The sequence below is a fragment of the Cupressus sempervirens genome, chromosome 4 (genome assembly GCF_028749045.1).
Source record: "Cupressus sempervirens isolate cs-2001-9-10 chromosome 4, ASM2874904v1, whole genome shotgun sequence".
Taxonomy (NCBI): Eukaryota; Viridiplantae; Streptophyta; class Pinopsida; order Cupressales; family Cupressaceae; genus Cupressus; species Cupressus sempervirens.
In genome coordinates, this window is record NC_143121.1 from 727955977 (window position 1) to 728100155 (window position 144179).

Consider the following 144179-nt stretch of genomic DNA (forward strand, 5'->3'; position numbering starts at 1 on the left):
CCTAGAAAAAAAATCATCCAATAAAATCTTAAAGTAATAGAAATTACTCTTTAAAGATTCTTGTAATCAAGAATCTATCACTTGATAATTATTAAATCTAAAGTCCCTTACTTGATCCCACTTTATAAGCCATTCTTGGCTTACATGGTAGAATAAAGTCTATTATCCATCATACACAAAGTAAGAAAAAAGAAAAAGAAATCATTCAATTTCATCCAAATTTCGAAAAGAACAATCCATAGAATGGAATTTAAAATTTAAAATTAATATATATTCTTATTTAGAAAAAATGATAATATAAAATTTCCCTATAATAAATTTCAACGAAAGACGTTTAAATTTTATAAGACTATATATTTGCATATAAAAATAATTTTTAATTTTTAATTTTTATAATAGCCTTTTCTATTAATAATTAATAATCTAAGAATACAATTCACCAAAAAAAAAAACCGGAGATGCAAGATCACCCGCCCAGAATTCACAAGTATTATCTCCGTGACAATGAAAATAAAGTAACTCAATCATCTCCCTCTCCCTCTTCGTGACAAGTATTATCTCTGCCATTAGTAAAACAAGAAATGCAGAAATGCAAAGGTCGATTCATTCGAGAAGCCAAGTTTTTTCTCTTCCATCTTGTAAGGCAACCGCAAGAAGAAATGAACGGTTTAGAATTTATAAGATCTGCTTCCTTACTACAATTGAGCTCATTTATAAGGTGCTCCAAGATTTTAGCCAGGGTGTTCTTCTTTGGAGTTTCTGAGCGCTTGTGTAACTCTTCGGACCAAGATTAAATTACATTATAAATCAGGTTGGTTGGATCTCCTCTACTTGAAATTTAAGCTCTTGTATCTAAAATTTGATTGAATCGATTTTGTTTACCATGGTGTCTCTTGGCAGCGGCGAATGCAGAACTAACATCAGTACGTCTAATGAAGAAATTAGCTACAATGAGTCTCGAAACGGGGGATTTCTAAGAAAAATTTGGTTAAATATAACCAATGTTTTGATGGGGTTGTGTAGAAACATAATGGATGTTGGAAGAGAGGATCCCAGAAGGATTACACATGCTAAAAAAATTTGGGTTGGCATTGTCATCGGTTTCGCTGTTATTTCTGTGGGATCAATTATTCCGCAAGGGTGGGATTTGGTAACCATGCAATTTGGGCAGTCATGACTGTCGTTGTCGTTCTCGAATTCTCTGTGGGTATGAGTTAGTTTAATTTAATTGTTTCTAACGCAACCATCTTTTTCACCCTAATCGACTAACATTTAGAATGGATGTTGTTGCTGCTTGAGCAGGGGCTACCATGAAGAAAGGCCTCAACAGAGGAATTGGAACCATGTGGCTGCATTTCTTTCCTTCCTCGTTTGCCACGTGTTAGAGAAGGTATTGCGAGGAAAGGTGTTTGTGCACTCTTCATCGTGGGTGAGTTTTTTTGCTCTCTTGGAATCACCTTGTTGCATTCACCAAATCTCAATTAGTACTCCACTAAACTCATTTTGCAGGAGCGGCTACCACATATGCCCGTTTCTTTCCTTCCCTCAAGAATAAATTTGACTATGCAGTGCTTATATTCCTGCTCACATTCAGCATGATAACGGTCTCTGGATATCGAGTGGAGAATATATCACGCATGGCATACGAACGCTTCGCCACCATACTCATCGGATGTGGAGTGTGTTTGGTTGTAAGTCTGCTCATCTTCCCCGCCTGGGCTGGCGAGGATCTTCACAATTCCATTGTCAGGAAGTTCCAAGGCTTGGGGAAATCTCTGCAGGGTAAGAAAACCGAACGAAAACAATTGAGGTTAAAAATCCTTGTTTTGATTGTGATGAAAACGTAACGTTTTCTTCAGCGTAAAATGTGTGTTTTTCGCAATGGGCTGTTACAGATGAACTACTAGTACGCTTTGATTGGTGTGGCTTGTTATCAGCTCGGTAGATTAAATTGTTAAAATATCCGACTAATGTAATGGGCATGATATATTTGATGCCAGGATGCGTGGATGAATATTTCAGCGGATGCCGTACTGATGAGAAGGTGGAAGATGAGTCAGAAGATATCATACACAGAGGATACAAGTCTGTGCTGGACTCAAAGGCTACCGACGATTCTTTGGTAAATCGAAAAAATATATAGTTATTAGAAGAAACTAATTAAGTGGTAGCCATGACAACTTTTGACATTAAAGAATGTTAAATGGATCGTCTGAAAGAAGTGATTGTACATGTTAATTGCAGGAGGCATTTGCTAGGTGGGAGCCAAGGCATGGTCTATTTCGATGCCGGCATCCATGGCAGCAGTATGTGAAAATTGGAGTGAAGCCTCGTTATCTGGCTTATCCTATTGTGGACTTGCACGGATGCCTTCGATCTGAAATCGAGGTATATTCGTATGCATTTCCTCATTTGGTATCATTACCTTAAATTTACAAATTATCTTCAATGCATGCACTATAGCTGATGAATTTTTGTTTTGCATACATTTCAGGCCCCTCATTCCCTTCGTTCACCATTGAAGAAGCCATGCACCAACGTCGCCCACAAAGCAGCCAAATTACTGGCAGAGCTGTCAAGCTGCACTGAACAAATGAGAATATACGACTTCGAGCCAATATTGGAAGAAGTTCAACATGCACTGGAGGATCTTCAAGTCTCCTTGAATTCTCAACCAAAGCTCTTACTGCATTCAACAACAAGAACGCCGAGTCAGAAAATCGTACTTGAGAATGAAAATAGAGAAGAGGAGGTAAGGTGGGCGACCAGAAGAAGATCATGGCATGGAGAAAGTAGTGACGAGAAGAGGTTAATGCTGAGACGCGGCGTTGAATTTGGAGAAGCACTTCCATTGGCTACGTTTGCGTGGTTGGTGGCGGAGATCGTAGCGAGGCTTGAGCACGTGGTACACGCCGTGGAAGAGCTCGCGGCAATGGCGAAATTCAAGCCTCACAATCCTTCGACGTCGGATCAGGAGGCTTTAATCATAACTAGTGCTGCTTCTCCCCGTAGTTATATCCAGAGACCCAGTCTTGCAAGAACGCTGAAAAGATGTGTACATATCAACAATGTCGACTGATTTTTCCCTTCAATTCACACTCTAATACAGGAGTCAATTTTTAACATCATACACTTAGGGAAAAATTAAGCTTGCCAAAAACAAAGTCAAATGCTATGGTTGCATTATTAAATTTTATGTATTAATGATTTACACTAGTCTCATTTTTGTCTCTCTCACAATTGTCATATCATCTTGCTAACACCATTGGATACTCCTAATGCCAATCTTTTTGAGAGGAGCACATATCTTAACTTCACTATGCATGTCTAATCGAATAATATTATGATTACACCAAATAATCAATTTACAAATGATATACACTATTATGACATTGGTAAATTTTTGAAAACTTTTTAAAGACTAGTTGTTACACCTACTTCCAATCTTGTTTGAGCAGATGTCAAATAACATTTTTAATTTTCACTTCTTTCTAATTTACTAATATCAATCTATAATACCTTCTATTCTTATTTATTATTATAATTATAATCTCATCACATACTTTTATATCATGATTATTCTTTATTTGTTTTCACTATCTATATCTACATCTCTATAACTCTTGATATTACCTCTTCGAGACCACTACCTCTTATGTTCCAAATATCAAATATATGTTTATTCATGACCAAAAATCTTTGTAGTAATGAACAATATTTATTGAAAATATTTCAGATTATAAAACATCGTTCTCTTCTTTCATACGCTTTTCTCCAAATATATCAATATCATTCTTCCTTCAAATATCTGCTTTATATCATCATTTATTTCATGATATTTACTTCTAGATTTCATTTATGGTTATATCTAACTATATTTAAAAGTAAATTTAATTATTTTTATATTTATTATTAGTTATTATTTTTGCTTTAAAATAGAGTAAAGGAATCTCAAACCTTTCCTTTTACGTGAAAGTTGGTGTGTAGAGTGCTTGGGCACGCTTTTTTAGCACAAACAAAAGGTTTGCACTGCAACTACTACCACCTACAAACAAGACAATGGAAAACCTTAAATAAATAGTAAATATTCAAGTTTTGAAACCAATTGTTTTAAATAGTATGAATGATTTGAATAGAACGATTTCTATTGACCTAGGGATTCATATTTTATAGCTATATAAAGCGCGCACACAAATATTTACATCCACACATTTGCAAATGTTGAAGTAAGTCATTATTAATGTGTATGCCAACGATTTCATGTGTTCAAAAGAGAAAAAAAAGAAGAAGATTTGAAATGTTGAAAAATGTCATAGTTTTTTTTGAAACTTATAAGAAATTGAATAGGTTCCTCCACAAGGAAATTCATAACAAAATGAAAGACATAATTATTATTTTTAATTATAATAATCTCTTTGACTAAAATATTATTTTTATTTTAATACATTTGTAATTGATTAACGTTTCATGTAAAATAACATTTTTCTCAAAATTATTTTCTAAGTCTTCAAACCTCATTTTTATAATACTAAATCTTATATTAATTAATTAATTTAAATCTATTAAAGGCTTTATAAATTAAAATTTATTTTTAATACCTAGAATTACATTATTAGGACTTTTGTTAGGGTTAGTTTTTTATTGGGACAAGGGTTAAAGTAAGGATTTAAGGGTTAGGGTGAGCATTAGGGTTTGACATTTAGGATTAGGATCATGGTTTAACATTCATAACAAGGTATTAGGGTTAACCATTTAGGCTTAGGGTTTATCTTAAGATTTAGGATTCAAGGTTAGTCTTTTACATTTTGTATGAGGGTTCAACATTTATGGTTATTATTACGTTGAGCGTTATGGTATGGGTATGCATCATAGTTAAGATTGGGATTTATATTAAGGTTAGGTTTAATAGTTAGGGCTAGGATTTAGAATTAGGGTTGTATATTTAGACTTGATGATTAGCAATTAGGATTAGGGTTTTACATAAGGATTGGATAATGGTTTAAGGTTTATCATTTAGGATTATAGTTTGGATTTAGATTTAGGGTTTAGTTTTTTGGATTATGATGTGGTAATTGGGATTAGGATTGGAGTTTATTATTTAGGGTGTAGCATTTAGAACTAGGATTACAATTAAGGCTTATAATTTAAGATTTATTTAGTAATTTATGGAAATAGGATATGATATTACATCATGGTTAGTATTATAGTTGTGAGTAGAGTTTGAATTACGATAGAATTTGGGTTAAAGTTCAATATTTAGGATTATGATTCAATAATAAGGGCTATGATTAGTGTTTGATAATAGTGATCAGGACTTATGATTTAGGATCATAATTTAGGGTGGGATTAGGATTAGGGTTTAGCAAATGGGATTTGGGGTTGGAGAGACTTAGACTTAGGTTAAGGTTAAATATATAATTTTTTTTAAAAAATATTAATCATAAACCTAACTATAATTGAACTATAATACAAATTCTCACCATAAACTTTAATGAAAAATATTAATCCTTATGCTTACATAAATTTCACCTTTGATTGTAAGCGTAATAAAAAATCATGACCCTAATTTATTTAATATTCTCACTACAATTATTGTTTGGGTGTTTGAGATCGGAGTTGAAATTTAGGTTTTTGTATTTAGATCATAGTATGCATTATGGTTCTAATTAGGGACACATAATAGTAAATTTTAGTGTCAAGGTTAGTGTGTATAATTATGATCAACACTTAGATTTTACCATTAGGATTATAGTTAGAATTATTTTTAGGTTTACTATATTTAATAAAATTAAAATAATTGAGAACACTATCCACCTCATGTATACAATTATGTAATGTGTCTTATTTTTTTTTCTTTATAATGACATTGTGCATAAGTTAAATTTTGTGTAATGTGTTTTCTTAGTTTTTATTTTTGGTATTTTCCTTAAATTTGGGCTTACTTATTAGAGTTTAATTCCACTACACTTCCCTCACACATGTTTATAAACTTCCTCCAATTAATCACTAAGTTGTGTTAAAACTAAATTAAATTTTATCTACTTCAAAAAATTGTAGAACATATATATTATCCTTTTACTTATTTTTAATATTTATCCTATAAATAATGAAAATGATTAATATGTATTTTTAACTATCATATAGTATTCCTATTTTTTTTTAATAATTAGATATCTAAATCATACACTGTCTACTCTAAATACTTATTTGAAGTACTTTGTTACCAATTTTAGGGACCACCTCAAATTGGTCGAGCTATATAGTTGTCAACTGAATGAAAAGTACATGTTTTCATTTCAAAAATTTCACAAAAATTGATAAACTTATACTCATTCTTACTTTTGATCTAATTTCTTTAATAATAAGATAAAGGATAAACTACATACATAGCATAAAAAACTTGAAGTACAACATCAAAATAATGATTACTATCAATCATGTAAGAATATTAAATTTGAAACCAAGCCATGTAATCTCATGAGTGAATCAAAAAATAAATAGTGACAAGTTACAATGCTTATCATATACAAAAAAACATCTTGCTGATAACAAAGAATTAACAAAATGATATTGTTTCACATGAAGGACTAGTCCAATGCACCAAAATTAATGTTGCTAGTTTTTTCTTTATTTTTCTCAAAAGCACCGATAAGAGGATCTACACCTTGAGGAGGGTAAGTGGTAGTCTCCCAACTTGGGCCTACCTTGTCCCACTTCATTTGGATGGCCCCATTCGCTTTCTAGATATCAATTTCTCTCTTTAGTGAGCTATCTTAAAGCTTCACATTCTTCCTAATTTAGCATGTTTGAATAAATGTCAAAAAAATGGACGAGTTGTATACCATCCTTATATACAATCATTATTCCCTCATTAATGTAGATCATGAAGTGGTCCTTGAGGAACTCTACAACCATAGATACTTGTGACATGATATTGAAGAAGGTGAGTTTAAGCATAAACCTAGTAAGTTCCCTCTTGATATTTTGGAAGACTTCATCATTCCTCTTTTTCTGAAGATACAAAATCACTTCAGTAGATAGAAAAAACTAGAACTGATTAAGGGCATTGTCAAATTTATCTACATGACTAGCAAAGACTAGTAAATGGAGTCAACAAAAGGTAAATCGTGCGTGAAAGCATTGAAAAGAAGGGAAGCAGAACATTTTTACTTTAGAGCATTCAAGATTTGATGGATTTATTTTAAGCCCCAAAATGGAAGCCTTTTCACATAATGTTCATTTACATTTTAAATGAGGTGTCCATCGCACTGGTTTAGTTTTTAATAGTTGCCATTCAAGAGTGGATTTTCTTAATTAAACTATCCAAACATTCCAATGAAAAACATTATAATATTTAGACATGCATTCCATGAAAAAGCAAGAATGGTTCATTTTTAAGCTTTTAAACATGGGTTTTCAAGAAATCATTATAAGAAACTTGCAAAAAACTGTTAGTATTTTGCTACCACAAATACTTGCAACAAAAAAAGATTATAGGTTTGCCATTGGTTGGTCAATCTAACAAACTCATGGGTTTAAACTGCGATCCCACAATGCAGGATCGAATCTAAAAGGTAGCGGGATTGGAGTGAAAAAAATTGGTGAAACTACGAAAAAATGGGTTGTGAGAAGAAAGTAACAGGGCAATCTTGCAAAACGATGATCGCATGGGTTTATGGGGACACTTTCCCACTTAAAATTATATCTATGGGTTCGATAGTGGAGGAAAAAAAGTGGGGTATAATGATTGAATAAATAGGTGAAACATTCCTATAGGTTTTTACAACGATCCTATTGGTAAAAATTGGCGTTCCCATTGGAATAGGGTCAGTGGGAATGACAACTCGGATGTTTTTAATGGCACGTAGTGGTGGGGTTTGGGGCAAAGGGTGATTTCTCCTTCACTAGGTTGTGTTCCCGTGGGTTGAGGATCACGATCTCACAATTGTGGGTTTGCAATTTTGTGGTTGCGGGATTGCAAACCAAGGGTGCTAAAATATTGGTGAAACTAGAATTTGATTTTATGGCCAGGAGCATAATTCTTGGCAAGGGAATTTGGTGCCTTCAAAATTTTTTAGAAGAGCACCTACATGCGTAAAAGACACAAAATGTTAGTTTGGTTAGTTCAAACATGAATAAGCAAAAGTGTGATTATAGTGACCCGAATGCAGACTCCCATTGGGTGTGCCAAAATGCATAACCTAATCTAGTAGTGTAATATTGAATACTAACTAGTAAAAGCATTCACAAAAGTAAATAAGTAAAAACTTATAATAAGACGAGGTTACCACCAAAAGGAAGGCAAACAAAGAATGGTAAGCTCCTTAGGTGTAACCTATTATGACGTGGATATGTCCCTGATGGATAAGGAATGTATGCTGATGATGTACTCAAGCTTCCAATGGGTGGGGGTTTTTACCAAGTGTGTAGATGGGTGAGAGTTTCAAAAATGGAGGTGTGGATGTATTTCAGCATTATGATGGTGTAAAATGGCTATGATGTAGTAGTCAGTGGGGCATTATAAGTTTTCATAAAAGTGGATTGATAGATTGTGAGAGGGATGGGCTTTATTTATAGGCTAAGGGGTAGTGAAAAGCAGGGTCAAGATGCAAGGATGGAAGAATGGTGAGGAAGGGTTATGATGCTTTCAAAGGGAAGCACATGGATTGTGCTTGTTTAGAGCCAATAGGGAAGTGACACTTGTCACAAGGAGGATCAGTGTGAGGGAATGGGATAATGGTTGGTCAAAGGGAGTAACGAGGGAGGATGAGTGTGTAAGAGGGATGGAAGAGGTATTTAATGGCATGCAAGAGGTATTAATGGTATGTAAGAGCCATAAATTCTCTTGGATAGGGATGGAAGAGGATAAGGGAGACTTTTTGACTTTAGCTTGGGTCAGCAAGTCTCAACCCTTGCTTAAAGCTGTGCACATGTTTAGGAGGGGGATTAAACTTAGTTTAGAAAGGGGATTAGGGGGCAAGTGGCTTAGCTTTGGTGGGGTGGGTTAGTTAGGTGGCCAAGTAAGGTTAGTATGGGTGGATGAGTTGGATTAGGGGTAAAGGTTGGGTTTAGGGATATTTTTAGGTGTTTGGATAATTTATTTAATAAAATGGGGGATGTGGGATTAAATTAAATAGGTTTGCGGATTTATTTAATTTAATAGAGGAATATGGATTTAATTGATAGATTGATTTTGGGTTATCATTTGATTTTATCAATTGAACTATAGTCAATTAAATAAATAAATTAACTAGGGGATGAAGACTAATTAATTAAATAGTAAATATTTAATTAGTAACATCCTAGGAGACTAATAAATAAGATTACCTACTGATGTAAATAGATTTAGGTGTCTACAGAATTTACTTTTGAATTGGGGATGGATCCTATGAATTTTCTAAGAAAGTTGATGCATAACCCAAATGATATTTCTCGTCCAAACTTGACTCAAGCATTTTTTGCGCAAAAAAAATGGGGAAGACGCAAGAGCAATGAATACTGAAAAATCCCTCAGCTTGAAACCCGACATCATACTATACTCATATTTGAATGAAAAATGATTGCACCTATGAAAAAGGACTTAGGGATTTTTATGACCACAGTGAGACAAGAAACATTAAAAAATTTTGACTGCTGGGAAAACAAAGGGGCCTTAAACATGACAATCGACCCTTCATTAATTGATTTCAAAAAGTAACTCAAAATTATAACGTGGTAAAGGTTTTGAAGAGTTTCACCTAGGGTTTTATACTTAGGAAACTTTAATGGACATGGAAACAAGTAGAAATCCCACCCTATCAACAAAGTTTGAGCATTTTATGATACAAATATTAGATTTTGCACTTTACTAGAATAAGGGCCAACACCCACAACTACTATTTCACCCTTTTAAATAATTTAGATTTAAGAAATGAGTTTTCTTTCCTTTCTGTTAGCTCTTCTCTCTCACTCATAGTCTCAAGGCTCATAGAGAGAATCCACATAAACCCATTTTGCGCCAAGGTTTCATGGTTTTAATTTATGATTACATAGTGGAAAAATGTGAAATTAAACCTTGCGAGGTCCTTGGTGTTTAATAAGGATAAAAGCTCGAAATTCCATTCTAGCAATAAAGGTAAGGGAAAAGGAATTATGGAAGAGTTGGGTGATATTAAGAGTGAAATGAGTAAGAGGAAGAAGAAAAATATCGGTTAAAACGATACAAAAATAGAGTTAGAAGGTGAAGTGAGGAGGATGGAAAGATATTGAAGATGGTGGATGATGGGGATAGTGAGTATTTTGGTGGTTCGATGGACAAAATATACAAGCCTCTCAATAATTGTCCTTCCCCTATTTCATCCCATTCTCATGACAACCAAGGCCTTCCTCAGAATGACATGGCAAAGGAGGAAAAAGTGATTAATCAAGAGGAGAATGATGAGGATTTTGATAAAGAGACTCTCCATCTTGACAAATTTGTGGATAATGTGAATCATGATGTGCACAGTTCATTGAATGCCTCAACCCAAAAAGGGGATCAATAAAGATGTTGAAAGTCAAAGAAAGAATTCCAACAGAAAGAACATTCCTATAACTAATATGGTGGACACGAATGAGGTTAATTTGAAGCTTTTGGAAGATGAGCTTAAGGATCTTAGTGTTGAACCTTGGGTGTTTCGTAGATAGTGAAGGCAATTTCCTTGAACACATTTTGTATGGAGAACTAGTCATTCAATGCTATTAAACTCTTGAATATCAATTATAGGGCCTTAAATGCTAAGATGGATGAAATCTTAGGTAAATGCAACATTGCGTAGAGAAAGAGAATTATAGGGAATCCATTAAAAAGAATAATGCTATTCTAGCATTGATAGAAAGAATTGAGAATCTAGAAAATACTATGAATGCGAGGATTAAAAGTTTTCAGCATATTTTGGAAGCTACCGTTGAATGTCTTAACAAGACACAAGGTAAAGTGGATCTGAAATTGAAGAATCTACTTATTCTAGAATTAGAGGACCCAAAGTGTTCGAATATATTCCACCAATATAACTTTTGGTGGGGGGGGGGGGGGAGGGGGTGTTGAATTAGTATTTTGTGTGACATAAGGCAAGCCTCTTGCTCATATTGTATCCCAAGAAAGAGTGATGATTTATCTAGGCAGAGTTAAAGTCATTCAACAATTAAGTTTTTCATTGAGTAAAACTAGAGTAAAGTCCTTCTTTGGTCAAGTAAATTTCTTGAGGAGATTTATGCCTGACTTCTCTAAAATAATTAAATGTATAGTTGATATGATAAAAGAAAATACAACTTAAAAATGGACTGATGTTGGGAAAAGACTTTTGAAGATATCAAGAGTTCCATTGTCAAAGCCCATGTTCTTGTCCATCCTAACTACACTAAAGAATCCATTATTTACCGTTATTCCTTAGAACATACTATGTCAACTATATTGATGAAAGAGAATAAAGAAAGAATACAATCTCAAATTTCTTTGATGAGCATACCATTGAAGAATCAAGAATTGATATACTCATAGATGGAAAAACATGTATATGCAATGGTGAGAGCCCTTAAATTTGTTAGGTTTTATGTGCTACATTCTCATTCAATAATATATGTGCCAGATCCTACAAGAAAAAGTATTTTGATGGAACAAGAGGTTGGTTGTAATAATAGAGGAGTATGGATAGAAAAAGTCCAAGAATATGATATAGAAATTAAGCCAACCAAACTTGTAGGAAGAAATACACTTTGTAAAGCCTTGGTAGAGGATCAACAATTCAAAGAAGAAGATACTCCAGAAGTTCTAAAGGTAAGCCTTTAGGATCCTTGGTTCTCAAAAATTACTTATTTTATGATATATGGTGAATTCCTTGATGGATTGATTACTAAGAAAAGAAGGGTTCTAAAAAAAAAAATCTTGAAGTATGTGATTCATAATGATGTCTTGTACAAAAAAGCAATTGATGGAACATTTTTGAGATGTGTGGATAAAGAGCAATAGGTAAAATTGTTGACATCTTTTCATAATGAAGCATGTGGAGGACAATTTTATTCTACTATTACTGCATTTAAAATTTTGAGGTGAGGTTATTATTGGCCTTACATGTATAAAGATGCATATAAGCGGGTGGTTACTTGTGAGAAATGCAAGATGTTTGCTGGTAAACCTCAGCTTCCTATTCTACCTCTTAGGCCAATGGTAGTTGAAGCTTCTTTCCATGAATGGGGTTTATATTTTATAGGTCCACTTAATCCTCCTTCTAGTCAAGGACACTCTTACATACTAATAGCCACAAATTATTTTAGTAAATGGGTTGAAGTAAAGCCAATGAAGAAGAATTCATCCGAAGTAGTATGTGAAATCCTTAAAGAGCATATATTTATTAGGTTTGGAGTTCCTATAAAATTGATAATGGATAATACATCTTACTTTTCCTCTTTATAAATTATTGGATTTTGCTATTATAATGGTATTCAAGTTGGACATTCCTCTGACTATTTCCCTTAAGGAAATGGGCATGGTGAGTCTGGTAATAAGAATCTGATTAATAGTTTAAAAAAATTGGTCTCAAATAATCAAAAAAATGGGCATAAGAAGATTCATGATGCTTTATGGGTTGATAGGACCACACCTAAAAGGGCTATTGTTACCTAAAAGGGCTATTGGTATTTCACCTTTTCAATTAGTCTATGGAGTGGAAGCTAATTTGCCACTAACCTTAGAGCTTTCTATATGGAAACTAAAGACTATGATTAAAGAGGATGATTTAAAAGATGGATTAGAGAAGAGGATCTTGTAACTTACAAAATTGCAAGTGGAAAGAGAAGAGATGGTTGATAAAATCACTGAACACTAGGGAAGAATCAAAAGGCTGTTTGATAGAAGAACAAGGCCTAGAAAATTTATGGAAGGTGATTTGGTGTTGCTATGGGATAAGAGACATGAGCCAAGAGGTATGCACTCTAAGTTTTAGTCTTTGTGGAAAGGGCCACTTTAGATCATTTAAGTGAATCAGAATAATTCTTTCAAATTGGAATATCCCACTAGAGAAACCCTACCATGTTCCTATAATGAGAAGGATTTGAAGTTGTATCAAATGCAAAATTGAAAGTAGACTAGGTATCATGCAGTTTGCTTTAGCTTAGTTGCTTGCTTTCTTAGGTAGTTTGTTGTTTCTTTCCTAGTTTAGTTTTTTTTTTGGTTTGTTTTTTTTTTAAGTTGTCACCTTTTGTGCAAAACCAAAGATTGTTGGATTTCCTTCAACCATTATCATGCTTAAATACCCAGCCAGAGTCAGCTGTTGCCCAAGTTTCAGTTCATATCTTTTTACTTCAGGGTTTTGGAGTCAAGTCAGGTATCAATGTTTCAAGTCTAGGTCTATATTTCCAATAGGATTATCTATCTTCTCATCATTCCTTCAAATGAGCTAACTGAATGCAGAGAATCATATGAACAATGCATCAATTCAAAGCTAGGTGATTAGGGTTTGAGAGGTTTTATGTGTCATCTCGATGAGAAGAAGGTCTATACCTTCTATTGATTTGTTCCTAACCATGATAAACACAAAGATTCAACATTATGTTATGGTTTCCATAAAAGACATTGCAGATAAGAAAGATTAGTGAGCAGAAGAAGTAGTTCATGCAGAAGAAAAGATTCAGAACCCTTCTAGAGTCAAAATATGAAGAGAAGAAAATATGCATCGTCGATTTAGTACATGAACGGTTCATATTCAATCATAATAAGCTACATGGTGGAGAAAATTCAAATGAATGAAAGAATGCACACTATTGGCCAGTTGACAAGTCAAATGGTTTAGAAGATCAAATCGAGATGATCGATAAAGACCAAATCAATGGATGAAGTTTTAATGATGGAAATATGAGTATTCAATGATGCATCTTATTCATTGTCAGATCAAAATAACATCTACACTCGTCACTATATCATTATGAAAATATGAACATGCTTTAATCATTGCAAAAAAGCGATAGAAAGACATGTGTCCTATGGGCCATTACATTTAACGAAGCAAAACTAGGTCAATGTTAGATCCTCCAAGTAATAAAATAGTTCCAACTATTCACCATGGTGTACCTAGTTGGAAAGTGGACCTGCATCATAAAGAAAATAGAGAATTAATCTATTTTATTTTTGCCATCAGATCAAAACAGAGATCAACGCTCATTGTTATGTCGCTATAAAAAGTTACAAGGAAAATAATCATAGTGACATAATGATTGAAAGATACGTGTACACAGAGGGACTCATTGAGGAAGTTTTAAAGAAAATTTATAATGTTTTAATCATGATCGTTAATTTAAGATCGATGGTTAGTGTTAAAAAATGCAATGACCATTGGAATATGAAATACACAGGTTTGGTGCAAAATAGTAGACTATGAAGAATTAACAATTTCCTACAAGTTTTTCTGAGATTGCATGAAATCGAATAGTCATTTCCTATTTTCATAAACACCATGGATTTAGAATCATTGATGGAGAAGATGCCACATATTCATATGACTAGATAATTTCACATTTTATTTCCTTTTCAATTTTGTGACTATTGCTCTGCTAAACTGAAGGATACCGAAAAACTATAAACAACCTCATTTGAGGATATAAAGGTTGCCAAACTTGATGGTGAATTGGTCTATAATTTCATTTATCCTATTTTCTTGTCATGTTTTATTGCCCATGTATAGATTAGTTCTGCATTAAGAGTTGAAAGAAAATCATATGTGGCTCTGTGGTTAACATATGGATTCTATTTCATTTTGGTAACTATAGTGAAGGTGATTCCATTTACTTTCTTTATATATGGTCTTGTTTCTCCTCTTATTAATTTCATCTCATATTAGATAGGTTCATTGGGAAATGAAAGATAAATTTATCTATTAGTTATTGGTTGGATTCCATTTCATTCAAGGCTGGTAGTGAGAGCAATTCCATTTTCCCTCATATGCATATCTCTTCATTCCTCTTCTACATTTTGATGGTTAATCTACATTTAGAATAGAAGTAAGAGTTAGAAATATTAATATAATCTACTACAGTCATTCCATTGAGAGTGATAGGTTATTCAAATCTATTTTGCCTAAATTGTTTGTGCCTACAAACAATTTGGTTATCTTTTACCACTCTCAAGTTAAGAGCTTATAATGTCAAAACCTCTGATCTCATAAAAAAAAAAATCATTGCATATCATTTCAAATCATAGGGAATTACACCTAATCATTCAGAGGGTAATGATAGAATACATATACTAACCCATTTGTTGGTAAACATGTTTTTGTCTCTCCAAGCATTGGGTATCAAAGAGTTAGGATTTTAAAATCTAATAGGAGAGAAAATTGTTAACCAACAGTATTTAAAAAGTAAATTAATCTAATATATCTTGTAAATGGATGAGATCATATTATGTTAGATTTAATCTTGTAGAAATTGTAGGATATGTGCCCAATGATTTTGTTGAGAGGGAAATATGAACTTTTAAGTAATTCTTGCAAGAAACACTATATCAAGAACTAAATTTTTTGTAGGACATGCACAACATGAACTTTTAGAAAATCCTTTAAAGACTTCAAGGAAAATATAGTTTCAAGTTTAAAGCTAGATCATGTCATTGATAAAATAGGATCATTAGAATTATCCATACATCTTCAAAATATGACTTGGGCAATAGTACATTCATGAGACTAACTACTTTTTTAATAGCAACATACATAATTGTCATTGCTTCATTCAAAAGCACAATAAACATTGACAATGCCTAAGGTGTACACTCATTTTAAAGATACATTAACAATAATATAGATAATATCAATTTTATGCATTATATAAAGTACATAAACAACGAGTTTCTAATTTGAGCCACTCAGTCATTTTTAGAATATAATCTGTTATTAATTTAAAATTACTTAACACCTATTTTAATAGAACATTTGCAGGAACTAGAAAACCATTCAAAGGAGAAACAATATGAAATATTTCCTAAATTTCTTGTGCACATCATTTTTTTATGTTCAATATTCATTTTCAAGCTACAGATGCAACATAGTTCTATATTCTTTGTCTATGACTCTTTAGATGAACACTCGAACACATACATTACTTTAAGAAACTTTACAATTTATGAATATGTCACCATTACTAAATGTTCAAAAATTTTAATGTACAATTTGACTCAACACTTACCCCAAGAGCCACCACACTAGAGGCAAGAACTTTGGCGCTTACACCCCTTGTTAAGATCTATCATATTCAATAGTAGTATATAATAATAATATATGATGGTTAAGTTTTTGTGGTGTTCAATTTAATAGTGGTATTGTATGAAAGTTAAGTTTTTGTGTGGTATTCTCCTTACTAAGGATCAAACTCTAATAAATAAAATAGACCTATTTTTTTTCAAAAATATTATTATTATTAATATTAGGGTTTACATATAATCTTAATTGAAAAAGTGTCAAAAATTTATACAGATATAATTGAATGTCAATCATTAATTCAATTTGTTAGATTTAATTTTATAATTAGAAATTGAATAATATCTTGATTGTAATTCAAAGAATGTTAGAAAATTTATAGATTTTTAGAAACACTATTAAAATAACTCAAATTTAGTCATTCTGATAAGTCAGCCTGAAAGGTGACACAACTTTGTACTTTCACCCTCTAACTCCAAGTCTAGAGAAAGTGAGGAGAAAGGGAAACATGGGAGGAAAAAATAGAAAAATAGGAGGTTCCAGTGCATCAATAATGATGAGGAGGAAAATGCTACTAAGTCCCCCGTGATGATGGAGGAAATTTAGTCATTATAAAGGTATATCTCATGTTTCAACTAGTTTCAGTTTGGACAATCTGGATCTCACAGGTTGTCCAACCTAGCCACCCATATAAAAAGCTGTGAGATCTAGCTTGTCCAAACTAAAACTGAAACTTGTCCATCCTAACCTCACCTACTTCCACACCCTGAAATGTCTAAAATAAAATAATTTAAAGTTCTAGTATTACATCAGAGAAATGTGGACATGTGGAAGAAAAGTAAGAGGAAATAAAAGATAGCTTGGAAGAGATTGATTGGGATTTTGTGTCTAAGGGGATTGGAAAAAAAGGAACCCATGATGCTAAGTAGGAGCAAAAATCTAGGAGGAACTTCTATATTGAGGAACAACAGGGTATACTCCAAGATACTGCAAAAGCCTTCTCAGATATAAACACCCATGTTTTGGCTACACTTGGTATGGGCATGGAAAATCTCATGAGAAAGGATGATAACCTAGGCACAAATGATAACTCATCCATGACATCTACTTCCCCTCTCAAGAGGCCTAAGGAGGACCCCCTTATTTCCCCTCCCCCTAAGAAACCCCCTGTCAAACCCTTGACCCCTTTTACTTGTCCCATGCAACCCCTTGTTCAAGACCCTGACCCACCCACCAATTTGGATCAAAGTACTTTCAAATAGGTTGAAGCTAAATTGAAGACATTGTGGACCAAGATGAAAAAGCAAAAGAACCTGCTAATTTATTTGAATATGAGGTTCACCACTTTGGTGGATTTTTTGTGTAAAGTTTATGCATTTTGTAGTAACCATTCTTTAGCTTCTTTAGTCAGGGAAGATGGGAGGTAAGGTGGAGGAAGATGAGGAAAGCACCTAAAGACTCTATAGGTTCCAATTAAATGACATGTTGAATGTGCGACAAGGGAAACCAACCCCCTGATGAGAAGAAAGAACAACTACCTGGCCTCATTTTGTGTTAATTTTTTAATATTGTTATGATGGTTAAACTTTGATCTTGTGTGGCCAATATGGAAACTTTTTATATGAACTTTAATGTTGGTAGCCTGATTAATTTTCTTGTTGGTAACTTGTATGACACTATAGACTATAATGGTTTTGATAGTAGATTGACAAATTCTTGTAGGTACTTATTTTTTCTGATAATGGGCAGCTAATTTGTTGTTTATGATTTGGATCAGTGAGCCATCCATCAGGTGATAGTGTTTCCTTTACTATGGTTGTTCTTATTGGGCTAGTCATCCATTTTGGACTGCTAGTGTTATACATAATAAATGTGACATCAAATATGAAACTCCTTTAGGCACATAATAATATTTGATGGTAAGGGGATGATTGCCTTCTTAGGCATAATAAATCATATAACGCCTTCAAATTAATCGCATGAAGTTGGACTATATTATCTTGGATTGTTAAGAATATATTCAACTATTATTTAGATTAATTTAGACTAAAGTAATTTTTTTAAGATTTAAACTGAAAATTTATTTTAATTATGTATTTATATTTTTATAAAATATTAATAAAAAAATTCAAATACTATATCTCGAAGTAGTACAAAAAAAATCAAAATCTATGATCTAGCTATTGGTTGCGTATATTATTTATAGATTTAATATTGTAAGATTTTTGCACAAACTATCTCATCCAATATTAGAAATGGGAATTATGACAAGACAAATGACAGATCATGCAATTTGATATTGAACACCTAGAAAAAAAATCATCCAATAAAATCTAAAAGTAATAGAAATTACTCTTTAAAGATTCTTGTAATCAAGAATCTATCACTTGATAATTATTAAATCTAAAGTCCCTTTCTTGATCCCACTTTATAAGCCATTCTTGGCTTACATGGTAGAATAAAGTCTATTATCCATCATACACAAAGTAAGAAAAAAGAAAAAGAAATCATTCAATTTCATCCAAATTTCGAAAAGAACAATCCATAGAATGGAATTTAAAATTTAAAATTAATATATATTCTTATTTAGAAAAAATGATAATATAAAATTTCCCTATAATAACTTTCAACGAAAGACGTTTAAATTTTATAAGACTATATATTTGCATATAAAAATAATTTTTAAATTTTTTTTTTTATAATAGCCTTTTCTATTAATAATTAATAATCTAAGAATACAATTCACCAAAAAAAAAAACCAAGATGCAAGATCACCCACCTAGAATTCACAAGTATCATCTCCGTGACAATGAAAATAAAGTAACTCAATCATCTCCCTCTCCCTCTCCGTGACAAGTATTATCTCTGCCATTAGTAAAACAAGAAATGCAAAGGCCGATTCATTCGAGAAGCCGAGTTTTTTCTCTTCCATCTTGTAAGGCAACCGCAAGAAGAAATGAACGGTTTAGAATTTATAAGATCTGCTTCGTTACTACAATTGAGCTCATTTATAAGGTGCTCCAAGATTTTAGCCAGGGTGTTCTTTGGAGTTTCTGAGCGCTTGTGTAACTCTTCGGACCAAGATTAAATTACATTATAAATCAGGTTGGCTGGATCTCCTCTACTTGAAATTTAAGCTCTTGTATCTAAAATTTGATTGAATCGATTTTGTTTACCATGGCATCTCTTGGCAGCGGCGAATGCAGAACTAACATCAGTACGTCTAATGAAGAAATTAGCTACAATGAGTCTCGAAACGGGGGATTTCTAAGAAAAATTTGGTTAAATATAAGCAATGTTTTGATGGGGTTGTGTAGAAACATAATGGATGTTGGAAGAGAGGATCCCAGAAGGATTACGCATGCTAAAAAAATTTGGGTTGGCATTGTCATCGGTTTCGCTGTTATTTCTGTGGGATCGATTATTCCGCAGGGTGGGATTTGGTAACCATGCAATTTGGGCAGTCATGACTGTCGTTGTTGTTCTCGAATTCTCTGCGGGTATGAGTTAGTTTAATTTAATTGTTTCTAATGCAACCATCTTTTTCACCCTAATCGACTAACATTTAGAATGGATGTTGTTGCTGCTTGAGCAGGGGCTACCATGAAGAAAGGCCTCAACAGAGGAATTGGAAGCATGGTGGCTGCATTTCTTTCCTTCCTCGTTTGCCACGTGTCAGAGAAGGTAGTGCGAGGAAAGGCGTTTGTGCTCTTTTCATCGTGTGTGAGTTTTTGTGGTCTCTTGGAATCACCTTGTTGCATTCACCAAATCTCAATTAGTACTCCACTACACTCATTTTGCAGGAGCGGCTACCACGTATGCCCGTTTCTTTCCTTCCCTCAAGAATAAATTTGACTATGCAGTGCTTATATTCCTGCTCACATTCAGCATGTTAACGGTCTCTGGATATCGAGTGGAGAATATATCACGCATGGTATACGAACGCTTTGCCACCATACTCATCGGATGTGGAGTGTGTTTGGTTGTAAGTCTGCTCATCTTCCCCGCCTGGGCTGGCGAGGATCTTCACAATTCCATTGTCAGGAAGTTACAAGGCTTGGGGAAATCTCTGCAGGGTAAGAAAACCGAACGAAAACAATTGAGGTTAAAAATCCTTGTTTTGATTGTGATGAAAGCGTAACGTTTTCTTCAGCGTAAAATGTGTGTTTTTCGCAATGGGCTGTTACAGATGAACTACTAGTACGCTTTGATTGGTGTGGCTTGTTATCAGCTCGGTAGATTAAATTGTTAAAATATCCGACTAATGTAATGGGCATGATATATTTGATGCCAGGATGCGTGGATTAATATTTCAGCGGATGCCGTACTGATGAGAAGGTGGAAGATGAGTCAGAAGATATCATACACAGAGGATACAAGTCTGTGCTGGACTCAAAGGCTACCGACGATTCTTCGGTAAATCGAAAAAATATCTAGTTTTAGAAGAAACTAATTAAGTGGTAGTCATGACAACTTTTGACATTAAAGAATGTTAAATGGATCGTCTGAAAGCAGTGATTGTACATATTAATTGCAGGAGGCATTCGCTAGGTGGGAGCCAAGGCATGGTCTGTTTCAATGCCGGCATCCATAAGCCAGATGACGAAGCTTCACTCCAATTTTCACATACTGCTTCCATGGATGCCGGCTTTGAAACAGACCATGCCTTGGCTCCCACCTAGCAAATGCCTCCTGCAATTAATATGTACAATCACTGCTTTCAGACGATCCATTTAACATTCTTTAATGTCAAAAGTTGTCATGGCTACCACTTAATTAGTTTCTTCTAATAACTAGATATTTTTTCGATTTACCGAAGAATCGTCGGTAGCCTTTGAGTCCAGCACAGACTTGTATCCTCTGTGTATGATATCTTCTGACTCATCTTCCACCTTCTCATCAGTACGACATCCGCTGAAATATTCATCGACGCATCCTGGCATCAAATATATCATGCCCATTACATTAGTCGGATATTTTAACAAGTTAATCTACCGAGCTGATAACAAGCCACACCAATCAAAGCATACTAGTAGTTCATCTGTAACAGCCCATTGCGAAAAACACACATTTTACGCTGAAGAAAACGTTACGTTTTCATCACAATCAAAACAAGAATTTTTAACCTCAATTGTTTTCGTTAGGTTTTCTTACCCTGCAGAGATTTCCCCAAGCCTTGTAACCTCCTGACAGTGGAATTGTGAAGATCCTCGCCAGCCCAGGCGGGGAAGATGAGCAGACTTACAACCAAACACACTCCACATCCGATGAGTATGGTGGCGAAGCGTTCGTATGCCATGCGTGATATATTCTCCACTCGATATCCAGAGACCGTTATCATGCTGAATGTGAGCAGGAATATAAGCACTGCATAGTCAAATTTATTCTTGAGGGAAGGAAAGAAACGGGCATACGTGGTAGCCGCTCCTGCAAAATGAGTGTAGTGGAGTACTAATTGAGATTTGGTGAATGCAACAAGATGATTCCAAGAGAGCACAAAAACTCGCCCATGATGAAGAGAGCACAAACGCCTTTCCTCGCACTACCTTCTCTGACACGTGGCAAACGAGGAAGGCAAGAAATGCAGCCACCATGGTTCCAATTCCTCTGTTGAGGCCTTTGTTCATGGTAGCCCCTGCTCAAGCAGCAACAACATCCATTCTAAATGTTAGTCGATTAGGGTGAAAAAGATGGTTGCGTTAGAAACAATCGAACAAGGGGTAAATTAAATTAAACTAACTCATACCCGCAGAGAATTCGAGAACGACAACGACAGTCATGACTGCCCAAATTGCATGGTTACCAAATCCCACCCTGCGGAATAATCGATCCCACAGAAATAACAGCGAAATCGATGACAATGCCAACCCAACTTTTATAGCACGCGTAATCCTTCTGGGATCCTCTCTTCCAACATAGATTATGTTTCTACACAACCCCATCAAAACATTGCTTATATTTAACCAAATTTTTCTTAGAAATTCCTCGTTTCGAGACTCATTGTAGCTAATTTCTTCATTAGACGTACTGATGTTAGTTCTGCATTCGCCGCTGCCAAGAGACGCCATGGTACACAAAAGCGATTCAATCAAATTTTAGATACAAGAGCTTAAATTTCAAGTAGAGGAGATCCAGCCAACCTGATTTATAATGTAATTTAATCTTGGTCTGAACAGTTACACAAGCGCTCAGAAACTCCAAAGAAGAACACCCTGGCTAAAATCTTGGAGCACCTTATAAATGAGCTCAATTGTAGTAAGGAAGCAGATCTTATAAATTCTAAACCGTTCATTTCTTCTTGCGGTTTCCTTACAAGATGGAAGAGAAAAAAACTCGGCTTCTCGAATGAATCGGCCTTTGCATTTCTTGTTTTACTAATGGCAGAGATAATACTTGTCACGGAGAGGGAGAGGGAGATGATTGAGTTACTTTATTTTCATTGTCACGGAGATAATACTTGTGAATTCTGGGTGGGTGATCTTGCATCTCCGGTTTTTTTGGTGAATTGTATTTTTAGATTATTAATTATTAATAGAAAGGGCTATTATAAAAAAAAAAAATTAAAAATTATTTTTATATGCAAATATATAGTCTTATAAAATTTAAACTTCTTTCGTTAAAAGATATTATAGGGAGATTTTATATTATCATTTTTTCTAAATAAGAATATATATTAATTTTAAATTTTAAATTCCATTCTATGGATTGTTCTTTTCGAAATTTGGATGAAATTGTATGATTTCTTTTTCTTTTTTCTTACTTTATGTATGATGGATAATAGACTTTATTCTACCATGTAAGCCAAGAATGGCTTATAAAGTGGGATCAACTAAGGGACTTTAGATTTAATAATTATCAAGTGATAGATTCTTGATTACAAGAATCTTTAAAGAGTAATATCTATTACTTTTAGATTTTATTGGATGATTTTTTTTCTAGGTGTTCAATATCGAATTTCATGATCTGTCATTTGTCTTGTCATATTTCCCATTTCTAATATTGGATGAGATAGTTTGTGCAAAAACCTTACAAAATTAAATCTATAAATAATATACGCAACCAATAGCTAGATCATAGATTTTGATTGTTTTTGTACTACTTCGAGATATAGTATTTGAATTTTTTTATTAATATTTTATAAAAATATAAATACATAATTAAAATAAATTTTCAGTTTAAATTTTAAAAAAATTCTTTAGTCTAAATTAATCTAAATAATAGTTGAATATATTCTTAACAATCCAAGATAATATAATCCAACTTCATGCGATTAATTTGTAGACGTTATATGATTTATTATGCCTAAGAAGGCAATCATCCCCTTACCATCAAATATTATTATGTGGCTAAAGGAGTTTCATATTTGATGTCACATTTATTATATGTAACACTAGCAGTTCAAAATGGATGACTAGCCAATTAAGAACAACCGTAGTGAAGGAAACACTATCACCTGACGGATGGCTCACTGACCCAAATCATAAACAACAAATTAGCTGCCCATTATCATAAAAAATAAGTACCTACAAGAATTTGTCAATCTACTATCAAAACCATTATAGTCTATAGTGTCATACAAGTTACCAACAAGAACACTAATCAGGCTACCAACATTAAAGTTCATATAAAAAGTTTCCATATTGGCCACGCAAGATCAAAGTTTAACCATCATAACAATATTAAAAAATTAACACAAAATGAGGCCAAGTAGTCGTTCTTTCTTCTCATCAGTGGGTTGGTTTCCCTTGTCGCACATTCAACATGTCATTTAATTGGAACCTATAGAGTCTTTAGGTGCTTTCCTCATCTTCCTCCACCTTACCTCCCATCTTCCCTGACTGAAGAAGCTAAAGAATGGTTACTACAAAATGCATAAACTTTACACAAAAAATCCACCAAAGTGGTGAACCTCATATTCAAATAAATTAGCAGGTTCTTTTGCTTTTTCATCTTGGTCCACAATGTCTTCAATTTAGCTTCAACCTATTTGAAAGTACTTTGATCCAAATTGATGGGTGGGTCGGGGTCTTGAACAAGGGGTTGCATGGGACAAGTAAAAGGGGTCAAGTGTTGGACAGTGGGTTTCTTAGGGGGAGTCGAAATAAGCGGGTCCTCCTTAGGCCTCTTGAGAGGGGAAGTAGATGTCATGGATGAGTTATCATTTGTGCCTAGGTTATCATCCTTTCTCATGAGATTTTCCATGCCCATACCAAGTGTAGCCAAAACATGGGTGTTTATATCTGAGAAGGCTTTTGCAGTATCTTGGAGTATACCCTATTGTTCCTCAATATAGAAGTTCCTCCTAGATTTTTGCTCCTACTTAGCATCATGGGTTCCATTTTTTTCCAATCCCCTTAGACACAAAATCCCAGTCTATCTCTTCCAGGCTATCTTTTATTTCCTCTTGCTTTTCTTCCACATGTCCACATTTCTATGATGTAATACTAGAACTTTCAATTATGTTATTTTAGACATTTCAGGGTGTGGATGTAGGTGAGGTTAGGATGGAATTAATTAACTAGGGGTGGGAGACATTCCCATAGAGATGTCTCAAACCTTAATAAGAAAAAAAGAGTGAAAAATAATGAGAGCCTGAAAGAACTAGATTCTAACTCTAAGTCTAAAGTAAGTGAGGAGAAAGAGAAACATGCAAGGAAAAAACAAAAAAGCTATAAGGTTCTAGTACATCGATAATGAGGAGGAGGAAAATGTTACTAAATCCCCCCTAAAGATGCAGGAAGTTTCTCAGGATAAAGATATATCTCATGTTTTGGCTAGTTTCAGTTTGGACAAGCTAGATCTGACAGCATTTTATATGGGTGGCTAGGTTGGACAACCTGTGAGATCTAGATTGTCCAAACTGAAACTAGTTGAAACATGAGATATACCTTTATAATGACTAAACTTCCTCCATCATCAAGGGGGACTTAGTAGCATTTTCGTCCTCATCATCATTGATGCACTGGAACCTCCTAGTTTTCTATTTTTCCCTCGCATGTTTCCCTTTCTCCTCACTTTCTCTAGACTTGGAGTTAGAGGGTGAAAGTACAAAGTTGTGTCACCTTTCAGGCTGACTTATCAGAATGACTAAATTTGAGTTATTTTAATAGTGTTTCTAAAAATCTATAACTTTTCTAACATTCTTTGAATTACAATCAAGATATTATTCAATTTCTAATTATAAAATTAAATCTAACAAATTGAATTAATGATTGACATTCAATTATATCTGTATAAATTTTTGATACTTTTTCAATTAAGATTAGATGTAAACCCTAATATTAATAATAATTATATTTTTGAAAAAAAAAAGGTCTATTTTATTTATTAGAGTTTGATCCTTAGTAAGGAGAATACCACACAAAAACTTAACTTTCATACAATACCACTATTAAATTGAACACCACCAAAACTTAACCATCATATATTATTATTATATACTACTATTGAATATGATAGATCTTAACAAGGGGTGCAAGCGCCAAAGTTCTTGCCTCTAGTGTGGTGGGCTTTGGGGTAAGTGTTGAGTCAAATTGTACGTTAAAAATTTTGAACATTTAGTAATGGTGACATATTCATAACTTGTAAAGTTTCTTAAAGTAATGTATGTGTTCGAGTGTTCATCTAAAGAGTCATAGACAAAGAATATAGAACTATGTTGCATCTTTAGCTTGAAAATAAATATTGAACATAAACAAATGATGTGAAAAATAAATTTAGGAAATATTTCATATTGTTTCTCCTTTGAATGGTTTTCTAGTTCCTGCAAATGTTCTATTAAAATAGGTGTTAAGTAATTTTAAATTAATAACATATTATATTCTAAAAATGAATGAGTGGCTCAAATTAGAAACTCGTTTGTTATGTACTTTATATAATGCATAAAATTGATATTATCTATACTATTGTTAATGTATCTTGAAAATGAGTGTACACCTTAGGCATTGTCAATGTTTATTGTGCTATTGAATGAAGCAATGACAATTATGTATGATGCTATTAAAAAAGTAGTTAGTCTCATGAATGTACTATTGCCCAAGTCATATTTTGAAGATGTATGGATAATTCTAATGATCCTATTTTATCAATGACATGATCTAGCTTTAAACTTGAAACTATATTTTCCTTGAAGTCTTTAAAGGATTTTCTAAAAGTTCATGTTGTGCATGTCCTACAAAAATTTTAGTTCTTGATATAGTGTTTCTTGCAAGAATTACTTAAAAGTTCATATTTCCCTCTCAACAAAATCATTGGGCACATATGCAACAAGTTCTACAAGATTAAATCTAACATAATATGATCTCATCCATTTAAAAGATATATTATATTAATTTACTTTTTAAATACTATTAGTTAACAATTTTCTCTCGAATTAGATTTTAAAATCCTAACTCTTTGATACCCAATGCTTGGAGAGACAAAAACATGTTTACCAACGAATGGGTTAGTAGATGTATTCTAGCATTACCCTCTGAATGATTAGGTGTAATTCCCTATGATTTGAAATGATATGCAATGAACTTTTTTTTATGAGATCAGAGGTTTTGACATTATCAGCTCTTAACTTGAGAGTGGTAAAAGATAACCAAATTGTTTGTACGCACAAACAATTTAGGCAAAATAGATTTGAATAACCTATCACTCTCAATGGAATGACTGTAGTAGATTATCTTAATATTTCTAACTCTTACTTCTATTCTAAATGTAGATTAACCATCAAAATGTAGAAGAGGAATGAAGAGATATGCATATGAGGGAAAATGGAATTGCTCTCACTACCAGCCTTGAATGAAATGGAATCCAACCAATAACTAATAGATTCATACACATTTATCTTTCATTTCCCAATGAACCTATCTAATATGAGATGAAAGTAATAAGAGGAGAAACAAGACCATATATAAAGAAAGTAAATGGAATCACCTTCACTATAGTTACCAAAATGAAATAGAATCCATATGTTAACCACATAGCCACATATGATTTTCTTTCAACTCTTAATGCGGAACTAATCTATGCATGGGCAATAAAACATGACAAGAAAATAGGGTAAATGAAATTATAGACCAATTCACCATCAAGTTTGTCAACCTTTATATCGTCAAATGAGGTTACATTTATAGTTTTCCGTTATCCTTCAGTTTAGCAGAGCAACAGTCACAAAATAGAAAAGGAAATAAAATGTAAAATTATCTAGTCATATGAATATGTGGCATCTTCTCCATCAATGATTCTAAATCCATGGTGTTTATGAAAACAGGAAATGACTATTTGATTTCATGCAATCTCAGAAAAACTTGTAGAAAATTGTTAAATTCTTCATAGTCTACTATTTTGCGCCAAACTTGTGTATTTCATATTCCAATGGTCATTGCATTTTTGAATACTAACCATCGATCTTAAATTAACGATCATGATTAAAACATTATAAATTTTCTTTAAAACTTCTTCCTTGAGTCCCTCCGTGCACACGTATCTTTCAATCATTATGTCAGTATGATTATTTTCCTTGTAACTTTTTATAGCGACATAACAATGAGCGTTGATCTCTCTTTTGATCTGATGGAAAAAATAAAAGATATTAATTCTCTATTTTCTTTATGATGCAGGTCCACTTTCCAACTAGGTACACCATGGTGAATAGTTGGAACTATTTTATAACTTGGAGGATCTAACATTGACCTAGTTTTGCTTCGTGAAATGTAATGGCCCATAGGACACATGTCTTTCTGTCGCTTTTTTGTAATGCTTAAAGCATGTTCATCTTTTCATAATGATATAGTGATGAGTGTAGATGTTCTTTTGATCTGACAATGAATAAGATGCATCATTGAATACTCATATTTCCATCATTAAAACTTCATCCATTGATCTGGTCTTTATCGATGATCTGGATTTGATCTTCTTAACCATTTGACTTGTCAACTGGCCAATAGTGTGCATTCTTTCATTCATTTGAATACTCTCCACCATGTAGCTTATTATGATTGCATATGAACCGTTCATCTACTAAATCGACGATGCGTATTTTCTTATCTTCATATTTTGACTCTAGGAGGGTTCTGAATCTTTTCTTCTGCATGAACTACTTCTTCCACTGACTGATCTTTCTTATCTGCAATGTCTTTCATGGAAACCATAACATAATGTTGAATCTTTGTGTTTATCATGGTTAGGAACAAATCAATAGAAGGTATAGACCTTCTTCTCATCGAGATGACACATAAAACCTCTCAAACCCTAATCACCTAGCTTTGAATTGATGCATTGTTCATATGATTCTCTACATTCGGTTAGCTCATTTGAAGGAATGATGAGAAGATAGATAATCCTATGGGAAATATAGACCTAGACTTGAAACATTGATACTTGACTTGACTCCAAAACCCTGAAGCAAAAAGATATGAAGTGAAACTTGGGCAACAGCTGACTCTGGCTGGGTATTTAAGCATGATAATGGTTGAAGGAAATCCAAAAATCTTTGGTTTTGCACAAAAGGTGACAACTTAAAAACAAAACAAACAAAAAAAAAAAACTAAACTAGGAAAACAACAACAAACTACCTAAGATAGCAAGCAACTAAGCTAAAGCAAACCGCATGTTACCTACCTATCTAACTACTATGTAGGGGTTATCTACTTTCAATTTTACATTTGATACAACTTCAAATCCTTCGCATTATAGGAACATAGTAGGGTGTCTCCAGTGGGATATTCCAATTTGAAAGAATTATTTCGATTCACTTAAATGATCTAAAATGGCCCTTTCCACAAAGACTAAACCTTAGAGTGCATACCTCTTGGCTCATGTCTCTTATCCCATAACAACACCAAATCACCTTCCATAAAATTTCTAGGCCTTGTTCTTCTATCAAACAACTTTTTGATTCTTCCCTAGTGTTCAGTGATTTTATCAACCATCTCTTCTCTTTCCTCTTGCAATTTGGTAAGTTACAAGATCCTCTTCTCTAATCCATCTTTTAAATCATCCTCCTTAATCATAGTCTTTAGTTTACATGTAGAAAGCTCTAAGGGTAGTGGAAAATTACCTTCCACTCCATAGACTAATTGAAAAGGTTAAATACTGGATAGACCTTTTAGGTACCAAAAGCCCTTTTAGGTGTGGTCCTATCAACCCATAAAGCATCATGAATCTTCTTATGCCCATTTTTTTGATTATTTGAGACCAATTTATTTAAAATATTAATCAGATTCTTATTACCAGACTCACCATGCCCATTTCCTTATGGGAAATAGTCAGAGGAATGTCCACCTTGAATACCTTTATCATAGCAAAATCCAATAATTTATAAAGAGGAAAAGTAATATGTATTATCCATTATCAATTTTATAGGAACTTCAAACCTAATAAATATATGCTCTTTAAGGAATTCACATACTACTTCTGATGAATTCTTCTTCATTGGCTTTACTTCAACCCATTTACTAAAATAATTTGTGGCAATTAGTATGTAAGAGTGTCCTTGACTAGAAGGAGGATTAAGTGGACCTATAAAATATAAACCCCATTCATGGAAAGGAGCTTCAACTACCATTGGCCTAAGAGGTAGAATAGCAAGCTGAGTTTTACTAGCAAACATCTTGCATTTCTCACAAGTAACCACCCACTTATATGCATCTTTATACATGTAAGGCCAATAATAACTTCACCTCAAAATTTTAAATGCAATAACAGTAGAATAAAATTGTCCTCCACATGCTTCATTATGAAAAGATGTCAACAATTTTACCTATTGCTCTTTATCCACACATCTCAAAAATGTTCCATCAATTTCTTTTTTGTACAAGACATCATCATGAATCACATACTTCAAGATTTTTGTGTTTAGAACCCTTCTTTTCTTAGTAATCAATCCATCAAGGAATTAACCATATATCATAAAATAAGTAATTTTTGAGAACCAAGGATCTTAAAGGCTTACCATTAGAACTTTTGGAGTATCTTCTTCTTTGAATTTTTGATCCTCTACAAAGTGTATTACTTCCTACAAGTTTGGTTGGCTTAATTTTTATATCATATTCTTGGAATTTTTCTATCCATACTCCTCTATTATTACAACCAACCTCTTGTTCCATCAGAATACTTTTTTTTGTAGGATCTGGCACATATATTATTGAATGAGAATGTAGCACATAAAACCTAAAAATTTTAAGGGCTCTCACCATTGCATATACATGTTTTTCCATCTATGAGTATATCAATTCTTGATTCTTCAATGGTATGCTCATGAAAGCAATTTGAGCTTGTATTCTTTCTTTATTCTCTTTCATCAATATAGTGAACATAGTATGTTCTAAGGAATAACAGTAAATAATGGATTCTTTAGTGTAGTTAGGATGGACAAGAACATGGGCTTTGGCTATGGAACTCTTGATATCTTCAAAAGTCTTTTCCCAACATCAGTCCATTTTAAAGTTGTATTTTCTTTTATCATACCAACTATACATTTAATTATTTTAGATAAGTCAGGCATAAATCTCCTCAAGAAATTTACTTGACCAAAGAAGGACTTTACTCTAGTTTTAATCAATGAAAGACTTAATTGTTGAATGACTTCAACTCTGCCTAGATAAATCATCACTCCTTCTTGGGATACAATATGAGCAAGAGGCTTGCCTTCTGTCACACAAAATACTAATTCAACACCCACCCCTTTTTCACAGGTACAATCATTTTTCATTCAAATATGAGTATAGTATGATGCCGGGTTTCAAGCTGAGGGATTTTTCAGTATTCATTGCTCTTGCTTCTTCCCCATTTTTTTTGCGCAAAAAATGCTTGAGTCAAGTTTGGGTGAGAAATATCGTTTGGGTTATGCATCAACTTTCTTAAAAACTTCATAGGATCCATCCCCAATTCAAAAGTAAATTCTGTAGACACCTAAATCTATTTACATCACTAGGTAATCTTATTTAGTAGTCTCCTAGCATATTACTAATTAAATATTTATTATTTAATTAATTAGTCTTCATCCCCTAGTTAATTTATTTATTTAATTGACTATAGTCCAATTGATAAAATCAAATGATAACCCAAAATCAATCTATCAATTAAATCCATATTCCTCTATTAAATTAAATAAATCCTCAAACCTATTTAATTTAATCCCACATCCCCCATTTTATTAAATAAATTATCCAAACCCCTAAAAATATCCCTAAACCCAACCTTTACCCATAATCCAACTCATCCACCCATACTAACCTTACTTGGCCACCTAACTAACCCATCCCATCAAAGCTAAGCCACTTGCCCTCTAATCCCCTTTCTAAACTAAGTTTAATCCCCCTCCTAAACATGTGCACAACTTTAAGCAAGGGTTGAGACTTGCTAACCCAAGCTAAAGTCAAAAAGTTTCCCTTATCCTCTTCCATCCCTATCCAAGAGCATTTATGGCTCTTACATACCATTAATACCTCTTGCATGCCATTAAATACCTCTTACATCCCTCTTACACACTCATCCTCCCTCATTACTCCCTTTGACCAACCATTATCCCATCCCCTCACACTGATCCTCCTTGTGACAAGTGTCACTTCCCTATTGGCTCTAAACAAGCACAATCCATGTGCTTCCCTTTGAAAGCATCATAGCCCTTCCTCACCATTCTATGATCTAGCTATTGGTTGCGTATATTATTTATAGATTTAATTTTGTAATATTTTTGCACAAACTATCTCATCCAATATTAGAAATGGGAATTATGACAAGACAAATGACAGATCATGAAATTTGATATTGAACACCTAGGAAAAAAATCATCCAATAAAATCTTAAAGTAATAGAAATTACTCTTTAAAGATTCTTGTAATCAAGAATCTATCACTTGATAATTATTAAATCTAAAGTCCCTTACTTGATCCCACTTTATAAGCCATTCTTGGCTTACATGGTAGAATAAAGTCTATTATCCATCATACACAAAGTAAGAAAAAAGAAAAAGAAATCATTCAATTTCATCCAAATTTCGAAAAGAACAATCCATAGAATGGAATTTAAAATTTAAAATTAATATATATTCTTATTTAGAAAAAATGATAATATAAAATTTCCCTATAATAACTTTCAACGAAAGACATTCAAATTTTATAAGATTATATATTTGCATATAAAATTAATTTAAAATTTTTTTTTTTTATAATAGCCTTTTCTATTAATAATTAATAATCTAAGAATACAATTCACCAAAAAAAAACCGGAGATGCAAGATCACCCACCCAGAATTCACAAATATTATCTCCGTGACAATGAAAATAAAGTAACTCAATCATCTCCCTCTCCCTCTCCGTGACAAGTATTATCTCTGCCATTAGTAAAACAAGAAATGCAAAGGCCGATTCATTCGAGAAGACGAGGTTTTTCTCTTCCATCTTGTAAGGCAACCACAAGAAGAAATGAACGGTTTAGAATTTATAAGATCTGCTTCCTTACTACAATTGAGCTCATTTATAAGGTGCTCCAAGATTTTAGCCAAGGTGTTCTTCTTTGGAGTTTCTAAGCGCTTGTGTAACTGTTCAGACCAAGATTAAATTACATTATAAATCAGGTTGGCTGGATCTCATCTACTTGAAATTTAAGCTCTTGTATCTAAAATTTGATTGAATCGATTTTGTTTACCATGGCATCTCTTGGCAGCGGCGAATGCAGAACTAACATCAGTACGTCTAATGAAGAAATTAGCTACAATGAGTCTCGAAACGGGGGATTTCTAAGAAAAATTTGGTTAAATATAAGCAATGTTTTGATGGGGTTGTGTAGAAAAATAATGGATGTTGGAAGAGAGGATCCTAGAAGGATTACGCATGCTATAAAAGTTGGGTTGGCATTCTCATCGGTTTGGCTGTTATTTCTGTGGGATCGATTATTCCGCAGGGTGGGATTTGGTAACCATGCAATTTGGGCAGTCATGACTGTCGTTGTCGTTCTCGAATTCTCTGCGGGTATGAGTTAGTTTAATTTAATTGTTTCTAACGCAACCATCTTTTTCACCCTAATCGACTAACATTTAGAATGGATGTTGTTGCTGCTTGAGCAGGGGCTACCATGAACAAAGGCCTCAACAGAGGAATTGGAACCATGGTGGCTGCATTTCTTTCCTTCCTCGTTTGCCACGTGTCAGAGAAGGTAGTGCGAGGAAAGGCGTTTGTGCTCTCTTGGAATCACCTTGTTGCATTCACCAAATCTCAATTAGTACTCCACTACACTCATTTTGCAGGAGCGGCTACCACGTATGCCCGTTTCTTTCCTTCCCTCAAGAATAAATTTGACTATGCAGTGCTTATATTCCTGCTCACATTCAGCATGATAACGGTTTTTGGATATCGAGTGGAGAATATATCACGCATGGCATACGAACGCTTCGCCACCATACTCATCAGATGTGGAGTGTGTTTGGTTGTAAGTCTGCTCATCTTCCCCGCCTGGGCTGGCGAGGATCTTCACAATTCCATTGTCAGGAAGTTCCAAGGCTTGGGGAAATCTCTGCAGGGTAAGAAAACCGAACGAAAACAATTGAGGTTAAAAATCCTTGTTTTGATTGTGATGAAAACGTAACATTTTCTTCAGCGTAAAATGTGTGTTTTTCGCAATGGGCTGTTACAGATGAACTACTAGTACGCTTTGATTGGTGTGGCTTGTTATCAGCTCGGTAGATTAAATTGTTAAAATATCCGACTAATGTAATGGGCATGATATATTTGATGCCAGGATGCGTGGATGAATATTTCAGCGGATGCCGTACTGATGAGAAGGTGGAAGATGAGTCAGAAGATATCATACACAGAGGATACAAGTCTGTGCTGGACTCAAAGGCTACCGACGATTCTTTGGTAAATCGAAAAAATATATAATTATTAGAAGAAACTAATTAAGTGGTAGCCATGACAACTTTTGACATTAAAGAATGTTAAATGGATCGTCTGAAAGCAGTGATTGTACATGTTAATTGCAGGAGGCATTTGCTAGGTGGGAGCCAAGGCATGGTCTATTTCGATGCCGGCATCCATGGCAGCAGTATGTGAAAATTGGAGTGAAGCCTCATTATCAGGCTTATCCTATTGTGGCCTTGCACGGATGCCTTCGATCTGAAATCGAGGTATATTCGTATGCATTTCCTCATTTGGTATCATTACCTTAAATTTACAAATTATCTTCAATGCATGCACTATAGCTGATGAATTTTTGTTTTGCATACGTTTTAGGCCCCTCATTCCCTTCGTTCACCATTGAAGAAGCCATGCACCAACGTCGCCCACAAAGCAGCCAAGTTACTGGCAGAGCTGTCAAGCTGCATTGAACAAATGAGAATATACGACTTCGAGCCAATATTGGAAGAAGTTCAACATGCACTGGAGGATCTTCAAGTTTCCTTGAATTCTCAACCAAAGCTCTTACTGCATTCAACAACAAGAACGCCGAGTCAGAAAATCATACTTGAGAATGAAAATAGAGAAGAGGAGGTAAGGTGGGCGATGAGAAGAAGATCATGGCATGGAGAAAGTAGTGACAAGAAGAGGTTAATGCTGAGACGCGGCGTTGAATTTGGAGAAGCACTTCCGTTGGGCCCCGTTTGGTTGGGGAAGATGAATTTTCCTCATAACCAGGTTATCTAATAACCAAGTTTTCGAAAACCTGGTTATGTATTTTAGGAAGATAGTTGGACCGTTTGGTTGACACGGAAGATGAATTTTCAAATCCATATTCTGCGTTTGGTTGCCAATTTAGAAATTGGAATTGGAACAGAATATGACTAGGAATATCTTTTTGTTGCATTTGGTTGTTCATTTTCTAATTGGAATTGGAATTTGATGTAAATTTTTTTAATCTTATTTAATTAGTGAAACACAAGGATTAGAATGAGTAAAGTATTAATATTTATGATTTAATTTATTTATAATTAGACTACATTATTATTATTATTTATTCTTGAATATTCACAGTTTTATTTTGTTAGTCAATAATAAATAAAATGATTATTATTTTTTATTTTAATTCTATTTATTAGCAAAGAAAAGTAAAAAATAATCATACATGCAATCATTTGTACGAAGTTATTTTTTGTCCCATTGTTGGAAATTGTGATCATATATATTATATATTTTTGAAAAATTGTGTAAGAAAAATTTATCGTCGAATTGAATTTATTGTCAAGTTCATCCGAACTTCATAATTGTCGAACTCGAATTGAAACTTGAACCTTGTGACTTAGCCGCTAAATATGTGTGTTTGTGTCCTCTCTCTATCCCTCCCTGTGTTTGTGTTCATCCACGTGATTTGGCAGAAGGATTGGACACAATAAATGTTGTTTATGCAAATGAATTATCACCTACACTATATGAGAATTCTTGCATCTCTTAAGACTAGTTGTCGACACAGAGAGGGATTGTAAGGCGTGTTCTGGCTCTTGGTCGGTATCTTCAGAATCCATTGGCCATGGTTGCAACATTATATAGTCTTGGCAAAGAAATATTATCATTGAAGCTTCATTCACTGGAACATTTCCTTACTCCAGATGAAAAGTATGAAGCTGTTGAGCAGGTAATAGTTACAACAACCAACCGTAGAGGCTATGAAGCCACTTGTCTTTATAAATGCTATTGGTTTTTTTAAGGGTTAGAGGGAATGGACAAGCAGCATCCGAAAACCATGTTATGGATCCATTGGATGATACTAGAATTCATCCAAAGTCATATGAATTTGCCAAGAAAATGGCTAAGGACATATATTGTGAAGAAGCTGGACATGATATAGATGATATGGATGAGGAAACACAAGAAATGGTTGTTGAGCATGTCAAAAATATCCTGATCTGTTAAATGCCCTTGATATTGATGAATATGCTAGAAGTGTGGAGCAATGGACATCCAATAAAAAGCAGGAAACCCTTGCTGACATAAAGAGTGAATTGTTACATGGATTTCAGGATTTGAGATCGCCATATAAAGAGCCATCCCAGGATGAGGAATTTTATCTGCTAAATGGAGAAAATGAAGAGACCCTGTTAATGGAAAAAATTGTCCCCGCAGAGTCCAAAATCATCGTATAATTTGTGATCTGGAATCAAGCTTGACATGAATAATATTGAAAGAGGAGCTTTCTGATGATCTAGATATAGATCCTTTAGAAAAAATTGCAGAAGGCAGCATCCTTACCTGTTGGGTGAAAACTATGAAAAAAGTGAAGTACCTAGTTGAGTTAACTTGCAAAGAGAGTTCACTAAAGAATGATAACTATCAGGGTGCATAGGATAAGGATAAGGAGGTTAAGGATCCATATTTTGCGGAAGAGGATTCCATTTCACGAAGTGAACAAGAGAATGAAACCATTAAGTTCCTAACAAATAAAGAGCTAGGGGAGAGTATTATCCGTCCATGGTTGAAAGGGCCTACTCACTTGATTCTAACACTGAACATTTTCAATGGAGTTTATGCAGACAAGGATATTGTGGAGGGAGGAAAAGACCAAAAGGATTTTGCTAGCTATCTTCGACTTAGAAAATACTTTCAATTGGGGAGGAGATATTTGAAGATCTTGATGAGGTCATAGACAGATATATATTCAAGAGAGGATAATATATTTCAGTATTTCATTCTACTGTTTGGTGAGTCATAAAACACACATCAACAAACACCTTTCTACAGATGCAGGAACACACAAGCTCCTCTCTCTCTCTCTCACTCTCTCCCTCTGTCCCTTCGTCCCCCCTTCTTATCCCGCACTCTCTGCCCCTCTATGTATCTCTCCCTTTTAATAAATTTATTAAGTTAGTTAATTATTCAACAAAATATGCAACTAAATTTTACGTGAAATATTATATAGGAAAAAATATACCATTTTACATTCACATACATTAAACATTTGATGAGAACTTTAACAAGAAAAATGATGCTTTGTTAATAATTGCTCTTAAAAAATGTGGAATTTTGGCAACATAGATTTTACATGCAATTTAAAAAAAAAGATCATGAAAATCATTAATCATATAAATCATATTTTAACATCATGAAATTCTAATAATGAATTTCACATAATTACTACAATATGAAAACTTGCTAACTTGATAGAACAATATCCATGATTTGATGGTGGTGTGAAAACACACCGTTAAACATGAAAACACTGAAAAATCCACGATGTATGCCTTTATGCCCCACATTCGATGACACACTGTTACATACGAAAACACTGAGAAATCCACGATGTATGCCCTTATGCCCCACATTCGACGGCAACCCTCTCATGCTGCTCAATCTTCCCATTACTGTTTGTGTTGTTAGATGGTCAATCCTGCATATATGAACTAAACATGCTTGAAAAATTAAAACCTAATTATTTTTTTAATGGAATACACCAAGGAGTGGCATCAGAAATATTGATCGTTTACAAACACAGTAAACAATCATTCGATAGCTCATTTTTTATCAGCATGTGTGGTCTTGCAATATTAGCAAATCAAGAGCAATAAAAAAATACAAGAGAAAAATACTTTATCAATACCGTTGACAATCTTCTCAAGAAGCACGTACATAGGAAACCAAACTGTGGAAAAAAAAATAAGAAATTTTAAAAATATCCAAGCAAATTAGGAATATACATATAACATGGGACATAATCATGACTCTACAATCATCTACCAAAAATCCTCAATACTTTTGATAATCTTGTCAATGAAAACATACATAGGAAATCAAATAGGGACAAAAAGACAAAAAAATAAAAACATATGCAAGAAAATTAGGACTATAGATATAACATAGGACAGAATCATGAACTATACAATCATCTAGCAAATCACATTTCTATATGCTTTCAAGTTCTACAATTGAGCATTCATCATTTGCCACTCCTTGTGTATTCCACGTATGTATGGTTCAAATATAACTCTAATTAACAATGCAATGAAAAACTATACCAAATGTTTACGAGATCATAAACTACGTGTTGTGAGAGATCAATGCAATACCATTAAACAAAGCCAACTAACCCTCTGGAATTATTTCACATGCCAATCGTGTGAATGCCAATGAAATGAACAACTAAACTATGTACTGACCAATGCCAATCATGTCAATGAAATGAATGACTATACTATGCATATATCAAGTATGTATACATACGTACATACATGCGTGAACATACATATATACGCACATACATACATACATACACATGTACATACATGTGTACATACATACGCACCTACATACATACATACGCACATACATACACACATACATACATACATACATGCTTAGCAAAATAGAAAAAAAGTGCTCAGTAATGATTTCCAATATAGTGTTGTGACAGATCAATGCAATACCATTACACAAAGCCAATTAACCATCTGGAATGACTTCACATGCCAATCGTGCAAATGCCAATGAAATGAACAACTATCCTACGTATTGACCAATGCCAATCATGTCAATAAAATGGATGACTAAACTATGCATAGATCAAGTTTGTATACATACGTACATACATGTGTGTACATACATATGCACATACATATATGCATACGTACATACATGTGTGTACATACATACATACGCATATACATACATACATGCTTAGCAAAATAGTAAAAATGTGCTCAGTAATGAGTTCCAGTATAGTGTTGTGAGAGATCAATGCAATGCATAGATCAAGTATGTATACATGCGTACATACATGTGTGTACATACATATGCACATAATACATACATATGTACGTACATACATACATGTGTGTACATACATATTGTTTGTTTCAAATCTGTTTAGCAAAATAGTCAATATGTGCTCACTAATGAATTCCAATATAGTGCTGTGACAGATCAATACCACTGAAATGGACAACTAAACTTTGTAACAGTTTCTTGCCAGTAATGAGTTCTAGTATAGTGTTGTGAGAGATAAATGCAATACCATATAAATAGAGCCAATTCATAAGCTATGTATAGATCAATGTCAATCATGGCTTTTATCTAGACATAATCAATATGTGCTCAATATGTGCTCAATAATGAAATTTACAAGTATACCACTAGCTTTTATCTATACATAGCTGACCTATACATAGTTTATCATGGTTCTATTTCTATCTACTATTTGCTTAGCATAGTCAATAGATGTGGTAACTATTTGTTTCAAATCTATTTAGCAAAATAGTCAATATGTGCTCACTAATAAATTCTAGTATGGTGCTATGAGAGATCAATACCAGTGAAATGAACAATTAAACTTTGTAACAGTGTCTGGCTGTTTGTGTTAAATCTATTTAGCAAAATAGTCAATATGTACTCAATAATGAATTCCAGTATGTGCTCACGTGATTACTTGTATATATCATAATGCCAATCATAATAGCAAAACATGGCAATTATGCTTTTATCTATACATAGTTGACCTATACATAGTTTATCATGGTTCAAATCTATTTAGCAAAACAGTCCAATATATGCTGTAACAGTTTGTTTAGAATCTGTTTAACAAAATAGTAAATATATGCTCACTAATGACTTCCAGTATAGTGTTGTGAGAGATCAATGCAATACCATTAATCAAAGTGAATCATGCCAATGAAATGAACAACTAAACTATGGATATATCAAGTATGTATAGATCCATGTAAAATCATTCAACATACTTATGATGTCATAAACTATGTATAGATCAATGCAATACCATTAAACGCAGTCAACTCATAAACTATGTATGGATACATGGAAGATCAATGGCAATCATGGCTTTTATCTATACATAGTTGACATATACATAGTTTATCATGGTTCAAATCTGTTTAGCAAAACAATCCAATACATGTTGTAACAGTTTGTTTAGAATCTATTTAACAAAATAGTAAATATATGCTCACTAATGACTCCCAGTATAGTATTGTGAGAGATCAATGCAATACCATTAATCAAAGTGAATCATGCCAATGAAATGAACAACTAAACTATGGATATATCAAGTATGTATAGATCCATGCAAAATCACTCAACATACTTATGACATCATAAACTATGTACAAATCAATGCAATACCATTAAACGCAGCCAACTCATAAACTATGTATGGATACATGGAAGATCAATGACAATCATGGCTTTTATCTATACATAGTTGACGTATACATAATTTATCATGGTTCAAATCTATTTAGCAAAACAGTCCAATACATGCTGTAACAGTTTGTTTAGAATTTGTTTAAAAAAATAGTAAATATATGCTCACTAATGACTTCCAGTATAGTGCTGTGAGAGATCAATGCAATACCATTAATCAAATTGAATTATGCCAATGAAATGAACAACTAAACTATGGATATATCAAAGTATGTATAGATCCATGCAAAATCACTCAACATACTTATGACGTCATAAACTATGTACAAATCAATGCAATACCATTAAACGCAGCCAACTCATAAACTATGTATGGATACATGGAAGATCAATGACAATCATGGCTTTTATCTATACATAGTTGACATATACATAATTTATCATGGTTCAAATCTGTTTAGCAAAACAGTCCAATACATGCTGTAACAGTTTGTTTAGAATCTGTTTAACAAAATAGTAAATATATGCTCACTAATGACTTCCAGTATAGTGCTGTGAGAGATCAATGCAATACCATTAATCAAAGTGAATCATGCCAATGAAATGAACAACTAAACTATGGATATATCAAGTATGTATAGATCCATGCAAAATCATTCAACATACTTATGATGTCATAAACTATGTACAAATCAATGCAATACCATTAAAAACAGCCAACACATAAACTATGTATGGATACATGGAAGATCAATGGCAATCATGGGTTTTATCTATACATAATTTATCATGGTTCAAATCTGTTTAGCAAAACAGTCCAACACTTGATAGCACAATTTGTTTAGAATCTGTTTAACAAAATAGTAAATATATGCTCACTAATGACTTCCAGTATAGTGCTGTGAGAGATCACTAATTAAATAGTCAAAATGTGCTCAATAATGAGTTCCAATATAGTGATGTGAGATTAATATAGTTTTAGTTTAGTGCTATTAGAGATTAATGCAAAACCATTGAATAGAGTAATCATGCAACATAAGTCATTGCAATCCAGTCAGTAGCTGAAATAGCTAAATGGTACCAAATGTCATTGCAATCCACTCCACTCTCTCCACCTCATCCATCATCAAGAACCCTTTGGCTCTTTCACGTTGAAGCACGAAGGTATCATGTGCTTTCACGAAAATTGCTCGACTCAGTTTAGGGACAGCTTTGAGAGCAATATATGCAGCAGTCAAAATATTATCATCTTCAGATTTATCCACTTTTACAATCTGAGGCTTAATGAGGCCATCTTTCAGTTCCTTCATAGTTTCGCATATCACATCCAATGATGCAGCCAAAGATGTCTTCTTCCTCTTTCCCCTCCTTGATGATGATGGTGGAGGAGTCCCTCTAGCACTTGCACTCGACTAATTGGAATGATATAACTCTTCATCAATATCTGGTTGGCTGTCAAGAGGTGTACCAAAATTGGTATCATCCTCATCAAGCACATTAAATGCATCGTTCATAGGGTGCCCTTCTTTAGCATCAAGGGGTGTTGTAGATGCGAACCCTTCAGCAATGTCATTACCAACAATTACAGCCAACTCATTGAAATACTGGAAAGGTGACCTCTTATACATTTTTGCATTTTTGAATTCTCTCCTCTACATATAAGCATTAATAGATGGATTAGGTTGTAAGTTTTTCATTATTAAAATAAGAAGGAAAAATTTCTTCAATGAAAAGAGTACAAAGATGATCCTACCTTCAAAAGGTCATCCCACACTAAATCCTCAGCATCCACAGTTTGAGTTTCTTCATTCCAAGCTAACCCACTTGTATTTTTCAAGTCCTTCATTAGTTTATATCTTACTTTCCATGTTTTTAGCTTATTCTTAAAATGATCTCGTGACAGATTCGAGTTCATCACTGAATTGAATGTCCTCTCTATCGCAGTCCATGCCTCTTTTTTAAACCCACCTTCACCTTTCCGTCCGAGATGGACTTGTTCAAGGAGCAAGTCTAAAAACTTGCGTTCCATCGATTTTGTCCACATTTTCTTCTTTGAAGAAGAAGATTTGTTGCTCACAGCGAGGGATCCATCTATATCACTCAAAGTAATGGGAGAACACATCTGTTTCACATGATCAGATCCATCCATGCTCATCATGAGCTCGGTATATGCCATTGTGTACTCCTTCTTATATTTCATTTAAATTTGAAATAAAAAATCTTTAACTATCAATTTGTAATACGTCATAATGGAACAAGGCTAACATATTGAATAGGTAAACGTATTACGATTTAAAGTAATCATGCGACTGAAATTGAAAGTTATTGCTCTTTAAATTTAAATAGAATGCAGCAAGCAGTAACATTAGAAAAATAGGATTTTCAACGAATTCGTTGTTCTCTTCTTACTAGTGGGCTTATGATCTTCATCATTTGGTACTCCTTGCTGTATTTCATTTAAAATTGAAGATGATAAACTTTAAATATCATTTTTTAATACATCCTAATGCAATGAGGCTAACATTTAATAAACTTGAAAGAATTTAACTGAAGATGATACACATTTTAAGCAATAATTGATGATAACACATCAACATCAAAAAAACTACCAGTAAGACAAGATGGTGATATCAATGGCAAGTAAATAGTCATGAGCCCCATTATGAAGCATGTTATTGTACTTTCTCAATGCAAAGATGTATAATAATTGTGCTTTCTTGCATTTAAATCAATGTAATCTATATTTCAAGTTGAATTGTGTATTGCAGATATGATCAACAATTTTTGTACATAATGTAGGTGTGAAATTGAAAGTTAATGTTCTTTTTATTTAATTAGAATGTAGCAAAGATTGATATCAGAATAACGAAATCAAACACCATCATTGTATATGCATACATCAATTTAATCATATAAAGCACATTGCCTTCTAATAAATCATTTATTCTCGAGATCTATAATCTTCCCACATCCTATTTGCTATATCTTCTCGAAATTGGGCCCACTCATTTCTATCCTCCTGAGACAACCCATATGTCTCAAGTAGTGGCACCTCTATCCCATCACGATCATCTTCCTCTTCAATAGCTTCTTTCAATGGAAGGCCATCCTCTATCGTAATGAAATTGTGAAGTATGCAACATGCTAAAACAGTATAGGATTGTGTTATGATATCATAAGACGTTGCATGTCTTAAGATTGGAAAACGCTGCTTCAGAATACCAAATGTACGTTCTACTGCATTTCTAAGAGAGGAGTGTCGATGGTTGAACAACTCATGTGCAGAGTTTATTAGGTTTTCTCTTGACCATTCTTTCAAGTGGTAGCGTGTACACAGATAAGGAGCGAGAAATCCAGGTGCATTTGGATATCCAGCATCCACGAGATAATATTTTCCTATATAAAGAAAGTATATTGTCAATACTTGAACCATTTAGCATAACCTTGAGTATATTAAAATGTGATTTGGCTTACCAGGGGGAACTACAAGTGGATCTGATCTGGATAGAGCTGAGGCTAGAACACGGCTATCTGCAGCAGAGCCTTCCCAACCAGAAAGGCAATACTGAAACTTACAATCAAAGGAGCAGACACCCATAACATTTTGCGATAGGTTCCCTTTTCTATCACGATATTTACCCTGTATGTCGACATCAACTCGCACTGGAATATGGGTACCGTCGATGGCTCCAATGCAATCCTGTGGGATATGATACACTGATCAAATGTATGCTCAAGTAATAATAAGATAAGGACAACATTCTAGACAATAAACTTGTAATAATGTGTGATTTACCTTGAAGAATGGTTCAAAACGATCCTTCCCACTAATTTCAGGAGGAGTGCCTGGACTAGGTGGTATGAAGTAATCTCTATGAAGGGCTAAGATAGCCATCAAAACCTTGTGGAAGTATCGACTGACTGTCTCTCTTGAGTGCCCAAAGTTATGGGCAATCTTGCAGTTCCTTAGATTGTGCCCAAGGGTGTGGAGGAACATCACTAGTTGTTCCTCTAACTTCAAGTGTATCATATCTCTCAAGCTTCCTTTCAGCCTCAGAATACGAGCTAGAGAAAAGAAGGTTGCCCTACTCATCCGAATCTGATCATGACAATCCACCTCATTCGAATGAATAATGTCTCTACAAAAGAAATTTCCTTTTCTTATTCATTTACCCATTTGACTACCTTCTCGGGCTACCAGTACTTTGGCTATGCCAACAAAAGCAAAAAGAATTGTGAGAATGCGGGTGTATGTGGTCTTCCTAACTATGCTCCCTTGGACCTCTATACTCTCCATAGGATCCATTAGTGACCTGAAATGTGGACAATTTAAACACTATCAGTTATGAAATATCAACTATCACCTATTGAGATACAACATGATTATTTGCTAGCCTCATTGCATTAAGAAGTCAATTATTTATTCAAATACAACAAGGAGTACCAACTACCGAGGATCATAAGCCCATAAAGAACAAATTACAATGTGTCATTATACTCCATGTAATCTATCTATACCAATGAAAGCATAATATTGATTCCATTTGTCTATATGTATACACACATGTATGTATATATGTATGTGCACACACATGTATGTATGCATGTATGTACGTACACACACACACACATGTATGTATGCATGTACGTACATACACACACATGTATGTATGTGTGTATGTACACACACACATGAATGTATGTATGTATGTATGCATGTATGTATGTACACACACACACACATGTATGCATGCATGTACGTAGACACACACATGTATGTATGCATGCATGTACGTACACACACAAGTATGTATGTGTGTACGTACATACACACACATGTATGTATGTACACAGACACATGTACAAACTATAACTTGAATTTGGGCTTTTATGAATGTGTTTTAATAAATCGTCGGGTCCGCTGAAACTGAGGCTCGTCTTTTAGAAGATGAAAAGTAACATAGTTGGCAATAGGAATAGAGTTTCTTTCTGCATTAATCTATACATAGTTTGAAATCATGGCTTTTATCTATACATAGTTTATGACCTCATAAGTATGTTGAATGATTTTGCATGGATCAACACATACTTGATATATCCATAGTTTAGTTGTTCATTTCATTGGCATGATTCACTTTGATTAATAGTATTGCATTGATCTCTCACATCACTATACTGGAACTCATTGGACTATTTTGCTAAACAGATTTGAACCATGATAAACTATGTATAGGTCAACTATGTATAGATAAAAGCATGATTGCCATGTTTTGCTATTATGATTGGCACTATAATATATACAGGTAATCACATGATCACATACTGGAATTCATTATTGAGCACATATTGAGCACATATTGATTATGTATAGATAAAAGCCATGATTGCCATTGATCTATACATAGTTTGTGATTTGGCTCTATTTAATGGTATTGCATTCATCTCTCACAGCAGTATACTAGAACTCATTACTGGCAAGAAACTGTTACAAAGTTTAGTTGTTCATTTCACTGGTATTGATCTCTCACAACACTATACTGAAAGTCATTAGTGAGCATATATTGACTATTTTGTCAAACAGATTCTAAACAAACTGTTACAGCATATATTGGACTGTTTTGCTAAATAGATTTGAACCATGATAAACTACGTATAGGTCAACTATGTATAGATAAAAGCCATGATTGCCATGTTTTGCTTGATTGACACTATGATATATATAGGTAATCACGTGAGCACACACTAGAATTCATTATTAAGCACATATTGAGCACATATTGATTATGTATAGATAAAAGCCATGATTGGCATTGATCTATACATAGTTGATTCATACATAGTTTATGACTTGACTCTATTTAATGGTATTGCATTCATCTCTCACAACAGTATACTAGAACTCATTACTGGCAAGAAACAGTTAGAAAGTTTAGTTATTCATTTCACTGGTATTGATCTCTCACAGCACTATACTGGAATTTATTAGTGAGCACAAGTTTATGACTTGGCTCTATTTAATGGTATTTCATTAATCTCTCACAACAACATACTAGAACTCATTACTGGCAAGAAATTGTTACAAAGTTTGGTTGTTCATTTCAATGGTATTGATCTCTCACAGCACTATAGTGGAATTTATTAGTGAGCACATATTGACTATTTTGCTAAATAGATTTAAAACAAACACCTAGAAATTGTTAGAAAGTTTAATTTTTCATTTCACTGGTATTGATCTCTCACAGCACTATACTCGAATTTATTAGTGAGCACATATTGACTATTTTAAAAACAGATTTGAAACAAACAGTTACCACATATATTGACTATTTTAAAAATAGATTTGAAACAAACAGTTATGTTTGAATGAACCAAAAAAACTTAAAAAAATCCAGTATGCAAAGGTGGGTGTGAGAGGAGAACCGTTTACCGCCGCCGTTGTTCAAAGTGGAGAAGAGAAATCGCAGAAAATGGCATAGTCACACACCACGGCCACAGGAAACCCACAAACCAGAAACCCTCGCAAACCACGGCCACAGAAAACCCACAAGCCCAACAAACGCAGCAAACCAAAAGCCCTCACCTTCGCACAACAGAGCACGAAAACAATACAACCGTCGTCTTCCAAAAAACCCAATTTGTTCTTCCAAAAACCTAAGGCGGATTCGGCGGACCCGACGATTTATTCAAACGCATTCATAAAAACCCAAAACCTGGTTTTCATTTCAACTTCCACCTATTTCTTGGAAGAAATTTCTTCCAATTTTTGAGCGAAATTGGCAGACAAAACCCAAAACCGGGTTATGCGTTTGATGAACCAAACGCCATCGTTTTCTTCCATAACTCGATTTTGGCGCTGAAAACCCTATTTCGCGCCCAGTATTCCCGTAACCAAATGAGGCCTTGGCTACGTTTGCGTGGTTGGTGGCGGAGATCATAGCGAGGCTTGAGCACGTCGTACACGCCGTGGAAGAGCTCGCGGCAATGGCAAAATTCAAGCCTCACAATCCTTTGACGTCGGATCAGGAGGCTTTAATCATAACTAGTGTTGCTTCTCCCCGTAGTTATATCCAGAGACCCAGTCTTGCAAGAACGCCGAAAAGATGTGTACATATCAACAATGTCGATTGATTTTTCCCTTCAATTCACACACTAATACAGGAGTCAATTTTTAACATCATACACTAAGGGAAAAATTAAGCTTGCCAAAAACAAAGTCAAATGCTATGGTTGCATTATTAAATTTTATGTATTAATGATTTACACTAGTCTCATTTTTGTCTCTCTCACAATTGTCATATCATCTTGCTAACACCATGAGATACTCCTAATGCCAATCTTTCTGAGAGGAGCACATATCTTAACTTCACTATGCATGTCTAATCGAATAATATTATGATTACACCAAATAATCAATTTACAAACGATATACACTATTATGACATTGATAAATTTTTGAAAACTTTTTAAAGACTAGTTGTTACACCTACTTCCAATCTTGTTTGAGCAGATGTCAAATAACATTTTTAATTTTCACTTCTTTCTAATTTACTAATATCAATCTATAATACCTTCTATTCTTATTTATTATTATAATTATAATCTCATCACATACTTTTATATCATGATTATTCTTTATTTGTTTTCACTATCTATATCTACATCTCTATAACTCTTGATATTACCTCTTCAAGACAACTACCTCTTATGTTCCAAATATCAAATATATGTTTATTCATGACCAAAAATATTTGTAGTAATGAACAATATTTATTGAAAATATTTCAGATTATAAAACATCGTTCTCTTCTTTCATACACTTTTCTCTAAATATATCAATATCATTCTTCCTTCAAATATCTGCTTTATATCATCATTTATTTCATGATATTTACTTCTAGATTTCATTTATGGTTATATCTAACTATATTTAAAAGTAAATTTAATTATTTTTATATTTATTATTAGTTATTATTTTTGCTTTAAAATAGAGTAAAGGAATCTCAAACCTTTCCTTTTACGTGAAAGTTGGTGTGTAGAGTGCTTGGGCACACTTTTTTAGCACAAACAAAAGGTTTGCACTGCAACTACTGCCACCTACAAACAAGACAATGGAAAACCTTAAATAAATAGTAAATATTCAAGTTTTGAAACCAATTGTTTTAAATAGTATGAATGATTTGAATAGAAAGATTTCTAATGACCTAGGGATTCATATTTTATAGCTATATAAAGCGCGCACACAAATATTTACATCCACACATTTGCAAATGTTGAAGTAAGTCATTATTAATGTGTATGCCAACGATTTCATGTGTTCAAAAGAAAAAAAAAAAAAAAAGATTTGAAATGTTGAAAAATGTCATAGTTTTTTTGAAACTTATAAGAAATTGAATAGGTTCCTCCACAAGGAAATTCATAACAAAATGAAAGACATAATTATTATTTTTAATTATAATAATCTCTTTGACTAAAATATTATTTTTATTTTAATACATTTGTAATTGATTAACGTTTCATGTAAAATAACATTTTTCTCAAAATTATTTTCTAAGTCTTCAAACCTCATTTTTATAATACTAAATCTTATATTAATTAATTAATTTAAATCTATTAAAGGCTTTATAAATTAAAATTTAATTTTAATACCTAGAATTACATTATTAGGACTTTTGTTAGGGTTAGTTTTTTATTGGGACAAGGGTTAAAGTAAGGATTTAAGGGTTAGGGTGAGCATTAGGGTTTGACATTTAGGATTAGGATCATGGTTTAACATTCATAACAAGGTATTAGGGTTAACCATTTAGGCTTAGGGTTTATCTTAAGATTTAGGATTCAAGGTTAGTCTTTTACATTTTGTATGAGGGTTCAACATTTATGGTTATTATTACGTTGAGCGTTATTGTATGGGTATGCATCATAGTTAAGATTGGGATTTATATTAAGGTTAGGTTTAATAGTTAGAGCTAGGATTTAGAATTAGGGTTGTATATTTAGACTTGATGATTAGCAATTAGGATTAGGGTTTAACATAAGGATTGGATAATGGTTTAAGGTTTATCATTTAGGATTATAGTTTGGATTTAGAATTAGGGTTTAGTTTTTTGGATTATGATGTGGTAATTGGGATTAGGATTGGAGTTTATTATTTAGGGTGTAGCATTTAGAACTAGGATTACAATTAAGGATTATAATTTAAGATTTATTTAGTAATAAATGGAAATAGGATATGATATTACATCATGGTTAGTATTATAGTTGTGAGTAGTGTTTGAATTACGATAGAATTTGGGTTAAAGTTCAACATTTAGGATTATGATTCAATAATAAGGGCTATGATTAGTGTTTGATAATAGTGATCAGGACTTATGATTTAGGATCATAATTTAGGGTGGGATTAGGATTAGGGTTTAGCAAATGGGATTTGGGGTTGGAGAGACTTAGACTTAGGTTAAGGTTAAATATATAATTTTTAAAAAAAAATATTAATCATAAACCTAACTACAATTGAACTATAATACAAATTCTCACCATAAACTTTAATGAAAAATATTAATCCTTATGCTTACATAAATTTCACCTTTGATTGTAAGCGTAATAAAATATCATAACCCTAATTTATTTAATATTCTCACTACAATTATTGTTTGGGTGTTTGAGATCGGAGTTAAAATTTAGGTTTTTGTATTTAGATCATAGTATGCATTATGGTTCTAATTAGGGACACATAATAGTAAATTTTAGTGTCAAGGTTAGTGTTTATAATTATGATCAACACTTAGATTTTACCATTAGGATTATAGTTAGAATTATTTTTAGGTTTACTATATTTAATAAAATTAAAATAATTGAGAACACTATCCACCTCATGTATACAATTATGTAATGTGTCTTATTTTTTTTCTCTATAATGACATTGTGCATAAGTTAAATTTTGTGTAATGTGTTTTCTTAGTTTTTATTTTTGGTATTTTCCTTAAATTTGGGCTTACTTATTAGAGTTTAATTCCACTACACTTCCCTCACACATGTTTATAAACTTCCTCCAATTAATCACTAAGTTGTGTTAAAACTAAATTAAATTTTAGCTACTTCAAAAAATTGTAGAACATATATATTATCCTTTTACTTATTTTTAATATTTATCCTAGAAATAATGAAAATGATTAATATGTATTTTTAACTATCATATAGTATTCCTATTTTTTTTTAATAATTAGATATCTAAATCATACACTGTCTACTCTAAATACTTATTTGAAGTACTTTGTTACCAATTTTAGGGACCACCTCAAATTGGTCGAGCTATATAGTTGTCAACTGAATGAAAAGTACATGTTTTCATTTCAAAAATTTCACAAAAATTGATAAACTTATACTCATTCTTACTTTTGATCTAATTTTTTTAATAATAAGATAAAGGATAAACTACATACATAGCATAAAAAACTTGAAGTACAACATCAAAATAATGATTACTATCAATCATGTAAGAATATTAAATTTGAAACCAAGCCATGTAATCTCATGAGTGAATCAAAAAATAAATAGTGACAAGTTACAATGCTTATCATATAAAAAAAACCATCTTGCTGATAACAAAGAATTAACAAAATGATATTGTTTCACATGAAGGACTAGTCCAATGCACCAAAATTAATGTTGCTAGTTTTTTCTTTATTTTTCTCAAAAGCACCGATAAGAGGATCTACACCTTGAGGAGGGTAAGTGGTAGTCTCCCAACTTGGGCCTACCTTGTCCCACTTCATTTGGATGGCCCCATTCGCTTTCTAGATATCAATGACTCTCTTTAGTGAGCTATCTTAAAGCTTCACATTCTTCCTAATTTAGCATGTTTGAATAAATGTCAAAAAAATGGACGAGTTGTATACCATCCTTATATACAATCATTATTCCCTCATTAATGTAGATCATGAAGTGGTCCTTGAGGAACTCTACAACCATAGATACTTGTGACATGATATTGAAGAAGGTGAGTTTAAGCATAAACCTAGTAAGTTCCCTCTCGATATTTTGGAAGACTTCATCATTCCTCTTTTTCTGAAGATACAAAATCACTTTAGTAGATAGAAAAACCTAGAACTGATTAAGCACATTGTCAAATTTATCTACATGACTAGCAAAGACTAGTAAATGGAGTCAACAAAAGGTAAATCGTGCATGAAAGCATTGAAAAGAAGGGAAGCAGAACATTTTTACTTTAGAGCATTCAAGATTTGATGGATTTATTTTAAGCCCCAAAATGGAAGCGTTTTCACATAATGTTCATTTACATTTTAAATGAAGTGTCCATCGCACTGGTTTAGTTTTTAATAGTTGCCATTCAAGAGTGGATTTTCTTAATTAAACTATCCAAACATTCCAATGAAAAACATTATAATATTTAGACATGCATTCCATGAAAAAGCAAGAATGGTTCATTTTTAAGCTTTTAAACATGGGTTTTCAAGAAATCATTATAAGAAACTTGCAAAAAACTGTTAGTATTTTGCTCCCACAAATACTTGCAACAAAAAAATATTATAGGTTTGCCACTGGTTGGTCAATCCAGCAAACTCGTGGGTTTAAACTACGATCCCACAATGCAGGATCGAAGCTAAAAGGTAGCGGGATTGGAGTGAAAAAAATTGGTGAAACTATGAAAAAATGGGTCGTGAGAAGAAAGTAACAGGGAAATCTTGCAAAACGATGATCGCATGGGTTTATGAGGACACTTTCCCACTGAAAAATTTATCTATGGGTTCGATAGTGGAGGAAAAAAAGTGGGGTATAATGATTGAATAAATAGGTGAAACATTCCTATAGGTTTTTACAGCGATCCTATTGGTAAAAATTGGCATTCCCATGGGAATAGGGTCAGTGGGAATGAAAACTCGGATGTTTTTAATGGCACGTAGTGGTGGGGTTTGGGGAAAAGGGTGATTTCTCCTTCACTAGGTTGTGTTCCCGTGGGTTGAGGATCACGATCTCACAATTGTGGGTTTGCAATTTTGTGGTTTCGGGATTGCAAACCAGGGGTGCTAAAATATTGGTGAAACTAGAATTTGATTTTATGGCCAGGAGCATAATTCTTGGCAAGGGAATTTGGTGCCTTCAAATTTTTTTAGAAGAGCACCTACATCCGTAAAAGACACAAAATGTTAGTTTGGTTAGTTCAAACATGAATAAGCAAAAGTGTGATTATAGTGACCCGAATGCGGACTCCCATTGGGTGTGCCAAAATGCATAACCTAATCTAGTAGTGTAATATTGAATACTAACTAGTAAAAGCATTCACAAAAGTAAATAAGTAAAAACTTATAATAAGACGAGGTTACCACCAAAAGGAAGGCAAACAAAGAATGGTAAGCTGCTTAGGTGTAACCTATTATGACGTGGATATGTCCCTGATGGATAAGGAATGTATGATGATGATGTACTCAAGCTTCCAATGGGTGGGGGTTTTTACCAAGTGTGTAGATGGGTGAGAGTTTCAAAAATGGAGGTGTGGATGTATTTCAGCATTATGATGGTGTAAAATGGCTATGATGTAGTAGTCAGTGGGGCATTATAAGTTTTCATAAAAGTGGATTGATAGATTGTGAGAGGGATGGGCTTTATTTATAGGCTAAGGGGTAGTGAAAGGCAGGGCCAAGATGCAAGGATGGAAGAATGGTGAGGAAGGGTTATGATGCTTTCAAAGGGAAGCACATGGATTGTGCTTGTTTAGAGCCAATAGGGAAGTGACACTTGTCACAAGGAGGATCAGTGTGAGGGGATGGGATAATGGTTGGTCAAAGGGAGTAACGAGGGAGGATGAGTGTGTAAGAGGGATGGAAGAGGTATTTAATGGCATGCAAGAGGTATTAATGGTATGTAAGAGCCATAAATGCTCTTGGATAGGGATGGAAGAGGATAAGGGAGGCTTTTTGACTTTAGCTTGGGTCAGCAAGTCTCAACCCTTGCTTAAAGTTGTGCACATGTTTAGGAGGGGGATTAAACTTAGTTTAGAAAGGGGATTAGGGGGCAAGTGGCTTAGCTTTGGTGGGGTGGGTTAGTTAGGTGGCCAAGAAAGGTTAGTATGGGTGGATGAGTTGGATTAGGGGTAAAGGTTGGGTTTAGGGATATTTTTAGGTGTTTGGATAATTTATTTAATAAAATGGGGGATGTGGGATTAAATTAAATAGGTTTGAGGATTTATTTAATTTAATAGAGGAATATGGATTTAATTGATAGATTGATTTTGGGTTATCATTTGATTTTATCAAATGGACTATAGTCAATTAAATAAATAAATTAACTAGGGGATGAAGACTAATTAATTAAATAGTAAATATTTAATTAGTAACATCCTAGGAGACTAATAAATAAGATTGTTGGAGTTGAGGAAAGCCAACTCCGAAGACGCCAAGATCACCTGCATGCGAAACCTGTCAAAGAGAAGCCATAGAAGGGAAGAGCATGGAGCATGGGCAAAAAACCCTAAACGGACATGAGAGACACCATGAATGCAAACACAATAAGAAAATGTATTTACAATAATGTGATGCGATGATGATATTCTTACAATGAGAGAGAGCCTGAATATAAAGAGCTCATGGAAGCTTGTAGAACAAGCTAGAAGGTGGTAGAAGATAAGTGTGACAACAAGAAGGGAACAAACTCCCGTGTTGTCAAAAACTAACCACTACGTGCATTAAATACAAAAGTATTAAATAAATGCATGACCTAAGTAAACTTAAGCAATAGAATAAATAATTAAATATTAATTATTTACTCTAACAAAGATTACCTACTGATGTAAATAGATTTAGGTGTCTACAGAATTTACTTTTGAATTGGGGATGGATCCTATGAATTTTCTAAGAAAGTTGATGCATAACCCAAACGATATTTCTCGTCCAAACTTGACTCAAGCATTTTTTGCGAAAAAAAAATGGGGAAGACACAAGAGCAATGAATACTAAAAAATCCCTCAGCTTGAAACCCGACATCATACTATACTCATATTTGAATGAAAAATGATTGCACCTGTGAAAAAGGACTTAGGGATTTTTATGACCACAGTGAGACAAGAAACATTAAAAAATTTTGACTGCTGGGAAAACAAAGGGGCCTTAAACATGACAATCGACCCTTCATTAATTGATTTCAAAAAGTAACTCAAAATTATAACGTGGTAAAGGTTTTCAAGAGTTTCACCTAGGGTTTTATACTTAGGAAACTTTAATGGACATGGAAACAAGTAGAAATCCCACCCTATCAACAAAGTTTGAGCATTTTATGATACAAATATTAGATTTTGCACTTTACTAGAATAAGGGCCAACACCCACAACTACTATTTCACCCTTTTAAATAATTTAGGTTTAAGAAATGAGTTTTCTTTCCTTTCTATCAGCTCTTCTCTCTCACTCATAGTATCAAGGCTCATAGAGAGAATCCACATAAACCCATTTTGCGCCAAGGTTTCATGGTTTTAATTTATGATTACATAGTGGAAAAATGTGAAATTAAACCTTGCGAGGTCCTTGGTGTTTAATAAGGATAAAAGCTCGAAATTCCATTCTAGCAATAAAGGTAAGGGAAAAGGAATTATGGAAGAGTTGGGTGATATTAAGAGTGAAATGAGTAAGAGGAAGAAGAAAAATATCGGTTAAAAGGATACAAAAATAGAGTTAGAAGGTGAAGTGAGGAGGATGGAAAGATATTGAAGATGGTGGATGATGGGGATAGTGAGTATTTTGGTGGTTCGATGGACAAAATATACAAGCCTCTCAATAATTGTCCTTCCCCTATTTCATCCCATTCTCATGACAACCAAGGCCTTTCTCAGAATGACATGGAAAAGGAGGAAAAAGTGATTAATCAAGAGGAGAATGATGAGGATTTTGATAAAGAGACTCTCCATCTTGACAAATTTGTGGATAATGTGAATCATGATGTGCACAGTTCATTGAATGCCTCAACCCAAAAAGGGGATCAATAAAGATGTTGAAAGTCAAAGAAAGAATTCCAACAGAAAGAACATTCCTATAACTAATATGGTGGACACGGATGAGGTTAATTTGAAGCTTTTGGAAGATGAGCTTAAGGATCTTAGTGTTGAACCTTCCTTGGGTGTTTTGTAGATAGTGAAGGCAATTTCCTTGAACACATTTTGTATGGAGAACTAGTCATTCAATGCTATTAAACTCTTGAATATCAATTATAGGGCCTTAAATGCTAAGATGGATGAAATCTTAGGTAAATGCAACATTGCGTAGAGAAAGAGAATTATAGGGAATCCATTAAAAAGAACAATGCTATTCTAGCATTGATAGAAAGAATTGAGAATCTAGAAAATACTATGAATGCGAGGATTAAAAGTTTTCAGCATATTTTGGAAGCTACCGTTGAATGTCTTAACAAGACACAAGGTAAAGTGGATCAGAAATTGAAGAATCTACTTATTCTAGAATTAGAGGACCCAAAGTGTTCGAATATATTCCACCAATATAACTTTTGGTGGGGGGGGGGGGGGAGGGGGTGTTGAATTAGTATTTTGTGTGACATAAGGCAAGCCTCTTGCTCATATTGTATCCCAAGAAGGAGTGATGATTTATCTAGGCAGAGTTAAAGTCATTCAACAATTAAGTCTTTCATTGAGTAAAACTAGAGTAAAGTCCTTCTTTGGTCAAGTAAATTTCTTGAGGAGATTTATGCCTGACTTGTCTAAAATAATTAAATGTATAGTTGATATGATAAAAGAAAATACAACTTTAAAATGGACTGATGTTGGGAAAAGACTTTTGAAGATATCAAGAGTTCCATTGTCAAAGCCCATGTTCTTGTCCATCCTAACTACACTAAAGAATCCATTATTTATCGTTATTCCTTAGAACATACTATGTCAACTATATTGATGAAAGAGAATAAAGAAAGAATACAATCTCAAATTTCTTTGATGAGCATACCATTGAAGAATCAAGAATTGATATACTCATAGATGGAAAAACATGTATATGCAATGGTGAGAGCCCTTAAATTTGTTAGGTTTTATGTGCTACATTCTCATTCAATAATATATGTGTGGAACATTCTCTTGTACAAAAAAGCAATTGATGGAACATTTTTGAGATGTGTGGATAAAGAGCAATAGGTAAAATTGTTGACATCTTTTCATAATGAAGCATGTGGAGGACAATTTTATTCTACTGTTACTGCATTTAAAATTTTGAGGTGAGGTTATTATTGGCCTTACATGTATAAAGATGCATATAAGTGGGTGGTTACTTGTGAGAAATGCAAGATGTTTGCTGGTAAACCTCAGCTTCCTATTCTACCTCTTAGGCCAATGGTAGTTGAAGCTTCTTTCCATGAATGGGGTTTATATTTTATAGGTCCACTTAATCCTCCTTCTAGTCAAGGACACTCTTACATACTAATAGCCACAAATTATTTTAGTAAATGGGTTGAAGTAAAGCCAATGAAGAAGAATTCATCAGAAGTAGTATGTGAAATCCTTAAAGAGCATATATTTATTAGGTTTGGAGTTCCTATAAAATTGATAATGGATAATACATCTTACTTTTCCTCTTTATAAATTATTGGATTTTGCTATTATAGTGGTATTCAAGTTGGACATTCCTCTGACTATTTCCCTTAAGGAAATGGGCATGGTGAGTCTGGTAATAAGAATCTGATTAATATTTTAAAAAAATTGGTCTCAAATAATCAAAAAAATGGGCATAAGAAGATTCATGATGCTTTATGGGTTGATAGGACCACACCTAAAAGGGCTATTGTTACCTAAAAGGGCTATTGGTATTTCACCTTTTCAATTAGTCTATGGAGTGGAAGCTAATTTGCCACTAACCTTAGAGCTTTCTATATGGAAATTAAAGACTATGATTAAAGAGGATGATTTAAAAGATGGATTAGAGAAGAGGATCTTGTAACTTACAAAATTGCAAGTGGAAAGAGAAGAGATGGTTGATAAAATCACTGAACACTAGGGAAGAATCAAAAGGCTGTTTGATAGAAGAACAAGGCCTAGAAAATTTATGGAAGGTGATTTGGTGTTGCTATGGGATAAGAGACATGAGCCAAGAGGTATGCACTCTAAGTTTTAGTCTTTGTGGAAAGGGCCACTTTAGATCATTTAAGTGAATCAGAATAATTCTTTCAAATTGGAATATCCCACTAGAGAAACCCTACCATGTTCCTATAATGAGAAGGATTTGAAGTTGTATCAAATGCAAAATTGAAAGTAGATTAGGTATCATGCAGTTTGCTTTAGCTTAGTTGCTTGCTTTCTTAGGTAGTTTGTTGTTTTTTTCCTAGTTTAGTTTATTTTTTGGTTTGTTTTGTTTTTAAGTTGTCACCTTTTGTGCAAAACCAAAGATTTTTGGATTTCCTTCAACCATTATCATGCTTAAATACCCAGCCAGAGTCAGCTGTTGCCCAAGTTTCAGTTCATATCTTTTTACTTCAGGGTTTTGGAGTCAAGTCAGGTATCAATGTTTCAAGTCTAGGTCTATATTTCCAATAGGATTATCTATCTTCTCATCATTCCTTCAAATGAGCTAACTGAATGCAGAGAATCATATGAACAATGCATCAATTCAAAGCTAGGTGATTAGGGTTTGAGAGGTTTTATGTGTCATCTCGATGAGAAGAAGGTCTATACCTTCTATTGATTTGTTCCTAACCATGGTAAACACAAAGATTCAACATTATGTTATGGTTTCCATAAAAGACATTGCAGATAAGAAAGATTAGTGAGCAGAAGAAGTAGTTCATGCAGAAGAAAAGATTCAGAACCCTTCTAGAGTCAAAATATGAAGATAAGAAAATATGCATCGTCGATTTAGTACATGAACGGTTCATATTCAATCATAATAAGCTACATGGTGGAGAAAATTCAAATGAATGAAAGAATGCACACTATTGGCCAGTTGACAAGTCAAATGGTTTAGAAGATCAAATCGAGATGATCGATAAAGACCAGATCAATGGATGAAGTTTTAATGATGGAAATATGAGTATTCAATGATGCATCTTATTCATTGTCAGATCAAAAGAACATCTACACTCGTCACTATATCATTATGAAAAGATGATCATGCTTTAATCATTGCAAAAAAGCGATAGAAAGACATGTGTCCTATGGGCCATTACATTTAACGAAGCAAAACTAGGTCAATGTTAGATCCTCCAAGTAATAAAATAGTTCCAACTATTCACCATGGTGTACCTAGTTGGAAAGTGGACCCGCATCATAAAGAAAATAGAGAATTAATATCTTTTATTTTTGCCATCAGATCAAAAGAGAGATCAACGCTCATTGTTATGTTGCTATAAATAGTTACAAGGAAAATAATCACAGTGACATAATGATTGAAAGATACGTGTACACAGAGGGACTCGTGGAGGAAATTTTAAAGAAAATTTATAATGTTTTAATCATGATCATTAATTTAAGATCGATGGTTAGTGTTAAAAAATGCAATGACCATTGGAATATGAAATACACAGGTTTGGTGCAAAATAGTAGACTATGAAGAATTAACAATTTTCTACAAGTTTTTCTGAGATTGCATGAAATCGAATAGTCATTTCCTATTTTCATAAACACCATGGATTTAGAATCATTGATGGATAAGATGCCACATATTCATATGACTAGATAATTTCACATTTTATTTCCTTTTCTATTTTGTGACTGTTGCTCTGCTAAACTGAAGGATATCAAGAAACTATAAACAACCTTATTTGAGGATATAAAGGTTGCCAAACTTGATGGTGAATTGGTCTATAATTTCATTTATCCTATTTTCTTGTCATGTTTTATTGTCCATGTATAGATTAGTTCTGCTTTAAGAGTTGAAAGAAAATCATATGTGGCTCTGTGGTTAACATATGGATTCTATTTCATTTTGGTAACTATAGTGAAGGTGATTCCATTTACTTTCTTTATATATGGTCTTGTTTATCCTCTTATTAATTTCATCTCATATTAGATAGGTTCATTGGGAAATGAAAGATAAATTTATCTATTAGTTATTGGTTGGATTCCATTTCATTCAAGGCTGGTAGTGAGAGCAATTCCATTTTCCCTCATATGCATATCTCTTCATTCCTCTTCTACATTTTGATGGTTAATCTACATTTAGAATAGAAGTAAGAGTTAGAAATATTAATATAATCTACTACAGTCATTCCATTGAGAGTGATAGGTTATTCAAATCTATTTTGCCTAAATTGTTTGTGCCTACAAACAATTTGGTTATCTTTTACCACTCTCAAGTTAAGAGCTTATAATGTCAAAACCTCTGATCTCATAAAAAAAAAATCATTGCATATCATTTCAAATCATAGGGAATTACACCTAATCATTCAGAGGGTAATGATAGAATACATATACTAACCCATTTTTTGGTAAACATGTTTTTGTCTCTCCAAGCATTGGGTATCAAAGAGTTAGGATTTTAAAATCTAATAGGAGAGAAAATTGTTAACCAATAGTATTTAAAAAGTAAATTAATCTAATATATCTTGTAAATGGATGAGATCATATTATGTTAGATTTAATCTTGTAGAAATTGTAGGATATGTGCCCAATGATTTTGTTGAGAGGGAAATATGAACTTTGAAGTAATTCTTGCAAGAAACACTATATCAAGAACTAAAATTTTTGTAGGACATGCACAACATGAACTTTTAGAAAATCCTTTAAAGACTTCAAGGAAAATATAGTTTCAAGTTTAAAGCTAGATCATGTCATTGATAAAATAGGATCATTAGAATTATCCATACATCTTCAAAATATGACTTGGGCAATAGTACATTCATGAGACTAACTACTTTTTTAATAGCAACATACATAATTGTCATTGCTTCATTCAAAAGCACAATAAACATTGGCAATGCCTAAGGTGTACACTCATTTTCAAGATACATTAACAATAATATAGATAATATCAATTTTATGCATTATATAAAGTACATAACAAACGAGTTTCTAATTTGAGCCACTCAGTCATTTTTAGAATATAATCTGTTATTAATTTAAAATTACTTAACACCTATTTTAATAGAACATTTGCAGGAACTAGAAAACCATTCAAAGGAGAAACAATATGAAATATTTCCTAAATTTCTTGTGCACATCATTTTTTTATGTTCAATATTTATTTTCAAGCTATAGATGCAACATAGTTCTATATTCTTTGTCTATGACTCTTTAGATGAACACTCGAACACATACATTACTTTATGAAACTTTACAATTTATGAATATGTCACCATTACTAAATGTTCAAAAATTTTAATGTACGATTTGACTCAACACTTACCCCAAAACCCACCACACTAGAGGCAAGAACTTTGGCGCTTACACCCCTTGTTAAGATCTATCATATTCAATAGTAGTATATAATAATAATATATGATGGTTAAGTTTTGGTGGTGTTCAATTTAATAGTGGTATTGTATGAAAGTTAAGTTTTTGTGTGGTATTCTCCTTACTAAGGATCAAACTCTAATAAATAAAATAGACATATTTTTTTTCAAAAATATTATTATTATTAATATTAGGGTTTACATATAATCTTAATTGAAAAAGTGTCAAAAATTTATACAGATATAATTGAATGTCAATCATTAATTCAATTTGTTAGATTTAATTTTATAATTAGAAATTGAATAATATCTTGATTGTAATTCAAAGAATGTTAGAAAAGTTATAGATTTTTAGAAACACTATTAAAATAACTCAAATTTAGTCATTTTGATAAGTCAGCCTAAAAGGTGACACAACTTTGTACTTTCACCCTCTAACTCCAAGTCTAGAGAAAGTGAGGAGAAAGGGAAACATGGGAGGAAAAAATAGAAAAATAAGAGGTTCCAGTGCATCAATGATGATGAGGAGGAAAATGCTACTAAGTCCCCCCTGATGATGGAGGAAGTTTAGTCATTATAAAGGTATATCTCATGTTTCAACTAGTTTCAGTTTGGACAATCTGGATCTCACAGGTTGTCCAACCTAGCCACCCATATAAAAAGCTGTGAGATCTAGCTTGTCCAAACTGAAACTAGCCAAAACATGAGATATATCTTTATCCTGAGAAACTTCCTGCATCTTTAGGGGGGATTTTGTAACATTTTCCTCCTCCTCATTATCGATGTACTAGAACCTTCTAGCTTTTTTGTTCTTTCCTTGCATGTTTCTCTTTCTCCTCACTTACTTTAGAGTTAGAGTTAGAATCTAGTTCTTTCAGGCTCTCATTATTTTTCACTCTTTTCTTCTTATTAAGGTTTGAGACATCTCTATGGGAATGTCTCCCACCCCTAGTTAATTAATTCCATCCTAACCTCACCTACTTCCACACCCTGAAATGTCTAAAATAAAATAATTTAAAGTTCTAGTATTACATCAGAGAAATGTGGACATGTGGAAGAAAAGTAAGAGGAAATAAAAGATAGCTTGGAAGAGATTGATTGGGATTTTGTGTCTAAGGGGATTGGAAAAAAAGGAACCCATGATGCTAAGTAGGAGCAAAAATCTAGGAGGAACTTCTATATTGAGGAACAACAGGGTATACTCCAAGATACTGCAAAAGCCTTCTCAGATATAAACACCCATGTTTTGGCTACACTTGGTATGGGCATGGAAAATCTCATGAGAAAGGATGATAACCTAGGCACAAATGATAATTCATCCATGACATCTACTTCCCCTCTCAAGAGGCCTAAGGAGGACCCCCTTATTTCCCCTCCCCCTAAGAAACCCCCTGTCAAACCCTTGACCCCTTTTACTTGTCCCATGCAACCCCTTGTTCAAGACCCTGACCCACCCACCAATTTGGATCAAAGTACTTTCAAATAGGTTGAAGCTAAATTGAAGACATTGTGGACCAAGATGAAAAAGCAAAAGAACCTGCTAATTTATTTGAATATGAGGTTCACCACTTTGGTGGATTTTTTGTGTAAAGTTTATGCATTTTGTAGTAACCATTCTTTAGCTTCTTCAGTCAGGGAAGATGGGAGGTAAGGTGGAGGAAGATGAGGAAAGCACCTAAAGACTCTATAGGTTCCAATTAAATGACATGTTGAATGTGCGACAAGGGAAACCAACCCCCTGATGAGAAGAAAGAACAACTACCTGGCCTCATTTTGTGTTAATTTTTTAATATTGTTATGATGGTTAAACTTTGATCTTGTGTGGCCAATATGGAAACTTTTTATATGAACTTTAATGTTGGTAGCCTGATTAATTTTCTTGTTGGTAACTTGTATGACACTATAGACTATAATGATTTTGATAGTAGATTGACAAATTCTTGTAGGTACTTATTTTTTCTGATAATGGGCAGCTAATTTGTTGTTTATGATTTGGATCAGTGAGCCATCCGTCAGGTGATAGTGTTTCCTTTACTATGGTTGTTCTTATTGGGCTAGTCATCCATTTTGGACTGCTAGTGTCATACATAATAAATGTGACATCAAATATGAAACTCCTTTAGCCACATAATAATATTTGATGGTAAGGGGATGATTGCCTTCTTAGGCATAATAAATCATATAACGCCTTCAAATTAATCGCATGAAGTTGGACTATATTATCTTGGATTGTTAAGAATATATTCAACTATTATTTAGATTAATTTAGACTAAAGTAATTTTTTTAAGATTTAAACTGAAAATTTATTTTAATTATGTATTTATATTTTTATAAAATATTAATAAAAAAATTCAAATACTATATCTCGAAGTAGTACAAAAACAATCAAAATCTATGATCTAGCTATTGGTTGCGTATATTATTTATAGATTTAATTTTGTAAGATTTTTGCACAAACTATCTCATCCAATATTAGAAATGGGAATTATGACAAGACAAATGACAGATCATGCAATTTGATATTGAACACCTAGAAAAAAAATCATCCAATAAAATCTAAAAGTAATAGAAATTACTCTTTAAAGATTCTTGTAATCAAGAATCTATCACTTGATAATTATTAAATCTAAAGTCCCTTACTCGATCCCACTTTATAAGCCATTCTTGGCTTACATGGTAGAATAAAGTCTATTATCCATCATACACAAAGTAAGAAAAAAGAAAAAGAAATCATTCAATTTCATCCAAATTTCGAAAAGAACAATCCATAGAATGGAATTTAAAATTTAAAATTAATATATATTCTTATTTAGAAAAAATGATAATATAAAATTTCCCTATAATAACTTTCAACGAAAGACGTTTAAATTTTATAAGACTATATATTTGCATATAAAAATAATTTTTAAATTTTTTTTTAATAATAGCCTTTTCTATTAATAATTAATAATCTAACAATACAATTCACCAAAAAAAAAAACCGAAGATGCAAGATCACCCACCCAGAATTCACAAGTATCATCTCCGTGACAATGAAAATAAAGTAACTCAATCATCTCCCTCTCCCTCTCCGTGACAAGTATTATCTCTGACATTAGTAAAACAAGAAATGCAAAGGCCGATTCATTCGAGAAGCCGAGTTTTTTCTCTTCCATCTTGTAAGGCAACCGCAAGAAGAAATGAACGGTTTAGAATTTATAAGATCTGCTTCCTTACTACAATTGAGCTCATTTACAAGGTGCTCCAAGATTTTAGCCAGGTTGTTCTTCTTTGGAGTTTCTGAGTGCTTGTGTAACTCTTCGGACCAAGATTAAATTACATTATAAATCAGGTTGGTTGGATCTCCTCTACTTGAAATTTAAGCTCTTGTATCTAAAATTTGATTGAATCGATTTTGTTTACCATGGCATCTCTTGGCAGCGGCGAATGCAGAACTAACATCAGTACGTCTAATGAAGAAATTAGCTACAATGAGTCTCGAAACGGGGGATTTCTAAGAAAAATTTGGTTAAATATAAGCAATGTTTTGATGGGGTTGTGTAGAAACATAATGGATGTTGGAAGAGAGGATCCCAGAAGGATTACGCATGCTAAAAAAATTTGGGTTGGCATTGTCATCAGTTTCGCTGTTATTTCTGTGGGATCGATTATTCCGCAGGGTGGGATTTGGTAACCATGCAATTTGGGCAGTCATGACTGTCGTTGTCGTTCTCGAATTCTCTGCGGGTATGAGTTAGTTTAATTTAATTGTTTCTAAAGCAACCATCTTTTTCACCCTAATCGACTAACATTTAGAATGGATGTTGTTGCTGCTTCAGCAGGGGCTACCATGAAGAAAGGCCTCAACAGAGGAATTGGAACCATGGTGGCTGCATTTCTTTCCTTCCTCGTTTGCCACGTGTCAGAGAAGGTAGTGCGAGGAAAGGCGTTTGTGCTCTCTTCATCGTGGGTGAGTTTTTGTGCTCTCTTGGAATCACCTTGTTGCATTCACCAAATCTCAATTAGTACTCCACTACGCTCATTTTGCAGGAGCGGCTACCACGTATGCCCGTTTCTTTCCTTCCCTCAAGAATAAATTTGACAATTCCACAATTCCATTGTCAGGAAGTTACAAGGCTTGGGGAAATCTCTGCAGGGTAAGAAAACCGAACGAAAACAATTGAGGTTAAAAATCCTTGTTTTGATTGGGATGAAAGCGTAACATTTTCTTCAGCGTAAAATGTGTGTTTTTCGCAATGGGCTGTTACAGATGAACTACTAGTACGCTTTGATTGGTGTGGCTTGTTATCAGCTCGGTAGATTAAATTGTTAAAATATCCGACTAATGTAATGGGCATGATATATTTGATGCCAGGATGCGTGGATTAATATTTCAGCGGATGCCGTACTGATGAGGTGGTGGAAGATGAGTCAGAAGATATCATACACAGAGGATACAAGTCTGTGCTGGACTCAAAGGCTACCGACGATTCTTCGGTAAATCGAAAAAATATCTAGTTTTAGAAGAAACTAATTAAGTGGTAGCCATGACAACTTTTGACATTAAAGAATGTTAAATGGATCGTCTGAAAGCAGTGATTGTACATATTAATTGCAGGAGGCATTCGCTAGGTGGGAGCCAAGGCATGGTCTGTTTCAATGGTCGTTAGGTTTTCTTACCCTGCAGAGATTTCCCCAAGCCTTGTAACCTCCTGACAGTGGAATTGTGAAGATCCTCGCCAGCCCAGGCGGGGAAGATGAGCAGACTTACAACCAAACACACTCCACATCCGATGAGTATGGTGGCGAAGCGTTCGTATACCATGCGTGATATATTCTCCACTCGATATCCAGAGACCGTTATCATGCTGAATGTGAGCAGGAATATAAGCACTGCATAGTCAAATTTATTCTTGAGGGAAGGAAAGAAACGGGCATACGTGGTAGCCACTCCTGCAAAATGAGTGTAGTGGAGTACTAATTGAGATTTGGTGAATGCAACAAGGTGATTCCAAGAGAGCACAAAAACTCGCCCACGATGAAGAGAGCACAAACGCCTTTCCTCGCACTACCTTCTCTAACACGTGGCAAACGAGGAAGGCAAGAAATGCAGCCACCATGGTTCCAATTCCTCTGTTGAGGCCTTTGTTCATGGTAGCCCCTGCTCAAGCAGCAACAACATCCATTCTAAATGTTAGTCGATAAGGGTGAAAAAGATGGTTGCGTTAGAAACAATCGAACAAGGGGTAAATTAAATTAAACTAACTCATACCCGTAGAGAATTCGAGAACGACAACGACAGTCATGACTGCCCAAATTGCATGGTTACCAAATCCCACCCTGCGGAATAATCGATCCCACAGAAATAACAGCGAAATCGATGACAATGCCAACCCAACTTTTATAGCACGCGTAATCCTTCTGGGATCCTCTCTTCCAACATAGATTATGTTTCTACACAACCCCATCAAAACATTGCTTATATTTAACCAAATTTTTCTTAGAAATTCCCCGTTTCGAGACTCATTGTAGCTAATTTCTTCATTAGAGGTACTGATGTTAGTTCTGCATTCGCCGCTGCCAAGAGACGCCATGGTACACAAAAGCGATTCAATCAAATTTTAGATACAAGAGCTTAAATTTCAAGTAGAGGAGATCCAGCCAACCTGATTTATAATGTAATTTAATCTTGGTCTGAACAGTTACACAAGCGCTCAGAAACTCCAAAGAAGAACACCCTGGCTAAAATCTTGGAGCACCTTATAAATGAGCTCAATTGTAGTAAGGAAGCAGATCTTATAAATTCTAAACCGTTCATTTCTTCTTGCGGTTTCCTTACAAGATGGAAGAGAAAAAAACTCGGCTTCTCGAATGAATCGGCCTTTGCATTTCTTGTTTTACTAATGGCAGAGATAATACTTGTCACGGAGAGGGAGAGGGAGATGATTGAGTTACTTTATTTTCATTGTCACGGAGATAATACTTGTGAATTCTGGGTGGGTGATCTTGCATCTCCGGTTTTTTTGGTGAATTGTATTTTTAGATTATTAATTATTAATAGAAAGGGCTATTATAAAAAAAAAAAAAAAAAATTTATTTTTATATGCAAATATATAGTCTTATAAAATTTAAACTTCTTTCGTTAAAAGTTATTATAGGGAGATTTTATATTATCATTTTTTCTAAATAAGAATATATATTAATTTTAAATTTTAAATTCCATTCTATGGATTGTTCTTTTCGAAATTTGGATGAAATTGTATGATTTCTTTTTCTTTTTTCTTACTTTATGTATGATGGATAATAGACTTTATTCTACCATGTAAGCCAAGAATGGCTTATAAAGTGGGATCAAGTAAGGGACTTTAGATTTAATAATTATCAAGTGATAGATTCTTGATTACAAGAATCTTTAAAGAGTAATATCTATTACTTTTAGATTTTATTGGATGATTTTTTTTCTAGGTGTTCAATATCGAATTTCATGATCTGTCATTTGTCTTGTCATATTTCCCATTTCTAATATTGGATGAGATAGTTTGTGCAAAAACCTTACAAAATTAAATCTATAAATAATATACGCAACCAATAGCTAGATCATAGATTTTGATTGTTTTTGTACTACTTCGAGATATAGTATTTGAATTTTTTTATTAATATTTTATAAAAATATAAATACATAATTAAAATAAATTTTCAGTTTAAATTTAAAAAAAATTCTTTAGTCTAAATTAATCTAAATAATAGTTGAATATATTCTTAACAATCCAAGATAATATAATCCAACTTCATGCGATTAATTTGAAGGCGTTATATGATTTATTATGCCTAAGAAGGCAATCATCCCCTTACCATCAAATATTATTATGTGGCTAAAGGAGTTTCATATTTGATGTCACATTTATTATGTGTAACACTAGCAATTCAAAATGGATGACTAGCCCAATAAGAACAACCATAGTGAAGGAAACACTATCACCTGACAGATGGCTCACTGACCCAAATCATAAACAACAAATTAGCTGCCCATTATCAGAAAAAATAAGTACCTACAAGAATTTGTCAATCTACTATCAAAACCATTATAGTCTATAGTGTCATACAAGTTACCAACAAGAACACTAATCAGGCTACCAACATTAAAGTTCATATAAAAAGTTTCCATATTGGCCACGCAAGATCAAAGTTTAACCATCATAACAATATTAAAAAATTAACACAAAATGAGGCCAAGTAGTCGTTCTTTCTTCTCATCAGTGGGTTGGTTTCCCTTGTCGCACATTCAACATGTCATTTAATTGGAACCTATAGAGTCTTTAGGTGCTTTCCTCATCTTCCTCCACCTTACCTCCCATCTTCCCTGACTGAAGAAGCTAAAGAATGGTTACTACAAAATGCATAAACTTTACACAAAAAATCCACCAAAGTGGTGAACCTCATATTCAAATAAATTAGCAGGTTCTTTTGCTTTTTCATCTTGGTCCACAATGTCTTCAATTTAGCTTCAACCTATTTGAAAGTACTTTGATCCAAATTGATGGGTGGGTCGGGGTCTTGAACAAGGGGTTGCATGGGACAAGTAAAAGGGGTCAAGTGTTGGACAGTGGGTTTCTTAGGGGGAGTCAAAATAAGCGGGTCCTCCTTAGGCCTCTTGAGAGGGGAAGTAGATGTCATGGATGAGTTATCATTTGTGCCTAGGTTATCATCCTTTCTCATGAGATTTTCCATGCCCATACCAAGTGTAGCCAAAACATGGGTGTTTATATCTGAGAAGGATTTTGCAGTATCTTGGAGTATACCCTATTGTTCCTCAATATAGAAGTTCCTCCTAGATTTTTGCTCCTACTTAGCATCATGGGTTCCATTTTTTTCCAATCCCCTTAGACACAAAATCCCAGTCTATCTCTTCTAGGCTATCTTTTATTTCCTCTTGCTTTTCTTCCACATGTCCACATTTCTCTGATGTAATACTAGAACTTTCAATTATGTTATTTTAGACATTTCAGGGTGTGGATGTAGGTGAGGTTAGGATGGAATTAATTAACTAGGGGTGGGAGACATTCCCATAGAGATGTCTCAAACCTTAATAAGAAAAAAAGAGTGAAAAATAATGAGAGCCTGAAAGAACTAGATTCTAACTCTAAGTCTAAAGTAAGTGAGGACAAAGAGAAACATGCAAGGAAAAAACAAAAAAGCTATAAGGTTCTAGTACATCGATAATGAGGAGGAGGAAAATGTTACTAAATCCCCCCTAAAGATGCAGGAAGTTTCTCAGGATAAAGATATATCTCATGTTTTGGCTAGTTTCAGTTTGGACAAGCTAGATCTGACAGCATTTTATATGGGTGGCTAGGTTGGACAACCTGTGAGATCTAGATTGTCCAAACTGAAACTAGTTGAAACATGAGATATACCTTTATAATGACTAAACTTCCTCCATCATCAAGGGGGACTTAGTAGCATTTTCGTCCTCATCATCATTGATGCACTGGAACCTCCTAGTTTTCTATTTTTTCCTCGCATGTTTCCCTTTCTCCTCACTTTCTCTAGACTTGGAGTTAGAGGGTGAAAGTACAAAGTTGTGTCACCTTTCAGGATGACTAAATTTGAGTTATTTTAATAGTGTTTCTAAAAATCTATAACTTTTCTAACATTCTTTGAATTACAATCAAGATATTATTCAATTTCTAATTATAAAATTAAATCTAACAAATTGAATTAATGATTGACATTCAATTATATCTGTATAAATTTTTGATACTTTTTCAATTAAGATTAGATGTAAACCCTAATATTAATAATAATTATATTTTTGAAAAAAAATAGGTCTATTTTATTTATTAGAGTTTGATCCTTAGTAAGGAGAATACCACACAAAAAATTAACTTTCATACAATACCACTATTAAATTGAACACCACCAAAACTTAACCATCATATATTATTATTATATACTACTATTGAATATGATAGATCTTAACAAGGGGTGCAAGCGCCAAAGTTCTTGCCTCTAGTGTGGTGGGCTTTGGGGTAAGTGTTGAGTCAAATTGTACGTTAAAAATTTTGAACATTTAGTAATGGTGACATATTCATAACTTGTAAAGTTTCTTAAAGTAATGTATGTGTTCGAGTGTTCATCTAAAGAGTCATAGACAAAGAATATAGAACTATGTTGCATCTTTAGCTTGAAAATAAATATTGAACATAAACAAATGATGTGAAAAATAAATTTAGGAAATATTTCATATTGTTTCTCCTTTGAATGGTTTTCTAGTTCCTGCAAATGTTCTATTAAAATAGGTGTTAAGTAATTTTAAATTAATAACATATTATATTCTAAAAATGAATGAGTGGCTCAAATTAGAAACTCGTTTGTTATGTACTTTATATAATGCATAAAATTGATATTATCTATACTATTGTTAATGTATCTTGAAAATGAGTGTACACCTTAGGCATTGTCAATGTTTATTGTGCTATTGAATGAAGCAATGACAATTATGTATGATGCTATTAAAAAAGTAGTTAGTCTCATGAATGTACTATTGCCCAAGTCATATTTTGAAGATGTATGGATAATTCTAATGATCCTATTTTATCAATGACATGATCTAGCTTTAAACTTGAAACTATATTTTCCTTGAAGTCTTTAAAGGATTTTCTAAAAGTTCATGTTGTGCATGTCCTACAAAAATTTTAGTTCTTGATATAGTGTTTCTTGCAAGAATTACTTAAAAGTTCATATTTCCCTCTCAACAAAATCATTGGGCACATATCCAACAAGTTCTACAAGATTAAATCTAACATAATATGATCTCATCCATTTAAAAGATATATTAGATTAATTTACTTTTTAAATACTATTAGTTAACAATTTTCTCTCGAATTAGATTTTAAAATCCTAACTCTTTGATACCCAATGCTTGGAGAGACAAAAACATGTTTACCAACAAATGGGTTAGTAGATGTATTCTAGCATTACCCTCTGAATGATTAGGTGTAATTCCCTATGATTTGAAATGATATGCAATGAACTTGTTTTTATGAGATCAGAGGTTTTGACATTATAAGCTCTTAACTTGAGAGTGGTAAAAGATAACCAAATTGTTTGTACGCACAAACAATTTAGGCAAAATAGATTTGAATAACCTATCACTCTCAATGGAATGACTGTAGTAGATTATCTTAATATTTCTAACTCTTACTTCTATTCTAAATGTAGATTAACCATCAAAATGTAGAAGAGGAATGAAGAGATATGCATATGAGGGAAAATGGAATTGCTCTCACTACCAGCCTTGAATGAAATGGAATCCAACCAATAACTAATAGATTCATACACATTTATCTTTCATTTCCCAATGAACCTATCTAATATGAGATGAAAGTAATAAGAGGAGAAACAAGACCATATATAAAGAAAGTAAATGGAATCACCTTCACTATAGTTACCAAAATGAAATAGAATCCATATGTTAACCACAGAGCCACATATGATTTTCTTTCAACTCTTAATGCGGAACTAATCTATGCATGGGCAATAAAACATGACAAGAAAATAGGGTAAATGAAATTATAGACCAATTCACCATCAAGTTTGTCAACCTTTATATCGTCAAATGAGGTTACATTTATAGTTTTTCGTTATCCTTCAGTTTAGCAGAGCACCAGTCACAAAATAGAAAAGGAAATAAAATGTAAAATTATCTAGTCATATGAATATGTGGCATCTTCTCCATCAATGATTCTAAATCCATGGTGTTTATGAAAACAGGAAATGACTATTTGATTTCATGCAATCTCAGAAAAACTTGTAGAAAATTGTTAAATTCTTCATAGTCTACTATTTTGCGCCAAACTTGTGTATTTCATATTCCAATGGTCATTGCATTTTTGAACACTAACCATCAATCTTAAATTAACGATCATGATTAAAACATTATAAATTTTCTTTAAAACTTCTTCCTTGAGTCCCTCCGTGCACACGTATCTTTCAATCATTATATCACTATGATTATTTTCCTTGTAACTTTCTATAGCGACATAACAATGAGCGTTGATCTCTCTTTTGATCTGAAGGCAAAAATAAAAGATATTAATTCTCTATTTTCTTTATGATGCAGGTCCACTTTCCAACTAGGTACACCATGGTGAATAGTTGGAACTATTTTATAACTTGGAGGATCTAACATTGACCTAGTTTTGCTTCGTGAAATGTAATGGCCCATAGGACACATGTCTTTCTGTCGCTTTTTTGTAATGATTAAAGCATGTTCATCTTTTCATAATGATATAGTGATGAGTGTAGATGTTCTTTTGATCTGACAATAAATAAGATGCATCACTGAATACTCATATTTTCATCATTAAAACTTCATCCATTGATCTGGTCTTTATTGATGATCTGGATTTGATCTTCTTAACCATTTGACTTGTCAACTGGCCAATAGTGTGCATTCTTTCATTCATTTGAATACTCTCCACCATGTAGCTTATTATGATTGCATATGAACCGTTCATCTACTAAATCGATGATGCGTATTTTCTTATCTTCATATTTTGACTCTAGGAGGGTTCTGAATCTTTTCTTCTGCATGAACTACTTCTTCCACTCACTGATCTTTCTTATCTGCAATGTCTTTCATGGAAACCATAACATAATGTTGAATCTTTGTGTTTATCATGGTTAGGAACAAATCAATAGAAGGTATAGACCTTCTTCTCATCGAGATGACACATAAAACCTCTCAAACCCTAATCACCTAGCTTTGAATTGATGCATTGTTCATATGATTCTCTACATTCGGTTAGCTCATTTGAAGGAATGATGAGAAGATAGATAATCCTATGGGAAATATAGACCTAGACTTGAAACATTGATACTTGACTTGACTCCAAAACCCTGAAGCAAAAAGATATGAAGTGAAACTTGGGCAACAGCTGACTCTGGCTGGGTATTTAAGCATGATAATGGTTGAAGGAAATCCAACAATCTTTGGTTTTGCACAAAAGGTGACAACTTAAAAACAAAACAAACAAAAAAAAAAAACTAAACTAGGAAAACAACAACAAACTACCTAAGATAGCAAGCAACTAAGCTAAAGCAAACCGCATGTTACCTACCTATCTAACTACTATGCAGGGGTTATATGCTTTCAATTTTACATTTGATACAACTTCAAATCCTTCGTATTATAGGAACATAGAAGGGTGTCTCCAGTGGGATATTCCAATTTGAAAGAATTATTTCGATTCACTTAAATGATCTAAAATGGCCCTTTCCACAAAGACTAAACCTTAGAGTGCATACCTCTTGGCTCATGTCTCTTATCCCATAACAACACCAAATCACCTTCCATAAAATTTCTAGGCCTTGTTCTTCTATCAAACAACCTTTTGATTCTTCCCTAGTGTTCAGTGATTTTATCAACCATCTCTTCTCTTTCCTCTTGCAATTTGGTAAGTTACAAGCTCCTCTTCTCTAATCCATCTTTTAAATCATCCTCCTTAATCATAGTCTTTAGTTTACATGTAGAAAGCTCTAAGGGTAGTGGAAAATTACCTTCCACTCCATAGACTAATTGAAAAGGTTAAATACTGGATAGCCCTTTTAGGTACCAAAAGCCCTTTTAGGTGTGGTCCTATCAACCCATAAAGCATCATGAATCTTCTTATGCCCATTTTTTTGATTATTTGAGACCAATTTATTTAAAATATTAATCAGATTCTTATTACCAGACTCACCATGCCCATTTCCTTATGGGAAATAGTCAGAGGAATGTCCACCTTGAATACCTTTATCATAGCAAAATCCAATAATTTATAAAGAGGAAAAGTAATATGTATTATCCATTATCAATTTTATAGGAACTCCAAACCTAATAAATATATGCTCTTTAAGGAATTCACATACTACTTCTGATGAATTCTTCTTCATTGGCTTTACTTCAACCCATTTACTAAAATAATTTGTGGCAATTAGTATGTAAGAGTGTCCTTGACTAGAAGGAGGATTAAGTGGACCTATAAAATATAAACCCCATTCATGGAAAGGAGCTTCAACTACCATTGGCCTAAGAGGTAGAATAGCAAGCTGAGTTTTACCAGCAAACATCTTGCATTTCTCACAAGTAACCACCCACTTATATGCATCTTTATACATGTAAGGCCAATAATAACTTCACCTCAAAATTTTAAATGCAATAACAGTAGAATAAAATTGTCCTCCACATGCTTCATTATGAAAATATGTCAGCAATTTTACCTATTGCTCTTTATCCACACATCTCAAAAATGTTCCATCAATTTCTTTTTTGTACAAGACATCATCATGAATCACATACTTCAAGATTTTTGTGTTTAGAACCCTTCTTTTCTTAGTAATCAATCCATCAAGGAATTAACCATATATCATAAAATAAGTAATTTTTGAGAACCAAGGATCTTAAAGGCTTACCATTAGAACTTTTGGAGTATCTTCTTCTTTGAATTTTTGATCCTCTACAAAGTGTATTACTTCCTACAAGTTTGGTTGGCTTAATTTTTATATCATATTCTTGGAATTTTTCTATCCATACTCCTCTATTATTACAACCAACCTCTTGTTCCATCAGAATACTTTTTTTTGTAGGATCTGGCACATATATTATTGAATGAGAATGTAGCACATAAAACCTAAAAATTTTAAGGGCTCTCACCATTGCATATACATGTTTTTCCATCTATGAGTATATCAATTCTTGATTCTTCAATGGTATGCTCATGAAAGCAATTTGAGCTTGTATTCTTTCTTTATTCTCTTTCATCAATATAGTTGACATAGTATGTTCTAAGGAATAACAGTAAATAATGGATTCTTTAGTGTAGTTAGGATGGACAAGAACATGGGCTTTGGCAATGGAACTCTTGATATCTTCAAAAGTCTTTTCGCAACATCAGTCCATTTTAAAGTTGTATTTTATTTTATCATATCAACTATACATTTAATTATTTTAGAGAAGTCAACCATAAATCTCCTCAAGAAATTTACTTGACCAAAGAAGGACTTTACTCTAGTTTTAATCAATGAAAGACTTAATTGTTGAATGACTTCAACTCTGCCTAGATAAATCATCACTCCTTCTTGGGATACAATATGAGCAAGAGGCTTGCCTTCTATCACACAAAATACTAATTCAACACCCACCCCTTTTTCACAGGTACAATCATTTTTCATTCAAATATGAGTATAGTATGATGCCGGGTTTCAAGCTGAGGGATTTTTCAATATTCATTGCTCTTGCTTCTTCCCCATTTTTTTTGCGCAAAAAATGCTTGAGTCAAGTTTGGGTGAGAAATATCGTTTGGGTTATGCATCAACTTTCTTAAAAACTTCATAGGATCCATCCCCAATTCAAAAGTAAATTCTGTAGACACCTAAATCTATTTACATCACTAGGTAATCTTATTTAGTAGTCTCCTAGCATATTACTAATTAAATATTTATTATTTAATTAATTAGTCTTCATCCCCCAGTTAATTTATTTATTTAATTGACTATAGTCCAATTGATAAAATCAAATGATAACCCAAAATCAATCTATCAATTAAATCCATATTCCTCTATTAAATTAAATAAATCCTCAAACCTATTTAATTTAATCCCACATCCCCCATTTTATTAAATAAATTATCCAAACCCCTAAAAATATCCCTAAACCCAACCTTTACCCATAATCCAACTCATCCACCCATACTAACCTTACTTGGCCACCTAACTAACCCATCCCATCAAAGCTAAGCCACTTGCCCTCTAATCCCCTTTCTAAACTAAGTTTAATCCCCCTCCTAAACATGTGCACAACTTTAAGCAAGGGTTGAGACTTGCTAACCCAAGCTAAAGTCAAAAAGTTTCCCTTATCCTCTTCCAACCCTATCCAAGAGCATTTATGGCTCTTACATACCATTAATACCTCTTGCATGCCATTAAATACCTCTTACATCCCTCTTAAACACTCATCCTCCCTCGTTACTCCCTTTGACCAACCATTATCCCATCCCCTCACACTGATCCTCCTTGTGACAAGTGTCACTTCCCTATTGGCTCTAAACAAGCACAATCCATGTGCTTCCCTTTGAAAGCATCATAGCCCTTCCTCACCATTCTATGATCTAGCTATTGGTTGCGTATATTATTTATAGATTTAATTTTGTAATATTTTTGCACAAACTATCTCATCCAATATTAGAAATGGGAATTATGACAAGACAAATGACAGATCATGAAATTTGATATTGAACACCTAGGAAAAAAATCATCCAATAAAATCTTAAAGTAATAGAAATTACTCTTTAAAGATTCTTGTAATCAAGAATCTATCACTTGATAATTATTAAATCTAAAGTACCTTACTTGATCCCACTTTATAAGCCATTCTTGGCTTACATGGTAGAATAAAGTCTATTATCCATCATACACAAAGTAAGAAAAAAGAAAAAGAAATCATTCAATTTCATCCAAATTTCGAAAAGAACAATCCATAGAATGGAATTTAAAATTTAAAATTAATATATATTCTTATTTAGAAAAAATGATAATATAAAATTTCCCTATAACAACTTTCAACGAAAGACATTTAAATTTTATAAGATTATATATTTGCATATAAAAAAAATTTTTAAATTTTTTTTATTATAATAGCCTTTTCTATTAATAATTAATAATCTAAGAATACAATTCACCAAAAAAAAACCGGAGATGCAAGATCACCCACCCAGAATTCACAAGTATTATCTCCGTGACAATGAAAATAAAGTAACTCAATCATCTCCCTCTCCCTCTCTGTGACAAGTATTATCTCTGCCATTAGTAAAACAAGAAATGCAAAGGCCGATTCATTCGAGAAGCCGAGTTTTTTCTCTTCCATCTTGTAAGGCAACCGCAAGAAGAAATGAACGGTTTAGAATTTATAAGATATGCTTCCTTACTACAATTGAGCTCATTTATAAGGTGCTCCAAGATTTTAGCCACGGTGTTCTTCTTTGGAGTTTCCGAGCGCTTGTGTAACTGTGCAGACCAAGATTAAATTACATTATAAATCACGTTGGCTGGATCTCCTCTACTTGAAATTTAAGCTCTTGTATCTAAAATTTGATTGAATCGATTTTGTTTACCATTTCGTCTCTTGGCAGCGGCGAATGCAGAACTAACATCAGTACGTCTAATGAAGAAATGAGCTACAATGAGTCTCGAAACGGGGGATTTCTAAGAAAAATTTGGTTAAATATAAGCAATGTTTTGATGGGGTTGTCTAGAAAAATAATGGATGTTGGAAGAGAGGATCCCAGAAGGATTACGCATGCTATAAAAGTTGGGTTGGCATTCTCATCGGTTTGGCTGTTATTTCTGTGGGATCGATTATTCCGCAGGGTGGGATTTGGTAACCATGCAATTTGGGCAGTCATGACTGTCATTGTCATTCTCGAATTCTCTGCGGGTATGAGTTAGTTTAATTTAATTGTTTCTAACGCAACCATCTTTCTCACCCTAATCGACTAACATTTAGAATGGATGTTGTTGCTGCTTGAGCAGGGGCTACCATGAAGAAAGGCCTCAACAGAGGAATTGGAACCATGGTGGCTGCATTTCTTTCCTTCCTCGTTTGCCACGTGTCAGAGAAGGTAGTGCGAGGAAAGGCATTTGTGCTCTCTTGGAATCACCTTGTTGCATTCACCAAATCTCAATTAGTACTCCACTACACTCATTTTGCAGGAGCGGCTACCACATATGCCCGTTTCTTTCCTTCCCTCAAGAATAAATTTGACTATGCAGTGCTTATATTCCTGCTCACATTCAGCATGATAATGGTTTCTGGATATCGAGTGGAGAATATATCACGCATGGCATACAAACGCTTCACCACCATACTCATCGGATGTGGAGTGTGTTTGGTTGTAAGTCTGCTCATCTTCCCCACCTGGGCTGGCGAGGATCTTCACAATTCCATTGTCAGGAAGTTCCAAGGCTTGGGGAAATCTCTGCAGGGTAAGAAAACCAAACGAAAACAATTGAGGTTAAAAATCCTTGTTTTGATTGTGATGAAAACGTAATGTTTTCTTCAGCGTAAAATGTGTGTTTTTCGCAATGGGCTGTTACAGATGAACTACTAGTACGCTTTGATTGGTGTGGCTTGTTATCAGCTCGGTAGATTAAATTGTTAAAATATCTGACTAATGTAATGGGCATGATATATTTGATGCCAGGATGCGTGGATGAATATTTCAGCGGATGCTGTACTGATGAGAAGGTGGAAGATGAGTCAAAAGATATCATACACAGAGGATACAAGTCTGTGCTGGACTCAAAGGCTACCGACGATTCTTTGGTAAATCAAAAAAATATATAGTTATTAGAAGAAACTAATTAAGTGGTAGCCATGACAACTTTTGACATTAAAGAATGTTAAATGGATCGTCTGAAAGCAGTGATTGTACATGTTAATTGCAGGAGGCATTTGCTATGTGGGAGCCAAGGCATGGTCTATTTCGATGCCGGCATCCATGGAAGAAGTATGTGAAAATTGGAGTTAAGCCTCATTATCTGGCTTATCCTATTGTGGCCTTGCACGGATGCCTTTGATATGAAATCGAGGTATATTTGTATGCATTTCCTCATTTGGTATCATTACCTTAAATTTACAAATTATCTTCAATGCATGCACTATAGCTGATGAATTTTTGTTTTGCATACGTTTCAGGCCCCTCATTCCCTTCGTTCACCATTGAAGAAGCCATGCACCAACGTCGCCCACAAAGCAGCCAAGTTACTGGCAGAGCTGTCAAGCTGCATTGAACAAATGAGAATATACGACTTCGAGCCAATATTGGAAGAAGTTCAACATGCACTGGAGGATCTTCAAGTTTCCTTGAATTCTCAACCAAAGCTCTTACTGCATTCAACAACAAGAACGCCGAGTCAGAAAATCGTACTTGAGAATGAAAATAGAGAAGAGGAGGTAAGGTGGGCGGCGAGAAGAAGATCATGGCATGGAGAAAGTAGTGACAAGAAGAGGTTAATGCTAAGACGCGGCGTTGAATTTGGAGAAGCACTTCCATTGGGCCCCGTTTGGTTGGGGAAGATGAATTTTCCTCATAACCAGGTTATCTGATAACCAAGTTTTCGAAAACCTGGTTATGTATTTTAGGAAGATAGTTGGACCATTTGGTTGACACAGAAGATGAATTTTCAAATCCATATTCTGCGTTTGGTTGCCAATTTAGAAATTGGAATTGGAACAGAATATGACTAGGAATATCTTTTTGTTGCATTTGGTTGTTCATTTTCTAATTGGAATTGGAATTTGATGTAAATTTTTTTAATCTTATTTAATTAGTGAAACACAAGGATTAGAATGAGTAAAGTATTAATATTTATGATTTAATTTATTTATAATTAGACTACATTATTATTATTATTTATTCTTGAATATTCACAGTTTTATTTTGTTAGTCAATAATAAATAAAATGATTATTATTTTTTATTTTAATTCTATTTATTAGCAAAGAAAAGTAAAAAATAATCATACATGCAATCATTTGTACGAAGTTATTTTTTGTCCCATTGTTGGAAATTGTGATCATATATATTATATATTTTTGAAAAATTGTGTAAGACAAATTTATCGTCGAATTGAATTTATTGTCAAGTTCATCCGAACTTCATAATTGTCGAACTCGAATTGAAACTTGAACCTTGTGACTTAGCCGCTAAATATATGTGTTTGTGTCCTCTCTCTATCCCTCCCTGTGTTTGTGTTCATCCACGTGATTTGGCAGAAAGATTGGACACAATAAATGTTGTTTATGCAAATGAATTATCGCCTACACTATATGAGAATTCTTGCATCTCTTAAGACTAGTTGCCGACACAGAGAGGGATTGTGAGGCGTGTTCTTGCTCTTGGTCGGTATCTTCAGAATCCATTGGCCATGGTTGCAACATTATATAGTCTTGGCAAAGAAATATTATCATTGAAGCTTCATTCACTGGAACATTTCCTTACTCCAGATGAAAAGTATGAAGCTGTTGAGCAGGTAATAGTTACAACAACCAACTGTAGAGGCTATGAAGCCACTTGTCTTTATAAATGCTATTGGTTTTTTTAAGGGTTAGAGGGAATGGACAAGCAGCATCCGAAAACCATGTTATGGATCCATTGGATGATACTAGAATTCATCCAAAGTCATATGAATTTGCCAAGAAAATGGCTAAGGACATATATTGTGAAGAAGCTGGACATGATATAGATGATATGGATGAGGAAACACAAGAAATGGTTGTTGAGCATGTCAAAAATATCCTGATCTGTTAAATGCCCTTGATATTGATGAATATGATAGAAGTGTGGAGCAATGGACATCCAATAAAAAGCAGGAAACCCTTGCTGACATAAAGAGTGAATTGTTACATGGATTTCAGGATTTGAGATCGCCATATAAAGAGCCATCCCAAGATGAGGAATTTTATCTGCTGAATGGAGAAAATGAAGAGACCCTGTTAATGGAAAAAATTGTCCCCGCAGAGTCCAAAATCATCGTATAATTTGTGATCTGGAATCAAGCTTGACATGAATAATATTGAAAGAGGAGCTTTCTGATGATCTAGATATAGATCCTTTAGAAAAAATTGTAGAAGGCAGCATCCTTACCTGTTGGGTGAAAACTATGAAAAAAGTGAAGTACCTAGTTGAGTTAAATTGCAAAGAGAGTTCACTAAAGAATGATAACTATCAGGGTGCATAGGATAAGGATAAGGAGGTTAAGGATCCATATTTTGTGGAAGAGGATTCCATTTCACGAAGTGAACAAGAGAATGAAACCATTAAGTTCCTAAAAAATAAAGAGCCAGGGGAGAGTATTATCCGTCCATGGTTGAAAGGGCCTACTCACTTGATTCTAACACTGAACATTTTAGTTGGAGTTTATGCAGACAAGGATATTGTGGAGGGAGGAAAAGACCAAAAGGATTTTGCTAGCTATCTTCGACTTGGAAAATACTTTCAATTGGGGAGGAGATATTTGAAGATCTTGATGAGGTCATAGACAGATATATATTCAAGAGAGGATAATATATTTCAGTATTTTGTTCTACTGTTTGGTGAGTCATAAAATACACATCAACAAACACCTTTCTACAGATGCAGGAACACACAAGCTCCTCTCTCTCTCTCTCTCACTCTCTCCCTCTGTCCCTTCGTCCCCCCTTCTTATCCCGCACTCTCTGCCCCTCTATGTATCTCTCCCTTTTAATAAATTTATTAAGTTAGTTAATTATTCAACAAAATATGCAACTAAATTTTACGTGAAATATTATATAGGAAAAAATATACCATTTTACATTCACATACATTAAACATTTGATGAGAACTTTAACAAGAAAAATGATGCTTTGTTAATAATTGCTCTTAAAAAATGTGGAATTTTGGCAACATAGATTTTACATGCAATTTAAAAAAAAAGATCATGAAAATCATTAATCATATAAATCATATTTTAACATCATGAAATTCTAATAATGAATTTCACATAATTACTACAATATGAAAAATTGCTAACTTGATAGAACAATATCCATGATTTGATGGTGGTGTGAAAACACACCGTTAAACATGAAAACACTGAAAAATCCACGATGTATGCCTTTATGCCCCACATTCGACGACACACCGTTACATATGAAAACACTGAGAAATCCACGATGTATGCCCTTATGCCCCACATTCGACGGCAACCCTCTCATGCTGCTCAATCTTCCCATTACTGTTTGTGTTGTTAGATGGTCAATCCTGCATATACGAACTAAACATGCTTGAAAAATTAAAACCTGATTTTTTTTTAATGGAATACACCAAGGAGTGGCATCAGAAATATTGATCGTTTACAAACACAGTAAACAATCATCCGATAGCTCATTTTTTATCAGCATGTGTGGTCTTGCAATATTAGCAAATCAAGAGCAATAAAAAAATACAAGAGAAAAACACTTTATCAATACCGTTGACAATCTTGTCAAGAAGCACGTACATAGGAAACCAAACTGTGGAAAAAAAAATAAGAAATTTAAAAAATATCCAAGCAAATTAGGAATATACATATAACATGGGACATAATCATGACTGTACAATCATCTACCAAAAATCCTCAATACTTTTGATAATCTTGTCAATGAAAACATACATAGGAAATCAAATAGGGACAAAAAGACAAAAAAATAAAAACATATGCAAGAAAATTAGGACTATAGATATAACATAGGACAGAATCATGAACTATACAATCATCTAGCAAATCACATTTCTATATGCTTTCAAGTTCTACAATTGAGCATTCATCATTTGCCACTCCTTGTGTATTCCACGTATGTATGGTTCAAATATAACTCTAATTAACAATGCAATGAACAACTATACCAAACGTTTACGAGATCATAAACTACGTGTTGTGAGAGATCAATGCAATACCATTAAACAAAGCCAACTAACCCTCTGGAATTATTTCACATGCCAATCGTGTGAATGCCAATGAAATGAACAACTAAACTATGTACTGACCAATGCCAATCATGTCAATGAAATGAATGACTATACTATGCATATATCAAGTATGTATACATACGTACATACATGCATGAACATACATATGCATAGACATACATATATACGCACATACATACATACATACACATGTACATACATGTGTACATACATACGCACCTACATACATACATACGCACATACATACACACATACATACATACATACATGCTTAGCAAAATAGAAAAAAAGTGCTCAGTAATGATTTCCAATATAGTGTTGTGACAGATCAATGCAATACCATTACACAAAGCCAATTAACCATCTGGAATGACTTCACATGCCAATCGTGCAAATGCCAATGAAATGAACAACTATCCTGCGTATTGACCAATGCCAATCATGTCAATAAAATGGATGACTAAATTATGCATAGATCAAGTTTGTATACATACGTACATACATGTGTGTACATACATATGCACATACATACATGCATACGTACATACATGTGTGTACATACATACATACGCATATACATACATACATGCTTAGCAAAATAGTAAAAATGTGCTCAGTAATGAGTTCCAGTATAGTGTTGTGAGAGATCAATGCAATGCATAGATCAAGTATGTATACATGTGTACATACATGTGTGTACATACATATGCACATAATACATACATATGTATGTACATACATACATGTGTGTACATATATATTGTTTGTTTCAAATCTGTTTAGCAAAATAGCCAATATGTGCTCACTAATGAATTCCAATATAGTGCTGTGACAGATCAATACCACTGAAATGGACAACTAAACTTTGTAACAGTTTCTTGCCAGTAATGAGTTCTAGTATAGTGTTGTGAGAGATGAATGCAATACCATATAAATAGAGCCAATTCATAAGCTATGTATAGATCAATGGCAATCATGGCTTTTATCTAGACATAATCAATATGTGCTCAATATGTGCTCAATAATGAAATTTACAAGTATATCACTAGCTTTTATCTATACATAGCTGACCTATACATAGTTTATCATGGTTCTATTTCTATCTGCTATTTGCTTAGCATAGTCAATAGATGTGGTAACTATTTGTTTCAAATCTATATAGCAAAATAGTCAATATGTGCTCACTAATAAATTCTAGTATGGTGCTATGAGAGATCAATACCAGTGAAATGAACAATTAAACTTTGTAACAGTGTCTGGCTGTTTGTGTTAAATCTGTTTAGCAAAATAGTCAATATGTACTCAATAATGAATTCTAGTATGTGCTCACGTGATTATTTGTATATATCATAATGCCAATCATAATAGCAAAACATGGCAATTATGCTTTTATCTATACATAGTTGACCTATACATAGTTTATCATGGTTCAAATCTATTTAGCAAAACAGTCCAATATATGCTGTAACAGTTTGTTTAGAATCTGTTTAACAAAATAGTAAATATATGCTCACTAATGACTTCCAGTATAGTGTTGTGAGAGATCAATGCAATACCATTAATCAAAGTGAATCATGCCAATGAAATGAACAACTAAACTATGCATATATCAAGTATGTATAGATCCATGTAAAATCATTCAACATACTTATGATGTCATAAACTATGTACAGATCAATGCAATACCATTAAACGCAGTCAACTCATAAACTATGTATGGATACATGGAAGATCAATGGAAATCATGGCTTTTATCTATACATAGTTGACATATACATAGTTTATCATGGTTCAAATCTGTTTAGCAAAACAATCCAATACATGTTGTAACAGTTTGTTTAGAATCTATTTAACAAAATAGTAAATATATGCTCACTAATGACTCCCAGTATAGTATTGTGAGAGATCAATGCAATAGCATTAATCAAAGTGAATCATGCCAATGAAATGAACAACTAAACTATGGATATATCAAGTATGTATAGATCCATGCAAAATCACTCAACATACTTATGACATCATAAACTATGTACAAATCAATGCAATACCATTAAACGCAGCCAACTCATAAACTATGTATGGATACATGGAAGATCAATGACAATCATGGTTTTTATCTATACATAGTTAACATATACATAATTTATCATGGTTCAAATCTGTTTAGCAAAACAGTCCAATACATGTTGTAACAGTTTGTTTAGAATTTGTTTAACAAAATAGTAAATATATGCTCACTAATGACTTCCAGTATAGTGTTGTGAGAGATCAATGCAATACCATTAATCAAAGTGAATCATGCCAATGAAATGAACAACTAAACTATGGATATATCAAGTATGTATAGATCCATGCAAAATCACTCAACATACTTATGACGTCATAAACTATGTACAAATCAATGCAATACCATTAAACGCAGCCAACTCATAAACTATGTATGGATACATGGAAGATCAATGACAATCATAGCTTTTATCTATACATAGTTGACATATACATAATTTATCATGGTTCAAATCTGTTTAGCAAAACAGTCCAATACATGCTGTAACAGTTTGTTTAGAATCTGTTTAACAAAATAGTAAATATATGCTCACTAATGACTTCCAGTATAGTGCTGTGAGAGATCACTAATTAAATAGTCAAAATGTGCTCAATAATGAGTTCCAATAGAGTGATGTGAGATTAATATAGTTTTAGTTTAGTGCTATTAGAGATTAATGCAAAACCATTGAATAGAGTAATCATGCAGCATAAGTCATTGCAATCCAGTCAGTAGCTGAAATAGCTAAATGGTACCAAATGTCATTGCAATCCACTCCACTCTCTCCACCTCATCCATCATCAAGAACCCTTTGGCTCTTTCACGTTGAAGCACGAAGGTATCATGTGCTTTCACGAAAATTGCTCGACTCAGTTTAGGGACAGCTTTGAGAGCAATATATGCAGCAGTCAAAATATTATCATCTTCAGATTTATCCACTTTTACAATCTGAGGCTTAATGAGGCCATCTTTCAGTTCCTTCATAGTTTCGCATATCACATCCAATGATGCAGCCAAAGATGTCTTCTTCCTCTTTCCCCTCCTTGATGATGATGGTGGAGGAGTCCCTCTAGCACTTGCACTCGACTGATTGGAATGATATAACTCTTCATCAATATCTGGTTGGCTGTCAAGAGGTGTACCAAAATTGGTATCATCCTCATCAAGCACATTAAATGCATCGTTCATAGGGTGCCCTTCTTTAGCATCAAGGGGTGTTGTAGATGCGAACCCTTCAGCAATGTCATTACCAACAATTACAGCCAACCCATTGAAATATTGGAAAGGTGACCTCTTATACATTTTTGCATTTTTGAATTCTCTCCTCTACATATAAGCATTAATAGATGGATTAGGTTGTAAGTTTTTCATTATTAAAATAAGAAGGAAAAATTTCTTCAATGAAAAGAGTACAAAGATGATCCTACCTTCAAAAGGTCATCCCACACTGAATCCTCAGCATCCACAGTTTGAGTTTCTTCATTCCAAGCTAACCCACTTGTATTTTTCAAGTCCTTCATTACTTTATATCCTAATTTCCATGTTTTTAGCTTATTCTTAAAATGATCTCGTGACAGATTCGAGTTCATCACTGAATTGAATGTCCTCTCTATCGCAGTCCATGCCTCTTTTTTAAACCCACCTTCACCTTTCCGTCCGAGATGGACTTGTTCAAGGAGCAAGTCTAAAAACTTGCGTTCCATCGATTTTGTCCACATTTTCTTCTTTGAAGAAGAAGATTTGTTGCTCACAGCGAGGGATCCATCTATATCACTCAAAGTAATGGGAGAACACATCTGTTTCACATGATCAGATCCATCCATGCTCATCATGAGCTCGGTATATGCCATTGTGTACTCCTTCTTGTATTTCATTTAAATTTGAAATAGAAAATCTTTAACTATCAATTTGTAATACGTCATAATGGAACAAGGCTAACATATTGAATAGGTAAACGTATTACGATTTAAAGTAATCATACGACTGAAATTAAAAGTTATTGCTCTTTAAATTTAAATAGAATGCAGCAAGCAGTAACATTAGAAAAATAGGATTTTCAACGAATTCGTTGTTCTCTTCTTACTAGTGGGCTTATGATCTTCATCATTTTGTACTCCTTGCTGTATTTCATTTAAAATTGAAGATGATCAACTTTAAATATCATTTTTTAATACATCCTAATGCAATGAGGCTAACATTTAATAAACTTGAAAGAATTTAACTGAAGATGATACACATTTTAAGCAATAATTGATGATAACACATCAACATCAAAAAAACTACCAGTAAGACAAGATGGTGATATCAATGGCAAGTAAATAGTCATGAGCCCCATTATGAAGCATGTTATTGTACTTTCTCAATGCAAAGATGTATAATAATTGTGCTTTCTTGCATTTAAATCAATGTAATCTATATTTCAAGTTGAATTGTGTATTGCAGATATGATCAACAATTTTTGTACATAATGTAGGTGTGAAATTGAAAGTTAATGTTCTTTTTATTTAATTAGAATGTAGAAAAGATTGATATCAGAATAACGAAATCAAACACCATCATTGTATATGCATACATCAATTTAATCATATAAAGCACATTGCCTTCTAATAAATCATTTATTCTCGAGATCTATAATCTTCCCACATCCTATTTGCTATATCTTCTCGAAATTAGGCCCACTCATTTCTATCCTCCTGAGACAACCCATATGTCTCAAGTAGTGGCACCTCTATCCCATCACGATCATCTTCCTCTTCAATAGCTTCTTTCAATGGAAGGCCATCCTCTATCGTAATGAAATTGTGAAGTATGCAACATGCTAAAACAGTATAGGATTGTGTCATGATATCATAAGACGTTGCATGTCTTAAGATTGGAAAATGCTGCTTCAGAATACCAAATGTATGTTCTACTGCATTTCTAAGAGAGGAGTGTTGATGGTTGAACAACTCATGTGCAGAGTTTATTAGGTTTTCTCTTGACCATTCTTTCAAGTGGTAGCGTGTACACAGATAAGGAGCAAGAAATCCAGGTGCATTTGGATATCCAGCATCCACGAGATAATATTTTCCTATATAAAGAAAGTATATTGTCAATACTTGAACCATTTAGCATAACCTTGAGTATATTAAAATGTGATTTGGCTTACCAAGGGGAACTACAAGTGGATCTGATCTGGATAGAGCTGAGGCTAGAACACGGCTATCTGCAGCAGAGCCTTCCCAACCAGAAAGGCAATACTGAAACTTACAATCAAAGGAGCAGACACCCATAACATTTTGCGATAGGTTCCCTTTTCTATCACGATATTTACCCTGTATGTCGACATCAACTCGCACTGGAATATGGGTACCGTCGATGGCTCCAATGCAATCCTGTGGGATATGATACACTGATCAAATGTATGCTCAAGTAATAATAAGATAAGGACAACATTCTAGACAATAAACTTGTAATAATGTGTGATTTACCTTGAAGAATGGTTCAAAACGATCCTTCCCACTAATTTCAGGAGGAGTGCCTGGACTAGGTGGTATGAAGTAATCTCTGTGAAGGGCTAAGATAGCCATCAAAACCTTGTGGAAGTACCGACTGACTGTCTCTCCTGAGTGCCCAAAGTTATGGGCAATCTTGCGGTTCCTTAGATTGTGCCCAAGGGTGTGGAGGAACATCACTAGTTGTTCCTCTAACTTCAAGTGTATCATATCTCTCAAGCTTCCTTTCAGCCTTAGAATACGAGCTAGAGAAAAGAAGGCTGCCCTACTCATCCGAATCTGATCATGACAATCCACCTCATTCGAATGAATAATGTCTCTACAAAAGAAATTTCCTTTTCTTATTCGTTTACCCATTTGACTACCTTCTCGGGCTACCAGTACTTTGGCTATGCCAACAAAAGCAAAAAGAATTGTGAGAATGCGGGTGTATGTGGTCTTCCTAACTATGCTTCCTTGGACCTCTATACTCTCCATAGGATCCATTAGTGACCTGAAATGTGGACAATTTAAACACTATCAGTTATGAAATATCAACTATCACCTATTGAGATACAACATGATTATTTGCTAGCCTCATTGCATTAAGAAGTCAATTATTTATTCAAATACAACAAGGAGTACCAACTACCGAGGATCATAAGCCCATAAAGAACAAATTACAATGTGTCATTATATTCCATGTAATCTATCTATACCAATGAAAGCATAATATTGATTCCATTTGTCTATATGTATACACACATGTATGTATATATGTATGTGCACACACATGTATGTATGCATGTATGTACGTACACACACACACACATGTATGTATGCATGTACGTACGTACACACACATGTATGTATGTGTGTCTGTACACACACACACATGAATGTATGTATGTATGTATGCATGTATGTATGTACACACACACACACATGTATGCATGCATGTACGTAGACACACACATGTATGTATGCATGCATGTACGTACACACACAAGTATGTATGTGTGTACGTACATACACACACATGTATGTATGTACACATACACATGTACAAACTATAACTTGAATTTGGGCTTTTATGAATGTGTTTTAATAAATCGTCGGGTCCGCTGAAACTGAGGCTCGTCTTTTAGAAGATGAAAAGTAACATAGTTGGCAATAGGAATAGAGTTTCTTTCTGCATTAATCTATACATAGTTTGAAATCATGGCTTTTATCTATACATAGTTTATGACCTCATAAGTATGTTGAATGATTTTGCATGGATCAATACATACTTGATATATCCATAGTTTAGTTGTTCATTTCATTGGCATGATTCACTTTGATTAATAGTATTGCATTGATCTCTCACATCACTATACTGGAACTCATTGGACTATTTTGCTAAACAGATTTGAACCATGATAAACTATGTATAGGTCAACTATGTATAGATAAAAGCATGATTGCCATGTTTTGCTATTATGATTGGCACTATAATATATACAGGTAATCACATGATCACATACTGGAATTCATTATTGAGCACATATTGAGCACATATTGATTATGTATAGATAAAAGCCATGATTTCCATTGATCTATACATAGTTTATGATTTGGCTCTATTTAATGGTATTGCATTCATCTCTCACAGCAGTACACTAGAACTCATTACTGGCAAGAAACTGTTACAAAGTTTAGTTGTTCATTTCACTGGTATTGATCTCTCACAACACTATACTGAAAGTCATTAGTGAGCATATATTGACTATTTTGTCAAACAGATTCTAAACAAACTGTTACAGCATATATTGGACTATTTTGCTAAACAGATTTGAACCATGATAAACTACGTATAGGTCAACTATGTATAGATAAAAGCCATGATTGCCATGTTTTGCTTGATTGACACTATGATATATACAGGTAATCACATGAGCACACACTAGAATTCATTATTAAGCACATATTGAGCACATATTGATTATGTATAGATAAAAGCCATGATTGGCATTGATCTATACATAGTTGATTCATACATAGTTTATGACTTGACTCTATTTAATGGTATTGCATTCATCTCTCACAACAGTATACTAGAACTCATTACTGGCAAGAAACAGTTAGAAAGTTTAGTTATTCATTTCACTGGTATTGATCTCTCACAGCACTATACTGGAATTTATTAGTGAGCACAAGTTTATGACTTGGCTCTATTTAATGGTATTTCATTAATCTCTCACAACAACATACTAGAACTCATTACTGGCAAGAAATTGTTACAAAGTTTGGTTGTTCATTTCACTGGTATTGATCTCTCACAGCACTATAGTGGAATTTATTAGTGAGCACATATTGACTATTTTGCTAAATAGATTTAAAACAAACACCCAGAAACTGTTACAAAGTTTAATTTTTCATTTCACTGGTATTGATCTCTCACAGCACTATACTCGAGTTTATTAGTGAGCACATATTGACTATTTTAAAAACAGATTTGAAACAAACAATTACCACATATATTGACTATTTTAAAAATAGATTTGAAACATACAGTTGTGTTTGAATGAACCAAAAAAACTTTAAAAAATCCAGTATGCAAAGGTGGGTGTGAGAGGAGAACCATTTACCGCTGCCGCTGTTCAAAGTGGAGAAGAGAAATCGCAGAAAATGGCATAGCCACACGCCACGGCCACAGGAAACCACGGCCACAGGAAACCCACAAACCAGAAACCCTCGCAAACCACGGCCACAGAAAACCCACAAGCCCAACAAACGCAGCAAACCAAAAACCCTCGCCTTCGCACAACAGAGCACGAAAACAATACAACCGTCGTCTTCCAAAAACCCAATTTGTTCTTCCAAAAACCTAAGGCGGATTCAGCAGACCCGACGATTTATTCAAATGCATTCATAAAAACCCAAAACCTGGTTTTCATTTCAACTTCCACCTATTTCTTGGAAGAAATTTCTTCCAATTTTTGAGCAAAATTGGCAGACAAAACCCAAAACCGGGTTATGTGTTTGATGAACCAAATGCCACCGTTTTCTTCCATAACCCAATTTTGGCGCTGAAAACCCTATTTCGCGCCCGGTATTCCTGTAACCAAACGAGGCCTTGGCTACGTTTGCGTGGTTGGTGGCGGAGATCATAGCGAGGCTTGAGCACGTGGTACACGCCGTGGAAGAGCTCACGGCAATGGCGAAAGTCAAGCCTCACAATCCTTCAACGTCGGATCAGGAGGCTTTAATCATAACTAGTGTTGCTTCTCCCCGTAGTTATATCCAGAGACCCAGTCTTGCAAGAACGCCAGAAAGATGTGTACATATCAACAATGTCGACTGATTTTTCCCTTCAATTCACACACTAATACAGGAGTCAATTTTTAACATCATACACTAAGGGAAAAATTAAGCTTGCCAAAAACAAAGTCAAATGCTATGGTTGCATTATTAAATTTTATGTATTAATGATTTACACTAGTCTCATTTTTGTCTCTCTCACAATTGTCATATCATCTTGCTGACACCATGAGATACTCCTAATGCCAATCTTTCTGAGATGAGCACATATCTTAACTTCACTATGCATGTCTAATCGAATAATATTATGATTACACCAAATAATCAATTTACAAACGATATACACTATTATGACATTGATAAATTTTTGAAAACTTTTTAAAGACTAGTTGTTACACCTACTTCCAATCTTGTTTGAGCAGATGTCAAATAACATTTTTAATTTTCACTTCTTTCTAATTTACTAATATCAATCTATAATACCTTCTATTCTTATTTATTATTATAATTATAATCTCATCACATACTTTTATATCATGATTATTCTTTATTTGTTTTCACTATCTATATCTACATCTCTATAACTCTTGATATTACCTCTTCGAGACCACTACCTCTTATGTTCCAAATATCAAATATATGTTTATTCATGACCAAAAATATTTGTAGTAATGAACAATATTTATTGAAAATATTTCAGATTATAAAACATCGTTCTCTTCTTTCATACGGTTTTCTCTAAATATATCAATATCATTCTTCCTTCAAATATCTGCTTTATATCATCATTTATTTCATGATATTTACTTCTAGATTTCATTTATGGTTATATCTAACTATATTTAAAAGTAAATTTAATTATTTTTATATTTATTATTAGTTATTATTTTTGCTTTAAAATAGAGTAAAGGAATCTCAAACCTTTCCTTTTACGTGAAAGTTGGTGTGTAGTGTGCTTGGGCACACTTTTTTAGCACAAACAAAAGGTTTGCACTGCAACTACTGCCACCTACAAACAAGACAATGGAAAACCTTAAATAAATAGTAAATATTCAAGTTTTGAAACCAATTGTTTTAAATAGTATGAATGATTTGAATAGAAAGATTTCTAATGACCCAGGGATTCATATTTTATAGCTATATAAAGCGCGCACACAAATATTTACATCCACACATTTGCAAATGTTGAAGTAAGTCATTATTAATGTGTATGCCAATGATTTCATGTGTTCAAAAGAGAAAAAAAAGAAGAAGATTTGAAATGTTGAAAAATGTCATAGTTTTTTTTGAAACTTATAAGAAATTGAATAGGTTCCTCCACAAGGAAATTCATAACAAAATGAAAGACATAATTATTATTTTTAATTATAATAATCTATTTGACTAAAATATTATTTTTATTTTAATACATTTGTAATTGATTAACGTTTCATGTAAAATAACATTTTTCTCAAAATTATTTTCTAAGTCTTCAAACCTCATTTTTATAATACTAAATCTTATATTAATTAATTAATTTAAATCTATTAAAGGCTTTATAAATTAAAATTTAATTTTAATACCTTGAATTACATTATTAGGACTTTTGTTAGGGTTAGTTTTTTATTGGGACAAGGGTTAAAGTAAGGATTTAAGGGTTAGGGTGAGCATTAGGGTTTGACATTTAGGATTAGGATCATGGTTTAACATTCATAACAAGGTATTAGGGTTAACCATTTAGGCTTAGGGTTTATCTTAAGATTTAGGATTCAAGGTTAGTCTTTTACATTTTGTATGAGGGTTCAACATTTATGGTTATTATTACGTTGAGCGTTATGGTATGGGTATGCATCATAGTTAAGATTGGGATTTATATTAAGGTTAGGTTTAATAGTTAGATCTAGGATTTAGAATTAGGGTTGTATATTTAGACTTGATGATTAGAAATTAGGATTAGGGTTTAACATAAGGATTGGATAATGGTTTAAGGTTTATCATTTCGGATTATAGTTTGGATTTAGATTTAGGGTTTAGTTTTCTGGATTATGATGTGGTAATTGGGATTAGGATTGGAGTTTATTATTTAGGGTGTAGCATTTAGAACTAGGATTAAGGCTTATAATTTAAGATTTATTTAGTAATAAATGGAAATAGGATATGATATTAAATCATGGTTAGTATTATAGTTGTGAGTAGAGTTTGAATTACGATAGAATTTGGGTTAAAGTTCAAAATTTAGGATTATGATTCAATAATAAGGGCTATGATTAGTGTTTGATAATAGTGATCAGGACTTATGATTTAGGATCATAATTTAGGGTGGGATTAGGATTAGGGTTTAGCAAATGGGATTTGGGGTTGGAGAGACTTAGACTTAGGTTAAGGTTAAATATATAATTTTTTTTTTTAAATATTAATCATAAACCTAACTACAATTGAACTATAATACAAATTCTCACCATAAACTTTAATGAAAAATATTAATCCTTATGCTTACATAAATTTCACCTTTGATTTTAAGCATAATAAAATATCATAACCCTAATTTATTTAATATTCTCACTACAATTATTGTTTGGGTGTTTGAGATCGGAGTTAAAATTTAGGTTTTTGTATTTAGATCATAGTATGCATTATGGTTCTAATTAGGGACACATAATAGTAAATTTTAGTGTCAAGGTTAGTGTTTATAATTATGATCAACACTTATCTTTTACCATTAGGATTATAGTTAGAATTATTTTTAGGTTTACTATATTTAATAAAATTAAAATAATTGAGAACACTATCCACCTCATGTATACAATTATGTAATGTGTCTTATTTTTTTTTCTCTATAATGACATTGTGCATAAGTTAAATTTTGTGTAATGTGTTTTCTTAGTTTTTATTTTTGGTATTTTCCTTAAATTTGGGCTTACTTATTAGAGTTTAATTCCACTACACTTCCCTCACACATGTTTATAAACTTCCTCCAATTAATCACTAAGTTGTGTTAAAACTAAATTAAATTTTATCTACTTCAAAAAATTGTAGAACATATATATTATCCTTTTACTTATTTTTAATATTTATCCTAGAAATAATGAAAATGATTAATATGTATTTTTAACTATCATATAGTATTCCTATTTTTTTTTAATAATTAGATATCTAAATCATAAACTGTCTACTCTAAATACTTATTTGAAGTACTTTGTTACCAATTTTAGGGACCACCTCAAATTGGTCGAGCTATATAGTTGTCAACTAAATGAAAAGTACATGTTTTCATTTCAAAAATTTCACAAAAATTGATAAAATTATACTCATTCTTACTTTTGATCTAATTTTTTTAATAATAAGATAAAGGATAAACTACATACATAGCATAAAAAACTTGAAGTACAACATCAAAATAATGATTACTATCAATCATGTAAGAATATTAAATTTGAAACCAAGCCATGTAATCTCATGAGTGAATCAAAAAATAAATAGTGACAAGTTACAATGCTTATCATATACAAAAAAACATCTTGCTGATAACAAAGAATTAACAAAATGATATTGTTTCACATGAAGGACTAGTCCAATGCACCAAAATTAATGTTGCTAGTTTTTTCTTTATTTTTCTCAAAAGCACCGATAAGAGGATCTACACCTTGAGGAGGGTAAGTGGTAGTCTCCCAACTTGGGCCTACCTTGTCCCACTTCATTTGGATGGCCCCATTCGCTTTCTAGATATCAATGACTCTCTTTAGTGAGCTATCTTAAAGCTTCACATTCTTCCTAATTTAGCATGTTTGAATAAATGTCAAAAAAATGGACGAGTTGTATACCATCCTTATATACAATCATTATTCCCTCATTAATGTAGATCATGAAGTGGTCCTTGAGGAACTCTACAACCATAGATACTTGTGACATGATATTGAAGAAGGTGAGTTTAAGCATAAACCTAGTAAGTTCCCTGTTGATATTTTGGAAGACTTCATCATTCCTCTTTTTCTGAAGATACAAAATCACTTCAGTAGATAGAAAAACCTAGAACTGATTAAGCACATTGTCAAATTTATCTACATGACTAGCAAAGACTAGTAAATGGAGTCAACAAAAGGTAAATCGTGCATGAAAGCATTGAAAAGAAGGGAAGCAGAACATTTTTACTTTAGAGCATTCAAGATTTGATGGATTTATTTTAAGCCCCAAAATGGAAGCGCTTTCACATAATGTTCATTTACATTTTAAATGAAGTGTCCATCGCACTGGTTTAGTTTTTAATAGTTGCCATTCAAGAGTGGATTTTCTTAATTAAACTATCCAAACATTCCAATGAAAAACATTATAATATTTAGACATGCATTCCATGAAAAAGCAAGAATGGTTCATTTTTAAGCTTTTAAACATGGGTTTTCAAGAAATCATTATAAGAAACTTGCAAAAAAAATTTAGTATTTTGCTCCCACAAATACTTGCAACAAAAAAAGATTATAGGTTTGCCACTGGTTGGTCAATCCAGCAAACTCGTGGGTTTAAACTACGATCCCACAATGCAGGATCGAAGCTAAAAGGTAGCGGGATTGGAGTGAAAAAAATTGGTGAAACTATGAAAAAATGGGTCGTGAGAAGAAAGTAACAGGGAAATCTTGCAAAACGATGATCGCATGGGTTTATGAGGACACTTTCCCACTGAAAAATTTATCTATGGGTTCGATAGTGGAGGAAAAAAAGTGGGGTATAATGATTGAATAAATAGGTGAAACATTCCTATAGGTTTTTACAGCGATCCTATTGGTAAAAATTGGCATTCCCATGGGAATAGGGTCAGTGGGAATGAAAACTCGGATGTTTTTAATGGCACGTAGTGGTGGGGTTTGGGGCAAAGGGTGATTTCTCCTTCACTAGGTTGTGTTCCCGTGGGTTGAGGATCACGATCTCACAATTGTGGGTTTGCAATTTTGTGGTTTCGGGATTGCAAACCAGGGGTGCTAAAATATTGGTGAAACTAGAATTTGATTTTATGGCCAGGAGCATAATTCTTGGCAAGGGAATTTGGTGCCTTCAAAATTTTTTAGAAGAGCACCTACATCCGTAAAAGACACAAAATGTTAGTTTGGTTAGTTCAAACATGAATAAGCAAAAGTGTGATTATAGTGACCCGAATGCGGACTCCCATTGGGTGTGCCAAAATGCATAACCTAATCTAGTAGTGTAATATTGAATACTAACTAGTAAAAGCATTCACAAAAGTAAATAAGTAAAAACTTATAATAAGACGAGGTTACCACCAAAAGGAAGGCAAACAAAGAATGGTAAGCTCCTTAGGTGTAACCTATTATGACGTGGATATGTCCCTGATGGATAAGGAATGTATGCTGATGATGTACTCAAGCTTCCAATGGGTGGGGGTTTTTACCAAGTGTGTAGATGGGTGAGAGTTTCAAAAATGGAGGTGTGGATGTATTTCAGCATTATGATGGTGTAAAATCTCTATGATGTAGTAGTCAGTGGGGCATTATAAGTTTTCATAAAAGTGGATTGATAGATTGTGAGAGGGATGGGCTTTATTTATAGGCTAAGGGGTAGTGAAAGGCAGGGCCAAGATGCAAGGATGGAAGAATGGTGAGGAAGGGTTATGATGCTTTCAAAGGGAAGCACATGGATTGTGCTTGTTTAGAGCCAATAGGGAAGTGACACTTGTCACAAGGAGGATCAGTGTGAGGGGATGGGATAATGGTTGGTCAAAGGGAGTAACGAGGGAGGATGAGTGTGTAAGAGGGATGGAAGAGGTATTTAATGGCATGCAAGAGGTATTAATGGTATGTAAGAGCCATAAATGCTCTTGGATAGGGATGGAAGAGGATAAGGGAGGCTTTTTGACTTTAGCTTGGGTCAACAAGTCTCAACCCTTGCTTAAAGTTGTGCACATGTTTAGGAGGGGGATTAAACTTAGTTTAGAAAGGGGATTAGGGGGAAAGTGGCTTAGCTTTGGTGGGGTGGGTTAGTTAGGTGGCCAAGTAAGGTTAGTATGGGTGGATGAGTTGGATTAGGGATAAAGGTTGGGTTTAGGGATATTTTTAGGTGTTTGGATAATTTATTTAATAAAATGGGGGATGTGTGATTAAATTAAATAGGTTTGAGGATTTATTTAATTTAATAGAGGAATATGGATTTAATTGATAGATTGATTTTGGGTTATCATTTGATTTTATCAATTGGACTATAGTCAATTAAATAAATAAATTAACTAGGGGATGAAGACTAATTAATTAAATAGTAAATATTTAATTAGTAACATCCTAGGAGACTAATAAATAAGATTTTTGGAGTTGAGGAAAGCCAACTCCGAAGACGCCAAGATCACCTGCATGCGAAACCTGTCAAAGAGAAGCCATAGAAGGGAAGAGCATGGAGCACGGGCAAAAAACCCTAAACGGACATGAGAGACACCATGAATGCAAACACAATAAGAAAATGTATTTACAATAATGTGATGCGATGATGATATTCTTACAATGAGAGAGAGCCTGAATATAAAGAGCTCATGGAAGCTTGTAGAACAAGCTAGAAGGTGGTAGAAGATAAGTGTGACAACAAGAAGGGAACAAACTCCCGTGTTGTCAAAAACTAACCACTACATGCATTAAATACAAAAGTATTAAATAAATGCATGACCTAAGTAAACTTAAGCAATAGAATAAATAATTAAATATTAATTATTTACTCTAACAAAGATTACCTACTGATGTAAATAGATTTAGGTGTCTACAGAATTTACTTTTGAATTGGGGATGGATCCTATGAATTTTCTAAGAAAGTTGATGCATAACCCAAACGATATTTCTCGTCCAAACTTGACTCAAGCATTTTTTGCACAAAAAAAATGGGGAAGACGCAAGAGAAATGAATACTAAAAAATCCCTCAGCTTGAAACCCGACATCATACTATACTCATATTTGAATGAAAAATGATTGCACCTGTGAAAAAGGACTTAGGGATTTTTATGACCATAGTGAGACAAGAAACATTAAAAAATTTTGACTGCTGGGAAAACAAAGGGGCCTTAAACATGACAATCGACCCTTCATTAATTGATTTCAAAAAGTAACTCAAAATTATAACGTGGTAAAGGTTTTCAAGAGTTTCACCTAGGGTTTTATACTTAGGAAACTTTAATGGACATGGAAACAAGTAGAAATCCCACCCTATCAACAAAGTTTGAGCATTTTATGATACAAATATTAGATTTTGCACTTTACTAGAATAAGGGCCAACACCCACAACTACTATTTCACCCTTTTAAATAATTTAGGTTTAAGAAATGAGTTTTCTTTCCTTTCTGTCAGCTCTTCTCTCTCACTCATAGTATCAAGGCTCATAGAGAGAATCCACATAAACCCATTTTGCGCCAAGGTTTCATGGTTTTAATTTATGATTACATAGTGGAAAAATGTGAAATTAAACCTTGCGAGGTCCTTGGTGTTTAATAAGGATAAAAGCTCAAAATTCCATTCTAGCAATAAAGGTAAGGGAAAAGGAATTATGGAAGAGTTGGGTGATATTAAGAGTGAAATGAGTAAGAGGAAGAAGAAAAATATCGGTTAAAAGGATACAAAAATAGAGTTAGAAGGTGAAGTGAGGAGGATGGAAAGATATTGAAGATGGTGGATGATGGGGATAGTGAGTATTTTGGTGGTTCAATGGACAAAATATACAAGCCTCTCAATAATTGTCCTTCCCCTATTTCATCCCATTCTCATGACAACCTAGGCCTTCCTCAGAATGGCATGGCAAAGGAGGAAAAAGTGATTAATCAAGAGGAGAATGATGAGGATTTTGATAAAGAGACTCTCCATCTTGACAAATTTGTGGATAATGTGAATCATGATGTGCACAGTTCATTGAATGCCTCAACCCAAAAAGGGGATCAATAAAGATGTTGAAAGTCAAAGAAAGAATTCCAACAGAAAGAACATTCCTATAACTAATATGGTGGACACGGATGAGGTTAATTTGAAGCTTTTGGAAGATGAGCTTAAGGATCTTAGTGTTGAACCTTCCTTGGGTGTTTTGTAGATAGTGAAGGCAATTTCCTTGAACACATTTTGTATGGAGAACTAGTCATTCAATGCTATTAAACTCTTGAATATCAATTATAGGGCCTTAAATTCTAAGATGGATGAAATCTTAGGTAAATGCAACATTGCGTAGAGAAAGAGAATTATAGGGAATCCATTAAAAAGAACAATGCTATTCTAGCATTGATAGAAAGAATTGAGAATCTAGAAAATACTATGAATGCGAGGATTAAAAGTTTTCAGCATATTTTGGAAGCTACCGTTGAATGTCTTAACAAGACACAAGGTAAAGTGGATCAGAAATTGAAGAATCTACTTATTCTAGAATTAGAGGACCCAAAGTGTTCGAATATATTCCACCAATATAACTTTTGGTGGGGGGGGGGGAGGGGGTGTTGAATTAGTATTTTGTGTGACATAAGGCAAGCCTCTTGCTCATATTGTATCCCAAGAAGGAGTGATGATTTATCTAGGCAGAGTTAAAGTCATTCAACAATTAAGTCTTTCATTGAGTAAAACTAGATTAAAGTCCTTCTTTGGTCAAGTAAATTTCTTGAGGAGATTTATGCCTGACTTCTCTAAAATAATTAAATGTATAGTTGATATGATAAAAGAAAATACAACTTTAAAATGGACTGATGTTGGGAAAAGACTTTTGAAGATATCAAGAGTTCCATTGTCAAAGCCCATGTTCTTGTCCATCCTAACTACACTAAAGAATCCATTATTTATCGTTATTCCTTAGAACATACTATGTCAACTATATTGATGAAAGAGAATAAAGAAAGAATACAATCTCAAATTTCTTTGATGAGCATACCATTGAAGAATCAAGAATTGATATACTCATAGATGGAAAAACATGTATATGCAATGGTGAGAGCCCTTAAATTTGTTAGGTTTTATGTGCTACATTCTCATTCAATAATATATGTGCCAGATCCTACAAGAAAAAGTATTCTGATGGAACAAGAGGTTGGTTGTAATAATAGAGGAGTATGGATAGAAAAAGTCCAAGAATATGATATAGAGATTAAGCCAACCAAACTTGTAGGAAGAAATACACTTTGTAAAGCCTTGGTAGAGGATCAACAATTCAAGGAAGAAGATACTCCAGAAGTTCTAAAGGTAAGCCTTTAGGATCCTTGGTTCTCAAAAATTACTTATTTTATGATATATGGTGAATTCCTTGATGGATTGATTACTAAGAAAAGAAGGGTTCTAAAAACAAAAATCTTGAAGTATGTGATTCATAATGATGTCTTGTACAAAAAAGCAATTGATGGAACATTTTTGAGATGTGTGGATAAAGAGCAATAGGTAAAATTGTTGACATCTTTTCATAATGAAGCATGTGGAGGACACTTTTATTCTACTGTTACTGCATTTAAAATTTTGAGGTGAGGTTATTATTGGCCTTACATGTATAAAGATGCATATAAGTGGGTGGTTACTTGTGAGAAATGCAAGATGTTTGCTGGTAAACCTCAGCTTCCTATTCTACCTCTTAGGCCAATGGTAGTTGAAGCTTCTTTCCATGAATGGGGTTTATATTTTATAGGTCCACTTAATCCTCCTTCTAGTCAAGGACACTCTTACATACTAATAGCCACAAATTATTTTAGTAAATGGGTTGAAGTAAAGCCAATGAAGAAGAATTCATCAGAAGTAGTATGTGAAATCCTTAAAGAGCATATATTTATTAGGTTTGGAGTTCCTATAAAATTGATAATGGATAATACATCTTACTTTTCCTCTTTATAAATTATTGTATTTTGCTATTATAATGGTATTCAAGTTGGACATTCCTCTGACTATTTCCCTTAAGGAAATGGGCATGGTGAGTCTGGTAATAAGAATCTGATTAATATTTTAAAAAAATCGGTCTCAAATAATCAAAAAAATGGGCATAAGAAGATTCATGATGCTTTATGGGTTGATAGGACCACAGCTAAAAGGGCTATTGTTACCTAAAAGGGCTATTGGTATTTCACCTTTTCAATTAGTCTATGGAGTGGAAGCTAATTTGCCACTAACCTTAGAGCTTTCTATATGGAAACTAAAGACTATGATTAAAGAGGATGATTTAAAAGATGGATTAGAGAAGAGGATCTTGTAACTTACAAAATTGCAAGTGGAAAGAGAAGAGATGGTTGATAAAATCACTAAACACTAGGGAAGAATCAAAAGGCTGTTTGATAGAAGAACAAGGCCTAGAAAATTTATGGAAGGTGATTTGGTGTTGCTATGGGATAAGAGACATGAGCCAAGAGGTATGCACTCTAAGTTTTAGTCTTTGTGGAAAGGGCCACTTTAGATCATTTAAGTGAATCAGAATAATTCTTTCAAATTGGAATATCCCACTAGAGAAACCCTACCATGTTCCTATAATGAGAAGGATTTGAAGTTGTATCAAATGCAAAATTGAAAGTAGATTAGGTATCATGCAGTTTGCTTTAGCTTAGTTGCTTGCTTTCTTAGGTAGTTTGTTGTTTTTTTCCTAGTTTAGTTTATTTTTTGGTTTGTTTTGTTTTTAAGTTGTCACCTTTTGTGCAAAACCAAAGATTGTTGGATTTCCTTCAACCATTATCATGCTTAAATACCCAGCCAGAGTCAGCTATTGCCAAAGTTTCAGTTCATATCTTTATACTTCAGGGTTTTGGAGTCAAGTCAGGTATCAATGTTTCAAGTCTAGGTCTATATTTCCAATAGGATTATCTATCTTCTCATCATTCCTTCAAATGAGCTAACTGAATGCAGAGAATCATATGAACAATGCATCAATTCAAAGCTAGGTGATTAGGGTTTGAGAGGTTTTATGTGTCATCTCGATGAGAAGAAGGTCTATACCTTCTATTGATTTATTCCTAACCATGATAAACACAAAGATTCAACATTATGTTATGGTTTCCATAAAAGACATTGCAGATAAGAAAGATTAGTGAGCAGAAGAAGTAGTTCATGCAGAAGAAAAGATTTAGAACCCTTCTAGAGTCAAAATATGAAGATAAGAAAATATGCATCGTCGATTTAGTACATGAACGGTTCATATTCAATCATAATAAGCTACATGGTGGAGAAAATTCAAATGAATGAAAGAATGCACACTATTGGCCAGTTGACAAGTCAAATGGTTTAGAAGATCAAATCGAGATGATCGATAAAGACCAGATCAATGGATGAAGTTTTAATGATGGAAATATGAGTATTCAATGATGCATCTTATTCATTGTCAGATCAAAAGAACATCTACACTCGTCACTATATCATTATGAAAAGATGAACATGCTTTAATCATTGCAAAAAAGTGATAGAAAGACATGTGTCCTATGGGCCATTACATTTAACGAAGCAAAACTAGGTCAATGTTAGATCCTCCAAGTAATAAAATAGTTCCAACTATTCACCATGGTGTACCTAGTTGGAAAGTGGACCCGCATCATAAAGAAAATAGAGAATTAATATCTTTTATTTTTGCCATCAGATCAAAAGAGAGATCAACGCTCATTGTTATGTTGCTATAAAAAGTTACAAGGAAAATAATCATAGTGACATAATGATTGAAAGATACGTGTACACAGAGGGACTTGTGGAGGAAGTTTTAAAGAAAATTTATAATGTTTTAATCATGATGGTTAATTTAAGATCGATGGTTAGTGTTAAAAAATGCAATGACCATTGGAATATGAAATACACAGGTTTGGTGCAAAATAGTAGACTATGAAGAATTAACAATTTTCTACAAGTTTTTCTGAGATTGCATGAAATCGAATAGTCATTTCCTATTTTCATAAACACCATGGATTTAGAATAATTGATGGAGAAGATGCCACATATTCATATGACTAGATAATTTCACATTTTATTTCCTTTTCTATTTTGTGACTGTTGCTCTGCTAAACTGAAGGATATCAAAAAACTATAAACAACCTCATTTGAGGATATAAAGGTTGCCAAACTTGATGGTGAATTGGTCTATAATTTCATCTATCCTAATTTCTTGTCATGTTTTATTGCCCATGTATAGATTAGTTCTGCTTTAAGAGTTGAAAGAAAATCATATGTGGCTCTGTGGTTAACATATGGATTCTATTTCATTTTGGTAACTATAGTGAAGGTGATTCCATTTACTTTCTTTATATATGGTCTTGTTTATCCTCTTATTAATTTCATCTCATATTAGATAGGTTCATTGGGAAATGAAAGATAAATTTATCTATTAGTTATTGGTTGGATTCCATTTCATTCAAGGCTGGTAGTGAGAGCAATTCCATTTTCCCTCATATGCATATCTCTTCATTCCTCTTCTACATTTTGATGGTTAAGCTACATTTAGAATAGAAGTAAGATTTAGAAATATTAATATAATCTACTACAGTCATTCCATTGAGAGTGATAGGTTATTCAAATCTATTTTGCCTAAATTGTTTGTGCCTACAAACAATTTGGTTATCTTTTACCACTCTCAAGTTAAGAGCTTATAATTTCAAAACCTCTGATCTCATAAAAAAAAAATCATTGCATATCATTTCAAATCATAGGGAATTACACCTAATCATTCAGAGGGTAATGATAGAATACATATACTAACCCATTTTTTGGTAAACATGTTTTTGTCTCTCCAAGCATTGGGTATCAAAGAGTTAGGATTTTAAAATCTAATAGGAGAGAAAATTGTTAACCAATAGTATTTAAAAAGTAAATTAATCTAATATATCTTGTAAATGGATGAGATCATATTATGTTAGATTTAATCTTGTAGAAATTGTAGGATATGTGCCCAATGATTTTGTTGAGAGGGAAATATGAACTTTGAAGTAATTCTTGCAAGAAACACTATATCAAGAACTAAAATTTTTGTAGGACATGCACAACATGAACTTTTAGAAAATCCTTTAAAGACTTCAAGGAAAATATAGTTTCAAGTTTAAAGCTAGATCATGTCATTGATAAAATAGGATCATTAGAATTATCCATACATCTTCAAAATATGACTTGGGCAATAGTACATTCATGAGACTAACTACTTTTTTAATAGCAACATACATAATTGTCATTGCTTCATTCATAAGCACAATAAACATTGACAATGCCTAAGGTGTACACTCATTTTCAAGATACATTAAAAATAATATAGATAATATCAATTTTATGCATTATATAAAGTACATAACAAACGAGTTTCTAATTTGAGCCACTCAGTCATTTTTAGAATATAATCTGTTATTAATTTAAAATTACTTAACACCTATTTTAATAGAACATTTGCAGGAACTAGGAAACCATTCAAAGGAGAAACAATATGAAATATTTCCTAAATTTCTTGTGCACATCATTTTTTTATGTTCAATATTTATTTTCAAGCTATAGATGCAACATAGTTCTATATTCTTTGTCTATGACTCTTTAGATGAACACTCGAACACATACATTACTTTAAGAAACTTTACAATTTATGAATATGTCACCATTACTAAATGTTCAAAAATTTTAATGTACGATTTGACTCAACACTTACCCCAAAACCCACCACACTAGAGGCAAGAACTTTGGCGCTTACACCCCTTGTTAAGATCTATCATATTCAATAGTAGTATATAATAATAATATATGATGGTTAAGTTTTGGTGGTGTTCAATTTAATAGTGGTATTGTATGAAAGTTAAGTTTTTGTGTGGTATTCTCCTTACTAAGGATCAAACTCTAATAAATACAATAGACCTATTTTTTTTCAAAAATATTATTATTATTAATATTAGGGTTTACATATAATCTTAATTGAAAAAGTGTCAAAAATTTATACAGATATAATTGAATGTCAATCATTAATTCAATTTGTTAGATTTAATTTTATAATTAGAAATTGAATAATATCTTGATTGTAATTCAAAGAATGTTAGAAAAGTTATAGATTTTTAGAAACACTATTAAAATAACTCAAATTTAGTCATTCTGATAAGTCAGCCTAAAAGGTGACACAACTTTGTACTTTCACCCTCTAACTCCAAGTCTAGAGAAAGTGAGGAGAAAGGGAAACATGGGAGGAAAAAATAGAAAAATAAGAGGTTCCAGTGCATCAATGATGATGAGGAGGAAAATGCTACTAAGTCCCCCCTGATGATGGAGGAAGTTTAGTCATTATAAAGGTATATCTCATGTTTCAACTAGTTTCAGTTTGGACAATCTAGATCTCACAGGTTGTCCAATGTAGCCACCCATATAAAAAGCTGTGAGATCTAGCTTGTCCAAACTGAAACTAGCCAAAACATGAGATATATCTTTATCCTGAGAAACTTCCTGCATCTTTAGGGGGGATTTTGTAACATTTTCCTCCTCCTCATTATCGATGTACTAGAACCTTCTAGATTTTTTGTTTTTTCCTTGCATGTTTCTCTTTCTCCTCACTTACTTTAGAGTTAGAGTTAGAATCTAGTTCTTTCAGGCTCTCATTATTTTTCACTCTTTTCTTCTTATTAAGGTTTGAGACATCTCTATGGGAATGTCTCCCACCCCTAGTTAATTAATTCCATCCTAACCTCACCTACTTCCACACCCTGAAATGTCTAAAATAAAATAATTTAAAGTTCTAGTATTACATCAGAGAAATGTGGACATGTGGAAGAAAAGTAAGAGGAAATAAAAGATAGCTTGGAAGAGATTGATTGGGATTTTGTGTCTAAGGGGATTGGAAAAAAAGGAACCCATGATGCTAAGTAGGAGCAAAAATCTAGGAGGAACTTCTATATTGAGGAACAACAGGGTATACTCCAAGATACTGCAAAAGCCTTCTCAGATATAAACACCCATGTTTTGGCTACACTTGGTATGGGCATGGAAAATCTCATGAGAAAGGATGATAACCTAGGCACAAATGATAATTCATCCATGACATCTACTTCCCCTCTCAAGAGGCCTAAGGAGGACCCCCTTATTTCCCCTCCCCCTAAGAAACCCCCTGTCAAACCCTTGACCCCTTTTACTTGTCCCATGCAACCCCTTGTTCAAGACCCCGACCCACCCACCAATTTGGATCAAAGTACTTTCAAATAGGTTGAAGCTAAATTGAAGACATTGTGGACCAAGATGAAAAAGCAAAAGAACCTGCTAATTTATTTGAATATGAGGTTCACCACTTTGGTGGATTTTTTGTGTAAAGTTTATGCATTTTGTAGTAACCATTCTTTAGCTTCTTCAGTCAGGGAAGATGGGAGGTAAGGTGGAGGAAGATGAGGAAAGCACCTAAAGACTCTATAGGTTCCAATTAAATGACATGTTGAATGTGCGACAAGGGAAACCAACCCCCTGATGAGAAGAAAGAACAACTACCTGGCCTCATTTTGTGTTAATTTTTTAATATTGTTATGATGGTTAAACTTTGATCTTGTGTGGCCAATATGGAAACTTTTTATATGAACTTTAATGTTGGTAGCCTGATTAATTTTCTTGTTGGTAACTTGTATGACACTATAGACTATAATGATTTTGATAGTAGATTGACAAATTCTTGTAGGTACTTATTTTTTCTGATAATGGGCAGCTAATTTGTTGTTTATGATTTGGATCAGTGAGCCATCCGTCAGGTGATAGTGTTTCCTTTACTATGGTTGTTCTTATTGGGCTAGTCATCCATTTTGGACTGCTAGTGTCATACATAATAAATGTGACATCAAATATGAAACTCCTTTAGCCACATAATAATATTTGATGGTAAGGGGATGATTGCCTTCTTAGGCATAATAAATCATATAACGCCTTCAAATTAATCGCATGAAGTTGGACTATATTATCTTGGATTGTTAAGAATATATTCAACTATTATTTAGATTAATTTAGACTAAAGTAATTTTTTTAAGATTTAAACTGAAAATTTATTTTAATTATGTATTTATATTTTTATAAAATTTAATAAAAAAATTCAAATACTATATCTCGAAGTAGTACAAAAACAATCAAAATCTATGATCTAGCTATTGGTTGCGTATATTATTTATAGATTTAATTTTGTAAGATTTTTGCACAAACTATCTCATCCAATATTAGAAATGGGAATTATGACAAGACAAATGACAGATCATGCAATTTGATATTGAACACCTAGAAAAAAAATCATCCAATAAAATCTAAAAGTAATAGAAATTACTCTTTAAAGATTCTTGTAATCAAGAATATATCACTTGATAATTATTAAATCTAAAGTCCCTTACTCGATCCCACTTTATAAGCCATTCTTGGCTTACATGGTAGAATAAAGTCTATTATCCATCATACACAAAGTAAGAAAAAAGAAAAAGAAATCATTCAATTTCATCCAAATTTCGAAAAGAACAATCCATAGAATGGAATTTAAAATTTAAAATTAATATTTATTCTTATTTAGAAAAAATGATAATATAAAATTTCCCTATAATAACTTTCAACGAAAGACGTTTAAATTTTATAAGACTATATATTTGCATATAAAAATAATTTTTAAACTTTTTTTTTAATAATAGCCTTTTCTATTAATAATTAATAATCTAAGAATACAATTCACCAAAAAAAAAAACCGAAGATGCAAGATCACCCACCCAGAATTCACAAGTATCATCTCCGTGACAATGAAAATAAAGTAACTCAATCATCTCCCTCTCCCTCTCTGTGACAAGTATTATCTCTGCCATTAGTAAAACAAGAAATGCAAAGGCCGATTCATTCGAGAAGCCGAGTTTTTTCTCTTCCATCTTGTAAGGCAACCGCAAGAAGAAATGAACGGTTTAGAATTTATAAGATCTGCTTCCTTACTACAATTGAGCTCATTTATAAGGTGCTCCAAGATTTTAGCCAGGGTGTTCTTCTTTGGAGTTTCTGAGTGCTTGTGTAACTCTTCGGACCAAGATTAAATTACATTATAAATCAGGTTGGTTGGATCTCCTCTACTTGAATTTTAAGCTCTTGTATCTAAAATTTGATTGAATCGATTTTGTTTACCATGGCATCTCTTGGCAGCGGCGAATGCAGAACTAACATCAGTACGTCTAATGAAGAAATTAGCTACAATGAGTCTCGAAACGGGGGATTTCTAAGAAAAATTTGGTTAAATATAAGCAATGTTTTGATGGGGTTGTGTAGAAACATAATGGATGTTGGAAGAGAGGATCCCAGAAGGATTACGCATGCTAAAAAAATTTGGGTTGGCATTGTCATCGGTTTCGCTGTTATTTCTGTGGGATCGATTATTCCGCAGGGTGGGATTTGGTAACCATGCAATTTGGGCAGTCATGACTGTCGTTGTCGTTCTCGAATTCTCTGCGGGTATGAGTTAGTTTAATTTAATTGTTTCTAAAGCAACCATCTTTTTCACCCTAATCGACTAACATTTAGAATGGATGTTGTTGCTGCTTCAGCAGGGGCTACCATGAAGAAAGGCCTCAACAGAGGAATTGGAACCATGGTGGCTGCATTTCTTTCCTTCCTCGTTTGCCACGTGTCAGAGAAGGTAGTGCGAGGAAAGGCGTTTGTGCTCTCTTCATCGTGGGTGAGTTTTTGTGCTCTCTTGGAATCACCTTGTTGCATTCACCAAATCTCAATTAGTCCTCCACTACACTCATTTTGCAGGAGCGGCTACCACGTATGCCCGTTTCTTTCCTTCCCTCAAGAATAAATTTGACTATGCAGTGCTTATATTCCTGCTCAAATTCAGCATGATAACGGTCTCTAGATATCGAGTGGAGAATATATCACGCATGGTATATGAACGCTTCGCCACCATACTCATCGGATGTGGAGTGTGTTTGGTTGTAAGTCTGCTCATCTTCCCCGCCTGGGCTGGCGAGGATCTTCACAATTCCATTGTCAGGAAGTTACAAGGCTTGGGGAAATCTCTGTAGGGTAAGAAAACCGAACGAAAACAATTGAGGTTAAAAATCCTTGTTTTGATTGTGATGAAAGCGTAACGTTTTCTTCAGCGTAAAATGTGTGTTTTTCGCAATGGGCTGTTACAGATGAACTACTAGTACGCTTTGATTGGTGTGGCTTGTTATCAGCTCGGTAGATTAAATTGTTAAAATATCCGACTAATGTAATGGGCATGATATATTTGATGCCAGGATGCGTGGATTAATATTTCAGCGGATGCCGTACTGATGAGAAGGTGGAAGATGAGTCAGAAGATATCATACACAGAGGATACAAGTCTGTGCTGGACTCAAAGGCTACCGACGATTCTTCGGTAAATCGAAAAAATATATAGTTTTAGAAGAAACTAATTAAGTGGTAGCCTTGACAACTTTTGACATTAAAGAATGTTAAATGGATCGTCTGAAAGCAGTGATTGTACATATTAATTGCAGGAGGCATTCGCTAGGTGGGAGCCAAGGCATGGTCTGTTTCAATGGTCGTTAGGTTTTCTTACCCTGCAGAGATTTCCCCAAGCCTTGTAACCTCCTGACAGTGGAATTGTGAAGATCCTCGCCAGCCCAGGCGGGGAAGATGAGCAGACTTACAACCAAACACACTCCACATCCGATGAGTATGGTGGCGAAGCGTTCGTATACCATGCGTGATATATTCTCCACTCGATATCCAGAGACCGTTATCATGCTGAATGTGAGCAGGAATATAAGCACTGCATAGTCAAATTTATTCTTGAGGGAAGTAAAGAAACGGGCATACGTGGTAGCCGCTCCTGCAAAATGAGTGTAGTGGAGTACTAATTGAGATTTGGTGAATGCAACAAGGTGATTCCAAGAGAGCACAAAAACTCACCCACGATGAAGAGAGCACAAACGCCTTTCCTCGCACTACCTTCTCTGACACGTGGCAAACGAGGAAGGCAAGAAATGCAGCCACCATGGTTCCAATTCCTCTGTTGAGGCCTTTGTTCATGGTAGCCCCTACTCAAGCAGCAACAACATCCATTCTAAATGTTAGTCTATTAGGGTGAAAAAGATGGTTGCGTTAGAAACAATCGAACAAGGGGTAAATTAAATTAAACTAACTCATACCCGCAGAGAATTCGAGAACGACAACGACAGTCATGACTGGCCAAATTGCATGGTTACCAAATCCCACCCTGCCAAATAATCGATCCCACAGAAATAACAGCGAAATCGATGACAATGCCAACCCAACTTTTATAGCACGCGTAATCCTTCTGGGATCCTCTCTTCCAACATAGATTATGTTTCTACACAACCCCATCAAAACATTGCTTATATTTAACCAAAATTTTCTTAGAAATTCCCCGTTTTGAGACTCATTGTAGCTAATTTCTTCATTAGATGTACTGATGTTAGTTCTGCATTCGCCGCTGCCAAGAGACGCCATGGTACACAAAAGCGATTCAATCAAATTTTAGATACAAGAGCTTAAATTTTAAGTAGAGGAGATCCAGCCAACCTGATTTATAATGTAATTTAATCTTGGTCTGAACAGTTACACAAGCGCTCAGAAACTCCAAAGAAGAACACCCTGGCTAAAATCTTGGAGCACCTTATAAATGAGCTCAATTGTAGTAAGGAAGCAGATCTTATAAATTCTAAACCGTTCATTTCTTCTTGCGGTTTCCTTACAAGATGGAAGAGAAAAAAACTCGGCTTCTCGAATGAATCGGCCTTTGCATTTCTTGTTTTACTAATGGCAGAGATAATACTTGTCACGGAGAGGGAGAGGGAGATGATTGAGTTACTTTATTTTCATTGTCACGGAGATAATACTTGTGAATTCTGGGTGGGTGATCTTGCATCTCAGGTTTTTTTGGTGAATTGTATTTTTAGATTATTAATTATTAATAGAAAGGGCTATTATAAAAAAAAAAATTAAAAATTATTTTTATATGCAAATATATAGTCTTATAAAATTTAAACTTCTTTCGTTAAAAGTTATTATAGGGAGATTTTATATTATCATTTTTTCTATTTAAGAATATATATTAATTTTAAATTTTAAATTCCATTCTATGGATTGTTCTTTTCAAAATTTGGATGAAATTGTATGATTTCTTTTTCTTTTTTCTTACTTTATGTATGATGGATAATAGACTTTATTCTACCATGTAAGCCAAGAATGGCTTATAAAGTGGGATCAAGTAAGGGACTTTAGATTTAATAATTATCAAGTGATAGATTCTTGATTACAAGAATCTTTAAAGAGTAATATCTATTACTTTTAGATTTTATTGGATGATTTTTTTTCTAGGTGTTCAATATCGAATTTCATGATCTGTCATTTGTCTTGTCATATTTCCCATTTCTAATATTGGATGAGATAGTTTGTGCAAAAACCTTACAAAATTAAATCTATAAATAATATACGCAACCAATAGCTAGATCATAGATTTTGATTGTTTTTGTACTACTTCGAGATATAGTATTTGAATTTTTTTATTAATATTTTATAAAAATATAAATACATAATTAAAATAAATTTTCAGTTTAAATTTTAAAAAAATTCTTTAGTCTAAATTAATCTAAATAATAGTTGAATATATTCTTAACAATCCAAGATAATATAATCCAACTTCATGCGATTAATTTGAAGGCGTTATATGATTTATTATGCCTAAGAAGGCAATCATCCCCTTACCATCAAATATTATTATGTGGCTAAAGGAGTTTCATATTTGATGTCACATTTATTATGTGTAACACTAGCAGTTCAAAATGGATAACTAGCCCAATAAGAACAACCATAGTGAAGGAAACACTATCACCTGACGGATGGCTCACTGACCCAAATCATAAACAACAAATTAGCTGCCCATTATCATAAAAAATAAGTACCTACAAGAATTTGTCAATCTACTATCAAAACCATTATAGTCTATAGTGTCATACAAGTTACCAACAAGAACACTAATCAGGCTACCAACATTAAAGTTCATATAAAAAGTTTCCATATTGGCCACGCAAGATCAAAGTTTAACCATCATAACAATATTAAAAAATTAACACAAAATGAGGCCAAGTAGTTGTTCTTTCTTCTCATCACTGGGTTGGTTTCCCTTGTCGCACATTCAACATGTCATTTAATTGGAACCTATAGAGTCTTTAGGTGCTTTCCTCATCTTCCTCCACCTTACCTCCCATCTTCCCTGACTGAAGAAGCTAAAGAATGGTTACTACAAAATGCATAAACTTTACACAAAAAATCCACCAAAGTGGTGAACCTCATATTCAAATAAATTAGCAGGTTCTTTTTCTTTTTCATCTTGGTCCACAATGTCTTCAATTTAGCTTCAACCTATTTGAAAGTACTTTGATCCAAATTGATGGGTGGGTCGGGGTCTTGAACAAGGGGTTGCATGGGACAAGTAAAAGGGGTCAAGTGCTGGACAGTGGGTTTCTTAGGGGGAGTCAAAATAAGCGGGTCCTCCTTAGGCCTCTTGAGAGGGGAAGTAGATGTCATGGATGAGTTATCATTTGTGCCTAGCTTATCATCCTTTCTCATGAGATTTTCCATGCCCATACCAAGTGTAGCCAAAACATGGGTGTTTATATCTGAGAAGGCTTTTGCAGTATCTTGGAGTATACCCTATTGTTCCTCAATATAGAAGTTCCTCCTAGATTTTTGCTCCTACTTAGCATCATGGGTTCCATTTTTTTCCAATCCCCTTAGACACAAAATCCCAGTCTATCTCTTCCAGGCTATCTTTTATTTCCTCTTGCTTTTCTTCCACATGTCCACATTTCTCTGATGTAATACTAGAACTTTCAATTATGTTATTTTAGACATTTCAGGGTGTGGATGTAGGTGAGGTTAGGATGGAATTAATTAACTAGGGGTGGGAGACATTCCCATAGAGATGTCTCAAACCTTAATAAGAAAAAAAGAGTGAAAAATAATGAGAGCCTGAAAGAACTAGATTCTAACTCTAAGTCTAAAGTAAGTGAGGAGAAAGAGAAACATGCAAGGAAAAAACAAAAAAGCTATAAGGTTCTAGTACATCGATAATGAGGAGGACGAAAATGTTACTAAATCCCCCCTAAAGATGCAGGAAGTTTCTCAGGATAAAGATATACCTCATGTTTTGGCTAGTTTCAGTTTGGACAAGCTAGATCTCACAGCATTTTATATGGGTGGCTAGGTTGGACAACCTGTGAGATCCAGATTGTCCAAACTGAAACTAGTTGAAACATGAGATATACCTTTATAATGACTAAACTTCCTCCATCATCAAGGGGACTTAGTAGCATTTTCCTCCTCATCATCATTGATGCACTGGAACCTCCTAGTTTTCTATTTTTTCCTCGCATGTTTCCCTTTCTCCTCACTTTCTCTAGACTTGGAGTTAGAGGGTGAAAGTACAAAGTTGTGTCACCTTTCAGGCTGACTTATCAGAATGACTAAATTTGAGTTATTTTAATAGTGTTTCTAAAAATCTATAACTTTTCTAACATTCTTTGAATTACAATCAAGATATTATTCAATTTCTAATTATAAAATTAAATCTAACAAATTGAATTAATGATTGACATTCAATTATATCTGTATAAATTTTTGATACTTTTTCAATTAAGATTAGATGTAAACCCTAATATTAGTAATAATTATATTTTTGAAAAAAAATAGGTCTATTTTATTTATTAGAGTTTGATCCTTAGTAAGGAGAATACCACAGAAAAACTTAACTTTCATACAATACCACTATTAAATTGAACACCACCAAAACTTAACCATCATATATTATTATTATATACTACTATTGAATATGATAGATCTTAACAAGGGGTGCAAGCGCAAAAGTTCTTGCCTCTAGTGTGGTGGGCTTTGGGGTAAGTGTTGAGTCAAATTGTACGTTAAAATTTTTGAACATTTAGTAATGGTGACATATTCATAACTTGTAAAGTTTCTTAAAGTAATGTATGTGTTCGAGTGTTCATCTAAAGAGTCATAGACAAAGAATATAGAACTATGTTGCATCTTTAGCTTGAAAATAAATATTGAACATAAACAAATGATGTGAAAAATAAATTTAGGAAATATTTCATATTGTTTCTCCTTTGAATGGTTTTCTAGTTCCTGCAAATGTTCTATTAAAATAGGTGTTAAGTAATTTTAAATTAATAACAGATTATATTCTAAAAATGAATGAGTGGCTCAAATTAGAAACTCGTTTGTTATGTACTTTATATAATGCATAAAATTGATATTATCTATACTATTGTTAATGTATCTTGAAAATGAGTGTACACCTTAGGCATTGTCAATGTTTATTGTGCTATTGAATGAAGCAATGACAATTATGTATGATGCTATTAAAAAAGTAGTTAGTCTCATGAATGTACTATTGCCCAAGTCATATTTTGAAGATGTATGGATAATTCTAATGATCCTATTTTATCAATGACATGATCTAGCTTTAAACTTGAAACTATATTTTCCTTGAAGTCTTTAAAGGATTTTCTAAAAGTTCATGTTGTGCATGTTCTACAAAAATTTTAGTTCTTGATATAGTGTTTCTTGCAAGAATTACTTAAAAGTTCATATTTCCCTCTCAAAAAAATCATTGGGCACATATCCAACAAGTTCTACAAGATTAAATCTAACATAATATGATCTCATCCATTTAAAAGATATATTAGATTAATTTACTTTTTAAATACTATTAGTTAACAATTTTCTCTCGAATTAGATTTTAAAATCCTAACTCTTTGATACCCAATGCTTGGAGAGACAAAAACATGTTTACCAACGAATGGGTTAGTAGATGTATTCTAGCATTACCCTCTGAATGATTAGGTGTAATTCCCTATGATTTGAAATGATATGCAATGAACTTCTTTTTATGAGATCAGAGGTTTTGACATTATAAGCTCTTAACTTGAGAGTGGTAAAAGATAACCAAATTGTTTGTACGCACAAACAATTTAGGCAAAATAGATTTGAATAACCTATCACTCTCAATGGAATGACTATAGTAGATTATCTTAATATTTCTAACTCTTACTTCTATTCTAAATGTAGATTAACCATCAAAATGTAGAAGAGGAATGAAGAGATATGCATATGAGGGAAAATGGAATTGCTCTCACTACCAGCCTTGAATGAAATGGAATCCAACCAATAACTAATAGATTCATACACATTTATCTTTCATTTCCCAATGAACCTATCTAATATGAGATGAAAGTAATAAGAGGAGAAACAAGACCATATATAAAGAAAGTAAATGGAATCACCTTCACTATAGTTACCAAAATGAAATAGAATCCATATGTTAACCACAGAGCCACATATGATTTTCTTTCAACTCTTAATGCGGAACTAATCTATGCATGGGCAATAAAACATGACAAGAAAATAGGGTAAATGAAATTATAGACCAATTCACCATCAAGTTTGTCAACCTTTATATCGTCAAATGAGGTTACATTTATAGTTTTTCGTTATCCTTCAGTTTAGCAGAGCAACAGTCACAAAATAGAAAAGGAAATAAAATGTAAAATTATCTAGTCATATGAATATGTGGCATCTTCTCCATCAATGATTCTAAATCCATGGTGTTTATGAAAACAGGAAATGACTATTTGATTTCATGCAATCTCAGAAAAACTTGTAGAAAATTGTTAAATTCTTCATAGTCTACTATTTTGCGCCAAACTTGTGTATTTCATATTCCAATGGTCATTACATTTTTGAACACTAACCATCGATCTTAAATTAACGATCATGATTAAAACATTATAAATTTTCTTTAAAACTTCTTCCTTGAGTCCCTCCGTGCACACGTATCTTTCAATCCTTATGTCAGTATGATTATTTTCCTTGTAACTTTTTATAGCGACATAACAATGAGCGTTGATCTCTCTTTTGATCTGATGGCAAAAATAAAAGATATTAATTCTCTATTTTCTTTATGATGCAGGTCCACTTTCCAACTAGGTACACCATGGTGAATAGTTGGAACTATTTTATAACTTGGAGGATCTAACATTGACCTAGTTTTGCTTCGTGAAATGTAACGGCCCATAGGACACATGTCTTTCTGTCGCTTTTTTGTAATGATTAAAGCATGTTCATCTTTTCATAATGATATAGTGATGAGTGTAGATGTTCTTTTGATCTGACAATAAATAAGATGCATCACTGAATACTCATATTTCCATCATTAAAACTTCATCCATTGATCTGGTCTTTATCGATGATCTGGATTTGATCTTCTTAACCATTTGACTTGTCAACTGGCCAATAGTGTGCATTCTTTCATTCATTTGAATACTCTCCACCATGTAGCTTATTATGATTGCATATGAACCGTTCATCTACTAAATCGACGATGCGTATTTTCTTATCTTCATATTTTGACTCTAGGAGGGTTCTGAATCTTTTCTTCTGCATGAACTACTTCTTCCGCTCACTGATCTTTCTTATCTGCAATGTCTTTCATGGAAACCATAACATAATGTTGAATCTTTGTGTTTATCATGGTTAGGAACAAATGAATAGAAGGTATAGACCTTCTTCTCATCGAGATGACACATAAAACCTCTCAAACCCTAATCACCTAGCTTTGAATTGATGCATTGTTCATATGATTCTCTACATTCGGTTAGCTCATTTGAAGGAATGATGAGAAGATAGATAATCCTATGGGAAATATAGACCTAGACTTGAAACATTGATACTTGACTTGACTCCAAAACCCTGAAGCAAAAAGATATGAAGTGAAACTTGGGCAACAGCTGACTCTGGCTGGGTATTTAAGCATGATAATGGTTGAAGGAAATCCAACAATCTTTGGTTTTGCACAAAAGGTGACAACTTAAAAACAAAACAAGCAAAAAAAAAAAACTAAACTAGGAAAACAACAACAAACTACCTAAGATAGCAAGCAACTAAGCTAAAGCAAACCGCATGTTACCTACCTATCTAACTACTATGCAGGGGTTATCTACTTTCAATTTTACATTTGATACAACTTCAAATCCTTCGCATTATAGGAACATAGTAGGGTGTCTCCAGTGGGATATTCCAATTTGAAAGAATTATTCCGATTCACTTAAATGATCTAAAATGGCCCTTTCCACAAAGACTAAACCTTAGAGTGCATACCTCTTGGCTCATGTCTCTTATCCCATAACAACACCAAATCACCTTCCATAAAATTTCTAGGCCTTGTTCTTCTATCAAACAACCTTTTGATTCTTCCCTAGTGTTCAGTGATTTTATCAACCATCTCTTCTCTTTCCTCTTGCAATTTGGTAAGTTACAAGATCCTCTTCTCTAATCCATCTTTTAAATCATCCTCCTTAATCATAGTCTTTAGTTTACATGTAGAAAGCTCTAAGGGTAGTAGAAAATTACCTTCCACTCCATAGACTAATTGAAAAGGTTAAATAATGGATAGCCCTTTTAGGTACCAAAAGCCCTTTTAGGTGTGGTCCTATCAACCCATAAAGCATCATGAATCTTCTTATGCCCATTTTTTTGATTATTTGAGACCAATTTATTTAAAATATTAATCAGATTCTTATTACCAGACTCACCATGCCCATTTCCTTATGGGAAATAGTTAGAGGAATGTCCACCTTGAATACCTTTATCATAGCAAAATCCAATAATTTATAAAGAGGAAAAGTAATATGTATTATCCATTATCAATTTTATAGGAACTCCAAACCTAATAAATATATGCTCTTTAAGGAATTCACATACTACTTCTGATGAATTCTTCTTCATTGGCTTTACTTCAACCCATTTACTAAAATAATTTGTGGCAATTAGTATGTAAGAGTGTCCTTGACTAGAAGGAGGATTAAGTGGACCTATAAAATATAAACCCCATTCATGGAAAGGAGCTTCAACTACCATTGGCCTAAGAGGTAGAATAGCAAGCTGAGTTTTACCAGCAAACATCTTGCATTTCTCACAAGTAACCACCCACTTATATGCATCTTTATACATGTAAGGCCAATAATAACTTCACCTCAAAATTTTAAATGCAATAACAGTAGAATAAAATTGTCCTCCACATGCTTCATTATGAAAAGATGTCAACAATTTTACCTATTGCTCTTTATCCACACATCTCAAAAATGTTCCATCAATTTCTTTTTTGTACAAGACATCATCATGAATCACATACTTCAAGATTTTTGTGTTTAGAACCCTTCTTTTCTTAGTAATCAATCCATCAAGGAATTAACCATATATCATAAAATAAGTAATTTTTGAGAACCAAGGATCTTAAAGGCTTACCATTAGAACTTTTGGAGTATCTTCTTCTTTGAATTTTTGATCCTCTACAAAGTGTATTACTTCCTACAAGTTTGGTTGGCTTAATTTTTATATCATATTCTTGGAATTTTTCTATCCATACTCCTCTATTATTACAACCAACCTCTTGTTCCATCAGAATACTTTTTTTTGTAGGATCTGGCACATATATTATTGAATGAGAATGTAGCACATAAAACCTAAAAATTTTAAGGGCTCTCACCATTGCATATACATGTTTTTCCATCTATGAGTATATCAATTCTTGATTCTTCAATGGATGCTCATGAAAGCAATTTGAGCTTGTATTCTTTCTTTATTCTCTTTCATCAATATAGTTGACATAGTATGTTCTAAGGAATAACAGTAAATAATGGATTCTTTAGTGTAGTTAGGATGGACAAGAACATGGGCTTTGGCAATGGAACTCTTGATATCTTCAAAAGTCTTTTCGCAACATCAGTCCATTTTAAAGTTGTATTTTATTTTATCATATCAACTATACATTTAATTATTTTAGAGAAGTCAAGCATAAATCTCCTCAAGAAATTTACTTGACCAAAGAAGGACTTTACTCTAGTTTTAATCAATGAAAGACTTAATTGTTGAATGACTTCAACTCTGCCTAGATAAATCATCACTCCTTCTTGGGATACAATATGAGCAAGAGGCTTGCCTTCTGTCACACAAAATACTAATTCAACACCCACCCCTTTTTCATAGGTACAATCATTTTTCATTCAAATATGAGTATAGTATGATGCCAGGTTTCAAGCTGAGGGATATTTCAGTATTCATTGCTCTTGCTTCTTCCCCATTTTTTTTGCGCAAAAAATGCTTGAGTCAAGTTTGGGTGAGAAATATCGTTTGGGTTATGCATCAACTTTCTTAAAAACTTCATAGGATCCATCCCCAATTCAAAAGTAAATTCTGTAGACACCTAAATCTATTTACATCACTAGGTAATCTTATTTAGTAGTCTCCTAGCATATTACTAATTAAATATTTATTATTTAATTAATCAGTCTTCATCCCCTAGTTAATTTATTTATTTAATTGACTATAGTCCAATTGATAAAATCAAATGATAACCCAAAATCAATCTATCAATTAAATCCATATTCCTCTATTAAATTAAATAAATCCTCAAACCTATTTAATTTAATCTCACATCCCCCATTTTATTAAATAAATTATCCAAACCCCTAAAAATATCCCTAAACCCAACCTTTACCCATAATCCAACTCATCCACCCATACTAACCTTACTTGGCCACCTAACTAACCCATCCCATCAAAGCTAAGCCACTTGCCCTCTAATCCCCTTTCTAAACTAAGTTTAATCCCCCTCCTAAACATGTGCACAACTTTAAGCAAGGGTTGAGACTTGCTAACCCAAGCTAAAGTCAAAAAGTTTCCCTTATCCTCTTCCATCCCTATCCAAGAGCATTTATGGCTCTTACATACCATTAATACCTCTTGCATGCCATTAAATACCTCTTACATCCCTCTTACACACTCATCCTCCCTCGTTACTCCCTTTGACCAACCATTATCCCATCCCCTCACACTGATCCTCCTTGTGACAAGTGTCACTTCCCTATTGGCTCTAAACAAGCACAATCCATGTGCTTCCCTTTGAAAGCATCATAGCCCTTCCTCACCATTCTATGATCTAGCTATTGGTTGCGTATATTATTTATAGATTTAATTTTGTAATATTTTTGCACAAACTATCTCATCCAATATTAGAAATGGGAATTATGACAAGACAAATGACAGATCATGAAATTTGATATTGAACACCTAGGAAAAAAATCATCCAATAAAATCTTAAAGTAATAGAAATTACTCTTTAAATATTCTTGTAATCAAGAATCTATCACTTGATAATTATTAAATCTAAAGTCCCTTACTTGATCCCACTTTATAAGCCATTCTTGGCTTACATGGTAGAATAAAGTCTATTATCCATCATACACAAAGTAAGAAAAAAGAAAAAGAAATCATTCAATTTCATCCAAATTTCGAAAAGAACAATCCATAGAATGGAATTTAAAATTTAAAATTAATATATATTCTTATTTAGAAAAAATGATAATATAAAATTTCCCTATAACAACTTTCAACGAAAGACATTTAAATTTTATAAGATTATATATTTGCATATAAAAATAATTTTTAAATTTTTTTTATTATAATAGCCTTTTCTATTAATAATTAATAATCTAAGAATACAATTCACCAAAAAAAAACCGGAGATGCAAGATCACCCACCCAGAATTCACAAGTATTATCTCCGTGACAATGAAAATAAAGTAACTCAATCATCTCCCTCTCCCTCTCCGTGACAAGTATTATCTCTGCCATTAGTAAAACAAGAAATGCAAAGGCCGATTCATTCGAGAAGCCGAGTTTTTTCTCTTCCATCTTGTAAGGCAACCGCAAGAAGAAATGAACGGTTTAGAATTTATAAGATATGCTTCCTTACTACAATTGAGCTCATTTATAAGGTGCTCCAAGATTTTAGCCACGGTGTTCTTCTTTGGAGTTTCTGAGCGCTTGTGTAACTGTTCAGACCAAGATTAAATTACATTATAAATCACGTTGGCTGGATCTCCTCTACTTGAAATTTAAGCTCTTGTATCTAAAATTTGATTGAATCGATTTTGTTTACCATGGCGTCTCTTGGCAGCGGCGAATGCAGAACTAACATCAGTACGTCTAATGAAGAAATTAGCTACAATGAGTCTCAAAACGGGGGATTTCTAAGAAAAATTTGGTTAAATATAAGCAATGTTTTGATGGGGTTGTGTAGAAAAATAATGGATGTTGGAAGAGAGGATCCCAGAAGGATTACGCATGCTATAAAAGTTGGGTTGGAATTCTCATCGGTTTGGCTGTTATTTCTGTGGGATCGATTATTCCGCAGGGTGGGATTTGGTAACCATGCAATTTGGGCAGTCATGACTGTCGTTGTCATTCTCGAATTCTCTGCGGGTATGAGTTAGTTTAATTTAATTGTTTCTAACGCAACCATCTTTCTCACCCTAATCGACTAACATTTAGAATGGATGTTGTTGCTGCTTGAGCAGGGGCTACCATGAAGAAAGGCCTCAACAGAGGAATTGGAACCATGGTGGCTACATTTCTTTCCTTCCTCGTTTGCCACGTGTCAGAGAAGGTAGTGCGAGGAAAGGCGTTTGTGCTCTCTTGGAATCACCTTGTTGCATTCACCAAATCTCAATTAGTACTCCACTACACTCATTTTGCAGGAGCGGCTACCACGTATGCCCGTTTCTTTCCTTCCCTCAAGAATAAATTTGACTATGCAGTGCTTATATTCCTGCTCACATTCAGCATGATAACGGTTTTTGGATATCGAGTGGAGAATATATCACGCATGGCATACGAACGCTTCGCCACCATACTCATCGGATGTGGAGTGCGTTTGGTTGTAAGTCTGCTCATCTTCCCCGCTTGGGCTGGCGAGGATCTTCACAATTCCATTGTCAGGAAGTTGCAAGGCTTGGGGAAATCTCTGCAGGGTAAGAAAACCAAACGAAAACAATTGAGGTTAAAAATCCTTGTTTTGATTGTGATGAAAACGTAACGTTTTCTTCAGCGTAAAATGTGTGTTTTTCGCAATGGGCTATTACAGATGAACTACTAGTACGCTTTGATTGGTGTGGCTTGTTATCAGCTCGGTAGATTAAATTGTTAAAATATCCGACTAATGTAATGGGCATGATATATTTGATGCCAGGATGCGTGGATGAATATTTCAGCGGATGTTGTACTGATGAGAAGGTGGAAGATGAGTCAAAAGATATCATACACAGAGGATACAAGTCTGTGCTGGACTCAAAGGCTATCGATGATTCTTTGGTAAATCGAAAAAATATATAGTTATTAGAAGAAACTAATTAAGTGGTAGCCATGACAACTTTTGACATTAAAGAATGTTAAATGGATCGTTTGAAAGCAGTGATTGTACATGTTAATTGCAGGAGGCATTTGCTATGTGGGAGCCAAGGCATGGTCTATTTCGATGCCGGCATCCATGGCAGCAGTATGTGAAAATTGGAGTGAAGCCTCATTATCTGGCTTATCCTATTGTGGCCTTGCACGGATGCCTTCGATCTGAAATCGAGGTATATTTGTATGCATTTCCTCATTTGGTATCATTACCTTAAATTTACAAATTATCTTCAATGCATGCACTATAGCTGATGAATTTTTGTTTTGCATACGTTTCAGGCCCCTCATTCCCTTCATTCACCATTGAAGAAGCCATGTACCAACGTCGCCCACAAAGCAGCCAAGTTACTGGCAGAGCTGTCAAGCTGCATTGAACAAATGAGAATATACGACTTCGAGCCAATATTGGAAGAAGTTCAACATGCACTGGAGGATCTTCAAGTTTCCTTGAATTCTCAACCAAAGCTCTTACTGCATTCAACAACAAGAACGCCGAGTCAGAAAATCGTACTTGAGAATGAAAATAGAGAAAAGGAGGTAAGGTGGGCGGCGAGAAGAAGATCATGGCATGGAGAAAGTAGTGACAAGAAGAGGTTAATGCTGAGACGTGGCGTTGAATTTGGAGAAGCACTTCCATTGGGCCCCGTTTGGTTGGGGAAGATGAATTTTCCTCATAACCAGGTTATCTGATAACCAAGTTTTCGAAAACCTGGTTATGTATTTTAGGAAGATAGTTGGACCGTTTGGTTGACACGGAAGATGAATTTTCAAATCCATATTCTGCGTTTGGTTGCCAATTTAGAAATTGGAATTGGAACAGAATATGACTAGGAATATCTTTTTGTTGCATTTGGTTGTTCATTTTCTAATTGGAATTGGAATTTGATGTAAATTTTTTTAATCTTATTTAATTAGTGAAACACAAGGATTAGAATGAGTAAAGTATTAATATTTATGATTTAATTTATTTATAATTAGACTACATTATTATTATTATTTATTCTTGAATATTCACAGTTTTATTTTGTTAGTCAATAATAAATAAAATGATTATTATTTTTTATTTTAATTCTATTTATTAGCAAAGAAAAGTAAAAAATAATCATACATGCAATCATTTGTACGAAGTTATTTTTTGTCCCATTGTTGGAAATTGTGATCATATATATTATATATTTTTGAAAAATTGTGTAAGACAAATTTATCGTCGAATTGAATTTATTGTCAAGTTCATCCGAACTTCATAATTGTCGAACTCGAATTGAAACTTGAACCTTGTGATTTAGCCGCTAAATATATGTGTTTGTGTCCTCTCTCTATCCCTCCCTGTGTTTGTGTTCATCCACGTGATTTGGCAGAAAGATTGGACACAATAAATGTTGTTTATGCAAATGAATTATCGCCTACACTATATGAGAATTCTTGCATCTCTTAAGACTAGTTGCCGACACAGAGAGGGATTGTGAGGCGTGTTCTGGCTCTTGGTCGGTATCTTCAGAATCCATTGGCCATGGTTGCAACATTATATAGTCTTGGCAAAGAAATATTATCATTGAAGCTTCATTCACTGGAACATTTCCTTACTCCAGATGAAAAGTATGAAGCTGTTGAGCAGGTAATAGTTACAACAACCAACTGTAGAGGCTATGAAGCCACTTGTCTTTATAAATGCTATTGGTTTTTTTAAGGGTTAGAGGGAATGGACAAGCAGCATCCGAAAACCATGTTATGGATCCATTGGATGATACTAGAATTCATCCAAAGTCATATGAATTTGCCAAGAAAATGGCTAAGGACATATATTGTGAAGAAGCTGGACATGATATAGATGATATGGATGAGGAAACACAAGAAATGGTTGTTGAGCATGTCAAAAATATCCTGATCTGTTAAATGCCCTTGATATTGATGAATATGATAGAAGTGTGGAGCAATGGACATCCAATAAAAAGCAGGAAACCCTTGCTGACATAAAGAGTGAATTGTTACATGGATTTCAGGATTTGAGATCGCCATATAAAGAGCCATCCCAAGATGAGGAATTTTATCTGCTGAATGGAGAAAATGAAGAGACCCTGTTAATGGAAAAAATTGTCCCCGCAGAGTCCAAAATCATCGTATAATTTGTGATCTGGAATCAAGCTTGACATGAATAATATTGAAAGAGGAGCTTTCTGATGATCTAGATATAGATCCTTTAGAAAAAATTGCAGAAGGCAGCATCCTTACCTGTTGGGTGAAAACTATGAAAAAAGTGAAGTACCTAGTTGAGTTAACTTGCAAAGAGAGTTCACTAAAGAATGATAACTATCAGGGTGCATAGGATAAGGATAAGGAGGTTAAGGATCCATATTTTGCGGAAGAGGATTCCATTTCACGAAGTGAACAAGAGAATGAAACCATTAAGTTCCTAACAAATAAAGAGCCAGGGGAGAGTATTATCCGTCCATGGTTGAAAGGGCCTACTCACTTGATTCTAACACTGAACATTTTCAATGGAGTTTATGCAGACAAGGATATTGTGGAGGGAGGAAAAGACCAAAAGGATTTTGCTAGCTATCTTCGACTTGGAAAATACTTTCAATTGGGGAGGAGATATTTGAAGATCTTGATGAGGTCATAGACAGATATATATTCAAGAGAGGATAATATATTTCAGTATTTCGTTCTACTGTTTGGTGAGTCATAAAATACACATCAACAAACACCTTTCTACAGATGCAGGAACACACAAGCTCCTCTCTCTCTCTCTCACTCTCTCCCTCTGTCCCTTCGTCCCCCCTTCTTATCCTGCACTCTCTGCCCCTCTATGTATCTCTCCTTTTAATAAATTTATTAAGTTAGTTAATTATTCAACAAAATATGCAACTAAATTTTACGTGAAATATTATATAGGAAAAAATATACCATTTTACATTCACATACATTAAACATTTGATGAGAACTTTAACAAGAAAAATGATGCTTTGTTAATAATTGCTCTTAAAAAATGTGGAATTTTGGCAACATAGATTTTACATGAAATTTTAAAAAAAAGATCATGAAAATCATTAATCATATAAATCATATTTTAACATCATGAAATTCTAATAATGAATTTCACATAATTACTACAATATGAAAACTTGCTAACTTGATAGAACAATATCCATGATTTGATGGTGGTGTGAAAACACACCGTTAAACACGAAAACACTGAAAAATCCACGATGTATGCCTTTATGCCCCACATTCGACGACACACCGTTACATACGAAAACACTGAGAAATCCACGATGTATGCCCTTATGCCCCACATTCGACGGCAACCCTCTCATGCTGCTCAATCTTCCCATTACTGTTTGTGTTGTTAGATGGTCAATCCTGCATATATGAACTAAACATGCTTGAAAAATTAAAACCTAATTTTTTTTTAATGGAATACACCAAGGAGTGGCATCAGAAATATTGATCGTTTACAAACACAGTAAACAATCATCCGATAGCTCATTTTTTATCAGCATGTGTGGTCTTGCAATATTAGCAAATCAAGAGCAATAAAAAAATACAAGAGAAAAACACTTTATCAATACCGTTGACAATCTTGTCAAGAAGCACGTACATAGGAAACCAAACTATGGAAAAAAAAAAAAGAAATTTAAAAAATATCCAAGCAAATTAGGAATATACATATAACATGGGACATAATCATGACTGTACAATCATCTACCAAAAATCCTCAATACTTTTGATAATCTTGTCAACGAAAACATACATAGGAAATCAAATAGGGACAAAAAGACAAAAAAATAAAAACATATGCAAGAAAATTAGGACTATAGATATAACATAGGACAGAATCATGAACTATACAATCATCTAGCAAATCACATTTCTATATGCTTTCAAGTTCTACAATTGAGCATTCATCATTTGCCACTCCTTGTGTATTCCATGTATGTATGGTTCAAATATAACTCTAATTAACAATGCAATGAACAACTATACCAAACGTTTACGAGATCATAAACTACGTGTTGTGAGAGATCAATGCAATACCATTAAACAAAGCCAACTAACCCTCTGGAATTATTTCACATGCCAATCGTGTGAATGCCAATGAAATGAACAACTAAACTATGTACTGACCAATGCCAATCATGTCAATGAAATGAATGACTATACTATGCATATATCAAGTATGTATACATACGTACATACATGCATGAACATACATATGCACAGACATACATATATACGCACATACATACATACATACACATGTACATACATGTGTACATACATACGCACCTACATACATACATACGCACATACATACACACATACATACATACATACATGCTTAGCAAAATAGAAAAAAAGTGCTCAGTAATGATTTCCAATATAGTGTTGTGACAGATCAATGCAATACCATTACACAAAGCCAATTAACCATCTGGAATGACTTCACATGCCAATCGTGCAAATGCCAATGAAATGAACAACTATCCTGCGTATTGAACAATGCCAATCATGTCAATAAAATGGATGACTAAATTATGCATAGATCAAGTTTGTATACATACGTACATACATGTGTGTACATACATATGCACATACATACATGCATACGTACATACATGTGTGTACATACATACATACGCATATACATACATACATGCTTAGAAAAATAGTAAAAATGTGCTCAGTAATGAGTTCCAGTATAGTGTTGTGAGAGATCAATGCAATGCATAGATCAAGTATGTATACATGTGTACATACATGTGTGTACATACATATGCACATAATACATACATATGTATGTACATACATACATGTGTGTACATACATATTATTTGTTTCAAATCTGTTTAGCAAAATAGCCAATATGTGCTCACTAATGAATTCCAATATAGTGCTGTGACAGATCAATACCACTGAAATGGACAACTAAACTTTGTAACAGTTTCTTGCCAGTAATGAGTTCTAGTATAGTGCTATGAGAGATGAATGCAATACCATATAAATAGAGCCAATTCATAAGCTATGTATAGATAAATGGCAATCATGGCTTTTATCTAGACATAATCAATATGTGCTCAATATGTGCTCAATAATGAAATTTACAAGTATATCACTAGCTTTTATCTATACATAGCTGACCTATACATAGTTTATCATGGTTCTATTTCTATCTGCTATTTGCTTAGCATAGTCAATAGATGTGGTAACTATTTGTTTCAAATTTATTTAGCAAAATAGTCAATATGTGCTCACTAATAAATTCTAGTATGGTGCTATGAGAGATCAATACCAGTGAAATGAACAATTAAACTTTGTAACAGTGTCTGGTTGTTTGTGTTAAATCTGTTTAGCAAAATAGTCAATATGTACTCAATAATGAATTCCAGTATGTGCTCACATGATTACTTGTATATATCATAATGCCAATCATAATAGCAAAACATGGCAATTATGCTTTTATCTATACATAGTTGACCTATACATAGTTTGTCATGGTTCAAATCTATTTAGCAAAATAGTCCAATATATGCTGTAACAGTTTGTTTAGAATCTGTTTAACAAAATAGTAAATATATGCTCACTAATGACTTCCAGTATAGTGTTGTGAGAGATCAATGCAATACCATTAATCAAAGTGAATCATGCCAATGAAATGAACAACTAAACTATGGATATATCAAGTATGTATAGATCCATGTAAAATCATTCAACATACTTATGATGTCATAAACTATGTACAGATCAATGCAATACCATTAAACGCAGTCAACTCATAAACTATGTATGGATACATGGAAGATCAATGGCAATCATGGCTTTTATCTATACATAGTTGACATATACATAGTTTATCATGGTTCAAATCTGTTTAGCAAAACAATCCAATACATGTTGTAACAGATTGTTTAGAATCTATTTAACAAAATAGTAAATATATGCTCACTAATGACGCCCAGTATAGTATTGTGAGAGATCAATGCAATACCATTAATCAAAGTGAATCATGCCAATGAAATGGACAACTAAACTATGGATATATCAAGTATGTATAGATCCATGCAAAATCACTCAACATACTTATGACATCATAAACTATGTACAAATCAATGCAATACCATTAAACGCAGCCAACTCATAAACTATGTATGGATACATGGAAGATCAATGACAATCATGGCTTTTATCTATACATAGTTAACATATACATAATTTATCATGGTTCAAATCTGTTTAGCAAAACAGTCCAATACATGCTGTAACAGTTTGTTTAGAATTTGTTTAACAAAATAGTAAATATATGCTCACTAATGACTTCCAGTATAGTGCTGTGAGAGATCAATGCAATACCATTAATCAAAGTGAATCATGCCAATGAAATGAACAACTAAACTATGGATATATCAAGTATGTATAGATCCATGCAAAATCACTCAACATACTTATGACGTCATAAACTATGTACAAATCAATGCAATACCATTAAACGCAGCCAACTCATAAACTATGTATGGATACATGGAAGATCAATGACAATCATGGCTTTTATCTATACATAGTTGACATATACATAATTTATCATGGTTCAAATCTGTTTAGCAAAACAGTCCAATACATGCTGTAATAGTTTGTTTAGAATCTGTTTAACAAAATAGTAAATATATGCTCACTAATGACTTCCAGTATAGTGTTGTGAGAGATCAATGCAATACCATTAATCAAAGTGAATCATGCCAATGAAATGAACAACTAAACTATGGATATATCAAGTATGTATAGATCCATGCAAAATCATTCAACATACTTATGACATCATAAACTATGTACAAATCAATGCAATACCATTAAACACAGCCAACACATAAACTATGTATAGATACATGGAAGATCAATGGCAATCATGGGTTTTATCTATACATAATTTATCATGGTTCAAATCTGTTTAGCAAAACAGTCCAAAACTTGATAGCACAATTTGTTTAGAATCTGTTTAACAAAATAGTAAATATATGCTCACTAATGACTTCCAGTATAGTGCTGTGAGAGATCACTAATTAAATAGTCAAAATGTGCTCAATAATGAGTTCCAATATAGTGATGTGAGATTAATATAGTTTTAGTTTAGTGCTATTAGAGATTAATGCAAAACCATTGAATAGAGTAATCATGCAGCATAAGTCATTGCAATCTAGTCAGTAGCTGAAATAGCTAAATGGTACCAAATGTCATTGCAATCCACTCCACTCTCTCCACCTCATCCATCATCAAGAACCCTTTGGCTCTTTCACGTTGAAGCACGAAGGTATCATGTGCTTTCACGAAAATTGCTTGACTTAGTTTAGGGACAGCTTTGAGAGCAATATATGCAGCAGTCAAAATATTATCATCTTCAGATTTATCCACTTTTACAATCTGAGGCTTAATGAGGCCATCTTTCAGTTCCTTCATAGTTTTGCATATCACATCCAATGATGCAGCCAAAGATGTCTTCTTCCTCTTTCCCCTCCTTGATGATGATGGTGGAGGAGTCCCTCTAGCACTTGCACTCGACTGATTGGAATGATATAACTCTTCATCAATATCTGGTTGGCTGTCAAGAGGTGTACCAAAATTGGTATCATCCTCATCAAGCACATTAAATGCATCGTTCATAGGGTGCCCTTCTTTAGCATCAAGGGGTGTTGTAGATGCGAACCCTTCAGCAATGTCATTACCAACAATTACAGCCAACTCATTGAAATATTGGAAAGGTGACCTCTTATACATTTTTGCATTTTTGAATTCTCTCCTCTACATATAAGCATTAATAGATGGATTAGGTTGTAAGTTTTTCATTATTAAAATAAGAAGGAAAAATTTCTTCAATGAAAAGAGTAAAAAGATGATGCTACCTTCAAAAGGTCATCCCACACTGAATCCTCAGCATCCACAGTTTGAGTTTCTTCATTCCAAGCTAACCCACTTGTATTTTTCAAGCCCTTCATTACTTTATATCCTACTTTCCATGTTTTTAGCTTATTCTTAAAATGATCTCGTCACAGATTCGAGTTCATCACTGAATTGAATGTCCTCTCTATCGCAGTCCATGCCTCTTTTTTAAACCCACCTTCACCTTTCCGTCCGAGATGGACTTGTTCAAGGAGCAAGTCTAAAAACTTGCGTTCCATCGATTTTGTCCACATTTTCTTCTTTGAAGAAGAAGATTTTTTGCTCATAGCGAGGGATCCATCTATATCACTCAAAGTAATGGGAGAACACATCTGTTTCACATGATCAGATCCGTCCATGCTCATCATGAGCTCGGTATATGCCATTGTGTACTCCTTCCTGTATTTCATTTAAATTTGAAATAGAAAATCTTTAACTATCAATTTGTAATATGTCATAATGGAACAAGGCTAACATATTGAATAGGTAAACGTATTACGATTTAAAGTAATCATATGAATGAAATTGAAAGTTATTGCTCTTTAAATTTAAATAGAATGCAACAAGCAGTAACATTAGAAAAATAGGATTTTCAATGAATTCGTTGTTCTCTTCTTACTAGTGGGCTTATGATCTTCATCATTTGGTACTCCTTGCTGTATTTCATTAAAAATTGAAGATGATAAACTTTAAATATCATTTTTTAATACATCCTAATGCAATGAGGCTAACATTTAATAAACTTGAAAGAATTTAACTGAAGATGATACACATTTTAAGCAATAATTGATGATAACACATCAACATCAAAAAAACTACCAGTAAGACAAAATGGTGATATCAATGGCAAGTAAATAGTCATGAGCCCCATTATGAAGCATGTTATTGTACTTTCTCAATGCAAAGATGTATAATAATTGTGCTTTCTTGCATTTAAATCAATGTAATCTATATTTCAAGTTGAATTGTGTATTGCAGATATGATCAACAATTTTTGTACATAATGTAGGTGTGAAATTGAAAGTTAATGTTCTTTTTATTTAATTAGAATGTAGCAAAGATTGATATCAGAATAATGAAATCAAACACCATCATTGTATATGCATACATCAATTTAATCATATAAAGCACATTGCCTTCTAATAAATCATTTATTCTTGAGATCTATAATCTTCCCACATCCTATTTGCTATATCTTCTCAAAATTGGGCCCACTCATTTCTATCCTCCTGAGACAACCCATATGTCTCAAGTAGTGGCACCTCTATCCCATCACGATCATCTTCCTCTTCAATAGCTTCTTTCAATGGAAGGCCATCCTCTATCGTAATGAAATTGTGAAGTATGCAACATGCTAAAACAATATAGGATTGTGTCATGATATCATAAGACGTTGCATGTCTTAAGATTGGAAAACGCTGCTTCAGAATACCAAATGTACGTTCTACTGCATTTCTAAGAGAGGAGTGTCGATGGTTGAACAACTCATGTACAGAGTTTATTGGGTTTTCTCTTGACCATTCTTTCAAGTGGTAGCGTGTACACAGATAAGGAGCGAGAAATCCAGGTGCATTTGGATATCCAACATCCACGAGATAATATTTTCCTATATAAAGAAAGTATATTGTCAATACTTGAACCATTTAGCATAACCTTGAGTATATTAAAATGTGATTTGGCTTACCAGGGGGAACTACAAGTGGATCTGATCTGGATAGAGCTGAGGCTAGAACACGGCTATCTGCAGCAGAGCCTTCCCAACCAGCAAGGCAATACTAAAACTTACAATCAAAGGAGCAGACACCCATAACATTTTGCGATAGGTTCCCTTTTCTATCACGATATTTACCCTGTATGTCGACATCAACTCACACTGGAATATGGGTACCGTCGATGGCTCCAATGCAATCCTGTGGGATATGATACACTGATCAAATGTATGCTCAAGTAATAATAAGATAAGGACAACATTCTAGACAATAAACTTGTAATAATGTGTGATTTACCTTGAAGAATGGTTCAAAATGATCCTTCCCACTAATTTCAGGAGGAGTGCCTGGACTAGGTGGTATGAAGTAATCTCTGTGAAGGGCTAAGATAGCCATCAAAACCTTGTGGAAGTACCAACTGACTGTCTCTCCTGAGTGCCCAAAGTTATGGGCAATCTTGCGGTTCCTTAGATTGTGCCCAAGGGTGTGGAGGAACATCACTAGTTGTTCCTCTAACTTCAAGTGTATCGTATCTCTCAAGCTTCCTTTCAGCCTCAGAATACGAGCTAGAGAAAAGAAGGCTGCCCTACTCATCCGAATCTGATCATGACAATCCACCTCATTCGAATGAATCATGTCTCTACAAAAGAAATTTCCTTTTCTTATTCAATTACCCATTTGACTACCTTCTCGGGCTGCCAGTACTTTGGCTATGCCAACAAAAGAAAAAAGAATTGTGAGAATGCGGGTGTATGTGGTCTTCCTAACTATGCTTCCTTGGACCTCTATACTCTCCATAGGATCCATTAGTAACCTGAAATGTGGACAATTTAAACACTATCAGTTATGAAATATCAACTATCACCTATCGAGATACAACATGATTATTTGCTAGCCTCATTGCATTAAGAAGTCAATTATTTATTCAAATACAACAAGGAGTACCAACTACCGAGGATCATAAGCCCATAAAGAAAAAATTACAATGTGTCATTATACTCCATGTAATCTATCTATACCAATGAAAGCATAATATTGATTCCATTTGTCTATATGTATACACACATGTATGTATATATGTATGTGCACACACATGTATGTATGCATGTATGTACGTACACACACACACATGTATGTATGCATGTATGTACGTACACACACATGTATGTATGTGTGTATGTACACACACACACATGAATGTATGTATGTATGTATGCATGTATGTATGTACACACACACACACATGTACGCATACATGTACGTAGACACACACATGTATGTATGAATGCATGTACGTACACACACAAGTATGTATGTGTGTATGTACATACACACACATGTATGTATGTACACATACACATGTACAAACTATAACTTGAATTTGGGCTTTTATGAATGTGTTTTAATAAATCGTCGGGTCCGCTGAAACTGAGGCTCGTCTTTTAGAAGATGAAAAGTAACATAGTTGGCAATAGGAATAGAGTTTCTTTCTGCATTGATCTATACATAGTTTGAAATCATGGCTTTTATCTATACATAGTTTATGACCTCATAAGTATGTTGAATTATTTTGCATGGATCAATACATGATATATCCATAGTTTAGTTGTTCATTTCATTGGCATGATTCACTTTGATTAATAGTATTGCATTGATCTCTCACATCACTATACTGGAACTCATTGGACTATTTTGCTAAACAGATTTGAACCATGATAAACTATGTATAGGTCAACTATGTATAGATAAAAGCATGATTGCCATGTTTTGCTATTATGATTGGCACTATAATATATATAGGTAATCACATGATCACATACTGGAATTCATTATTGAGCACATATTGATTATGTATAGATAAAAGCCATGATTGCCATTGATCTATACAGAGTTTATGATTTGGCTCTATTTAATGGTATTGCATTCATCTCTCACAGCAGTACACTAGAGCTCATTACTGGCAAGAAACTATTACAAAGTTTAGTTATTCATTTCACTGGTATTGATCTCTCACAACACTATACTGAAAGTCATTAGTGAGCATATATTGACTATTTTGTCAAACAGATTCTAAACAAACTGTTACAGCATATATTGGACTGTTTTGCTAAACAGATTTGAACCATGATAAACTACGTATAGGTCAACTATGTATAGATAAAAGCCATGATTGCCATGTTTTGCTTGATTGACACTATGATATATACAGGTAATCACATGAGCACACACTAGAATTCATTATTAAGCACATATTGAGAACATATTGATTATGTATAGATAAAAGCCATGATTGGCATTGATCTATACATAGTTGATTCATACATAGTTTATGACTTGACTCTATTTAATGGTATTGCATTCATCTCTCACAGCAGTATACTAGAACTCATTACTGGAAAGAAACAGTTAGAAAGTTTAGTTATTCATTTCACTGGTATTGATCTCTCACAGCACTATACTGGAATTTATTAGTGAGCACAAGTTTATGACTTGGCTCTATTTAATGGTATTTCATTAATCTCTCACAACAACATACTAGAACTCATTACTGGCAAGAAATTGTTACAAAGTTTGGTTGTTCATTTCACTGGTATTGATCTCTCACAGCACTATAGTGGAATTTATTAGTGAGCACATATTGACTATTTTGCTAAATAGATTTAAAACAAACACCCAGAAACTGTTACAAAGTTTAATTTTTCATTTCACTGGTATTGATCTCTCACAGCACTATACTCGAATTTATTAGTGAGCACATATTGACTATTTTAAAAACAGATTTGAGACAAACAGTTACCACATATATTGACTATTTTAAAAATAGATTTGAAACAAACAGTTACGTTTGAATGAACCAAAAAAACTTTAAAAAATCCAGTATGCAAAGGTGGGTGTGAGAGGAGAACCGTTTACCGCCACCGCTGTTCAAAGTGGAGAAGAGAAATCGAAGAAAATGGCACAGCCACATGCCACGGCCACAGGAAACCACGGCCACAGGAAACCCACAAACCAGAAACCCTCGCAAACCACGGCCACAGAAAACCCACAAGCCCAACAAACGTAGCAAACCAAAAACCCTCGCCTTCGCACAACAGAGCACGAAAAAAATACAACCGTCGTCTTCCAAAAAACCCAATTTATTCTTCCAAAAACCTAAGGCGGATTCAGCGGACCCGAAGATTTATTCAAACGCATTCATAAAAACCCAAAACTTGGTTTTCATTTCAACTTCCACCTATTTCTTGGAAGAAATTTCTTCTAATTTTTGAGCGAAATTGGCAGACGAAACCCGAAACCGGGTTATGCATTTGATGAACCAAATGCCATCGTTTTCTTCCATAACTCGATTTTGGCGCTGAAAACCCTATTTCGCGCCCGGTATTCTCGTAACCAAACGAGGCCTTGGCTACGTTTGCAAGAACGCCGGAAAGATGTGTACATATCAACAATGTCGACTAATTTTTCCCTTCAATTCACACTCTAATACAGGAGTCAATTTTTAATATCATACACTAAGGGAAAAATTAAGCTTGCCAAAAACAAAGTCAAATGCTATGGTTGCATTATTAAATTTTATGTATTAATGATTTACACTAGTCTCATTTTTGTCTCTCTCACAATTGTCATATCATCTTGCTGACACCATGAGATACTCCTAATGCCAATCTTTCTGAGAGGAGCACATATCTTAACTTCGCTATGCATGTCTAATCGAATAATATTATGATTACACCAAATAATCAATTTACAAACGATATACACTATTATGACATTGATAAATTTTTGAAAACTTTTTAAAGACTAGTTGTTACACCTACTTCCAATCTTGTTTGAGCAGATGTCAAATAACTTTTTTAATTTTCACTTCTTTCTAATTTACTAATATCAATCTATAATACCTTCTATTCTTATTTATTATTATAATTATAATCTCATCACATACTTTTATATCATGATTATTCTTTATTTGTTTTCACTATCTATATCTACATCTCTATAACTCTTGATATTACCTCTTCGAGACCACTACCTCTTATGTTCCAAATATCAAATATATGTTTATTCATGACCAAAAATATTTGTAGTAATGAACAATATTTATTGAAAATATTTCAGATTATAAAACATCGTTCTCTTCTTTCATACGCTTTTCTCTAAATATATCAATATCATTCTTCCTTCAAATATCTTCTTTATATCATCATTTATTTCATGATATTTACTTCTAGATTTCATTTATGGTTATATCTAACTATATTTAAAAGTAAATTTAATTATTTTTATATATATTATTAATTATTATTTTTGCTTTAAAATAGAGTAAAGGAATCTCAAACCTTTCCTTTTACGTGAAAGTTGGTGTGTAGAGTGCTTGGGCACACTTTTTTAGCACAAACAAAAGGTTTGCACTGCAACTACTGCCACCTACAAACAAGACAATGGAAAACCTTAAATAAATAGTAAATATTCATGTTTTGAAACCAATTGTTTTAAATAGTATGAATGATTTGAATAGAAAGATTTCTAATGACCTAGGGATTCATAATTTATAGCTATATAAAGCGCGCACACAAATATTTACATCCACACATTTGCAAATGTTGAAGTAAGTCATTATTAATGTGTATGCCAACAATTTCATGTGTTCAAAAGAGAAAAAAAAGAAGAAGATTTGAAATGTTTAAAAATGTCATAGTTTTTTTTGAAACTTATAAGAAATTGAATAGGTTCCTCCACAAGGAAATTCATAACAAAATGAAAGACATAATTATTATTTTTAATTATAATAATCTCTTTGACTAAAATATTATTTTTATTTTAATACATTTTTAATTGATTAACGTTTCATGGAAAATAGCATTTTTCTCAAAATTATTTTCTAAGTCTTCAAACCTCATTTTTATAATACTAAATCTTATATTAATTAATTAATTTAAATCTATTAAAGGCTTTATAAATTAAAATTTAATTTTAATACCTAGAATTACATTATTAGGACTTTTGTTAGGGTTAGTTTTTTATTGGGACAAGGGTTAATGTAAGGATTTAAGGGTTAGGGTGAGCATTAGGGTTTGACATTTAGGATTAGGAGCATGGTTTAACATTCATAACAAGGTATTAGGGTTAACCATTTAGGCTTAGGGTTTATCTTAAGATTTAGGATTCAAGGTTAGTCTTTTACATTTTGTATGAGGGTTCAACATTTATGGTTATTATTACGTTGATCATTATGGTATGGGTATGCATCATAGTTAAGATTGGGATTTATATTAAGGTTAGGTTTAATAGTTAGAGCTAGGATTTAGAATTAGGGTTGTATATTTAGACTTGATGATTAGCAATTAGGATTAGGGTTTACCATAAGGATTGAATAATGGTTTAAGGTTTATCATTTAGGATTATAGTTTGGATTTAGATTTAGGGTTTAGTTTTCCAGATTATGATGTGGTAATTGGGATTAGGATTGGAGTTTATTATTTAGGGTGTAGCATTTAGAACTAGGATTACAATTAAGGCTTATAATTTAAGATTTATTTAGTAATAAATGGAAATAGGATATGATATTACATCATGGTTAGTATTATAGTTGTGAGTAGAGTTTGAATTACGATAGAATTTGGGTTAAAGTTCAACATTTAGGATTATGATTCAATAATAAGGGCTATGATTAGTGTTTGATAATAGTGATCAGGACTTATGATTTAGGATCATAATTTAGGGTGGGATTAGGATTAGGGTTTAGCAAATGGGATTTGGGGTTGGAGAGACTTAGACTTAGGTTAAGGTTAAATATATAATTTTTTTTTAAAAATATTAATCATAAACCTAACTACAATTGAACTATAATACAAATTCTCACCATAAACTTTAATGAAAAATATTAATCCTTATGCTTACATAAATTTCACCTTTGATTGTAAGCGTAATAAAATATCATAACCCTAATTTATTTAATATTCTCACTACAATTATTGTTTGGGTGTTTGAGATCGGAGTTAAAATTTAGGTTTTTGTATTTAGATCATAGTATGCATTATGGTTCTAATTAGGGACACATAATAGTAAATTTTAGTGTCAAGGTTAGTGTTTATAATTATGATCAACACTTAGATTTTACCATTAGGATTATAGTTAGAATTATTTTTAGGTTTACTATATTTAATAAAATTAAAATAATTGAGAACACTATCCACCTCATGTATACAATTATGTAATGTGTCTTATTTTTTTTCTCTATAATGACATTGTGCATAAGTTAAATTTTGTGTAATGTGTTTTCTTAGTTTTTATTTTTGGTATTTTCCTTAAATTTGGGCTTACTTATTAGAGTTTAATTCCACTACACTTCCCTCACACATGTTTATAAACTTCCTCCAATTAATCACTAAGTTGTGTTAAAACTAAATTAAATTTTATCTACTTCAAAAAATTGTAGAACATATATATTATCCTTTTACTTATTTTTAATATTTATCCTAGAAATAATGAAAATGATTAATATGTATTTTTAAATATCATATAGTATTCCTATTTTTTTTTAATAATTAGATATCTAAATCATACACTGTCTACTCTAAATACTTATTTGAAGTACTTTGTTACCAATTTTAGGGACCACCTCAAATTGGTCGAGCTATATAGTTGTCAACTGAATGAAAAGTACATGTTTTCATTTCAAAAATTTCACAAAAATTGATAAACTTATACTCATTCTTACTTTTGATCTAATTTTTTTAATAATAAGATAAAGGATAAACTACATACATAGCATAAAAAACTTGAAGTACAACATCAAAATAATGATTACTATCAATCATGTAAGAATATTAAATTTGAAATCAAGCCATGTAATCTCATGAGTGAATCAAAAAATAAATAGTGACAAGTTACAATGCTTATCATATACAAAAAAACATCTTGCTGATAACAAAGAATTAACAAAATGATATTGTTTCACATGAAGGACTAGTCCAATGCACCAAAATTAATGTTGCTAGTTTTTTCTTTATTTTTCTCAAAAGCACCGATAAGAGGATCTACACCTTGAGGAGGGTAAGTGGTAGTCTCCCAACTTGGGCCTACCTTGTCCCACTTCATTTGGATGGCCCCATTCGCTTTCTAGATATCAATGACTCTCTTTAGTGAGCTATCTTAAAGCTTCACATTCTTCCTAATTTAGCATGTTTGAATAAATGTCAAAAAAATGGACGAGTTGTATACCATCCTTATATACAATCATTATTCCCTCATTAATGTAGATCATGAAGTGGTCCTTGAGGAACTCTACAACCATAGATACTTGTGACATGATATTGACGAAGGTGAGTTTAAGCATAAACCTAGTAAGTTCCCTGTTGATATTTTGGAAGACTTCATCATTCCTCTTTTTCTGAAGATACAAAATCACTTCAGTAGATAGAAAAAACTAGAACTGATTAAGCACATTGTCAAATTTATCTACATGACTAGCAAAGACTAGTAAATGGAGTCAACAAAAGGTAAATCATGCATGAAAGCATTGAAAAGAAGGGAAGCAGAACATTTTTACTTTAGAGCATTCAAGATTTGATGGATTTATTTTAAGCCCCAAAATGGAAGCGTTTTCACATAATGTTCATTTACATTTTAAATGAAGTGTCCATCGCACTGGTTTAGTTTTTAATAGTTGCCATTCAAGAGTGGATTTTCTTAATTAAACTATCCAAACATTCCAATGAAAAACATTATAATATTTAGACATGCATTCCATGAAAAAGCAAGAATGGTTCATTTTTAAGCTTTTAAACATGGGTTTTCAAGAAATCATTATAAGAAATTTGCAAAAAACTTTTAGTATTTTGCTCCCACAAATACTTGCAACAAAAAAAGATTATAGGTTTGCCACTGGTTGGTCAATCCAGCAAACTCATGGGTTTAAACTACGATCCCACAATGCAGGATCGAAGCTAAAAGGTAGCAGGATTGGAGTGAAAAAAATTGGTGAAACTACGAAAAAATGGGTCGAGAGAAGAAAGTAACAGGGCAATCTTGCAAAACGATGATCGCATGGGTTTATGAGGACACTTTCCCACTGACAAATTTATCTATGGGTTCGATAGTGGAGGAAAAAAAGTGGGGTATAATGATTGAATAAATAGGTGAAACATTCCTATAGGTTTTTACAGCGATCCTATTGGTAAAAATTGGCGTTCCCATGGGAATAGGGTCAGTGGGAATGACAACTCGGATGTTTTTAATGGCACGTAGTGGTGGGGTTTGGGGCAAAGGGTGATTTCTCCTTCACTAGGTTGTGTTCCCGTGGGTTGAGGATCACGATCTCACAATTGTGGGTTTGCAATTTTGTGGTTTCGGGATTGCAAACAGGGGTGCTAAAATATTGGTGAAACTAGAATTTGATTTTATGGCCAGGAGCATAATTCTTGGCAAGGGAATTTGGTGCCTTCAAAATTTTTTAGAAGAGCACCTACATGCATAAAAGACACAAAATGTTAGTTTGGTTAGTTCAAACATGAATAAGCAAAAGTGTGATTATAGTGACCCGAATGCGGACTCCCATTGGGTGTGCCAAAATGCATAACCTAATCTAGTAGTGTAATATTGAATACTAACTAGTAAAAGCATTCACAAAAGTAAATAAGTAAAAACTTATAATAAGACGAGGTTACCACCAAAAGGAAGGCAAACAAAGAATGGTAAGCTGCTTAGGTGTAACCTATTATGACGTGTATATGTCCCTGATGGATAAGGAATGTATGCTGATGATGTACTCAAGCTTCCAATGGGTGGGGGTTTTTACCAAGTGTGTAGATGGGTGAGAGTTTCAAAAATGGAGGTGTGGATGTATTTCAGCATTATGATGGTGTAAAATGGCTATGATGTAGTAGTCAGTGGGGCATTATAAGTTTTCATAAAAGTGGATTGATAGATTGTGAGAGGGATGGGCTTTATTTATAGGCTAAGGGGTAGTGAAAGGTAGGGTCAAGATGCAAGGATGGAAGAATGGTGAGGAAGGGTTATGATGCTTTCAAAGGGAAGCACATGGATTTTGCTTGTTTAGAGCCAATAGGGAAGTGACACTTGTCACAAGGAGGATCAGTGTGAGGGGATGGGATAATGGTTGGTCAAAGGGAGTAACGAGGGAGGATGAGTGTGTAAGAGGGATGGAAGAGGTATTTAATGGCATGCAAGAGGTATTAATGGTATGTAAGAGCCATAAATTCTCTTGGATAGGGATGGAAGAGGATAAGGGAGACTTTTTGACTTTAGCTTGGGTTAGCAAGTCTCAACCCTTGCTTAAAGTTGTGCACATGTTTAGGAGGGGGATTAAACTTAGTTTAGAAAGGGGATTAGAGGGCAAGTGGCTTAGCTTTGGTGGGGTGGGTTAGTTAGGTGGCCAAGTAAGGTTAGTATGGGTGGATGAGTTGGATTAGGGGTAAAGGTTGGGTTTAGGGATATTTTTAGGGGTTTGGATAATTTATTTAATAAAATGGGGGATGTGGGATTAAATTAAATAGGTTTGAGGATTTATTTAATTTAATAGAGGAATATGGATTTAATTGATAGATTGATTTTGGGTTATCATTTGATTTTATCAATTGGACTATAGTCAATTAAATAAATAAATTAACTAGGGGATGAAGACTAATTAATTAAATAGTAAATATTTAATTAGTAACATCCTAGGAGACTAATAAATAAGATTACCTAGTGATGTAAATAGATTTAGGTGTCTACAGAATTTACTTTTGAATTGGGGATGGATCCTATGAATTTTCTAAGAAAGTTGATGCATAACCCAAACGATATTTCTCCTCCAAACTTGACTCAAGCATTTTTTGCGCAAAAAAAATGGGGAAGACGCAAGAGCAATGAATACTGAAAAATCCCTCAGCTTGAAACCCGACATCATACTATACTCATATTTGAATGAAAAATGATTGCACCTATGAAAAAGGACTTAGGGATTTTTATGACCACAGTGAGACAAGAAACATTAAAACATTTTGACTGCTGGGAAAACAAAGGGGCCTTAAACATGACAATCTACCCTTCATTAATTGATTTCAAAAAGTAACTCAAAATTATAACGTGGTAAAGGTTTTCAAGAGTTTCACCTAGGGTTTTATACTTAGGAAACTTTAATGGACATGGAAACAAGTGGAAATCCCACCCTATCAACAAAGTTTGAGCATTTTATGATACAAATATTAGATTTTGCACTTTACTAGAATAAGGGCCAACACCCACAACTACTATTTCACCCTTTTAAATAATCTAGGTTTAAGAAATGAGTTTTCTTTCCTTTCTATCAGCTCTTCTCTCTCACTCATAGTATCAAGGCTCATAGAGAGAATCCACATAAACCCATTTTGCGCCAAGGTTTCATGGTTTTAATTTATGATTACATAGTGGAAAAATGTGAAATTTAACCTTGCGAGGTCCTTGGTGTTTAATAAGGATAAAAGCTCGAAATTCCATTCTAGCAATAAAGGTAAGGGAAAAGGAATTATGGAAGAGTTGGGTGATATTAAGAGTGAAATGAGTAAGACGAAGGAGAAAAATATCGGTTAAAAGGATACAAAAATAGAGTTAGAAGGTGAAGTGAGGAGGATGGAAAGATAATGAAGATGGTGGATGATGGGGATAGTGAGTATTTTGGTGGTTCGATGGAAAAAATATACAAGCCTCTCAATAATTGTCCTTCCCCTATTTCATCCCATTCTCATGACAACCAAGGCCTTCCTCAGAATGACATGGCAAAGGAGGAAAAAGTGATTAATGAAGAGGAGAATGATGAGGATTTTGATAAAGAGACTCTCCATCTTGACAAATTTGTGGATAATGTGAATCATGATGTGCACAGTTCACTGAATGCCTCAACCCAAAAAGGGGATCAATAAAGATGTTGAAAGTCAAAGAAAGAATTCCAACAGAAAGAACATTCCTATAACTAATATGGTGGACACGGATGAGGTTAATTTGAAGCTTTTGGAAGATGAGCTTAAGGATCTTAGTGTTGAACCTTCCTCGGGTGTTTTGTAGATAGTGAAGACAATTTCCTTGAACACATTTTGTATGGAGAACTAGTCATTCAATGCTATTAAACTCTTGAATATCAATTATAGGGCCCTAAATGCTAAGATGGATGAAATCTTAGGTAAATGCAACATTGCGTAGAGAAAGAGAATTATAGGGAATCCATTAAAAAGAACAATGCTATTCTAGCATTGATAGAAAGAATTGAGAATCTAGAAAATACTATGAATGCGAGGATTAAAAGTTTTCAGCATATTTTGGAAGCTACCGTTGAATGTCTTAACAAGACACAAGGTAAAGTGGATCAGAAATTGAAGAATCTACTTGTTCTAGAATTAGAGGACCCAAAGTGTTCGAATATATTCCACCAATATAACTTTTGGTGGGGGGCGGGGGGGGGGAGGGGGTGTTGAATTAGTATTTTGTGTGACATAAGGAAAGCCTCTTGCTCATATTGTATCCCAAGAAGGAGTGATGATTTATCTAGGCAGAGTTAAAGTCATTCAACAATTAAGTCTTTCATTGAGTAAAACTAGAGTAAAGTCCTTCTTTGGTCAAGTAAATTTCTTGAGGAGATTTATGCCTGACTTCTCTAAAATAATTAAATGTATAGTTGATATGATAAAAGAAAATACAACTTTAAAATGGATTGATGTTGGGAAAAGACTTTTGAAGATATCAAGAGTTCCATTGTCAAAGCTTATGTTCTTGTCCATCCTAACTACACTAAAGAATCCATTATTTACCGTTATTCCTTCGAACATACTATGTCAACTATATTGATGAAAGAGAATAAAGAAAGAATAATATCTCAAATTGCTTTGATGAGCATACCATTGAAGAATCAAGAATATATATACTCATAGATGGAAAAACATGTATATGCAATGGTGAGAGCCCTTAAATTTGTAAGATTTTATGTGCTACATTCTCATTCAATAATATATGTGCCAGATCCTACAAGAAAAATTATTCTGATGGAACAAGAGGTTGGTTGTAATAATAGAGGAGTATGGATAGAAAAAGTCCAAGAATATGATATAGAAATTAAGCCAACCAAACTTGTAGGAAGAAATACACTTTGTAAAGCCTTGGTAGAGGATCAACAATTCAAAGAAGAAGATACTCCAGAAGTTCTAAAGGTAAGCCTTTAGGATCCTTGGTTCTCAAAAATTACTTATTTTATGATATATGGTGAATTCCTTGATGGATTGATTACTAAGAAAAGAAGGGTTCTAAAAACAAAAATCTTGAAGTATGTGATTCATGATGATGTCTTGTACAAAAAAGCAATTGATGGAACATTTTTTAG

The 144179-nt window shown here is 33.5% G+C and overlaps 6 protein-coding genes and 1 pseudogene across 6 annotated transcripts; 5 read left to right on the plus strand and 2 right to left on the minus strand.

Annotated features, from left to right (window-relative positions):
• Positions 1-1030: 1030 nt before the first annotated feature.
• Positions 1031-3079, plus strand: LOC149563364 (aluminum-activated malate transporter 14-like). Its single transcript, XM_089828135.1, has 6 exons — positions 1031-1140; positions 1303-1425; positions 1595-1782; positions 2001-2122; positions 2245-2388; positions 2495-3079. Exons 1-6 carry the CDS (start codon positions 1031-1033, stop codon positions 3077-3079), a joined length of 1272 nt encoding a protein of 423 aa, XP_089684261.1.
• Positions 3080-19373: 16294 nt separating this feature from the next.
• Positions 19374-20633, plus strand: LOC149563365 (aluminum-activated malate transporter 14-like). The gene is made up of 5 exons (XM_089828136.1): positions 19374-19639; positions 19792-19880; positions 20000-20272; positions 20386-20410; positions 20513-20633. Exons 1-5 carry the CDS (start codon positions 19374-19376, stop codon positions 20631-20633), a joined length of 774 nt encoding a protein of 257 aa, XP_089684262.1.
• A 138-nt stretch (positions 20634-20771) lies between these two features.
• LOC149563366 (aluminum-activated malate transporter 14-like) lies at positions 20772-22264 on the minus strand. The gene is made up of 5 exons (XM_089828137.1): positions 21943-22264; positions 21700-21831; positions 21351-21623; positions 21011-21132; positions 20772-20888 (listed from the first exon to the last, which is right to left on the minus strand). Exons 1-5 carry the CDS (start codon positions 22262-22264, stop codon positions 20772-20774), a joined length of 966 nt encoding a protein of 321 aa, XP_089684263.1.
• A 10571-nt stretch (positions 22265-32835) lies between these two features.
• On the plus strand, positions 32836-65143 carry LOC149563367 (aluminum-activated malate transporter 14-like). Its single transcript, XM_089828138.1, has 9 exons — positions 32836-33157; positions 33253-33705; positions 33924-34045; positions 34168-34311; positions 34418-34788; positions 64305-64372; positions 64468-64595; positions 64751-64782; positions 65023-65143. Exons 1-9 carry the CDS (start codon positions 32836-32838, stop codon positions 65141-65143), a joined length of 1761 nt encoding a protein of 586 aa, XP_089684264.1.
• Positions 65144-65291: 148 nt separating this feature from the next.
• LOC149563368 (aluminum-activated malate transporter 12 pseudogene) lies at positions 65292-66219 on the minus strand (annotated as a pseudogene).
• Positions 66220-76924: 10705 nt separating this feature from the next.
• LOC149563369 (aluminum-activated malate transporter 14-like) lies at positions 76925-78241 on the plus strand. Its single transcript, XM_089828140.1, has 4 exons — positions 76925-77099; positions 77195-77647; positions 77866-77987; positions 78110-78241. Exons 1-4 carry the CDS (start codon positions 76925-76927, stop codon positions 78239-78241), a joined length of 882 nt encoding a protein of 293 aa, XP_089684266.1.
• Positions 78242-108136: 29895 nt separating this feature from the next.
• Positions 108137-109245, plus strand: LOC149563370 (aluminum-activated malate transporter 12-like). Its single transcript, XM_089828141.1, has 4 exons — positions 108137-108308; positions 108404-108527; positions 108697-108879; positions 109125-109245. Exons 1-4 carry the CDS (start codon positions 108137-108139, stop codon positions 109243-109245), a joined length of 600 nt encoding a protein of 199 aa, XP_089684267.1.
• The last annotated feature ends 34934 nt before the right edge of the window (positions 109246-144179 follow it).

Coding starts and splice junctions, on each gene's coding strand:
- LOC149563364 (XM_089828135.1), top strand. CDS start 1,031: ATGGATGTTGGAAGAGAGGATCCCAGAAGGATTACACATGCTAAAAAA. Junction 1,426..1,594: donor GTGTTTGTGCACTCTTCATC/GTGGGTGAGTTT, acceptor GCTCACATTCAG/CATGATAACGGTCTCTGGAT. Junction 2,123..2,244: donor AGGCTACCGACGATTCTTTG/GTAAATCGAAAA, acceptor TGTTAATTGCAG/GAGGCATTTGCTAGGTGGGA.
- LOC149563369 (XM_089828140.1), top strand. CDS start 76,925: ATGGATGTTGGAAGAGAGGATCCCAGAAGGATTACGCATGCTATAAAA. Junction 77,100..77,194: donor CATTCTCGAATTCTCTGCGG/GTATGAGTTAGT, acceptor CTGCTTGAGCAG/GGGCTACCATGAAGAAAGGC. Junction 77,648..77,865: donor CTTGGGGAAATCTCTGCAGG/GTAAGAAAACCA, acceptor ATTTGATGCCAG/GATGCGTGGATGAATATTTC.
- LOC149563370 (XM_089828141.1), top strand. CDS start 108,137: ATGTTGGAAGAGAGGATCCCAGAAGGATTACGCATGCTAAAAAAATTT. Junction 108,528..108,696: donor GCGTTTGTGCTCTCTTCATC/GTGGGTGAGTTT, acceptor GCTCAAATTCAG/CATGATAACGGTCTCTAGAT. Junction 108,880..109,124: donor CAAGGCTTGGGGAAATCTCT/GTAGGGTAAGAA, acceptor TTAATATTTCAG/CGGATGCCGTACTGATGAGA.
- LOC149563367 (XM_089828138.1), top strand. CDS start 32,836: ATGGCATCTCTTGGCAGCGGCGAATGCAGAACTAACATCAGTACGTCT. Junction 33,706..33,923: donor CTTGGGGAAATCTCTGCAGG/GTAAGAAAACCG, acceptor ATTTGATGCCAG/GATGCGTGGATGAATATTTC. Junction 64,373..64,467: donor CGTTCTCGAATTCTCTGCGG/GTATGAGTTAGT, acceptor CTGCTTCAGCAG/GGGCTACCATGAAGAAAGGC.
- LOC149563366 (XM_089828137.1), bottom strand. CDS start 22,264: ATGGCGTCTCTTGGCAGCGGCGAATGCAGAACTAACATCAGTACGTCT. Junction 21,624..21,699: donor GCTCTCTTCATCATGGGCGA/GTTTTTGTGCTC, acceptor CTCATTTTGCAG/GAGCGGCTACCACGTATGCC. Junction 21,133..21,350: donor CTTGGGGAAATCTCTGCAGG/GTAAGAAAACCT, acceptor ATTTGATGCCAG/GATGCGTCGATGAATATTTC.
- LOC149563365 (XM_089828136.1), top strand. CDS start 19,374: ATGGCATCTCTTGGCAGCGGCGAATGCAGAACTAACATCAGTACGTCT. Junction 19,881..19,999: donor TTTGCCACGTGTCAGAGAAG/GTAGTGCGAGGA, acceptor CTCATTTTGCAG/GAGCGGCTACCACGTATGCC. Junction 20,273..20,385: donor CTTGGGGAAATCTCTGCAGG/GTAAGAAAACCG, acceptor GGGCTGTTACAG/ATGAACTACTAGTACGCTTT.